The sequence below is a fragment of the Poeciliopsis prolifica genome, unplaced genomic scaffold, assembly GCF_027474105.1.
Source record: "Poeciliopsis prolifica strain line A6 unplaced genomic scaffold, Auburn_PproV2 SCAFFOLD019, whole genome shotgun sequence".
NCBI classification, from domain to species: domain Eukaryota; kingdom Metazoa; phylum Chordata; class Actinopteri; order Cyprinodontiformes; family Poeciliidae; genus Poeciliopsis; species Poeciliopsis prolifica.
The window spans coordinates 2,396,398-2,540,576 of NW_026562394.1; the positions used below are offsets into that span (position 1 = coordinate 2,396,398).

Genomic DNA, 144,179 nt, shown 5'->3' on the forward strand with positions numbered 1-144,179 from the left:
GACATAGTTCTTTGAGTGGGAGCCTAGCAGCCAATCTGAAACTATTTTTCACAATGAAGCACTGTGCAAGTTGTGAAAGTAAAATTGAGAGAGAACAACAACAGGGAACTGTTGACACTGTGATTGAATAAATGTATTTCATTCTATGTTTGGAGAGCTGAAGATACATTTCCACCTCAGTGGACAATCAAGATTATCTTACCTAGTCTTTACAGTTTTCTATTTCAAAAATGAACAGTAGAGTGATGACAACTTGTCAGTCTGTGTCAAAATAAAGAAACAAGAGTGTTTCTTTCATTCTTCCCTCCAAAACATCATCTTGGATTTGTAAAGTTAAATATGACCAGGTTAGAATTTATTCATGATCAACACAGAAAAACTTAAAGTGCTAGTAAATCAAGAGCTAAATAGTAACTCTCTTTGAATGTATATTGTGAGTGCTATGTTATTACAATTACATTTCTGAGCCGCACCTGGCCTCTTCTACTCACTTTTGACTTTTAAAGTCTTTAATAATACACACAAAAGACAGTCAAATACTTTGGTGTGATTTTGCAAACTTAGCTCAGAAGTTTTAACCATGAGCAACTTCAAAGTCTGAACTCACAGTTCTTGTGTTCACATAAAAGTCAAATTTACTGAGCCAAAAAGGTAGTTTCTTACAGAAGTGAGAAGTTCAATCAGTATCGACACAGATGAGAGCTCTGTAAAGCTTATTATAAAATCCGACAGCTTCAAAGAATTTATGGATATTGTTTAAATTAGTATTACTATAAAATGATTGATAAAAAATAACCCAGTTCAACTCATCTTGCCAAGTTTGGTAGTTTGACCCAGCTGGGTAAGGTTTTCACTGTAAACAATGGTTGATGTGACTCTTATCTGATGCTAAGACTAAAAGTTAAAAATAACTCTAAACCTGGCTTACTAAAGACCTTGTTTGGTTGAATGAACAGTTTCTATATTTGGTTAAATTCTCCCCTAAAATGATCAGTTTAGAAAAGAATATGAGCACCAAAGTCATCATGCCTAAAAAGACAACATTTTGAACTTGGATAATAGATTTTAGACTGACTATGTAGGACTATATTAAATACTGCCTCATAATATTTACTTTATGACAAATTCTTTGGTCTGAGTGTGAATATTGAGCAGTGAAGTAAAAATCCAGTTTGATGTCAAGCTGCTTTCAGTTATTGACTGTGGCTCTTGACGCATGATGCAAAGCTGAGACGTGTTTTTATTTTAAATTTAATGAGGCTTAATGTCTGCAGACTAATATTATTAGAAGGTAGGCGAAACAGAGCGTCTTCAATGTTCCTTTAAAGAATTTATTAGTACCTAATAGTTGCTCATTAAACCTTTTATTCTAGGGGGCAGTTAGGATTTGTGCCTCTAGAGGAATTTTATCCAGTTGGAAAAGGGGGGGGAAATGTGTCTTTGGACTGAAAACAGTGTCAACCAGTGAACTGAAATCATTCATACAACTTATGAACTTTATAGACATAATAATGCAGTGTTTGCATCATTCAATTTCTTATTTTATCCTTTTGAAAAGGTTGATCAGATTGTCTAACACAATGAACATCTGAATTGTCCTTTATAACAGACTATGAAGAACAAGTAGTAGGTCTTTTCTGGTCTCTTCTGCAACAAAAACATCTCTGACTCAGTGTAACTGGTGTTAGAAAAAACCTGGGCCTTGAACACAAACAAAACGAAACGGAAAAAATGGTTTCAGCTGAGTTGAAATAAGTGGCATGAAAAGTAAGTGAGAGTTGGGGTGCAATGTTGCATGGCAGAGTGGGTGCTGTACCAATTATGAAGAGTGTTCAGACCCTCATTTTAGGTTTAGCAGGCTGGAATTTAATTCCTGATTATTGAGCCGCTGCCACACGTTTTCCTCTTCGTCATCTACCCATTTCCTTTCTGAGTGCTGAGCAACAAAAGAGAATGAAAAAAAGAAAACAATCAAAGATCGTACAAGAAGCTGTAGGCGTTCAAAACATTATGAATTAATATCAATAGCAATCATCTGATACACTATGTCCAACTCAGATCAAATCTTCAGTAGCAACTCAGAAATTGACCAGCAGATGGTGTTCAACTCCATGCATTACCAGCTCAGACAGTCTTTTGTGTTCCTTCACATTTCAATGAACATCTTCTTTTAAAGATCATTTTACTTTTCGCAGCTGCTGTATATGACAGAGAATGTTCTCAAATGTATTATTGTATGGATCAAAGTTTCCGGTTTTAGGCTAAAATAGAAAAAGCTCAATGGGATGTCTATACTACTGCTGCGTAAATCAGTTTCTGAAAATGTTGTGCCTCTGCAATTAGTGACATCAACCTCCACTTTGTGTGCATAATCATTTGCTGTGTCCATCCCGCCCTAACATCAGCACATACATTGTACCCACAAGGTTACATAATCCCAGAAACATTCTCTTACTCTGGAGTATTTTTCAGATTAACATTAGGGCTTTACTCCCACCACCAGCTACTTACTCATGCTGATATGCCACGAGGGCGAATGTGAGCTATATCATTACATGCTGCAGTGGACAAGTGAATGCATTAGCACCCTAAGAAGTCCCCAGCTGCCTATTAATTAGCAAGCTTGTGGGTTGGTGGGCATTATCAGCAAGGAAAGGTTACTGCAAGCTAACAAGCAAGGCGAGTGTTAGTCAGCATAGTACCTTGTCCAATGTGCGACGGGTTTTGCTGCATCTGTGTGCCAAATGCTAGTTAACAAGCCTGTGAGATAGCTGTTGAAACATGAGCTTTTTTATGGTGCTTCTTGTGTATTGATCTGTTAATCTTGGTATTTAGAGTGAAATAACACCATTTTTTAGTCTGGTAGCTATTCTGTTTGTATTTGAAAGATCTTCCTTATTAATGTGATCGGCAAGGAACAAAGAAACACAAATGATCCTTTTAGGCCAATTTCCATGTATTACTCATGCTGCCGGCATGTGCATGACGCCCACGATGCTTTGTCAATGTTCTATGCTGCAGCCTGGTTTACCTCTACAAGCCACTTGCATACCAAGGACCGCAGGGACGGCTTGAGTTACATTTTTGCTTCGCTTGGTGGTATCACGGCTCAGTCTGACGGTCAGACACATTCTCTGCCTGTCTGCACAAGAGGAAGCTATGGGATACTTGTCACTGTACTACATGTTGTCAAGGCTGTGAAGGAAAGCAAAGAGGAGGAGACGAGATTCTGGCTGCCTCTCATGCCCACTTGACATCACAATAAAATATGTTGGGCGTAAAGACTTCCTATCCTCTGTGACTTTGTCACTGCCTGACCCAATAAAAGAGATAATTAAGTTGTTTGCCACAGACCTGTAGATCTGCTAATTAGCACCTGTTTGATGGGATGAATAATACAGTGCTCTACAGGAGTATTTGTACCGTTTCAGCGGTTTGCCACATTGCAAACACAAACTTTGGCAATTGGGATATTACGATTTTATGCGATAAGCCAACAAAACATTGTGCATTTCAGTGATGAGTGTTTTTTAAATGTAAAAATCCGAAATCATTTTCTTTCAGGTACTAATTTGTATTGGTTTATCACAAAAACAAAATACATCCCAGATTGCAAATTGTGAACAAGCTGAATCAGAGCGCTAAATGAACTCTAGTGAGTAATATTATATTATTAATTGTTTTCTTTAAGAGTGTATGTTTGGGTCTCTAAGTAAATCTAAATGAAAAATATGTAAATTTTTAAAGTACTAATTCTGAACTTTATCATTTCCATTTTGTACCATTTTCTTTCAGATGTTGGCAGTTTATTTTTAACCCTAAATTGGGTTAACATAATATTGCTTTGAGTCAACGGTTGACCTTCCAGCAGGATGATAATCTTGAGGCGAAACATAAGAGCCAGAACTACAGAAAATTGTATTCATTTGCTAAAATGGCCTAGTTAAAGCCTAGACTTAAAGCAAGCATAGAATCTGTTTTATATATATATATATATATATATATATATATATATATATATATATATATATATATATATATATATATATATATATATATATATATATATTTTTTTTTTTTTCACACAGAAAGAAAGAATCTGAAATATCTGAGTCAAAGTTCAAATTGCATAATCTCAAAATGCCAAGTATTGCAGACAAACTCCAAGCAGCATAAAGAGTTTTTGTTAATGACACTTTTCCTTTTAAAAGAAGCAGAGTAAAGCCAGTGCTTTTATCAGAGCATCAAAAAATATATTTATATTTTTAGGTTTGTCGCAGCAGGTGTATCGACGCACCGCTAACAGACACTACGCTTGCTTGTATGAACCAACTATGAAAAGCAATCTGTTGAGGCAGTCTTCATTACGCCTCTCAGAAACTAATTTGACGTACATCAGCAACCATCAGTGGCCATCTGTGTTGTGACACAAAAATCCACACCCAGATTCCAAACTGTAGCATGTTTCCACACATATGGTGAATTCCACACATCACCTGCAATGAGCATGGTATGCTGCTGGAATAAAGAGAGCAGCTGTGTCCGCTTAACAGTGACGACCCTCTAAGCAACACCAAGAAATTGGCACTTTCTCAAGCTAGTGAGCTGCCACCTGTGGGTGTCTCCTGTCCCTGACAAATCAGTAGTGTTCGACTTTTTTATGCAAGATGAATATTTTTGGCACAGACAGAGCTAGAGTCTGCATGTAAAAAACTGACATATGTATCAATCATTTAATAAATTATAAAATAAAATCTAATAATTTAATAAAAGCTAGTTGTTTCTTGAAATGGATGCATCTTCCCCAAATAAATGACGATTCTGAAAAAGTATTTTGAAAATATTTCAGATCAAAAAACAAATTTTAATATCAAAGGTAACTTGAGTTAATACAAGATGAAGTTTCACATGACGATTCAATCTATTAAGGGAAACAAGTAAACATATAAATGGTCCCTTGTCTTACATCAAGACAAGGGATGTAGAGTCTGAAAGACACAGGTATGCTTGAAGATCTCCAAAAACAACACTGCCCCTAGAACAGATTAAAAAAAAACAAAGTCACTGACATCTATCAGTCTGGAAAGGGCGACAAAGTCATTTTGAAGCCTTTGGTACTACAGTGACCCACAGTGAGAGAAAACATGAAACAGTGGCAATCTTTCCTGGGAGTGGGCAGCCAACTAAAATCACTAAAGGTGCATAAATAGTTTATACAGGAGAGCTGAAAAAAACCCAAAAACTAAAAGAACATCCAAAGCTTAGCAGTTTAAGGTTTATGATTAGACAATGAGAAGAAGATTTGGTAAAAATTGCATCTATGAATATTGTTTTCCTCTAAAAATCTGAAAAAACCTTGTGATGGCGGCAACACTTTGGGGGAAAAAATAAAATTTGTTAAATTACATTTCCGCACAAGCCAAGGTTGGCTTGAATTGTTTTTCTTCTTTTGCTTTGCTTAATAAATGAAATCATCGTTTGAAAACTGTGTTTAGTATTTACTAAGCTTATCTCTGATAATGTTTGTTGAGCTGGAATGAATGTGATAAAAAGGCAAAAAACAAACCCATCTATAAGGAGAGGAATGCATTTTCGTGGCCATGTTCCTTCTGATGAGCTAAAAAGGTAGATGTGATAAATGCTGAGCCTGTGGCCCCACCTAATGTAAAAGTAGGCCACTGTTCAAAACAGCAGCCCCATGATCTGGATGCGCTGCTTGGGTCCAGCCTGTTTAGATGACCAAAGCTCGTCCTTGTCCTACTTTCGGGTCAGAAGCGCACCAATAGAGCCAAAAACTCTTAAGTCTTTAAGCAAAGCTGCACAGCAGGATGGACTCTGCATATTTCTGGGTGAGTGCTTTTGAAGTTTTATTAAAGGACTATCATAATGGAGGTTTGTCTACACCAGCTGAATTGCTTTCAGCATCCGAGCTCGTCCGCAGGGAGAGGTTTTTCTCTTTGCTTCTTGTAGCATGATATATTTTTAACAGCATGTGCATGTGTAAGTATGTGTGCCTGTGCGTAAGAGTGGGTGTTTTATATGGGAAAGAAAAGCCTTGCTGGTTGGAGATATACACTTTCTCCTCCTTTACATAATCCTCATCAGTGTTATGTAATTTTCCACGGACAAATTTTTTGGTAAGTTAAAACATAAAGTGTACACAATGCACCTCAAGGAAAAAAAAACAGTTTTGTAAACGAATACGTGAAGTCAAAACTGTTTGCATACTTCCCAGCACAATTGTCTAATCTCGTATAGAGGTCAGCCACGTTAGATCATGTGAGTATACCTATTCTCTGTCTCATAGCACAGGCTCAAAAACCGCCCCTGTTATTGCTGGGCTATTATGTAACCTCTGAATATATTAATTTTTATCGCCTTTGCAAAACCATGATCACCTTTTGAGTTTATAACTGAAATATTTTGTTTGCTAATTCAGTTCTGAAAAACAGTCAAGACGTTCTGCTTCACAGATTTTTATTAAAGTTTTTTCTCATTTTACGAACAAAACATGAGTAAAGAGACGCACCAATCATTTGTTCAGCAAACAAAATTGACTGATTTTACCTCCATCAGCTATTATGGGTGATTGGCAGTTCAACACCTCAAAAAGCTGAGGTAAAAAGTTAAATTTTATTCATTAAAACCCAAGCTGTCTTCTCTTTTGTACAAATCAGAAGTCTGTTTTCTAAAAAAATAAGTGTTTTTAGTTTGTTTTTATTCCGATGGTCTGTAAGTATGTATCCCCCTTGAATCTTTGGGGTATTTTTACTCCTGTTACTTCCCCAAACTTTACTGTATCTTGTTTGGATTTTATGTAAAAACATGTTGTGGGAATATGATACATTAATTTCATATTTTTCTTCCCAATAAAAATCTGCGTTCATTCCCGCTGAGTCAATGCTTTTTGAAACCATAGAACTTGGTCACAAGTTCTTCACAATCTGAAACAAAAACTAAGTCATGTCAGGTGGAGAGCAACTGAAGATCAATTTTCAAGTTTTGCGACAGATTCTCAAATAAATGTACGTCATTGACTTTAAGGAAAAGATCCTATGCTCCAGTTTAAAGCCGTTTGCATTTCTATTATTGATTTGTATTTTTACATTGCTCCAGTTTATCAATCAGCTTTAATTTTGTCAACCTTGAGCAGTGGTTCACTAACACTCCACCAGAGTTACCAGGAATTGTCTGACTTTTTGCTCTCTTTTCCCTTCCTCTCTGTTTAAGGAAGAAGTCTTTAAGTTTACAGTTGTGCTAATATTGCAATAATTTCTGATGCTTGTCTGATGTGTTCCCTTGTCTTCATGATGCTGTTTGTTTACTCTAACAAATCTCTGAAACCTTCAGAGAACAACTCTTTATACTGAGATTAGTGGTGGACTTTATCATTTACAGGACTTTTTACCTGAATTAATTAATTGCTCTAGAGAGGGAGTGAATACAAATGAATATTTATATTTATTATTTTATTCTTCCACTGTACAACTATGGACTACACTGCAATGAAACTGCAGTAAAGCATAATATTTTAATATGGGATAAAATCTGAAAAGCTCAAGGGTAGTGAATATTTTTTTCACATTTAAACTGTACTTAATGATAAGTGCATGAAAGGCCAAGAACTATGACTCATTAAATCTTGGGTCTTGTAGTCTGAGGGCTGTCTTGTAGGGTCTGATGGTGTAGCTCCTTTGAGACCTTTAGATTTGAATGTTCGCTGTCATTCATTTTGTATTTTTATTAAAATGCCAAGCTGAAACGGTTCAATCTTTTATTTTAAATCTAAATAAAACTCTTCTCACCTCATGAACTGTCTGTGCATGTGGATCTTTCAGGATCTAAAAAAAGGCAGTGATAAATATTACATGTGGGGGAGTGTGGAGGTCGAGGCACGAAGTGCTTCTTGAGTTGTGGAGGGGGATTTTGTCCTTGTGGCGGACAGTGTCAGGAATGCAGTCGCCATTGGGGGGAGTGCGTGGTCTGCCACAGTGTTTAGGTGGGCGGCATGTGTCACAGCAATCTCCACATGGAGGCCAGGACACTGTGTTTTCTGGCAAAATGTTACAGTTTGATGTGAATCTATAATAAACTTCACCTGTCAGAGGATTTTATTGTTGCCGCTGATCAGTATGAGAACATATATGTGCATTTCACGTGTAATAATGGAGGCTGACAGAGCTCCCTGCTGGGAAAATGAAACACTAGTGTAATCTCTCAGTGAGTTTTCTTGTTCTTGATAATTTCATAATTTAAAATGTACCAAAACGTTTCCATCAAACATCACTGAGAAAGGAAAAGATGTCACACTTGTAAGGTTTTAAATACATAATTGATAAAGTCGTCACAAGACATTAAAGCCTGGTGGGAATTATTAAATGTTATATGATGACAGTATGAGATATTACTTTACCTCTGCTGGAATCTCTGCTGGCTCTCTCAATAAAACTGAGTCACATTAGACAAGCTGATCAGATGGTTTAGATAAGATTTAGATACACTGTAACTTTTCTGTAAAATTATACAAACCATATTTAGACCTATAGAACATTTCAGGTTCAGTTTTATCTGCTTCTGCTGTTTTGTTGTTAATGGTTATTTAGTTCAAATTAAATCTGCCTTCAAACAGATAGACTTCCATAAATAGATTCCACTAGTTGTGTCACATCAAGCGTCAGACAACTGATCACAGTCCTTTTGAGCAAGTTCATTTCTTTTATTTTGCTTGGTTTTTTTTGGTTCATTGTTATAATAATGTAGCAAAACGTCTGCATAGATGATAAGAACATGTAATGACAATAAAGACACTTTATCGCTAATTTGTTAAAAAAAAAAAACATGATTTGTATCATACAGATTTCTTAAAAGGATCAAGTAGAACTTTTAAAGTTTCCTTAATTTCAAAAGTAGAAAAAAATATATAATTTTGGTCCAACAAACATTGAGCCTAAAATTATACTATCATGTTATTTATTAAGTCTCTTTTCAATTGTCCTCACACTTTTTTCAAACAACAAATAAAAATAACAATATTAACAATAGAAATAATTGGGACTAAATTTAAAGGCAATTCAATTGGCCTTTTTTGAATAATTTGGACAATTATTGTTACATCAGAATCTAAAATACTACAAAATTGATTTGAATACTTTTAAATTAAACTATTAAGATGTACAAAAAGTACTATATTTGTCTTTTTGTTACAAGAACCATCTTGCATAAAAGGCAGCACAAACCCCGTTGGTTTAGGTTTTTCAAATATATTTTACATTTATAACAAATTTCTTTAAAATAAGGTGTCATTTGAAGACAAATCACACCTTATCATTAGTTTTGTCAAAGTAGGATAAAAAACTCTTTTATTGTACCCAATCTGCTGCATCACCTGGTGATCTCTGATACCATCTATGATGAAAATGTTCATGAGATATGATAGATTTGAGCGTTTTAGGTATAGTATTTGATATTTTGTAGTATTTCTTCATGCCTTTTCTACCTTTCTGAGGAAGTCTTTTAAAATTAAACTGTCAAAGACCTTTTCCAATACGCTACTTGAAACTGCACATAAACTAAGACAGCTAAATGTAACTTTTTGTGACCATCATTATCTTTAAGATTGCATATTGATGAATACTGGCCGTCCACGGCCAGTATTCATCAAGGCATGATGGAAACTCGATTCTCCAATCCAGTTTGAATGCTTCAAAATGTATACTGAAATCTTTGAAAAGTTGCATATCCCACTTCATATATACTAATTACATTGACATTTTTGGATTTTTGTGGTGTCATTTGTTCAAAAATCACACAAAGGAGGATTATCACTGCAGAGCTTTTTAAAGGCTACCTAAAACAGTGAAACAGGAAGTAACTTTGATTCCTTTGCTATCCTCTTTCACACATTTGTAAAAGTAAGCCTCTAAGTATTTTGGTAACAGTGGCCATCTGCAGGATCTGGCCATCTGTGGATGCCGGTGTGTTTGTATTACACTGTTCATTTTCGATCAAAGCCTCTACTATTCGCCCTGGGGGATCGAATGTGTGGTCATCATTTAAAATTGCTTTTTTGCTGCACCATTGCTCCGGCGCTGTCGGGAGCTGGAAAGTGGGGACGAGGATGGGTGATGTCCAATTATAGATCTGATGATGTAAAGACACGAGAGCACATGTCTCCCCCCCTCTTTTTTTTTTGCTCTTCCCAGAGTGGTACAGTCCGCAGTCTTAAAGGCAGAGCGGTGCAAGAAGAGTGCTTTAACTTTTCCACTATTTTCATAAAACTTTGGAAAATAGTTATCATGTTGACAGAAATTACAAAAACTGAAACGATTCAGAGCCTAAGTAGTTTGTGGAAGTCACATTAATATGGATAGTTAGATCTAGATGATGGTACCAATCTAACAATTATCGGAATGCAATTTTCAGTGATTTTACACTTGATTGTTTTTTTTTTTTTATTTTACGGACGAATGGATGCAAACACCTACACAGAAGCACAGTCACATGTGACAGTCTGAGGCAAGCACATTGCAGCATTGCTAAGGCAACAGCTGCAGAGTGCTCCAACAAGCAGATAAACCTCGGTGTGCTCTGCCTCTCGTCTTCGTCTGGTTAATACAAACTCAGGTTTCAGGGGTATTTGCTCCTGTCTGAGATGCTCTCGCGGTGCTTCATGTCTTTTTCTGTGATGCATATGTAATTCACACTCTCCTTCTCAACACATTTGCTTTCGGTCTAATTCCTTCTGTCTTCACATGCACACACTCGCATGCGCTCACCCACTCTCCTTCTTCACCGTCCCCCTCCCTCGTTTTTTTTCCTCTCCATCCTCTGCTGCTTTGCTCTTCTGTTGTCTGTTTTCTCTGTTTCCTCCCTTTCCACACTGTGACTCCCCAAACCCCGTCTTTTCTTTTTGGTTGTTGTCGTCGCTAATCCCACCACCTCTTCTTTCCATCTCCATCCTCTCTTCTTTCTTTTTGTTTTCCCTCTTTTTCCACCACCTGTCCTTTTGGATATTGGATACACGCCTCACCTTCCCATCTCTCTCCATTCTTTCTTCCCTTTCCTGCTAAATTCCAAAGACCACCCTCTCTCCTCTCCCTCTTCTCTCTTTTCATTGCTCTCTCTCTATTTCCCTGTGGCCCTCCCCCTCCCTTTTCATGTTTCCCCCCTCCCTCCATCCTCTCTTTCCCTCGCTGGTTCAGTTAGTCAAAGAAGAGATTCACGGAAGGAGAGAAAAGGGGGGAAAGGCAGGACGAGAGTGAGAGCGCAGGAGTGGGGCAGGCTGGGGAGAGGGGCGTGGGGTCTCAGCCCTCTGTCGTGGGGGGTTGGGAGGGTTGAGATACACCCCAATATTTTGTTCTAAGTACCATGGACTGCCTCTGCATTGTGACTACAAAGGTAAGCTTATCTGTTGTCTCCTACACAAGCTCGTGCTCTGTGTGAGTGAAAGAGAGTGAGAGGTGCCACAACTGGAAAAAATAAATGATTACTGAGGTATGTCATCTGCATAAATAGATATTCCATCTTGGAAATTGTTTCAGTCTTTGGTTTCTGTTTCGGGATTTGGAGATTTCAGAGAGGCACTGGATGAGCTGAGGTAACTGAGAGGTGTGTGGACTGGATATTCTTTGATTTCTCCCTCTCTGCATGACACTCTCTCCCACTCTCACTGCATCTCCTACTCGGTGTCATGCTTTAGGAGTTCGTACACCGGGGCTGGCTGACCTGCGTGGATGTTTTAAGGGCAGAGAGAGCCCGTGCTTTGCAGTGGCTTTGTGAAGCCAGGGCTGCAGGATGTGTCGGGAGGAGAGCCTGGGTGGGAATTCTGCATTCCGTCCCGATATTCGCACCGCTTTCTATTAATCCGGAAAGCTAGAGCTAACGCACGCCGCACTTTTTGTACCGCGCCAAATAAGTCATGTGTTATATTAGACAACTGCTCAGCATCTTCAGTCCTGTGGTCTACCGCATTGACTAATAAGAGAAAATAGTGCGGCTCTGATGCAGTGTGACACCTGACACTCAGAGGGGTCAGACGGTGTTCAGAGAGCTACAGTCTCAACTGGGTTCACACTTACATCTGAACTGATTCAACAGCGAGTGAGCAATACGCCGTAGCACCTGCACCTGAGCGCCGGATCCAGCAGGAAGTGATGACAAAAAGTCGGAAACACAAATAAAAATGCATAGAGGCTCTCACAGCTGTGTGAAGGCGGTGATCATCAAAGACGCTTTTTTTTTTTTTTGCTTTCATGCATTTGTGCTTATTTGGTATTGGTAGCACAGACGTGAGTGCAGCTGGTGCTTTCGGACGTATTACATAAATTTGTGCTTAACTGTGGTACACTCATTTGCTTATCAACGTCTCTGTTTCCGTGGCAACAGAGAATATTGGTCAGTTAAACTTAGATAAGGAGGTGCAGTCAGATGAGGTGGCAGACATACTGTACAGTTTTAAAGAAGTACACACAGTGCCTTGCAAATGGATGCATAACCCTTGATGCTTCTTCACATTTTGTCACACTAAAACTAAAAGAGGTATTTTACTGGGTTTCTATGCAATAGGCCAACACAAAGCAGAGCAGAAATGTGAGGTGGAGAGGATTAGGATTGGCATAATTCTCCTGCACTTTTTAAAAACAAAAATCTGAAAATACCCTAAATTTGAACTGAAGATGAATCAGCCAACTTCAAGAGTCAGCTGATTAGTAAATACAGACATAAGCCCTGTGGAAGAAATTAATGTTCTCTTTTTTTGGCCCACATATTAAACACTATGGCCCTGAAGTAAAGCATGGTGGAGGGAGCATCAGTCTGTGGGAATGCTTTTCATCAGATGGATAACAAAGATAGAGCTAAATATAGAGTAATTCTGGAAGAAAACCTGCTAGTAGCGGCAAAAGACTTGAAACACAAGTTTGGTCTCAGAGTACACACCTGGATTTTATTTTAAGGACATCAGAATAAATAGCACTTGAAATAAATGCACACCACACTTTTCAGATTTTTACTCTATCAACATTCTTTTCTCTTTAAACGTATGCACTCCTCTGTTTCACATGAAATTTCAATAACATTTATTGCTATGTAGTACTAACATAATAGGTCGTGAAAAAGTTGCTTTATATGATATTCTGAAGATTAATTCAGATCTTTTTCCTGCTGAAACAACTTTCACATTGAGAACCATGCATTCTGTTAACCACTTATGATAACCCTGTGTTGTTACATAACAGTCCAGTATGATAAAGAAAAGCATAGTACGGAAGGTTTTAGGTTTTTCTTGAGAGTTAGTCATTTATTTAGATAGGAAAAGGCAGACAAAGAAAAAACCCCAATAACAACTGTGAGTTAAAGACCACAGTTGGTGGCAGTGGATATTTCACCAAAACCGTTCCAGAATCCTGCATCGCTATCAAAGTGAGAAAAGACTTACTGTAAAGCTGGCAAAGAGGAGTAGGCTTTTGCCAAGAACTTGTGAGACAGATGGTCAGTTTATAATAGAGCAAGTTAGCACACAAAAGTATGTTAAGGAACGCGTTGACTGATCTTCAAACTAGCCCTTTGTTAAGATATAGAAATGACAGGCTTCATTTTTCACAGAACTCTAAGTACTATGAACAATTAACTGTGTGGAATTAAACAAACATTACTTTTAAAAGGTTTAAAAGGCTAGTTGAGATTTAGATACATGTATGCCAAAGTTGAATGAATTCAAATTCACAAATTATTTATTATACAGCTTTAAATGTGACCTATTAAAATTTAATAAATGCCGGCTGCATTGCAGGTAAGGACTGTGGCTTGCCATCATGTAGCAGCTGATGGGTAAGCAGCTCCCCGAGTGAGCTGTTCCCTGACACCCACATACTGTATAACAGGTTATGTGAACAATGTTGCTTCCCCTGCGAAGGTCTGTGCACAAAGTTTTACTGTGTGGGTGAAGGCACAATGAGCCAGTGAGTGACAAATGAATTAAAGCACTATTGAACAAATCAGTGACTTTTGTAATAAATTGAAGCAAGTCTGTGGCCTTCTTTAGCCATCTTTAAATTATGAGTATTCAGTTTGGTTTATTTATATAGTGCCAATTCACAACATAAGTACTAAGGCACTTTATAAAAAATAATTTCAATTTAATCATAAATACATTCCAATTGATCCTACTTATCAAACAGCACAGTAAGATAAGCTTATTATTCAAATTAGTTTAAAAAGTTTCTGTTAAAGGAAACCCAGTAGACTGCATGAAGTCATTGACTTAAAAATAATCCTTCATCAGTTCTTCTGTTTTTTGTGTGTGTGTATGTGTGTATGCTCCATCTTCTCAAACCAGTCGGTCGTGGCAGATGGCCGTTCCTAACAGGCCGGGTTCTGGTTGAGGTTTCTTCCTGTTAAAGGGGAGTTTTTCCTCTCCACTGTTGCTACATGCATGCTCATACCAAGCACTCACTAGACAAGTGTTCCATATTTTAGCCTAAATTTTCCTTTGCACAAAGTTATGAGCATAATAAAATGACTGAATAATATATATTTAAGTAAATAAATAGTTGCTTTTCACCTAAAAAGGTAGAACTGCAGAAGCTGGTCCCTCCTTTTCATCTGTCTGCATTTGGAATGTAAGCTAAAAAAAAAAAAAAAAAAAAAAAAACAACTGAACCTCCTAAAAGGCTTTAAAAATAGTGCATTTGTTGCTTGTCTGGCAGTGATGTTCATATAAAACTGAGTGATAGTTCCCCATCTGGGCACCCTTATGTCATGGGGCAGCAACAGTGCTGCAAAATATAGAAAACTTTCTTTCGGTTGTGGCCTAATTTTCCAACATATGATTTGTATGTCTTGTTATAGTGGATTGGAGGTAGTTACAAACACAAAACCTACTCACCATTGTTGGAGTCCACATTCAATCCAGTATCAATAGGCGATGCACTATTTGCACAGAGGACTAGTGTGTATCAAAGGCACCATCCAGGATGAAATATCCAAGCTCCAAGAATACATCAGGAAAATGGTCCAGATAGATGAAACACTCAGTCAATGTCTCAGACAATGGATTAAAAATAATCCAATAGCTAGAAAGGGCTGGGCAGAAGGACAACACAGAAGCACTGACAATAGCAGCAGAGGAGCAGACCTTAAGCACCAGAGATGAAGGCAATTCCATGTTTATCAGTGCACTCTGTATAATCCCTACTCTGGAGAAGTCTCTCCAACCGATACCTGGAGAAATATCTGACATCTCAGTCCAGAGCGCAGTTGTCTGCATCTCAGACAACAGATACAGTATCTTTGCCATTCCTACGAACAGCTAAGATACTGTGATGAACCCTCACAATTCAGGTCCTCTCTTGTAGAGAGGACCTCAACTTGAGATGAAGAGCCACCCGGGGGATGGGTGAGAGAGTCGTTTATGTGTACACACACACATGCATACGATTGTACGCATACATCATGTATATATATAATATATTCCATTGGTGTCACTGACACCTTAAACATGAAGACAATGATTCTGTTGAGATCCTTTTTTTTGTGCTTTTTTATGTAATTTTCCACTCCTTCCTACACTAAAAAAGTCTTTGACAAAAAAAACCAATAAACTGCAAAATATTATACCAGTGACTCGCAGAGGAGTGATATTACATAACACTTAGAACAGGAATATTAGGGCATATCAGCTTTGAAAAGACGTCACAGGATTTATATTTGGTTGCGAGCTTGACGGTATCTTTAACTTTCTTTCCCCGTTTGGCAATGAGTCAGAGACGGATGGGTTTGTGTTTCGGAGGACAGAACAAGTAAAGCGCACAAAATCTGATCCCATCTCTGTTTTCTAAAAACATTCAACAGAAAAATTTGTTTGTGTGAGAACAAGGCTATGGAGCTCATTTTTACACCATTTACATTTTTCAGCCCTGTTTAGTTTTTTTCTCTTTCATTATCACTCCTCTTCTTGTTGCCACCTTCATTCCACTCCTCGGCTCTCACATTTCCAATTCTTGCAAAAAAAATATATTTGTCCTCTCTGCCTCCTTCACCTGCTTAATCCCTCACTCTGTCGTCTCTTCCAGACTCTTCCTTCCTTTATCTCATTTTACCTATTTTTTCCTTCTCATTCTTTCTCCCTTCTTTCCACTCAATACTTACCGTCTGCCCTCCTCTTCAGCACTTTCCAGCCTACTCCAGTTAGTGCTTCTTCTTATAAATTATACATTCACCAAGATGTATTCAAAGTCAGCAGCCTTTGCACATCTTGCAGGCTACATTCTCTTTCCTTGAGTGGATTTTGGCCCATTGCATTTGTTTTTATCTTCGGTTGCCAGTAGACTAATACGAATATTTATTTCTCCAGAATATGTTATTGTGTGCATATGAGGGTGGGAAAGCTTATGGCTGCTGCATCTAAGACTTTTCAACAAGAAGTGAAGCTAAAATCCTGCGCTCAGCCTTCTAGGAGTGTGCAACACTACATGTACAATTTGCAGTGAGCCAGGATTAGTGATCCAGTAGTGAGCTCAAATGATCCCCATTCAAGGGCACGGGCGTCCATCAGGCCTTCACATGAAGCCACAGAGACACTGATCCTGTCAAGTTACTCAAGAGGCAGAGTGAGAGGAGGAAGGGATACCTCCACAGCAAGTTTGGTGACATAAACACTTCTGTTGGATAATAGAAAATTGCTGAGTGGATGAAAAGAGATGAAAAGCAGTCTACAAAAGAACAAATACTGTATGAACTTTATATTTTTCTGAATTACAACCCCAAACTTCAAACTTCCAGACATTTAGGAAATGAAAGGAAAAGGATATATATATATATATATATATATATATATATATATATATATATATATATATATATATATATATATATATATATATATATATATATATATATTTGGTATTTTTTGCTAGGGAAATCTGAAAAATGTGCATTTGTATTAACTTGCAAAAACAACACAACTTAATTGGCTTAGTTAGTGCAATTAGGTACAATAAATAATAATAAAGAAACTGACAAAAACGATAGGTTGATTCTGGTCAACACGTGATAATATGTTTCAAATGGTTGAGAAAGTTAAATTAGAAATTTCAAATATGATGTAAAATAAATAAAGCATTGTTGCTCAGAGCACACAGCACAGAATTAGACTGAATAGGTCTGCCTTTATGAATCTGTTCTCCACATTGCTTCATTGGTATATTTTACATTGTTATGACACCCGATCTAGTATTTTTTCAATATTGGGACCCACACAGATATTAATATCGAATAGGTCCATCTCTAGTACCAACCACAGTAAAGTGGTGGAACATGCTCTTTATAAATCTGAATATAGGCTTTTGTGTCAGTATCATCCCCGCAGCATGATGCTTCTACCACTGTTTCACTGTAGGTATAATGTAGTGTTAGATTTGGACCACACACCACATAAAAATTAAAATGTCGTCTTTTTGTTTAACCAGTGCGCTGGATGGTATATGGCAGTCTGCATTAGAAGCACTTCTTGCCATTAAAGCATAAAGTGCTTTAATGGCAAGAAAAGCCATTTCTTTGCTGTTAACATATTTGGTCTCTAGTCAAATCCAAATCCAGGCAGAACCCGAGGCAGAGAGGTCAAGGGAATTTTTAATGACTAAAAATAAAGATTTACTCTGCTGGTATGAAGATGTCAGAGCATGGAGCTAGTTGTGAGGGCAACAAAAGAATCGAGCAATGAACAAAGGAGAGTAAATTATGAGGAAAGGGTGATGAATGACACTGGATCCCGGTGAGCTTGATCAGTGTGAATGTAGAAGAGCTGTGGCAGAATGAAAGCAAGGAGACTGGGAGAGGGAGACAAATAAAACACAGATAATAGACAAGGAACTGAACTGAAACACAAAATGATATATTAAAAAGCCTAACAAGCAAAAATGGACAGCAGGAAGAACACAAGAAAGAAGTAACTAAAGACAACAGAATAAACTCTTGGCAATACAAAACTAATGATAACAGAAAATGAACTGATTGGCGATGAAACCCCCCAGAAATGATCAGAAAACAAGTACATAAAAGCCAATACACAAACACCAGGGAATCATGACAATTACTGCCATAGGTCTATAAAATAAAGATAAAAAAATGGTTTGTGGCATAAAATCCCAATCCAAAACCTTCAAATTTGTGACATGTAGCAAGATATGAAAAAGCTCATATTGTATGACTGTTTTAGCAAGCTCTCATAAATCTCCCAAATTCTAATTTCTTTTTTCTGTCAGTGGAGCCTCTTTCTTTTTAAGAAACATCAAAAATTACAAATGTTATATGATTTCCCTGCTTCTTTAACTACATATTGCACCGCTCACCCACACGTTCTGCCTCTTTCTGAAAAAGACAGACCTACACCATCAGACAGAATCCACACACCCGGTGTCGTGCTCCTGCACAAGTGGCTTCTGTGCTGTTGTGCATCAAAACTGCAACCTTGTTTGAAGAATACTGTGTGACGCTGCTGCAACACCAAAGGTGTAAAACTCAAGAAACCTCATTGTTGAGAATGTTGTTAAAGCATTAAACACCTCATAACTTTATCATGTTGGTGGTGGCTGAGTCAGAGAGACATCATTTCCCACACAAATGCTCATCAATATTCTCATTTCACCAACTTAGACTTGCAGAAGTAAGAGAGGGGTTTGTTGTATGTTTTAGTCACAAGTAAATGTTTTAGTTTATTCATACCACCAGGCATATGAGCCACCGAGGCAGTTGTTAGGAGCTTTTCTTTGTCATATGTACACAACCCAATCTGTTCTCCACATTGCTTCATTGGTATTTTTTGCTTCAAAGCCGCTCCATGAGGAACTCTTAAATAACTTGAGGACACAGTAGCTACAAGAATGTTATCTTTACTCCATTTCTAATTTTAAAGATTTCTACTAACCCTCTTCTACAGCCTTTGTTGAAATCAGTGTATATCACTTCAAAACATAAACAAATTTCAGTAAAACTTGTGGCTTTTATAATCAGCCCCATTTATTCTGGTGCTCCTCAACAAAATCCTGCTCAGCCATTTGCCCCCAAATGTCAACAAGTTAGTAAAGCCAATTTAGATTCTAGGAAAATGTCTTAATCTTTACTGCTCTAAATATGTTCAAGTCCAGGTACAGTCCAATACTTCATTTAAAAATAAAAGACTACACAGAAAAAAAAAAAAAAAGTTTACCAGAAGTCATCAGGAAGTTACTGCAAACGTGAAGAAGTTGGTCCGGTCAGATAAGACCAAATTTGAACGTTTTGTCCCATGTCATTGGGGGCAGAAAACAAAGAAGGGATAAAAAAAATAATAAAATGTTTGGAGACAAATTAAGAGCACAATGGAATCATATTACATTATCACATCATTAAAAGGCTTTGGATTGGGGAAGAAGTTCACCAAGGAGCATGAATGCTTTTAAAACATTGTATGGGTTTCAAGACTGAATGCTCAACAGAACTCATGTTTCATTGATATTAAGCAAGAGCAAAGCGTGCATTACCAAGTGATCCTCCTGGTAATGGCGGGAAGATTAACCGGTTTGCGTTGAGCCACTGACATGCGCATGCGTGAAAGGAATACGTTGGCAAGGCAGCTTTAAATTTCTTTAATAATGAAAAATCTTATTTTTAGTTTCACCGGATTTTACCCCATCGTATCGGTTAAATTCGGGAGTAACACAAAACATAAAAATACAATGAAATAAAACAAATTGTTGACCAAACAGCGCTTCTTGTAGACCGCAAAGCAGTGTCGCCAACCGTCACGACACCTAGCCAACATGGCGGAGGCAAGGGAAACCATACATTCACCTCCACATCGTAAATCTATGATTTGGCGACACTATGGGTTTTACACGAGAAACGGACACCTTGATAAGGCAAATGCAATTTGTAAACTGTGCCACGCTGCTGACAAATACACTGGAACCAGGACTAGCCTTATAACTCACTTAAAACGGCACATGGAATCGCGGAGATGCCAATCACTTCACCTTCTTCGGAGGCAGATTCACGTCGTTCTTCTTCCTTCAGTTCCACACATGGTGAGACTAGCATTTCATAATTTTTCAGCGGACGATTGGCTATTATTGACCCCATTCCCGCAAAAGCCATAATAAAAGATGCTTTGGACCCTTTGCATGTTTTTGCTTACGCACGGAAATTCCGCGCATGCGCATAACGCTGGACGGAAAAAGACTACTTTTTAAAATGCCATCCACAGCCGCGCTGCCGCGGTACAACAATTCGGTTCACTAACTGAAACCTGGAGGTATAGGTACTAATTTAGTGCAGTGCCCCACAGCAACAGCGAAAGGCAACGCAGAAAACCGTTGAATAACTCAAAACCTCTGATATTCTTCTTTTTTTTTATCGATCTCTGTGTCGGCTATGCCACGCAGACTCGCTGCTATAGCAACTGACAACGCTGCCACAAACGCGCAAACATTTCTCACTCAAAACTTGACATATTTTTGTAAAGATCCCTGATCTAAAATGTCAATTCATTAATAAATGTTTACAATTTGAATTGCTTCATTAATTTTTATTCATGAAAAATTATTTATACAAACAATATATTTTTCAGCTAAGTTAATTTAAATCGAGATGCATCGTTGACGAGGAATTATATCTTACCTAATTGAACCCCTGGTTGACGAGGAGGGATCTTAAATATATCTGATCGTAGTCAGTGGATCCAGATGTGTATATCGGATCGAGATTAGAGATTCCCATCCCTACCTTCGAGGAGATCATGTTGAAAACAGATCCGACTGAGAGTCTTATCAAATGTTTTGGCTGTCAGCAGAGCTGTGCTTTCTGAAACTGTCCATATGACAGGTGACACTTTAGATCCATCATGGGTGGTTTAGGCTGCCCAAATTGAGTGAAGCTACTAATGGTGTAAACATGAGCCTGCAAGACAAGAAACATAACTAACTGTTGTGGTGCTTGTATCAACAGAACAATAAATAATCAAAATCAGAAGCAATGAAAAGAATTATGAAAAACTTTCATACTGCCACAGCTGTTTTGAGATTCTTCTGACTGGAGCTCTGACTCTCCATTTCAAACAATACAGGTGTTTATTGTGCCTACTGGCTGCTATGTGTCATGATTTCTATATGTGAGGTTCTAGAGAAAATTAAAAGAAAAGTACATTGACAAATATGAAGCTGCTGCTGATATTATCAATTAGAAAAGGATTTGCATTGCCTTTGGAAACAGATTTTCATAAAAGAAAGCAGGTCTTTTTTTTCAATGCAGCACACAATGACACCTTGTGGCATGATATTAAAACTACAGCTTAGGAGCTCATGACAACCTTGCTCAGAGGGATTGTCATGTTTCAGTTGCTGGTGTCATCCATGTAGACGGTTTACTATCTGAGCACAGGTTTGTGCTGCTTTAGGACTAACCGGGTCTGTGTTCACGAGAGACATCATTGTCTGTGCCCTCGTAGGTGAAAAGCTTCGTGTGACTGATATATTGCATCAGTTCTTCATTCACAGGAAAGATTTCCAGACAATTCAGAGTATGAGTCACGTTTGAATTATTTGCTTTATGTTCAGTACCCATCTGTGGCTTCCAGTCTGAAAATGATTAAAACTACGACGAGCAAAGCAACGTCAGCTGACGTCAGCACGGAGAAAAATCCAAATTTGCTCACACTTAACACAGTTAAGCGCAAGCACTGATGTTTAGTGTGACTTGTTTGTCTCCGGCTTTGTATCTTCATGCTCCTCTTATAGGTGATGTCAGTTGCCAAGCAACCAAGCAATCAGGGCCCGATTGTTGCCATGACAACATGGCAGGGGTATCATCATGGAGAGAATGGAGATGAAAGGAGGAAGGGAGGATTCAGAGACGAGAGAAAAAGGGAGAGATGGGGAGATACAGAGAGAGTCCTGGCATTGAGGGGTGTTGATAATGTGAGGCCCACAGCGTGAAGGTAGGAGGGTGACCTCTGTGGAGGTGGTGGGGAAGGATGCTCATGAATAAGGAGAACGGAAAATAAGCACTGGGGCCCGTGTGGTTGGATCGGTGAGCTGCGCAGTGCTTGACACTGTTCTGACGGGCTTTGTCCCAGATGGAAATGTCACGATGTGCTCCAATAGTCTCCAGTTACTGTCAGAGGAGCTGATGCCGAAGCCACAGCTCGGTGTGTCGCTGAGGTCCGGAGGGCTTTGGGCCTAACGTCTGCAGGTGTCATCATCCATCTATCACGCAACAGCAGCGCACTGTAAAACAGTCAAATGGGGCCATGCTGCATTTAGTCTGTTTATCCCCTCACACAACCAAACTTTCTCCTTGAAACAGCTGAAAATGCTAAGTAACTGCAGACAAATTCAACTGTTAACACAATAATCAATTAGGTTGTTGTCTTTACAGTACACTAAATGAAAGTGTTTCGATAAATCTCTGGAAAAAAGTACTAAAATTTTGATTGTGGCATAAAAAGTATAATGATGGGCTAAACAGAATGAAATGAGAGAAAATGGAACCTATTACAAGGTATGTTCATTTCTCAAAAGTAACATATTTTACAAATTTCACAACCCCATGAAATTGTAAAACCTCATTATAAAATTAATAAAAATGAATATGGTATCACCTTCAGTAAAGTGACTTATAAAACTTTATTTCCCCTTCAAACGTTTGCATTTTATCATGCTACAATCACAAACCTCAAAATATTTATTTGGGATTTTATGCGATGGACCATTTTAAAATAGGCCATTATTTTCACAAGTCTTTTAAGGAAAATGTCTCTACCTAACTCAATTTTTTGTTCATTCTTCTTTGTAAAATAGATCAAGCTAAATCAGATTGGATGAAAAAGGCCTGTGAACATAAAGTTTAAAGTCTTGGTGCAGATTGTCATTTGAATTTTGGTTTAAACTCTGTTTGTGGCATTATATTAGGTGGAAACGCATTGATCTAAACCATTCTGTTGTAGCTCTGCCTGTGCATTTTTTTTTTTTTTTTTTTTTCCAGGATCGTACATTCTTCTTCAGTACAGTATAATATGATTAGGGCACCTATAAAATGGTTTTCTTTCTTTCAAGTGTATCTGTTTGTGAATTGTGTATTAAACATAGCTTTGTAAAATGTTCACTTCAGCAGGTTTTTGCATATGTCTGTTAATAACTACTGTTATTTTTTATGCTGGGAGTAAATTAAATTGGAAATTCATTCCCAGTATTAATAATGTGTAATTGGTTTTACTGTTTTAGGGGTACTTATGGTGAAAACATAGCAAACATTTTAGATTTTAGTTAAGTATTTTTAAAAACGATGTATAAATTGACACAATTTGGTCTCAATTTAAGCTAAATGACCAAAGATTGCTTTGGACACACTAAACAGCTTCACCACACGAGCACCACAAATTTCACATGCTCACACTTGTGCCCACATGTGCAACATGCATACCCATATATCAGCAATGACAAAGTAAAGTGACACAAATTAATCACTTGCAACACTTTGCAAACACTTTGTCTGTACTAATGAAAATGAAAATAAATAGACATGTTGGATTCTTGAAACTGAAAGTGGACAAGGGGTTTGACCTACTTTCTAATTATTTCAACCTTTTATTGTCTTACTCCTTTAGGCACTCATAAAGCCACAAATTTAAATTCAAGATGTTCAGCTGTTTCTGAAATATAAAGGCAGCTCCAGATCACCAAACTTCCACCAACATGCATAATAAAAAAAAAATTCTGAAAAGTTGTGTTATTGTTGCAGCAATTCCGAAAAAAATAAAAACTCTAAATTGAAACATATTCCGAAGAATTTATTTTGTAACTTTTACCAAAAAAATATGTTTTACACATTTTGTTAAAACTGCCACCATCCTGTGGCAGCATAAGAGACACACTATCTGTGAAAAGCTCGAGCCGCCCAGAGCCCCCAGTGCTACTGTTACCATCTGCAAAAATGGACTGCTCCCAGTCAAAAATAACCATTGAGAGCCAGAAGGAAGGTCTTAGTGCTGTCAGTCAATTTTGGGTACCTGCTGTTTGATGTAGGTGATGTTGGAGAAACAACTCCATTTATCTGTAATCAGATAAATGGAGTTATCTGAAGATGGCTATGCTAAATAGTGTAAGGATTCATGGCAGTCCCTATTGTAGGAAAGAAGCCATAGCGCAGCTTAGAACAAGGGGGAGGGTATGAGCAGTGCGTACATGAGCATGACTGACAGCACTAAGACCCTCCATGCTCTGGTAGGTTGCTTCTGATCAAGCTGGGTAGTTCTGTACTTAGCAGTTTTGACAAATATGAAAAAAAATTTTTTAAAGTTAAACACCCAGGCATTAATAAATTTCTGATGTACAAAACGTCTGATGTAAATCATGTTTGAATCATGCTTATCTCCTAATTCTGGGGCTGACAGCTGCACAATGCTTCTTCACAAGGTTACTGCTCCAAGGCACTGAACTGAATACAACACAAATATCCTGGACTGAGACATAAAGACAAGATCATTTTTTTCAAACCGTTTCATTTGTAGAGGATAGAATAAGTCAGTTTTAAAGATGTACGCATCATGAAATAACAAGATCTTTTTCTTCACCGGGTTAGCCCTGGGAGATTGCAGGGTCCTGTTGACAGCTGGGCTCAGTTCCACAGTCTCAGTGACCTCAACGGGGGCAAAGGAGGTTAAAAAATAAATTAAAAAATAAGTGAGTGGTCTGAAAATATCTGAAGCTGAAAACCTGTTTTAAAATATATATATTCATACAGAATTCTCCTCTCTATTTTAATCTGATTTTATGGAAACTAAAAGATAACTAGAAAGTGGAAGAAAAAGGGTAAATTGATTTCTTTTTCTTGTATCAAATTAATCTGAAATTTGTGGTGTCTGTTTGTTTTTAAAACTCCTGAGTCAAACCTTCATAGAAACACATTTTGCTGAAAAAACAGCTGTAATCTGTCTTTATCAGCTTTTTGTATCAGAAACTAGAGGCTTTCCTCCTTTCGTCTTTATAAGATAACTCAAGCTCAGTCAGTCTGGATGGACACATTTTGAAGTCTTCCCATAGATTGTCTATTGTGGTAGATCTGCACTTTGGACCTTTAACACATGTAGAGTATGTATTACCCAAGCCATTCATTTTGCCATGAGCCCTGAACATCTCCATTTTACCTGTTTTAAAACAGCTTCACCATGTTTCATCATTGAGATTGGAACAGCTGTAACAGGCTGCAAGAGCCTATTACATGTTGGCCAAAAAGAAAACATTCCTTCTCATGTTTGCTGTAATCCATACATGGAAAAAGGCTTTCTTTCAACAATGTCTCTCTTCCAAATCAGTGGACTAATCAGCATGACTAATAGTTGCCTTGTCAACAAATTGTCCCACTGAAGCTGGGGATCTCTGCACGTCCCCCATGAACCTCTGCTTCTCTGATTTATGTTCTCCATGCCCACATCGTTAGCTTAGGTGGGACAGTCATATCTTCCTAGGTATGAAGTGGTATTGTAACTTTTTCACTTCAAGATGATCAATTGAACAGAACTCTGCAAGAATGATGTGTAAAGCCTGGAGTACTGTTTCTTTTTCCCCTTTACTTTCTCCTTGACCTGTCTGCTGTGTTCCTTGTTCATCATGGTGCTGTTTGTTCAGAAATGTTGTCTAATAAACCACCGAGGCCTTCAGAGAATAGCTGGATTTGTACTGAGACCAAGTGTCACACAGGTGGACTGCACTGAAGGATATTTAGAGTTATCAAAGCTGAGAGAGCACTCTTTTCAAATATTGATAAAATAAGTAAATATTTGTTTTGGTAGCATTAGGAAAGAGTTCAAGGAGTAGTAACACATTTGCTATGCCCAGGAAATCAAAATAGTAATTGCAAAGAGTTATGAAAATGTATTGTGCCAACATGAATTGACTCATCAATGTATGATTGTTTGAGTCTATGTGTGACATTGCTTCAGCGAGGACGCGAAGGAAAATAAAATCTTGGAAAAGAAAATACCACCAAAGGTTGATTCATTGTCTGTACGACTCCTTTCCTTGTCCCTCTCTCACTCACCGGCGGTGGCAAACATATTTTATGAGTCACGATTGGAGCAGACTGGCCATCCTGTCTTTTCAGAGTATTGTCTTTAACATCAACACACATCCAACACCAACTACTCTGCCTTCTAGAAAAACTCTCTTTTCGTCTGGTATGACCCCCTCCCTCCCCATCTTCCTGTCTACCCTCTCTCCCTCCTCCCTCTTTTTTTATTTCCTCTTCCCCTTCCCCAGCCTCTCATCCCCTCTCTCTCTTTCTCCCCATCCCTCTCCTCCTTTACTGCGGGTGTCTGGGAGGCTGTTTTTCCTCTGTCTCTTGCTCATGAAGGGCCGCACTAAGCTCCCTTCGCTCTGCCCGTGTGTGGTAGGTAAAATCACCTCTGCGTTTGTGTCGTCTTTCCTTCTTCCATCACTCATTTGCTGCCTCTGTTTTGCATGTTAGCTCAAAGTCTGCTAGTCGCTCTGGCAGATTTAAAGGAGCTTAATATTTACATCAGAGTGCGTTGCATGGAACATACCCATAATTGGCTCCACTGTCATAGATACATGTGAAATATGTGTGTGAGGATTTTGGGTTTGCTTTCATTCTACTTGTGCTCTGTGTAAGGTTAAATCATGCACTCTGAGTGTTGCGTATGAACATGGCCTGGCACATGTGGTGCTGTTTAAGGGCTCATGTTCAGAAAAGCATATAGAGTGAAACTCCATGAGACTTGTTGATTGTATAATTGCACATTTGTAGTTGTATTCTCTTATTTGATAGCTTTTTTAAGATATTTGAAAATAATATCTATATTATTTCCTCTGTGCATCACCAGAGGACACAAGGACACTGGACTCGTATCCTCATAAGAATAAAAAAATCCTTCATAAAAAATGTCATTATTATTTTTGCTAAAGCTTCTGCTGATCTTTAAGTATCGACAAAAAATCTATTTTGATATTCTATTATTGAACCAGATTTGTCATAATCTGTGCAAATGAACGCACAGAAGGAAGTCCAAGAGTCCTCCTGTTTTAATTAGCCGAGACGACTTCTTAATGCAGCTCAACCACCAGAAACCACTGTTAGTGTCATTGTATGTTTATAATTGTGGGAATTTGTGTTTATATGGTTGGAAAGACTTTCAAACTACTTAGCAATTGTTTTGTATGGTAACCTGTGGAATTAATTGAAAATTTATTTTAATTTTGAGACTATTTTATCTTCCATTCACTTCATGGTAAGACTCAACAGTTAGACACACTATTTTAGGTACACCTTGCTAGGACAGTGTTGGCTGTCTTTCAGAACGACACTAGTTCTGCATGAGTGATTCAACACATGGTGAAAAACATTCTCCTTTGAGATTTTGGTCCATATTGGCTTGATGGCATTGCTTTGTTCCTCCTGAGTTGTCTACTGCATGTCTACGGTGGTCCATGACGTCACTTGATTGAGATTTAGTGATTATGGAGACAATTGCATTACATTGTCACATAACTAGCTTGAGATTTATTAAATTTTGTGATGTGGAAGTAAACATTTGATGGATAAACTATGGTCAATTAGTATTTAAGAACACAAGGTGTTCCAAAAGAAAATATCCCTAACCACTGGTGTTTCTGGCATCCATGGTACCCGGGGTAATCTTCTGCTTTTGTTGCCATCAATCTATCAAAACGAGAAATGTAGGTTCTGGGAAGGGATAAAATTCCCTAATTTATATTCATTGGTTAATAGTGGAACAGCTGGTAGCAGTTTTCTTGCAGCATGAAGGTCCAGGGTTTAGATCCTGACCTGAAGGATTTCTGCGTCAAGTTTGCATGTTCTTCCCATGCATGCATAGTTTCTCTCTGAATATTCTGACTTTCTCCCATGATCCAAAAGCATGCTTGTCAGGTTAATTGTTTACTTAATTGCCTTTAGGTATGAATGTTTGCACCTCTTGCCCTGTGAAACTGGATTTAGGCACCAGATTCCTCACAAGTGGGCATATGTAGATGGCCGCATTATTCAGTGATAAAAAAAAATTGTGGCACAATTAGTTGTACCACATTTTTTTTACTTCTTGCAACTTTTAATTAGTGATCCATGACTTTTAGTTTCATTGGGGTATAAATATTAAGTGACATAGAGTCCAATTTTTCTTACCTATCTTTGATATAAAAAAGACAAGAAAAATTCTTTTTTTTTTTGTACTTCTGCAAAAAAAAAAATCAATATATAACTAAGCTTTTTATACATATGAACAAGTGGGATGATAAACAAATTGGAGGGCACTTTAAAACCTCAAGTTCTGTCAAGTTCATTTTAGATCTGACTAACATAGCAACGTTGCATTATCATCTAACATGGTTCACCAGAAACCTCAGTGCAACTCCAGGAAGCTTTCAGGTTTCTAATGGGTTGTTGTGAGCATGGGAAACCAAACACTGAGCTGTGTTGGACTGATCCAGAGATTTAATCAAGAAAAATAAAGATGACTTATGATCGAAAGCATTTCTTTATATGATGTTTGAGAACTTGAACATTGTGTTACGTAATGGTGTGAGATTACATGATGAATGTAGAAACACATGTTGACTTAAGCAGCTTTTAAAAACTTTTCAGCTGCTAAATTTAAGAAGCAAATTTTTGATGGCACAGGCTATGCTGATAAATTGGTCAAACAAGAATGTAATGTCATGAGAGCATTAACAACCACTGCAATAGCAACTATTTAATAGATTTTATTAGATTTCTGAGGGTCCTCTGGTCTTTGGGACACCTTTATTAAGCTATGTTGACTTCATCAAAGAAATAGGTAAACTTGTGTTGCTTTAACCACTGAATGTAGCTAAGATCATCACTTTTAAGAATTTCTTTAAACATAAAACAAATGGCTCAAGCTATTCTACTTTTTAACTTCCATTTTCACATAAAAATAAGCAATATTTTAGTTTCAGAGATGGCTTTGGAGTTGGGCAATATGACTCACTGCTATGGGATACCAGAAGAACACTAGACAAGTTTTATATTGCTTATATCATTTGAGATGCTGGGGAATTAGTGGCTTCTTGTTTTGGACCAAATTAAATGATTGTTCCCATGTTTTTTTTTTTTTTTTTGACTAATTCTGATCTACATTTAAACATTTCAGTCTAAAATATCTAGAAGGTAGAAGGGTCAACCTTGGACTTGATTTCTCTACAGTGAACAAAGACCCTTTAAATCAGTTGTCCAAAGATTTATGAAATATTTTCTGTTTTGGATTTTAGGAATCTAAGTGGAATAATATGAGTCAATCATGGGCTCTAAAGGATTCTCAAGCACAAATGACCACAGCAGATATATGTTGCAGCTGGGATGCAACAGTCAATTTTCTATTGGTCGATACTGATTTCTGGTGTTGTTTGAGTTCTGAGTTGCCAAATTGGATATTGCATGATCATATTTTTAAGCTGAATAAAAACAAAGATGCTGCAGATTCTTTGAAAGAGGACATAGTCTGTAATCCAACAGAAAATAAAGCACCTAAAGGAACTATTTGCATCAAATCAAATGTTCGTAGCTTTTTATCTGTATTCTTTCAATTCAAATTTCCCCCAAATTTCTATTTTTAGACTCCAAAGGGTAGGAGTTAAAAGATTTTATGCTTTTATTGTTTAAGAAAACCATATGATTTTTAAGTGTTTGACCTGCTGATCCTCCATCAGAGCCGATCAAAACCTAATTCTGCTCTCAGTGCTCTGGATTTTCCCTCTCTGTTTGTTAGCTTCCACGTTGCTAACAAGCAGATTGCAACCCTGATTGCAACAACATCGGGGTCAATTCAATTTACTTTCGAACAACTCTCAGCTGTGATTAGAATCATCAGAACAAAAACATGATTCAACATCCACATGGGTTTTGGATAAAATATTTAATAATCTAACATTAGATTGAAATAAATTTCAAAAAGCTAAATTGCTTTCAACTACTACTTTTGCTTCACTTTCTAGTTTCAGTCATTTTGTAAACAGTGATGGTTGAAGTCCCCATGACTTCTAGAAGCAACAATAATGATGATCTTTATCATGCTGTTACATTATAATTACAACAAAACAAGTATTTTCTGCAGTTTGTTGTTTCTCTTATCAGATGGAGGTTTAAACTGATCTTTGAACATCATGTAATTTTATTGCACATTATTGCTTCTTTTATTACCATGAATGGTCCTCTGATTGGAGAATTGTTTTTTTTTCTGTCCCCTATTGAGCTGAAAAGAGACAGTAACATCTCGGTATGCTCATTGTTTACTGCTGTAATTTCCTTTTCAATTGTTGATTAGCCCACAATTTCCAGTAAGCAGGAAAAACGGCAAAGACAATTGTGACAACTAACCAGTTCAGTCTTAAGTTTCAAATATTAACAGAGTTAATGAGGTTTTAAAATTAATATGGTAACTTTGACTCCAAAAACTACAACAGTGATAAAAATGAAAAGCTATATGAGATTGAAAAAGTAAGTGCTCATTGTTTTATTCCTTGACTTAAGTAGGTTTTTGTTTTCATGGTGGTTGTTGCAATTTAGATTAAAAGGGAAAAAAAAAGTTTTTTCTTGCTTTTCTTGTTTTGACTCCATATCTATATTTAGTGACCATTTAACCACAGACTGTTTTTAAAGAATCTCTCATCCACGTTGACCCATCCAGTTCTGGCTTTCAATTCTTAACTGGTGATGATCAAATTCAGTCGAGCAAAATTGATATACAGTAAACCAGCCATTTATTTAGAGTGGAATTGGTTCCTTTCTCAAAGACAACACCTTTAGCAATAATTAGTCAATTGCTGTGTAAAACAACAATTTCTGACCAGAACACACACTGTTGGTGGGTAACTAATCAACTCCCCAATTATTAGTTTTCAAAAAAGTAATAAAAAATGGATCTGGAAACTGACAGGTGACTTTCTTTCTGAATGTGCTTTCTCATTCCTGCCATCATGGGCAGAGAGCCATAGGACTCTTATTAAAGGTCTGTGCTGTTTTGCGCCAACCATGTGTCAGATTGAACTTCACTTGGGAATGTGTCATACTTGATGTGATGTAAAGTAATTTTCTACAATGTCCACACAGCCTGCGTTTGGTTTATGGTTCTAGTCAGAGATCAGAGCCAAAATGAATTGAAACTGGATGGCATATAAAATATTCAAAATTGACTTCATTGTACATTACAAAAAAGAAAATCTCAATTGTTAATATTTATGTAACACTCATAATTTAATGTTGCAATTGTAATTAAATTATTGAGCTGAGAGATCAAGCATGTGAACTTTAAAAGAGATGTTTTGATGCCGAGATGAGCTCAACTTGAAGTGGGCAGTTAAATCGGGTCACAATACACCACTGGGCCTTTTTTCTTTCTGATGTTTCATAATGCAAATCTATGTGCAAACGTCATGAAAGTATTTTAACATTTTCATCATACATCAGCAGCTTTCTTGGAGCAGATAAAATAATTTCCTCCCTTTCTTTTTTGAGCATAAAATCCGATACAGTTTCACCTTCAGATCCATAAGATTTGATTCCATAGAATCGTAGAAATCTTAAGGCCTTTGTTTTTTCTCAGCATATTATTTCACTGTTTTGCGACAGAATATTTTTCAAGACAGTTTTTTTTCTTTTCCTTGACCTCTAAAATAAGTTTAGGGTAAGTATAATATCATACCAAATTCTTGTTATTGTGAATTGATCTTCAAAATTACTTTCAAGGTGCTTTAGGTGAAGTAAAGTAGGGTTGCATTTTAGGAAAACGCATACATGCCATTAAATTAAGAGTCCTTACTTTGTTGTGTGTAATTTTGATCATTTATATTTTGTACGATATGTACTAGTACATTTTGCAACTTTGTTGCTTCCAGTATTCAAGTGACTTACTCCAAACTTGTTCTCCACTTTTTAGCTAACCCTTGTAAACTGTGGAAAAATACATCCTGCCACATTTATCTGACTCTCAGCATCTTGGCAGGAGGCTTTGCTGGTTGGACTAACACCCTGTTGAGTTTCCTTCTTACCAAGCCTCAGCCATAAGTGGGTGCCTGAGCCTCTTTGTTGCAGTTTATCAGAGTTGGTTAAAAATAGAACTACCTAGACTTTGACAGTCTTATAAAAATGTAAAACAGTTTATAAAGAATTGAGATTCTTATTAACTCCCCTTGAAGATGATTGTCAAACTAATTGGGGGCTTTTGATGGTTTATTTTATTTGTTCTTTTTGCAGGGTAGAATGATGCAACAAGTTACTTTGTTGTGCATCAGATTTAAAAATACTGAGTTAAGTGCACAGGTGGAGATGTGTTACAGATGTTCTCTATATAACACAGGGTCAAACTTACCCCTTAGTATTTTGATGAATAAGATTTTCAGAGACTCACTAAGAAAATTGCCCATAGATTATTGACAGGTGCAGATAGATTCGTTCTAAAATCTCAATGTCAAACTGGTTCATTCTTTTCAACATCATCTCAGCTGTTCTTGAACATCCCAATCGATTTCTTTCATCTGGATTTGTTTGAAGGAATCAAGCTGAAGGTTTCAAACACTATGAAACATGATGAATGATGGCTTCATGCTTAGGTTGATGGAGCTGCTGCATCCCTGGTAGTGAATGGAAAAATGAAGGCAGAGGAGAATCTGCAAATAATTCAACTTCACATTAAATCAACACCTAGACGAGAGAATCTTGGAGAGAATTTGTTGTTCCCAGAAGTCAACGATCCTAAACACACGTCCACCAGTTTACAGAAACCTGACCACATTTGATTAAATATTCATCTGAAATGATCCCAGATGCTCATCGATGGCTGTAAAATATGTGTTCTTTCTACAGGTACAATATTGCTGAAGACCTATGTATACCAATATATTTTTTGAGCCTGTATGTAAATTTTTTCCCATGTAAGAAAATCTACAATAATTTTAAGTGTATGCCCCTTTACTTTGTTCTCCTTTTTGCTAAGGCTTAGAGTGGTACATTGCATTGTATTGTAAAATCAATAAAAATAACAACAACAAAAAATCCCAAAATTGAATTTGCATTTAAGTTTAAGAGTAATCAGGCTGAAGGTATCAAGAGACATTCGAGATTTTGGAAATGCAGCAGTCAACGTAAAAGTTTCTCCAGTTTGAAGGTTTCTTTGAAAGAGACTTTACAGTAGAGGTGAGATTAAATCAAAGTTTGGTGCCAGAACCTGACTGGTTGACTCTCCATGTCTGGTGAACCTGTCATTGATTCGAACATTTCTGAGGTGAAAAAATAACATTTCTGAGACACTTCTGCTACAGCACAGTCTGTCTGAACGTGAGACATCTCTGGCATAATGTCACAAATGAAAATTAATGAAAGGCATTGTTAAAACTAAACTTTTGGAGATTAAATTGGTTTGCAGAATCCCAGAAAGCCGATTTCAGATCAAACTGTAGAATAAATATCAGCCAGTTACTGAAGCAAACTGGTCCCAACCACACTGCAGTCTTGTGACCATCTCCTGTTACCAGAATAGTACACAGAGTGAATTGGGAACTTGAGTGCTTCAGTTGCCACAGAAACTAAGTCAAGGCTTAGCAGTGCAACTCTGTGAAAACCCTCAACGTGAAACAGCAGAGGCAGCTCTCCTGCTTTACTTTTTATAGTATCTTTATAAATGCATAAATGTGAATTTAAAATCTAATTCTCATCTTATGATAAAAAAAACTCTTTCTGTAATAAATTCTATTTTTATCATCAAAGGTTCTATCTACTCTCATTGTTGTGGAAAGAAATTGCATTTATTACAGTTTTACTTTGTAATATTATTATTTGTAGGAGAGGTAAAGTGATACACTGTGAAATAAATTGTACTTCTACCCTTAAATACTCCAGTGTTGATCTGAAATAAAACATCCACAGTTTAAATGTTAACTATAACTTCCAAGGAGCTTGCAAAAAGTGCAAAGTAAGAAAACATTACAAACTTAAGGCTTTTAACATTGAAGCTTAGTGCAGTACTCATACAGTGCAATACTCTCATGGAGTTCATAGAGTGGAAGGCAATTCTTGTCTTATTCTCGTCTTTGTTTTATCAGTTTAATACAAGCCACAAAAGTATTCATACGCTAAAACCAATTTCACATTTCACTGCAATGCACAATCTTCAGACATTTAAATATGAATATTTTTGCCCATTTTTTTTGTAAAATAGTTGAATCTTAGTTGAATCTGACCAAAGGTTTTCAGTTGGATTTAGGTCAGATCACCTGAATGAGCTCAAACCCTTGTATTGCAGCTATGGCAGTATATTCCAGTTGTTGTCCTGCCTTACTGGATGGTCTTTTGCAACCTCCAAAGAGGATTTTCTTCCAGGATTTTCATGTGGTCTAGCAGCCATATTCCATCAACTCTCACTTTTTTTTGCCTGTCCTTGCTGTTGAGAAAGAATGCTGATAGCATAATGCTGCCAAAACCATGTTTCATGGTGTGGACGGGATGATGAAGGTTCATGTTCAATGGTCATATTCAGTCATAGAATTATGCATGAAACCAATTTTCAGTCTCAGTTGGCCTTCCTCCACATTTGTTCTCTTTTCTAAATGGGTGTTAAGACTTGAACTTCTTATGCTTTACTTTGAACGTTGGTTTCTTGCCAACGTCAGCAGTCCTCTTGTCATTGAAGTCACTCGTTTGAGCTGCTGTGCCTCCAGAGTTACTACAAGCCTTTCTAGTGCATCTTTGATAACATTAGTTGGCTGGTAGGTGCCATAGTTTTTATTTCTGAATAATCTTTGAGGTATGATCGAAGCTTGAGACATTGTTTTTTTTAAGCTGATCCCGCTTTAGACTTCATCTTTAACCATGACTTGTCCACTGTATTCCTTGATCTTCATTATCCTGATTGTTTAGCAATCTTCTCTGAGAGACTTCTGAGGTTTTCACTGAATAGACCTCAGATTTATCCCGAGATATTTCACACAGTCAAACGCTTCTGATTATGTGACTTTGGATTATGTGCTGTTGATTTTATTTAGGGGTATCAAAGTCAAGGTGCTTAAATGTGAACTATCACTAGGTGTAAAGCACTTATGCCGCTGTTTGAAAGACCCTTCATCAATAAATGTCCATCTTTTTTGCATTGTATGTACATGGTTGGACTGAGATAGAGGCCAGATGAAGCTTCCCAGAGATCGGAACCACCAGAGTCAGCTATCGTTCAAACCGGGCCATGTTGGAGAAGTGAGAGGACGGGTGCAAAGAATGAGATGAATAGCTGCTGCAGACTTCCTCTGCTCGTCAGAGGAAGAAAATAAGCTGCTGTTTTCATAATTACAGTGTGAATGATGTTCTCACCCGATTGAAGGGCGGTTTGGATAATTGTCCCCCAACAGTTTCGTGTGACCATTCCGACTCTGTCTCTGAGCCTTTGATTGCCACCAACATAAGAAGAGAAATAAGTGCACTTTTGAAATGATGAATTATTAATTTTTAGCATGTGCTCTTCAATTGTGCACAACATACTTTATACATAATGGATTGCTCGGACTCATAGCTATGTGTAAGGATTCCATACAGACACGTGAAATTTACACAGCTGGTTGATTCCGCATTAAAACAAAACCAGAAATATGAAACATAAAACATTACAGGAAGATAAAACAGTAAGGGTTTTTTGATGCAAATCCAGGCAAACACTTCAATCCACATCATCCATGTTATTGTCTATTTCTTATCATTTGTCTACAGAAATCCAAGCTAATTTCAATAGTCTAGGTGAATGTACTCTAAAAGAAGTGGTCGCAGGAGTAAATTGAAATACAACGCTCCAGAAATCTGATACTGCAGGTTTTGTGTGTGAATTCTGTAATTCTCACGTTTGTCGTTTTTTAAGAGCTGAGATATCCTCAGGAGATTCCCGTGTCTCCAACTCCTCCAGTTCAGTGTTAAATCTGCTGAAAGGTGGACACTGGTGAAGGCTGAAGATTAGATTTGATGCTTTATTCGTGTGACAAATGACACAGAGTTGCTGAACTGCAAAATAGTGTCTTCCATTGAGATTTTTTTAAATAAGCAACAGAAAATGTCACTTTAAGTTTGCAAGTGAAAATGGTAGTTTAAGGTTTGTGGTGATTGTCTATTTATTTATTAAGGAAAAAAGGTCATTTCCTTTAAAGACGGTGAGTTTATTTTATTCACTCACAAATGAAGACTGACAAGTAACTAGTTAAAGAAAGTGTATATTTAAACTGGAGGTTTTTACCAAACACAAAGTGCTCAAAAGAACGCCCCAGGAAAAAAAACTAATTATTCTACCTTTTTGTATTTGGGTTGATGACATCACAAGAGGCACAAGACCAGAAATGGACTTCTAGTATGATTCAACAAATATTCAAATGCTCAAGCATTTGCGCATTTAAGTGTTTGTTTCCAATCTATGATGATACTGTCATAATTTTGCCCTTGGAATTTGATTCTTCCAAGGGCAAAATAAAATGCACCTTACACTGTTAATATGCTGTTTGTTTCAGGAAGATGAGTATCATCACAAACAGTGTGTTTGCTACTGCTGCTGCCCTGTTGGTGGTGCAACCAGTTTTTAGATTTAGGGAGCAATTAAGTCTTGTAATTTTTGGGAAGACCTAAAGTCTTTAACTGTGAAAAAAAAAGCACAAATCCCCAAATTGGTTAGTGTACGTCTTACTTCGTGTATTGAAGTACATTATTTTTTCAGAAATTTGTGTGAATGAGATGTGTCACATCTGGCTCTGAACCCAGGACTGAATCAGCACAGTGTTTTTTGGCACTTGCAGTCACAGAGAGCCGACCTTAAATCCACAACGCTCACTCATTTTCTATCTTTTTGGCCAAAAAAAAAACAATCTCAAAGATAACACTCTTGACAGATATAGTTCTGATTTAACACACAACGTTGCTAAAGTCGTACAGTTACAGACACAGTTAAAAAAAAGGAAAAATCAAATTCAGTGGAGAGTGGACCATTTTTAGGTATCTACCACCCCCTGCAGATGTTGTCATGGAAACACTCTTTTGGGGATGTCGTTCTCTCTCTCTTTTCTCTCTTTCATACAATGCAGCATTAGGATGATAATGCTATGCTCAGCACACCACGCTTCAGGTTTCCATGTGACTCCTGCTCTTACATAATACTGAACTGGATAGGAAAAGCCACTTACCTTAAATGATATCAATAGTTTGCATGTTTATTCTTTCCCGTGCTAGTAGAATAATTAGTGCTGCCCTTTTTCTGATTTAATTAAAAAAAAATGTATATAGACATACAGATTATTCAAAATTGTGTTGTTGCCTTGTAGTATATTCTGTTAAAATGATAACATTTTATGTTTTCCTTTTTGACCGTATTTGTATCTTTAAAAGAGAGGAATCTATTAAGCCGATACCAACCCTTTAATCGGTGTTGGAGGTTATCACTTGCCTCTGTGCGGACGTGGTGAAGTTGCTAATGAGTTTGGCACATTGCAGATTTCCCAGGAAATCCCCCCACGCTCCGGGGAGAGGATAACATTAAAAGAACCATCAGCAGGACACCGATGTATAGAGATTGGTCTCTGTATTCGATTGAACGCTGACATCACCCTGGGAGCCTTGAGCCCTGCGCCGCAGTCGGTTCTGAGATGAATGCACAATATTTAAATCCAGCCTACCTGGTTCTCTCACTCCACCCTGTGGACTCAACAGGGCAGCACAAATAAATGCAGGGGGCATCTAGGAGGATAGTGGATAGCATGTTGTTCATTCCTGTGGAAAGTGTTCAGTGTGATTATTCTACTTTATTACAGATATTTAGAGATGTTAACACATAGTATCACCAGTCTGCTTGAAAAGGATGAATTACTCAAAGCTTTTTCACTATCTATTGTTCAAATTTGTCCCAAAAACAGAATATTTTGTTACATTCCTGTCAAAAATTGCTGAAAGGGGCAAAGGACACCATTTTGATTACCTTGTATCTTAACATTTACGTATATTTTACTAAAATGTATTTTCAGTGTGAGTGTAGCCGCTATTCAGATACCACAAGTGTAGGGTAGAAATCTGACGTTGTTTTTGGCTAGTATTGTATTATAAAAATATGTTTAAACCTGCATAATATAACTTTTATTAAAAATATATATATATACATATTTATATATATTTGTCATTAAGCCCTGACAGCGTGGTGTGGGACAGTTAATCTGTGACAACAATGAGCTTTTCTGCCTTCTCCCAGTGCCAGGAGGCGGGTCTTAGCGCTGTCAATCACAATCTTATGTGACGCCGCTCACCCTCTCTCCCCCATTGCTCTGTGTTAGGCTGCAGCTAGCATAGCCGGTTGTGAATGCTTAATCTGGTTAACCTGGCCACCAATAAACACAGATAAATGATTCTTTCTGTAATTGTAAGTTGTTTCTCCACCATTAGCACGTATAGCAGCGAATACATGAGAATGACTGACAGCGCTGAAACCCTCCTTCTGGCTCTGATTGGTTCCGGTTTTCACTCAGGAGCCGTGCATTTATTCAGATGACAATAGGAGGAGATGGGAGATGTGGAGGAGATCGAGCTTTTCACAGATTATTTGTTTTATAACAATGTCATGACATGGTGAAAGTTTTAACAAATATGCAAAAAACATAGTCTTTATAAAAGTTACTTTCTGCAGCACTAAAGCATGAATGACTCTTTGCCAAAGGTGTACAGATTATTAATATAATTAATCATGAAGGTGGAGGGACAGTGTGATCTCTTCTTAGCCGGGGGCAGCTGTATAAACCCTGTGGGTGAAACAATAGCCTTCAACAGAACAAGAGCAGATTCAGCAAAAACTGTTGCCCCTGCTTGGACCAGTAACATTGATTTTTTTTTTTACAATGTATTTTTTATTTAGTGGGCTCTTAAACACTTAGTCTGACTTTAACCTCATTCAGTAGGTCTGCTTCAAAAAGTGGCCTCCCTTCTCTGCTCAGCTACTATTGCATTTACAGGAAATAAATACTCTGACTAGAGGAATGGTGCAGTGGAAAAAAATATTATATTTTGCATCGTTTCAGCTCTTTAAGCTAATTTTAATATCAGCCACGGATAACCCGAGTAAATTTATAATTGTGATCCCCTCCCAGGAGTGGTTGATTACTAAAGTTATTTCAAGACTGCATTTATGAACAACGTCTATTCTCACTTTTTCCAGTTGAGGCTATCTGTTCATGATTCAGGAATAAGAAACCAAATATGGCACGAGAGACAGAGCCCCAAAGTGTAAACCAATACTGGCCAAAAACAACTCAAAGGTTATCTCACATTTTTCCCAAAAACATTACCCTAAATACATACAACTGAATAATCAAAACCTGAGATTAAAATGAGGTGAAAATGTGATGTTTTGGAAGGTGTGTTTTGTTACATCTGGGCATGAACTGACACAGCATTTCAAAAGAAAAGAAAAGAGAACATGGTGGTACCTTGATATTCATTTGTGTCTTGTTCAGGAGCTTGAATTATTGCCACCATAGTTGAAACTATTATTTCTTGAAATTCTGAAACAGAATGTCCAACTATCGTTTGGTGATCTTAAGCTCCAGGGCACTTGGATTATATAGCAGAACAAGGGCCAAAAACATGCAGGCAAGTCCATCTCTGAAGGGCCCAAGAAAGCAAAGGTTTTGGAAACTGTTTTCAACCCAGTGTTGTTCCAAGATGGTGGAGTGACCTACCAAGTGTAACCACAACAGATGCATTCCTTGGCTATCTTCAATAAACTCTTGACGATCGAGTCTTCCAGAGTATCTACACTACTGTACTGTCATATTCCCTGTATCAACTTTCTCTTTCTTCAACTCCCTCTGTGCTTTTACTGTGTTTCAACACTGTCACACCTGTCAAAACCTGATAGTGGTCATCCTTTTAAGTGGCTTATTAGTAGTTTTGATTACAACTGCATTGTTACACCCACATTTGTAAGTCACTTTGGATAAATCCTGCCTGGCATATGTAAAATCACAAACATGATAGGTTTGAAAATTGCTTGTTGTAATTGCTCAGGTTATCTTTGTCCAATATTAGAAGTAGTTGTTAATGTAAAACATGTAGGTGTATCAAAAAGCAAATGTTTTTTTCTCTCCATCTGGTGTCTGCTGTGTGAATCAAATAATTCATAAAAATCACCACTGTTTTTGTTGTGAACATAAAGATCATCAACTTTCCAGATATGAATGAATTCTGCCTTTTTAAAAGCATAGGGACACATTCATGACACGAGCAGCCAGAGTGTCAGTCCTCCTAATAAATTACATTTTTGCGTCCACAACTTTTTTTGGGTTCAGCACCTCGGAGAGCTCCAGTGGCTTCATTCTATTTCAAACCAACAGGGGGCGCAGCTATCACGCTGTTACATGTAGAGAGCAAACAAGCAAGCTTCAACGTTGAAAATGTTTCCCAATTCTTCTGTGTAGTTTTTCTTTCTTTCTTTTTTTCTGTATAATAGTGTGTGATTTACTTTTTTTTATTCCGTTTTACAGGACTGCAGGCGCTTTACCAGTATTGGGACTCTGTGTGGCTCGCTGTTCAGAATCCAGCTGCGCTTTGTGTACAAACTTTACGGGCAATCAAGCGGAGAGCGGGGTAAAAGAGAGAAGGAGACAAACTGTGAATGATGCTCCTGCTGCTCCAAACCTTTAGGCAAAATGTGTGGACTCACGCGTTCGTCGTCGAGACAGAAATGAGGAGTTTTTATTTTTTACAGCTGCATGCGGGCGCAAATATCGGACACTGAGAAAAGCGACGGTATTGCGGTCGCAGCGGGGCAGGCGGCCCTTTTTCCTTTCTTTTCTTTTTTCGTTTGTAATCAGCGGGGCATCAGCGACCCTTCCTCAGCCTCGGCTGAGCTCTGGCTTCTCTGATCGCGCTGTTGTGCATGAGTGAGTCTGTGAGGCTCCGGACTGATGTCTCTGCCTGTCAGGAATTTAAAGTGTCTCTCGCCGGTCATGTGCCAGTGTAAGGTCATCTGCAGCAACCGGACCCTCTCCCTTATGTTCGGGTGTAAGGTGAGCCAACATGCGGATCTGTATTCAAAGAAGCGAGGCCTCTGGAGGAAACGCGGTTCTGGTTTGTTTCCGCGGCGGATCCTTTTGTCTGTCGAGTTCATTAGCTTACCTATTATTTCTTCATCACTGAGTTTTCTACACTCGACCCCGGTTTTACCTTCTAAGCGTTTATTCTCATACATGACCGGTTCCCATTTACACACAGCAGGGTATTCCTCGTATTAGCAATATATATATATATATATATATAATATAATATATATATATATATATAAAAGCAAATATATATATATATATATATATATATATATAAAAGCAATATATATATATATATATATATATATATATATATATATATATAAAAGCAAATATATATATATATATATATATATATATAAAAGCAAATATATATATTTGTTATATATATATAATATATATATATATATATATATATATATATATATATATATATATATTATAACAACGCTTACATCTCATAAATAAACGAAACATCGTTCATTTTCAGAGCTCTGCTCGCAGCAGGGCTAAAAATAAAGCCTTTAGGTTCACATTTCTTCTTTGCAGCCCAGCAGAGCAAATTGCATGATAGGATTTTGACCTTGGGAGATGCACTTTAATGCTCAGGGCCACTTAGATATCATTCATCATCAGGGAAACCATACGCTGACACAGAGGCATAATCCCATCTGCAAACCAGGGAACATGAACTGTGCTCCCGCTGTTCTCTTCCATCCCTGTTTTGTTCCTAATCAGAACTGAGCAGTGGTTGCCTGGTGCTTATCAGAGAAAACAGCCTTTCTTTTTAAGTTGTGTGCAGTTTTTTTTTTAGATGTTTTGGGTTTGTTTCTTCATTCTATCACAGATTTTGCCTCTCTTCCAGGTGAGATTAATTGCAATCATACAAACATTCATGTTTGTCTGATAGCAGTACAATGCTAACTCATCGCTGTGTTAAAAAGAAAAAAAATATATATATATATATATGCGTGTGTGTGTGTGGGACTTGCTAGTGGTAAGCATATTTGAATATTCAAGATGTAAAAACAAAACATGTCACCTTTAATTTGTGTGTGATTAAAAAATGTCCGCAGATTTTTGTTAGAGAACTGTAGCAAGGATTGGCATCTTTGGGTTTCCATAGAAAACTTTAGACAGGCTGTGATGGCAGGACAGAAAAGGTTTCTCATTGCAATACTCCCAAAGCAAACACAATTATGTGGTGTTTCCTAAACTCTGCTTGGATTTTAAGAGAAACTGTGAAAACTTAAACTGCTGGACTTCTTGTGAAACAAAGATTGGATATATGGAAAAGCACTTTGGGACTATTGCTAAATACTTCTGTGATGGGGATGTTTTTTCTCCAAAGACTCTAAATGCTGTTTGAGGTTATTACATCAAAACGTTTTGAAATACCTGAATGTTTAACTATGATGCCTTTCAGTCACCCCACAACTCTCAGCGCTCCAGAACTCCCAGTAGATCTTAGAAGCTGCGGGGGCAAAAAGTGGGTTCTTCAAAGTTCCAAGTATTAACATATATTTTAACAGTTGTTGAAAACAAATATGTTGTAGCAAGTACATTTTATTCCTCAGAGATTACAAAGTTCAGTGCATTGTGCTGCCTCATGAAAACTTAATTTGTTTTCAACCTTTTTTTCACAACTTTACCACAGGAGCTAATTCATTTTATAGTTTTTTGTTCATTGTTCCCTCATCCTTGTTTGCTGCCTGCTTTTGATTTATGCGTGTGTTTAATATGAACTAACTACATAGCATACATAGTTGATATGGTTTATTGTTGAGCTGAATTTCCATATTTGAAATATTCAGCTGGTTTTATGGATGTTTGGTCCTGCTGTTCTCAGCGTATGACAAGTACAGATAATCCCTTGTGTTCTTGAACACACCTTACTCCTGCTTCCATGTCTACCTGTTTGTCTTCGTCAAGGAGAAGACACGGTATTATGATTTTTATCCAGGGTTTAGGCTACAATCATCTGTCCAGCGATATCATAACTCCACAATTGCAAACTGTCTTCAGCATCTTTTATTAGTGATTAACTGTAATAATCATGTTTGCATTATAAATTAGTTGAGTCTGTGTTTATAGAGTAGATAATGCAGGGAAACCATGAGATTTCAAAAACTGCTTCTGAAAATTACTTAATTGTAAAAGAAATAGAACTAAATGAACTAAACGTACATTTTACTGGTGAGCCAACATATTATGTCACTTTTTAATTCTGATTTCAATGATTTCTGCTTAATATGTCCAGTATAATGGAGTAATATAAGAATAAAAATGGTTATGCTTTTTGGATTATCCAAGTGGACAATTGGCAGCTAATTTATCTGTTCATTTTCTCTATACATCACAGATTTATTTAAGAAATATAATTTTATAAGTATATTGTGCTTTGATTTGGTCTCTAATAGAGTTTCAAACATTTAATTCCTACAAAAGTAATATAAAATGAATGACTGCCTATCAATATGCAACTTATTACATCACATTACAGAATTATTTACAATATAGTGTTAATACTTTCCAAAACGATTCAGCCTATATAAGTCTGAATTAGTTCTCCATCCTAAAGGAAGGGTTTGCATGGCCTTGGAAGTGAATAACATTAATTGGGACTTTCATCTGCATTCATCATCTTAGCTTTCATGTTCAAAAGCTGACTTTTATCTTCACAATATTTGAGCACAGTTACATCTGCACTTTGAAAACACGTAAAAAATTATTCTAGGTATTTCTCATTTTCTTCTAGAATCAACCATTTTACAATAAATAGTTAATAAATGTTTAATTAAGAGTTGATATTCCACTTATATCCCTGTTCGTAGACGGCTAGCGGATGTTTTGTGATGACCCTGAGACATTTATCTCCAAGCCGTTGTTTCCATTTTGTTGCTGTTAATAATGAAAAGCGTTCATGACTGCCACCTGCATTCTTCTTTCAAGGCCAATATTTGTGTGCAGGTACAGTAACCCTAACAGCTTTTGTTTACTCTGTCGCTGTCTCCTGGGAAGTTGATATAGGTGGGAATTAATTTGGATCTTGGAGATGTACAGTACATTGCTGCAATGTACAACAATGCGTTGGAACACTCCACTATGGGCTGCAGCTATCAATATTTTATGTTTTATGCTCTTGTTTTTATTATTCTCAAGAGGACTGTATTTGCAAAACTTCTTCCATAGGAGAAATTTCCCAAGGTGATGGTCTAAGGAATATATTTGCATAACCTTTGTTCTTAAACAAAACCTGCCACAAATACTGATTTTACACTTTAATGAAGGAAGATTTTTGTTTTTTTTGCTAGCATTCATTGGTCCTTTAATGTGCTTTTTATGCTTAACACTCATCAGCGGCCTCACAGTATTTAATCAAAAACAGCTGGCCTCACTGGAGTTTGTCTTCAGGCCATGATTCAGCGGCGCACTCACAGTGCAGGGCCCTGGGAGACGGAGCAATAGACAGAGGATCCAGTTTTGATGGGAACAGAGTGTTCATGTGATGAATGATTTACAACTCAAGAGACCAGGCGCCTTCGTCTCGGTTTCAGGATCGATAATTATCTCATTGGGGGAATTGATTCAGTGATATCTTTACTGGGAAACAGATATGAAAGTGATCTGCTGCCACTCACTTCCGGGCAGCCAATCAGGCGATGCACAAAAAAGAAAGGACTTTGCTTCATTCACTGTGTTTTCTGGTCTTCACTTTACAAAATATTTTTTCTCACTATGTTTTTTACCTATTTAATTTATTTAGCTCGTAATCAACTGATACAGAAACATTGAAGCTCGCATCTGCCTTGCAACCTTGTTCTGTTTTGTGTGTGCGGCCTGAAGCACACAAATGTTCAAGTAGTGCTAGTACACTCACAATAAAATGTTGCATTCAATTTGCCCCGGCAAGCTAGAAAAACTTTCCATGAGATTTAATGAAGATCAAATTTAACACAGCTTCCACAAATTTAAGACAGAAAAGTTTGAACTAAAGTGACAATTATTTGCAATTATTTGTAATTGCAAATAAGTGCGCGCATACAATATCACACAATCTTAAATTGTAAATATGGGTAGAAGACAGAGAGAGAAAAAATGAGAGATATTATCTGAAATCAAATCTGAGTTTTACATCATTTTATAAAGTTGCTCCCTCATCAAAAACATAACTGGAGTGTGGCTTTGATTCTTTCATATATTTGTTCTCATGAGAATATTAAGAGAAAGATAATCTGTGGGGGGAAAAAAAAGTCAAGCTCTATCTCTCCCATGTGGTCCTACTGCTGTCTGCAGAAATACATAGCTTGGTCAGAAACAACCAATCAGAACCAGGAAATGGATCTTAGCACTGTCAATCATTCTCATGTACATGCTGCTCACTCCGTCCACTTTGATCTGTGCTATTCTACTGATTATCTACCTGAAACTACACTATCACAATATAGTAACAGAAGTATTTTTATTTTATTTAGTTAAGAATTGAAATGCAGCCTCTCCTTTCCTCTACCTCTGGTCATTGTCAGGGCTCTACTGTTCTTGCTAGGAAAGATAAATTTGGCTATTTCACTATATGTTGGGAATAGCATGTTCCCAACATATTGAGGTGTGGATATTTTTTGTTGTGCATGACATATCAAAATGCTATAGAACTCATTTGTATTTTTAAAACAGTTTAAAACTGTTAAGCAGTCAACATCAGGCTCCACTCAAACAAATAGTCCGATGGATTAACCATGCAATATCAGCTTGATATACATTTAGTTTCATTTTCTGGACAATGAACACATAACATTAGTGATACTAATTTAAGCAATATTCAAAATCCACTCAGAAATACATATCATAGAGCAGTATTATAACAGGACTGATCAATGTGATTGATTTAGAAATAATTACTGATACTATGTTTTAAGTTAAACCAATTAGATCTCTCACAGTAGAGTCTAATGAGAAGGACATCTTGTCCAGTGATGAAATGGTGTCCTGTCCAGGGTGTACCCTGCCTCTCGCCCAATCACTGCTTGAGACAGGAGAACCCTCCACCCCCTCCACCGACTCCATCCAAAGACAAGCATGTTTAGATAACGGATGGATGGATGGAAAATGATCCATGCAAAGCTGGCCCACTTACAGTAAGCAATAAACATGGCAGCACAAAATTTTGTGTTTTTTAAAAGTTAGTGTTCCGCAAATTGAGCCAGTTCATACCCATTTTAGCAACCATTGATATGAAGTGATGTTTCATACTCTACCTATTGTCTGCTGGGAGATATGGTCATGTTTCTCCAACAAAATATCTGTACCTGCAGGAGAACCCTTGAAGTTATTTTTGATTTTAAACTTTAGCTTTAATAGCATAAAGCTACATGATTTTTAAAGTTTAATCAGTAATACTTTTAAACAAGTTTGTTTCAGATCATGATTTCTTGGTTAATATTAAATTAATGTTAAATTAACCAAGAATATTGAATGACAATTCAATAAATTCAATGATTTATTGAATTGTCATTCAATAAATCACAGTTCAGGTCTAACCTGAACTGTGACAGGTCTGTGACAGAACTGTGAAAGTCTTCATATTCATGAAGACTTTCTCATGTTTATGATGGTGTCATGACACTCTTATTCACAACCCGTCAAATAAAGTGTCACCAACCAAAAACTACCAGTAAAAGCTTTACGGTAACCAGTGGTGGGCTGGAAGTTAATGCAGAGTACACTGAATTAATTGTGTTGTCAGAAAAAGACCATTATGTTTCAGCGATAGACCTCAATAAGCATTTGGTACACAGACATGCATCAGCAAGCGGTAAAATGTAATCAATTTTGAGCTTCACTGAAGTCCAAACAGAGTCACAGTTACTTGCCCATCGGGTTTCAAATATTTTTAAACAGCAAAATACCCAAATAAGCCTTTAATACAACATTTTTCACAATAAGAGAAAATGGACGAGTGCCAGTGAAAGGAAGACATCAATATTAATCAGAAGATCAGTAACAAAAGAAGCCGTTTTTCAATCTATTTTTGTTGTATTTCAATTGGGCTCAATCAACTTAAAGGAAAATTTTGATTTTCCTCTTTGTTACAGAGAATCCAATACCAAGCAGCTGTTTCACACTTCGTCTAACCCATAACCCCTCTGTGCTTAAAAGGCTCATTTTCAGTGCGTTTCCACTTATGATCATTTGCTCCTTTTACTACAAGTTAATTTCCCTGAACCTCATCAGATGAGGTGAAACGATGTCCACCGGCTTGAATATGTTTGCAGACAACTGGTGGGGATTAACACTAACAATCCCTCACTGTGAGTGCTACGAACGTCAGAATGCATGCACTCAGCATAAAAATGGTGTGCACATGCTTCAGCGGACAGAGGGGGGATGGGATGGATTCACAGTTACGGAGCTTTGCCTGAGGTCTAACCTGAACTGTGAGTTCTTTCATTCATTCAGGTTGATGTGAAGAGAACCATTCTTTGCTTAATGAAGCAAAGCTTGCGGTTAAGATCAGATAGATAGAAAGATAGTCACACTATAGACCCCACTTAAACAAATGTCCAATTCACACTTTTTAAAGATTGTGGTAAGCTCTAAATGCTCCGAAATGGCTGTATTACAAAAACTAACAATAACAAAAGAACGAGTCAGATGAAGGCTCTAAGAGTTCAGCGTTCTAAAATTATTAAGTCACATCATCCAGTTGAGCTTCTTGCCGCACAGGAAGCAGGTTTCAGTAAAATGTAATACAATTTACTGCATCTATGACTCTAATGTGATCATTCAATTTGAGGGTTACTATTTGTGTGGATTTCTTATTCACAGAAAGTTCAATCAAAAAATTACCGCAGTAAGAAGAACAAAAAATGACCATGTGAAAGTTTCGCAATAAAATATATTGTATTGTATAAAACAGTTTCGTATTTATTGAAACTGTCCAGACTGTATAATATGAGACAGATAATCTGCGAAAAATGTGTCTCCGCCATGTGATCCTACTGCCACCTGCAGAAATGCAAAGCTCTGTCAGGAACATCCAATCAGAGCCAGGAAGAGAGCATTAGGACTGTAAATCAACTGGTGTATTTGCTGCTGCACCCCTTGCTCCCTGGTTCTCTACAGGTTCTTCACCACAGAGGAACCAACTGAATTTGCAGGCTAGTTAGCATTTCCACCGACAATAGTGGATAAACAGTTTATCCACTATTTCTCGTAACATCACGTTGCTTCTCCGGCTGCAGCAAAAATGGCAATCTTGAAGTTGTAGTTGCTGCTTACACTGAGCAATGCGTACATGAGCATGATTGACAGTGCTAAGACCTCTTGTTTGGCTCTGATTGGTTATTTCTGACTGAGCAGCGAATTTCTGGAGATGGCAGTAGGACCACTGAAATGAGGCAGGGCAGGGGAACGTTTTTACAGATTATCTGCCTCATATTCTGCTGTAAGAACATATTTCCATATTTTAACAAATATGGAAAAAAAAATTAATAGTAGTTACCTACCTATCAGAGCCACTTACAATTTAACCCTAAGAAAACACAACTGAGATTTTTCCACATTACTTGATATGACTGCAGAATTGTTTGCTCTTTATCCAATTTAAATCAGCTTTACTTGGAAGCCAAATAAACTTTGTTCATTTCTTCATTATAGTATGAAGAATGCTGGAAAAACTGCTTAAATAGAAGCCTCCATTTTGCACTGCATTGGGATGAATGACTCCACCCTATTGATGAATTATATTTGTGTGAAGATGGGGAATGTAGAGCGTCTCCGTGGGGGAAATAAAGAAGCTCTCCTTTGCTATAGTTCCCTGTTTTTATTTAGGTTGTCTGGATTCACACACTGGCATCATGATGCGTGCAGCTCTAGGCACTCTGCCCCATGGTGAATGTTAAGTCTGTTGTTGAAGCGCACACCGTAAAGGACATGAACACTTGTCAAAGTGCTGTGCTGAGATGCCCTGGAGTAAACGCCTGAAGGTAACATTTGGCAGGATATCTGAATCTTCTGATTGTTACATATACATGAAATAAACAGTTTTACTGGTAGGTGTCGGCTGGCAGCAGCAATCGCGATACTGTAAATGAGATGAAAGCTGTGTTTGAGGTTTAGCACTTGCAAAGACACTTGTGAGTGAAAATAAACTGAGAAGGTTTGTATTTTTGATAGACTGTTAGGGGAAAAAAAAAGAAATTCAGATAATCATGACAGACAAACGGCTCTTTGAAAGTGGCTGTCGTTCTGCTCGTGTTTTAACTTTAAAGATGGAAAGCCATAAACTTAATTTGTGTCTGGTTTATATTCCTTAGAGCGGGGCGGCGTGAAGCTTTCTTAACTGTCATCCAGCAGGTGTTCTGGCCTACATATTTTATGTGTAGGGAGATTAGTTTCTGCTGCTCAGATGACAGAAGACCTATTTCTAAAGCCTGGGCCACTGACAAAATAGGTGAGCGCAGAAAGCGTACACTGAATGATCTTATATTCCAACATACTTTAGGTCTTGGTGAATTTTAAACACATTAGCTAACATATATTCTCCACAAAGTATGCTTGAAACAAGCCCATCTAAAACTTCTCAAATAAGAAATAAATTTATTTTGAAAGCAAATGTAGATAAGTTACTCTCTACTGCTTAGATTCTTTACTATCTTTACTGTCCCACTTTTTAAAATTTAGACTGTTAAAATTTAGGCTATACTGCAGTGGTAACAATAGTTGATACATGAACAAAAAGAAAACATTTTTCACCCCTACATTTATTTTTGTCTATCTCCACAACAGAGCTAAATGTCAAGCACTCAGGCCACCTGCAAAACAAAAAGCAAACCCTTCACTCAGATTTATTATTTATCCAATTTGTTACCTTTTAGTCAACTTTTTTAAAAAAAATGCTAACTAATACATCATACAACTATATAAAGTTAATTTATTTCAGTACTTCCTATCCAATGCACATGTCTGAATCCTGTGTCTAACCTCCCAGTTTCCTACGTGCCTCTCCAGGAGGGCATTTCCATCCTGCTCCATGAACTGAAAGTCACATCCCCCACCAGCAGGACAGAAGGCAGAGTGGCACCATGGATGTTGGTCATGCAGGAAAGGGAGATCAGAGGGCTGTTTTGACCACAGATACAGGAACATTAATAATGGTACCAAATTCTGTGAGGGTTTTTTTAAATCATTTTAAATCATTATCAGTTACTGTTAGAGCTGGGGGCAAAAAAATGGGAGTGAGGGATATTTGGCTATATGATACAGTGTTTGCATTAAAATGGCAATAACTGACTATGCAGAAAAAGCTTGTTATTCTATAATTAAAGAGCAGTGCAGTCAACAATTACTTCTTTTTATTTGTCCTACTCCATCTTGATTTTTTTCTCTCCCACTTTGTGGCGGTGCTGATGGTCTCACTTTTTCATTTTATCCATACCTCATTTGCTTTCTCCTCTATCTTTATCTGTTTCTCTCCCTCACTTTCTTGCTGTCTCAGTGTAATGTGATCGAGGACCGATGCTGCCAGCCCCAACTGTGGCACTGCAATCTCTGCTCTGCTCCGGTTGCTAGGCAGCCCGTCTTAGACAGGGCTCAGTGATGCACCTCCTTCTCCATGTCTGCAAAAAAAAAAAAAAAAACGAAAATAAAAAGAGCGAGGTGGGAAATTGTCGGGAATAGCCAACAAACCAAAATGTATTTCTGAGGATTTATCTTTTTTAGAGAGCGGTGCTTCACATCTGCAGTGCAGCACAGTGAAGCGTTGTGATCCTGGGGGCTTTGGACGTTGCATGTGCGGATTTGTCGAATACAGGCTTCTAGGCACCGAGCAGTGTGACAGATCTCCAGTGTGACTGCGCTGCCCACCTCTTGTGTGTTTGTGATGGAAATCGCAGTGTGCAGATTTTGTGTCATCGCGCCTAGAATGAAGCATACCATGTGTGGCTGAAACAGTGGGCTGCTGGCAGGCTGCCCAGGTGTGGGATATTGGTAGGGGAGTGAGGTTGCTACGAAGAAGCTGCATGAACTGCTGCCTCATAAAACTCTCATGAATCGATGCTCTAGTAGCTCCATGTGGCTGTGGGGGACGATACATATTCAAAGTAAAGTGCCAGAACTCTTTCAAGGCCTTTGTTCCTATTATGTCTCCACTTTTCACTTGTGGGCGTCACACATGCTATGCGATGCACAAGCTGTGCTTATAGACTTGCCAACATTTGGTTAAAGGAGGCAATCTGACAGGAATACTGCTTTGGTTGTCTGCCGAATTCACTTTTGTATTTCAGAGTTGTATTTCCTATGAATAAATCTCATTTTTTGATGACTTTGATAACATTAACAGATTAAATCACTACCCCAGGACCTGGGATCTTCTTAGTTGGATGATCTTGTTTGTGTCTGTGTCATCTTGCAGAAGTACAGGTACCAGGATGAGGAGACGCCCCCCTTGGAGCACAGCCCAGCACATCTGGCTCCAGGGAAAAGTGCAGAGATGCTTCATATGAGTGACAAGAACCTCGCTGCCATGGAGGCCATACACGGCTACACGCCACACACGCATATCTCTCCTGTCAAGGTATTAAATGCACACGTTTACTTATAGACATTGTGGATGCATAGGTTGCAACATGTGGTGCAATGGACTCCAATTTCCACATGCAGTACATTTCAAGAGTAATTCATTATTTCTTTGCTTGTGGATCCCAGTAATTTATCAACTATGCTTAATATTCAATGCAGCATTGACAAACGATTGACCTCCTCTTTCAATCATCTGGAACACATTCTGTGCTGCAACTTCATTGTCAAAATAAAAAAACAAAAAACAAGACATTAAAGTCTTTACAAATATTTATATTGTGAACAATGATTAATGAACAGTTCCATTTAGACATCTACGTGGCCATGAACATTTTTTGAATCGTTCTTGTCATTTGCAAAAACAGGAAGTGCATTTCTCAAAACGGTTCATACAAACAGCAACGCACCATTGACTGCCTAAAAACGAAACAAAATCTTTGAAAAATAAATATCTGTGTCAATGAACATGCTAGTGCCATCAGAATGACAAGTCACTGACTCATTGTGTATGGATAACACAGTCAAATTGCTTTGTCATGTTGTCAATGTAACAGTACTACGGAGGGATATTTTGAAATAAACTGTGGCTGCAGCTGCTGGGCCCCAAAATCTCACCCACACCACAAAGATGATCTTCTTTGGTGACCCGGCATGGAAAGAAAGTTTTAGAGTCAGTGTCTCATCCAGCTGTGAAGTCATCACACGCCTCAATCACAGCATCCAGAAGGGTCATCTGAGTGACCCTTCTGGCTTTACATCTCCATATTGAGAAAATTCCTCAGTGGGATTAAGGATTTATATTCATTTTAGAAACACCATAAGTTTATTGATGGTTACAAAAAGGCTGCTGTCAAGGCATGACTTTATGCAAAAACCATACATAGGCCTGTCACAATAAACAATAAATCAATTAATTGCGATATCAAAAATCTGTAGTTGGATGATTTATTGTTTTCTTTCTGCCAAAATTGGTCTTCAATCTGGTACTTTGGTCTCAACAAACCCTTTTGTTTTAGAAGGACAATTCTGTTTACAAATACTTCATAATTCCTTTGATTTGTTATTTCTGCTGTTTTGTTTATCTTGGATATTTAAAATGTCTTTCAGTGTAAAATGTTCATTATGATTTTTAAAGTTTACTGTTCTTTGATGATCTGTTCTTGAATTATTATCCCATCACCATTTTACTTGAAAATGGTCTCAAAACAACAACATTATCATTCATCTCAATGATCAATTTATTGTCCAGCAAAATGTGTTCTGATGTATATTTTCTAACTGTTAGCCTGAATAAATTCAAACCAGTGTTTTCAATTGTTTTTGCTAAAAGTCATCAAAGTTGTTGGAAATAATTAAAATAAAAACAGTGTTTAAAGTCCTACAATCAGCATGACATTTAAGGAAATGGTGAGGTTTTCTATTTTTATCCAGAATTGCATGTGTACAACTGATTAGAGATGCACACACCCTGTTTAAAAATGTCGAAGTTACATTGGATGGTGTCCTTCTAAATTGCTTTATCATTGGAAAATCCTGATGTAAGCATTTTGACATTATGCTTTTGTTCATCTTACATACTGCCCAGACACAAAGCAGTATCTGATTTAACTTAACACCACATGTTGGCTGCTTTGGAGCCCTGCTTTGCCCACTTAAGGGCTCTAATAGGAACATAATCTTATTTGATAATTAAATATGGCCTGCCGTGCCGTCATGCATCGGCTTTGAGCCTGTATGAACATGAACATCAGACGATCTGATATCTACACTCAAAGTGCGTCTGGACACAAGATACCTTAAGGACAGACAATAGGCAGATAATTTGATCAAATGATGCAGGCATGGTCAAAGAGAAATGAGCACAAGTGGTTCCAGTCAGCATATTTTTTTAAATTAAAGATGTCATCATTATTTGTATGGATAAAATGTGCTAAATTACTTTGAAGCTAAACCCTCCCCCACAAATATGGACTTCATGGTGCACTTTAGGTGTGTCTGTACTGTGACGGACATCATAAGAGCTACCATTAGCAAAGCAAGCTGACATCAGTGGGAACATGAGCAGCTTGCTCGAAGTGCACTAACTCAATTCTTCTGTAACTACAAATGTTCCGGTGTAAGCTGCGGTGGCCACTTAAACAGGATGTATCTCATGTATCCACAAATGTCATCCAGCAACCTTCTTACCAATTGAGAGTGAGAAGGTTGTGTTTTTGTTTTTCTGTGATGTGGGGCCAGTTCTTTCATATTTCCCACAGGCGGAGAGAAGTGAAGTCCCTGGATGAGCCAAAATGAAATGCCGGCGATTAATAAGCAGCAAAGAAAGGCTGGCTTATTGTGATTTCTTGCTGTCATTTAAATTATACACTCATCTCTTCAGTGTGAGGAGAGATAACCATGGAGATTTCTCCTTAAGGACGCTGAGAAGCTTACTGGGTGTTATAACACTGGAGAGCTGAAATCTGGAGTGGAGTTGCATGAAAACAGTAAAACAGCAATCAGACAGGCTACTGTGAACATAGAAGTATTAACAGATATTATTTGGATGGTTCACATGCAGTTGCTCTGTTCTGTGGCAGCCCACACACACCGAAACACACACCCACTCCCCTGAACAGGGCCACTCTGATCTCATAAGGGTAATTTTAGTTGCAACTTACACATTAAAATACACAGCTAGATACATAGCTAGATAATCACAAATTGTGTTTTAAAGCTGCAGTATATAACTTTTATAAAGAATATGTTTTTTACATGTCTTTTAAAATTGTTGCCATGTTGTGACTGGGAAAAGGCAGAGAAGCTTGATTCTTTTCCACAGATTGTCTGTCTCATACCACAGTCGACACAGTCATAGATTCTACAAATATGTAAAAAACAATGTTTTTCTCACAGTTACATACTGCAGCTTTAATAAATGTGATATTTTTGTGTCTGAATTTAGTTTCTTTCTCTTCTGATCTTTGTGTTGAAGTCTCAGACAGAAAGAGATCCAGGTTGAAACAGTGTTTTGGACGGTTCTTGGTATTTCATCCATTTCCTCGTGGATGAAATCGTTTCTGGAAATGGCCCCATGTTTTTTTTTTTTTTTTTTTTTTCAAAAACAACATGCTGTTATAGAAGAAAATGTTCCTGTGTGGATTCTGCCTAAATGTGACAGATGAGCCAAATGTTAATGTAAGACAGAACAAACAACTCATACATCAAAGAGGATGTTCTGATTTATCAGAAATGGATAAATACTTTAATTAAAGTGGCAGGAGAGAGGCTTCATCCCTCTAAGTTGCTCTTCTGAAATCTGCCATTATGTGTTAATCAACTCTGTTTAAGTGAGAGTAAAAATTATGATTAGTGCCTTCTAGTGTCTTCAGATCATTACTTGTTCAATCAGCTTACAGATGCTTGTAGTGTTTTTCTATCACTAATACCACTTTGATTAAAAGTTCAAATTTAACGAGCTCAGCCACAATCTGTAGTTACTCACTTATGACCAGTACAATGATAAATCAACATCCATTTTAAAACATATTTATGTCTTTCTATACATTGTTTTTTTTCAGAGTTGAATTCAATCTCGCTACCATTTTAAATTACATTAAATACATTAAAGTCACATTAAAATATATAAAGGCATTAAAATATAAGGCAAACATTTGAATTTTTATGTAACTAGTTGTTACATAAAAATGTTCTAGTTGTTTAATTCTAATTACTAGAGCTAGGATTATTATTTATTTTGTACATAACATTTTATGGGGCTTCTATAATGCAGATTTTAGTTTGGTCACATGAGTAAATGTAATTAAATTAATATGACTATCCTCAAACGCAATTTGTGCCATAAAAAGAACAGTTTATTTTGTTCAATCATTTTTAAAATGCCAACTTTTTCTGACTCTAAAATAAACCATATGCTAAATTTTTTTGTAGTGGAATTTTATATTATATACAATCTTGTTGCCTACATTAGATTACACTCTGAGGGCTACCAAAGAGCTGCCTTATAGGATGTGTTGATCTGTACTGTAATCTACCAAAATGTGTCTCCAAGCTGCAAAGACATTATTCAAGTAGCGTCACATGTCTTAAGGCGTTTAATATATGCAGAGGACGCGAGAACTCTTAAATTATGTTAATTCCACATCATTACATAACCAGTGACCCTGGAACATTTAATTTTGTGCATCAGTCCACCAGCTGTGTTTGTACATACTTCAAATTTCTGCAGATTATTGGTATCTTGGCTTTAAAGCGTTGAGGCCACTTTACCTTGAAGGAAAGGACAGACAGGCAGTGAAAAGCCTTTTGAAAACAGTTTTTTACAATATTGTTCTCTTTTAGCTACCTTCATTATGTATATATGTATATATATGTGTATGTTTGTGCAGCTTAGGAGCTCTGGAAGTGATGAGTTGAAAATCCAGTCTTAAAAAAATCCATTGGGAGTGTACCATGTCAGCTTGTTCGCAATGTTTGTCTAAAGCTGACTAACACCATTTCTATTTGTAGGTTACTGCTGTTATTTATTATTAAGCTTTGTGCTACTCTTCTCTTCTGGGAGAACTGAATTCACTGCAATGGAAAAAAAATATTTTGAACTTATTTAGATCAAAATTAACTGCGTGAATCATGTTATGGAAGTGCGAGAATCCTCTGGAAGGCAGAAAAGCAAAAATATACTGAAAATACATAAATAACACACGGATGATGCTTAGAAGCAAAGCTCATAATCCTTTGACTATTCTTTGAAAAGCGGACTTAACTACTTAAGATTAAGTTTACTTCTGAAATGATCTGCACCTGGTGGACTAACGTTGTGTGTTTTATGTAATTATGTCCGTCTCTGTATTTGCTATAATCTGCTGCTGTTACTCAGGGTTATGAAAGATGCAATAATGATGGCTGAGTTCCTGTTACTAATTTATTACTATTCAGTAAAAACAAGATGCCTGTTTATCTGATGAGATTTGCAATAAAACACATTTTAAAACCACTTCAGTATCAATATAAGTCTTTAGAAAGTTGTCAGTGGTGATGCTATGCACAATAAGATTTATGTGAGTCAGACGTGGTTTAGGAAAAATTTTCAAATGATTTTGAAACACAAAATCACCAATGGCATGCTCACTAGCACCCCTGCTGCTTATTGTTTGTACAAAACAATAAGGAGACCAAAGTAGCTTCTGGTCTCCCTCTGTAACGTTTTAACACTTGGAGCAAAAAAGTTTTCCTCTTTCCATAATCTCTAAATCATCCAGATTCCAGGGCGATGTTTTATGCTCTCTTCTCTTCACATAAGCCCACACTTAAAGGGATGTAGGTAGATTTTGTAGGTGGTAGACCATTTACTGTTGATTTGTTCATATGACTTAGATGATCCTAATGACTCAATGAAGATATTTTTTTATCAGTTTTCAGTGAAAGATTCAGTCTTCAATTAAAATATTCTGGTATTTTAAAGCGTTAATTATCTAGTGCCTCTAACATGACACTCAGGACTTTTGAATGAGAAGAGACACGATGATCCCAAGATGTCGCTGCATCCTCCTCACTGTGCAAAAGGGCAAGATGAATATAAATAGGTAACTGAATTGGGCCCCTTTGTTCGCTCACATTTAAACTCTAAGGAAACAAGAATTAGTAATTTACGTTTTAATTTCTCTTATCAAAATTAAAAAGTAAAGGCTAATTTAAAAAAACTTCTTATGTTTACTGTAACAGTTGTGCTGCTGTTAATTAGCTTAAAATGATTATTTTCTATTTTAGCCTCTGAATTAACAATTTTATCACTAAAATGACTTTTTCTAAAATGTTAAGATTCTGATTTTACTTAGTTGTCATTTTAGTTTTTGTTTATTTTGATGTTAATATGATTTATAAAGGAATGTTGCACAGAAATGATCATGTTGGGATTGATGATGACAATGATGATGACAATGCTTGGTATTCATGAACGATGTGGTTACTCTTCACATAAGGATTTTATCTTCACAGTGTCATGAAGGCAATAAAGGTAGTTTAGTCTTTGCATTGTGTTGCTCACCCCTTTATTTCTGCCTATATTTCCACATTTCTAATGAGTTTTTGCCTTTTGCCCCCCTTTTTCACCCCGCTCACCTTCTTCCTGCACTCCTTCCCTGGCTCATCACCCGACGCTGGCAGCAGAAAATTAACTAAAGCTCAAATTTATTAACAAGTTCTGGTGTTTGAAAGTCTGCAGCTTAAAGGAAACTTACAGAGAATGAATAATAAATAAGCAATATCTCACAGCCTAATTGTGCTGTTCTTCATTTGCAACAGGGTGAGAAAAGCCTATAACATTTCCAATGAACCCATAAAATAAAGGCCAGGTTGATTTTGAGAAAAAGTGAGCAAAATGAAAGAAAAAATGGGATGGTTTCCTCTTGATTAGTATCGTGCTGGAATACATCAACACAGCTGTCTAAATACTAAGACCTCAGTGTGCACTGCTGATAGCTAAAACCTTTCCAGTGCAAAGCAGCCACAGCACTGCTGTTAATTGTAAAAAGGAAGATTTCAGAAACACAGTTTCAGCTGTGCAGAGCCTCACATACAGATTTCAGAGGCATAAACAGATGTGCTGTTTGAATTGATCCTGCTTTTTATTCGTATCTTAACTGTCTTATTTATTAAAACGCAGACCCCGTGCTATGTTCTGCAATTCTGACTCTACTCCAGCTAATGATTTAAATTTCTAATTTATTGATAAAGAATCAAGGCTTTGATACATCAAACATAATATAGAAAGGAGAGTTAATCTTTTTCTAACTGCTCTAAGTAAAGTTAAATTTGCTAGAAGATTGTTGCAAGTTTCATAAAGTGTTTTTCAATCATACAGTCAGCAGTATGATTGTATCTTTATGCTTTGCAACTGTTTTCATGCCTATTTTTCACTTTTTGTCACACTGGAGCCAGAGGTTTACCATTACAAAAGAAATATAAGAATATGCATGGCTTTCAGAAAATGTCACTGTAAAGCATCACACCCAAGGTGAAACATGGTATTGGCAGCATAATGCTGTGGAAGTAATTTCTACAGCAGGAACAGAGATGACAAATACATGGTAATTCTGGAAATAAGGACAATAAGGCTAAATAAACACCCAGTCTTATAGATGTGTTAGAGTGGTCAAGTCAAAGTCCAGACCTAAATTTAATTAAGAATCTTACAACTTAAATGTATTGTTTACACATACTTTCCATCCAATCTGACTTAGCCTGGGCTAGTTGTTTTATAGTGGTAGGTTGAAATATTTGTGTTTCTAGTTGCACAAAAATGTGCCACACCTGTACTGTACTGGTAAAGAAAAAAAACAGAAAGCCATGTTTTATTTTCACAATAATGTTCGACTTCATGTAAAATGTAAATTACATTCAAGTTTGTGTTTGTGACATGGCAAAATGTGAAAAAGTTCAGGATGTGTACGTATCGTTTCACTAGACGATGTTTACTTCACACTTAATATAGACTTCTCAATAATCTTCAGAATTGGCATATTTCACAAATGATGAGGTAACGCGAAACTAAATAATGCTCGCTGTTCTTCCCTTTACCCATCCGCACGTCCTGCACAATTACCCTGTCCCTTCTGTTGTTTTACAGCCTGTGTTGATGTCCACGGGACACACTCCAATGTACACCTCCGCAGTTTCCACACTGGTAAGACCACGGCGATCCGTGATACTCCGTCAACAGTAACATCAGCAGTGTCATCATCTGTCATCATCCAAAAGCGTGATTTTTTTTTTCTCTGTTTTTTCTTTTTTATTATCTTCAACCCTCACTTCCTGTTTTGCTTTTTGTGTGGCTGATTGCCCATTCATCTGCATCTAAAGCTCACTGTTATGTTTATGAGGTCATGAATTTCCGTGTCATTTCATTCTTTATCAGTGTCATTTGAATCTTCTCTGTCGAGCAGATTCGTTCTGCTGGTGGTCACTGTCTACTTTTGGACACAAAATGTGCTGCTTCTTTGCACATCAGTATTTCAGTGCATGAGGATATTTCTGCAGAATCAGTTATGGCTCAAGAAAAACCCACATACACACTCAGCGATGCCTCGAGTCTTCGAGGTGTAAAATGGGGGTTAAGAACATGTAATCTTTTGCAAGACACACTGCATCCTGCAGGTGGCAGTGTTAGACTGCACCCACTGACTTTCATAACCTTGAGAAGAATTTTATGTCGCACCAGTGGAACAGTTTTATGATCAGACAGGTTGCACTTGACTCATGTGCTATAACTTTTTATTGCAGGGCAAAGCGTGTGCATTATGGAGTAGTGGTACACTGAAACACTGCCTCTTATGCCTTTCTAGATATATGCATATCTTTCCATAATTTCTGTCTCATTAAATTAAAGTCTGAGATTTTGTACGCACAATAAATGATTGATTTATTTGAAGACTTCTCCTATTTTTTCCAGGGTTGTGGTGTGCATTAGAACTGAAGACAAACTTGGTGTGAAACAACACAGATACTAAAGTTATTTTAATCAATAATCCTTATAAGTAGAAATCCTATTAGGAAAAGCTTTTTATTTGATTAAATAGCAATAACTAATTTGTTTTGAGTTTGCAGAGACTTCACTTCTATATTTGGGAATGTTTGTCAATGTTTTGTATGCAGAAAACATGCTTTTTGCTTTTCTGCATTTATTTTTATATATATATTTATACACAGAGACACATGCGTCTCTGTAGTGGTATGTATGCAGAAATCTTTCATTCTGCAGATGAGTGCATTACAGTTTCTTCGCTGCTTCATTGAAATACCCTAAAGATGCATTGTAGTAATGCCTTTGAGTGTGTCTGAGTCTTTGCTGGTGGCTTTGTGCCCATGTGGTTGTCATTGATGTGTAGGTCGTGTCGTCAGTCTGTCTCTTTATTGCTCTAATGGTGTAGGGTTTGCCAGTTTCAGTCCAGGAGCCCATTGATTTATGGGTAGGATTGTCTCTGGAAACACCTCAATGGTTTGGCGAGAGAGGGCGTTGTGTCCCAAATCATGTCTTTGGGTTGTGTGCATGATTTAGCAAAGAGGTGCTTTAGTTAGAAATGACATCAGTCATTTGAAAAATTGTATGTAAAGCAATTAGTCACATTTTTCACATTGAAAACAACTTTTCATGCAGATGCTCAAGCAGTGAGTCATATCACCTCTTGTTTCATGTGAACGAAGATAGTTCAGATTTAAAGGTCATTTTAATTAATTCAAATTATAAGAACAAATTGTTCTTTAAAAGAGGACATCCTTGCTGTATGAGCAAAACATGTCTCATCTTAACAGATTCTCTAATCCTGTAAGTATGAAAAAAAATTTAAATATAAAATGTAAATGTTCCCTTTTTTTTCTGTGTTCTCTTATATGAGCTGGCACTGTAGTTTCCTAGGTTGCCTTGCTATATTTTGGACTAAATCTAAATTAAATGGACGCCAATGAGACTGAAGGAGTTTGTGATAGATTTACCAATAAATGAAAACTTTATCAGTTTCATCTACAAAGGTCTACTAAGAAAAATTCAAAATTTCAAATAAGAGATTAAGCAATCACTAAAACGATTGGAAGTTTGGTGTTCTCTCTTACGCTTCTCTTTAGATTGAATTTAGGTCTGAGGACTGTCATCTCTGGCTTCATGTTTGTGATGGTAGGATAAAAAGCGTTGTTTTTTCATATCACTCTGAATCAGCTGGTTGGCATGCTAACTATGAAATTGCTAATCGGTGGCTCCCGGGTCATATCCGACCAGCTCATGTGTTCACCGTGGTCAAAGTTTTACCTGTTTAACAAATTAAGCACAAAGTGATACAGTTATGATTATAGACTAAAGCAATATGAATTGTGATAAAACGTGGAGTTTGGCCAAACTCAATCACTCAAACAAGGCAGGCAGAAGAAGAAAGCTAAACTTCAGCAGCTCCATGTTATATTCACAGTTTGCTTATGCATATTTCCAGATTTACTGGCCCACTGGCGACACTTAGAGGGGGAGCTGGGAAAGGGTTGATGATGTGAAAATAATTATTATGCACACCGGGGACACATGATGAAAAAGTAATAAATATGAGTGCATGCCGTTACACGACCTAATATTAAAACATCTGAAAAGTGGTGCAGGAATTACCTTTCTGTACAATGTCTCCAGCCTCATTAGAAATAAGAGCCAAAGGTGGAGTCTAAAGGCGGTCTGCATTTAAAGACACAGATGGATATAGAGCACATTAGCCAGGTTTATCAAATTTCCATATGATTATGTTGAATAGGCCAACAATTAAGAGCAGTTTACTGCAAGATTCGGTTTCTCTATTGTGACTGAAACACCATCGTAAGACAAAGATGAAGCTTTTTCATTCTCTCAGTATAGAAATTACTGATGTGAAAGTGCTGCTTACACCGCTGTGGCTTGGTGGTTTGGTTCAATACAGGATTCATTAATTGTAATCAACAGAACCGACTAAAGGCTGGCCCAGCATGGGGAGGCTGATTTCTTGACCAGATCCAGTTTTCTGGCTTGTTATTTTTTGCTGATTGAATTACAGTTTTGGACTGCTCTACTACATTTGTAATGTTAATAGGGAAAAGTGCAAGACTCACATTTTACTCCGATCTGTTTTGGTCATTTTCTTTTTTCTTTTTGTTTTTGGTGATTGCAAGACATTCCTCTCTCTGACCTCCATCTTCACCATCTTTTATCCTGTTCTGTCTGTGAAGCTACAACATTGACACACCGTCCCACTCCAGAGATCGGCCTCAATGCCAGAAAACAAAATATGTTCTTGTTCCTCGACTTTAGCCAGGAACCTCTCCAACTCATCTCGTGAGACGTTTCTCTTCTTCCTACATGCAAGATGCATCAGAGAATCACGATAGGGATTTTATTTTTCTTTAATTATGCCTGAATTTTATTTTTATTTTTTAATAAAGAAAAATGCCGGTCGTATTGACTTAGCACTCCTAATCAAAGACTTTCCCTTATCTTGGTTGGTTGAGAAAAATGTGCTTAATGTCATAAATATTAGTCTATGCAAACACATCTTAAGCACATTTGAACTGATGCAGCATTTGTGAACAGTTTGATGTTGTATTGCAGAGTTTCTTCTCTTTTTGCCTTTACTCACAGTTGCTCAGAAAATTTGACTACAAAATGTAGGAAGTGGCTCTTTCAAATATCATGACATGTTTTTGACAAAAATATTATTACTTATCATTTGTTTGCCTTATTATTTTAGCTGAAGGAAAAATAATTGTCATGGTATTTCAAATTGGCATTGTTGGATTTCAAATAGGCAAAAGCAAAACATGAACAGCTGCCACATTTGTGCTGAATATTATGAAAGTAGTCATTTTGCTGATTTTAACTGGTTAATTATTTTTACAGCCTGTTAACTTGCCTGCAGTCGGCTTCTTAACAAACACTCTAGTCCAAGTTATAGTCTCTAAAATGTGCTTTTCTCACTTTTAAAAGTTGTTCTAATCAGTTGAGTTTGGAAAAGGAAATAGTGCAACAGTTCTCTTTCATCCAACTGACCTTCAGCAACAGGTGGGGGAAGGGCCGAGCTGCAAGATTATTTGCACCAGGCAGGTGCAAATAATTTTAGTAAAATTTGCATTTTACTAAAAAGTTGGAAGAAGCTTTTTGGTATGAACTTTTTAAAGTATATGTATGCTGGAAAGTTCCTATATAGCCTAATTGTTTAGGCTCTTTTTCCATCAGAAAGTGGAACTTTTAATATTTTTTGTGCCATTACTACAGGACTATGATTAGAAAACCTGCTTTAGCTAAAACAGCCAACTCTTGAGATTTGATTGATGCAAATTCATCTGCTAAAATGTCCCAATGCAGCTGCTTTTTCTACTAACAAACCTGATGTTTTCTACGGTGTTTTCCCTCGTTGGTGTTCCTCTATTGAGATCCTTCCTCATTTATTGTGCACTCCTGTCCAGTCAGTATCTGGCTTTTACCTTCATCTTCTCCTACCTGCTGACTTTTCTTTAATAAATGTTTAAATATGTCCCTGCAGCTTCAGTGTAATTACTGTGCAGCCGCAGCTCAGGTCTCTTGGGAAGGAGAGGCGAGAGAGGAAGAGGAGGAGGAGAAGGAGGAAAAAATATGCACACACAGAGAAAGGAAGAGAACAGTGTTCATGTTAGATGAGAACAGGGGGGGGGGGATGTTTCTGCATTCAGAACAGCGAGAAGCATTAGACGTTATAGAGTAAACAGTTTATTTAACAGAGGGAAACCGCCAGCTGACAGGTTTCTCCATCAGCTGCCCTTACATAAATGTATTTGTTCTGCAAAGCCTCTAGATGCAGGGACCACACACATTCCATAACTGTGATAGATTTTTGCTTGCAGAAAAGAAAAGCTCCACTTTTAAACAGGCAATGTCCCCAACTTTTCAAAGTTTCAAAGATAAAAAGTTAAAATACACTGGACTGCTCTAAAGTTTTATGTGTGGTCCGAAGAGGCAGACCTTCAAGGAGTCTCAGTTTTGAAGTAGCTCTCCAGACTTTCTGGAGATAGTTTGGGGTTTTCATTTCATCATTCGCCATGGTTATTTCTTTTCAGTCAAATACTTGTACTTGAGCATGGCAGCATGTTGTGAAGCATGAGGAGTATTAGTGGAAAAGTCGCTGCAGCACAGAAAGAGTATCTTCAATTCAAGTCTTTAGGAATTAGGAAATAAATTCAGCAAGGACATGACACAGAACCTGACATATGCATGCGTTTTAATTTGGATGTTTTCGGTTTATCTTTATTTATGAGTGACACTTCTGCAGTTATCATATTTTTTGTTATTCACAAACATACTCGTAGAAGATAAGACGATTAAGCCAACGCACTCCACACCAAAGCAATGTGAAACTGGTTGGCAATAACAACAAGGGCTAACGGTTCCCCTTTTATGTGACACAGCGTCAGTTTCCAAGAGACACTCACTGTTTAAATAATGGTTTTATTTTATACATATGTATTGTTGCATTAAGAGAAGTTATTCAGGTCCTGCATGGAGTTTGGTTTTTACATCAAATCAAACATTAAGACAAATTTTCAGAATCAGTTTTTATTTCAAAAATGATTGAGTTTTTGACTTCATAATGTTTACCCAGTTTAATCATTTTGACAAGTTTATAATCTTAATCCCTCATAGTTAAAATTAATTTACTATTACACATTTAAACTATTATGTTTTTGCTACAGTACAGATGTAAATTTGTTGGCAATCTTCTGTGAATATGTCAATTATGCCTAAAGTTATTGACTTTAGGCATAATTGGTCTTGATACACAACTTTTCTTCTCAATAAAGAATATTAATTAATTTAGTTTTTATTAACACCCCAAATTCGGTTCATGTTGTTCCACAGGATGTGACAAATACTTAAACTTCGGTTTGATAATATCAGCTCATTTGGAGACGGACAATGGAACAGGTTTCTTGGAGACTTGAATGAAAAAAAAAAATCGGATCATGAGTGATCGACTGTGAATGACGAGTGTCTTCACACAAGTGTCATCGTGTTTAGGATATTTTTGCACTCATAGGATGAAGATCGCAGTCCAGTCTCCTTCAGTTTGCGGTTCTGTGGAGGAGTCCGGTCAATTTGAGCTGCCTGTCCTTCGAGGTTCAGTCAAAGAATAAATCCTCCCCCTCTCACATCACCAGAGCAGACATTACGCAGAGAGACAGCTAATTAATCGGCATCAAACTTCCCCGCGCTCTCCCTCAGCAGTGAGGATGGGAGGGGTGCCGAGCAGTGGCAGCAATAAAAATGAACTGCTCTCTTTCTGAGCACAGACCAGCAGCAGCAGAGAGCTACCGTCATCGCAGTGCAAGGAGACCGAAGGACGGCAAGATCCACTTTTTTTTTGTCTCGTTTTTATGTTTCCTGATGACGGATGAGCCGCTCAGAGATAACGAAGAGCCACACTGGCTAGAAGTGATTTTTACAACTCAGAAGCCGGTGGATGGAGCTGAGCATTCTCTGCTAAAGTCTCCAGTGCACACTCAGGAAGAAGGAACCACTAATTGGGCTGCGCTCTGTGGTCCTGGATCTGAAATGGTTTTAAAGCAGCATCCCGTGTCTTGAGGCAGTCTAACTTTGGCGTCATGTTTTATTTAGACTAAATGTAAACTCAAAGGGGTTGTGTTGATTGGAAAAGATATTTTTTCATTTGAAGCAGTCTGGTTTTCCATGGTTTCTTCATTATGGCAGGGCCAAAACCCACTGCATCGGTTTGCTCTCATTTTTTTGGTTGCACTTTGAGAAGGTTCCAGAGCTTCTAGAGCTTTCTTTATTCCACTTCCATTGGTTTTATTTGGCCCCCAGCAGAGTTTTGATGTGGATTACCAGCAGTTTGCTTTTCTGAAACAGCAGCGTGATGTTCATGTCTGTGTGGTACGCAAAGAAGATGGGCAGCAGATTCCTCAGTAATGTACGGAAAGCCAAGAAGTATCGACGTCATAAGATGGTAGGCAAGTTTTAAAGACACCTCGGTTCCTTACTTGGTGCTTAATGCAAAGCTGTCATCACAACAGTTTTTCTTTTTTTGTGTGTCATTCAGTGGGAGAATTCATATGTGATCATAGCAAATATTGTAATGAGTATTTAATGCTACATTAAAACCGGGCTGATAAATAGATATATTTATTAAAATAACGTGCTGCCATTGGACCAACCAAGACTGAGTCAAGTTAAAACTGATGAGACATTTCAGGATTTCCACCAGAAAACTTGCTAAGCCTGGAGCTCGGGGTGCTAGGTCCGTCATTCATCCAGCCGCCTGCCGTGTTTTTGAGTTAGAAAATGTTTAAAGTTGACAGAAATTTGAAAATATTACTTGATAATTATGCGTTATTGGAAGACTGTAAGAGTAATACCTAAACACCAACTATAAAGTCTTACAAAAAGGCAATAATTTAAAAAAAAGCTAGGATAAATTAGCTTTTTATCTTAGCTGGTGGGGTCACAAGTAAAGCCTGGAGGCCTGCCAGGCTTATAACACACTGAGGGAAACCCTGCATTTCAATAAACATTGATGTATTAATATTTACTGACATTTACAGCTACAGATACAGCTGACGATGTTTAAACCAAATCTTCCTGCAGCAGCTAATTAACAAGCTAGCCTACTAACAGAGCTCCAAACCAGTGGACATAGTGGTTAAAATCAGGTTTTCATTTCAAGATCCAAATTTATTTGCCAGCAGGTCTTTGGAAGAAAAATTCTGAGTCCTGCATGTCGGAGATTGGTCATTAAACTACGGTATCCAGTTTCCTGCACAGTAATTTAGCAACAGATGTTCTGACAGGAGTTTCCACAGGACAATTTTATCTTCCCAAACACTCAAAAAGCCTCAATACACACAGCTACAGGGTTTGATAAACTCACATCTTGCGTCTCATCACAATGATTTTGTGCAGGGCAGTTTAAACTTAACGGCAAATTGTGGGCTAATACTTGCATGCTTCCTCTTTGTTTTTATATGACTTGTTAACAGTTTAGGTTGGAACAAATGTTAATGTTGTTCCAGTTCATTTAAAAACAAAACCCTCAATAGGAGGTATTCAATTTCATCAATCTCATGTTTGGGTTTGAAGCCTCCAAAATGTGACAGTGTAACATTAAAAAAAAAATTCTCGTAGCGTTTATTTATTGTTTTTTAATTCACTCGCTTACATCACAAAGTGGTGCATAGTGTGTAGTAGATGTGTGAGTCACATTCAGGGATTTATTTAGTGCAGTGATTTATTTCAAAGAACATTTTATTGGCATGGAAAGGGGGCATAGTGGTAAAATGGGTGTCTCATCTGCAGAGGCTCTGCCACGTCGAGGCCTTCGCAACATGTCATTCCCTCCTCAGTAAACGTGGCCAGACACACACAAAAGGAAAATCTTGAAAGAAAAATAACATTTTACTGACATTAAATCAATGGATTTGCTTTGAGGAGGAAAAATACACGTTTTCACTTTCAGCAAAAGTTTCCAATACGCCAATAAAACTCAAAAGATTTGTTGCTAATCCCTTTTTGGAAACAAACAATAGAGAAGTCTGAGCATGTACTAAATATAGCAACAAAGCGGTTGGTGCGGCTGTCTGAGGATTACAAGATGTGGAGACAAAGACAGTCAGTGCACTGCAGCAACCAGTACAGTCTCTCTTTTACAATCAAGGTATTTCCAAGTGAAATCACAAATGGAACAAAGACTTGAGTTTAAACAGAGACTCAAATGTGAGTAATTACAAATCCCCCATGTTCTGAACATCCCAGCTAGTAAGAGTTTCTAAATAGTTTTGCTTTATAAAGCTGCTCTTGAACAAGGAGACTGAAGGGGCACAAGCTTTATAAGCAAAACATTGCCATGAAGTCCACAGCTTTAAGTATGTGAGTTTATTGTGTGGATTTGATTTGAGGAAATAATCTTGCTGCATATTGATGCTTCCTCTGTGGAGGATGAAGAGCAATGCTGTCTGCAGAGACATGCCAGAGGAGAGCTTGGCTGAATAGCTTGTGCTGAAATATAGGTGGGAAAGAGCAGCCAAGGCCTGTAAATCCTCACAGCCTCTGATGCTGAAAGACTTGACAGAGTGGGAGAGAGGACACTGTCAAATTCCCTGCAGGGAAATTGTCTGCACTGTAGGCTTAGTTTCTGACGGCTATACTTATTATCTCTCCCACCAGATAAAGATGTGTTTGACGTAGTGTTCAGCAGTAGACCCGGGCAACACAATGAAGCCCTTACACAGGCACCATTACAATCGAACAGAGAGCAATGAAACACCCAAAGCTATTTGTGGAAACCATGGGGGGGTTTTATGCTCTCTCTTAGATATTACATGTTCACCGAGTTACACTTTAACCTCTTATTGTGTAAAAATCTCCGTATCTATGGATTGTTGCAGGGAAATCACAATAAAGCAAATTATTTCTATTAGTACTGCGTAAATGTTAGTGCACAGTGACTTAATCTTGTATATCTGCTGCAACAATGATAGGCAGAGTGATATGTAATGATGTAAATAACACATATTGATGCTGGAAAGTTGCACATTTTCTGTGCAAGTAACCCTGAGTCATTTTCACAAACAGACTTGGCTGACCAAATTAAAAAGTGTTTTTCAAAATAAGTAGTCCCACAAAAAGATGATTCAAAGCTTCACCCATGTATTAACATTCAGAAAAGACACTGGCAGGTTGTGTCTTTTTCCACGAGACACTCTGCCTTCTGATGATCAGTTTACGGTGAGCAGGCTTTGATGGCATCAGTACTGATTAAAGGGGCGATTTAAAACATTGCTTGTTTTGACACCGTTTAAGAAAAGATCAATCTTCCTCGTATTTCTTAGTTACGATTCATAGTCAAAGAAAACCTGGATGACTGGACCTATGCACATTATAAATTTATAAACCATCACTTTGACTATCTGAAGCAGTTTTTCCTACTGGATTTTTCAAACATAATGGCTACTTAGTTATTAGGGACGTCAGAATAGTTGTTGATACAGATCATTATTATATATTTTTTATGTTTCAGACCCAGAGACGAACACATGCATCATGAAAAATATGCAACTAATAATTATTTCTTTCCTTAGTCAGTGTTTTAAATACTGTGAAGGCATACAGACAATTTAATTTTGTATATCTACTTTAGCAGTAAAAAATGTAAACAGCCTTGTTGAAAAAACAGACCTGTGTTCTTCCATCTTTAATGCACTTTTTGTTTGAAAAATAAATTTGTACAGATATTTGATATGTTTATTTGATTCCTGCTGCTTTGACTTCATATCAACATTTGTCACTCCTACTAAATTAAATTATATAGCAACTCTCATCACAAAAAAATTGGCACAGAAAACATTTAGATTAAAACATGTTATAGATATACAGTCTCTGTGCATAGCTGAAGGATCGCTGCTGGCAGGCAGTTTATCTTAAGAGCTGGGAAATGAATTGAATGTGGCTGTTTTGTTGTTCGTGTGTGTCGCAGCTGTCAGGTCTGTGAAGGTCAGCAGGCTGGTTTCATACTGCTCTTTGCTGTTGTAAGCACTTTAGATACACTGTCTTCTCCATGTTAATCAGTTTGGTGAAGCACAGGATGTGCTTTCCAACGAACAAATGCCTCACTGTGTGTTTCCATCTTTCAGGATTGCCTTGGCGATGGAACGCGTCCTAGACAGAAACATGAATGAACAATAACGTAGCTAAGCAGAGTTAGAGGTTTCTGGAGCTGCTTTTTAATATGCAAGCCTATTCTTTCTCATTCAGTCTGGCATATTGTGGTTCGATTTTGTTACACCTTTGGGAAAAGCTCCTGGAGAAGCTAAGATCTTGGATGCTGCAGTGATTTTATGAGCAGTGTCCGTCTTCCAAAAGTATTGAGGTTGTTTAGATGTTGTTACATTAAAACCCCAGGATCTTGTGGAATAGCGCAGAAATCTGTGATTAGTAGAGCTTTTTTGGCAGGTGGTCCAGTCCAGTAGTCCTTCCAAACTGAGCAAAGTTTTTAAATGTAAATTAGCTGAAAATGTCCACAAAATAATCACAATCTGTGGATTATTTTATCTACTTTAATTATTAGGTCAGACACCTCCTGCTCTGTGTCCTTACCTTCAATAGGTGTGGATTTTAGTGGATGTAATTATCCCATTAAATTTGTCAAAGACCTGAATAAAAATTCACTAACTGTCTTTATTTTTCAAGGTTGTGTTGGTTTTCAGGAAAATAAAAAAAAACACATGTTTAGTAGAATAGATAAAGATTACTGACCTGTTACAAACCAACAAAAACTAGAGCTGTGTGTTTGGAGGAATGATACATAGTCATCAAATTGTCAGGGAGGGATGAAGAAGACAGAAACTCATGAGAACTTCTGCATAGGAGACAAGAAGAGGGGGCAGCAACATACTGTTGCAATCACTTTCTTCAGAAAACCTTAAAGAGCAAGGCTACTGATGTCTTGAGACAGGGGTGAAGGTTGAGAAGATTATTAGTTTTTTGGCAGGATAACAGCTTAAAACTTAAAACCAGATCTACAACAGGAAGCTTATTCATTTGATAATTGAGATACTATTTTATGTCCTGTTTTCTCCAGACACTATCCATCCAGTTTGACTGACTTGTAGACATTTTGCAAAAAAAGAAGAATGGGCAAAATGTTCACTTTCTAGATGTAACTGAGGAAATGTAGGGAGGCTGAACTCACATTAACCATTTATCATTTCCCTCCAACTTCACGCTCTTTATCCTTCCTCACACTTTTCTCTTGAGTTCTCTTTGGAAGAAGCTAAGAAGGCATATTATTGTAAAGACAAACACCCTCACACCTCAAACAAGCCTAAGAAAATGCCTCGTCTGTAAGGCTGAAACAAAACAATGCCCCAAATCCCCATCCTCTCACTGACTCTCTACATATTGTTCCACGCTTACTTCTTGATGAATAACTATTGTAAACCTTGATAATTGGTCCATCCATTAATTTTGCACTAATGATATTGACTGTTACATTGCAGCTCGTAAAAAAAAAAAAAAAAAAAAGGCAACCAGGAGGGACAGCCATTGTCCTCACAGAGGATAATTGGGCTAACGGTGTGACTTGACACCATCGCTTTCCCAACGCGGCTGTGTCCTCTTCATCCTTGGAGCATGCTGGAGCATCGCCCATGTTCTGTCACTGCAGCTGCGTGTTATAATTTAACTCGGTGCTTTTAAAAGATCCGCTGTCCTCAGTATTCATGAAATCACCATTTACAACAGCAGTACGTACAAGCTGTAATTTAATTAGGCCAGTAGCTGCTGCAACACAAAGCAAACACCGAGAAGCTCAGTCTGAACTTTCAGGTAGCCAGGTTTATTTTTGTGTCTGCAATGGGTGGTGTAGCAACAAATGGTTGTGGAGTGGTGCTTTTTGTCTTTTAGCAGAGTGAGAACTGTATAATGATGACTAAGAGCTGGAAAGGCCATCACTCTTGGCTGTTTTTGCAGCTTTCAGCGTCATATTGGAGCTTCTGTGATTACTTTGTCATTAAAGCTTTTTTCTTCCCCTCTGCCTCCAGGGACACACTCCTCCAGTGGTGGTGAACACTGACACACTTGATGGCTCGCCATATGTAAGGATAACGTTTACTACTCTCTTTATTATCTTTTTTCTTTGTCATGCTCTATAGCTGTCCTCATAACTGATTGGTGTTATATGTCTTAGCCCTTTATGCAACGTTATTGCTGAGTATTTCACTCTGTGTGACCGTTTTAGGTAGAAACACTGAGTTCCTACAGAAATTTCAGGTGAAAAAGAAACATTTTCAATCCTTTTAGTAAACTTTTTATGGATAGACGGATGATTGGGCGGAAGGACGGGAGTTAAGAGTCAACTTTATCGTCAGTCGTCGGAAAAGAGGATGAGACTTTCCACAATAATGTTGGTTTTACAAAGTTGCAGCACTCAGAAAACTTTTTTCTGGGTCAGAACCCAGAAACAGCTGTTATGAAAGTTTCCTGTTACCACTGGGATTTTTTTTAATTACAGCAGAAAGGTTGGTATTTTTAGTTAAGTTGTTCATTCAGAAGTGAGATCAGCCTGACAGAGAAGTGTTGCCTTATCAGTCGCAAACACTTGATCACATTTCTTCACGATGATCCGATTGGTCATCATGGATCGTGTTATTGAAATTTACTGTGCATCTGGAATCATAGAGGAAGGTAAAAATTGCTTAAATATGATGGTTTCTCCTGACAGGTAAATGGGACAGAAGGAGAAATTGAGTATGAGGAAATCACATTGGAAAGAGTGAGTTTGGGAATTTCATATCTCAAATCTTTGTCCTCAGATTTTTGCTTCATAATTTATCACTAGAATCTAAAATCTGATTTTTGAGATAGAAGTGTTGCATCTGTGTCTTTTCTTTGCAGGGTAATTCGGGCCTGGGCTTCAGCATAGCAGGGGGCACAGACAACCCTCACGTCGGGGACGACCCCAGTATCTTCATCACCAAAATTATACCGGGAGGAGCCGCGGCTCAGGATGGACGGCTCAGGTAGAATATTCCTTCAAACGAGAAAAGGACTCAGAAATGGATGCTCCTGCAGCTAGGCACTAAAAGGCATAAAAAAAAACTCTCATACAATTTGATTTTTATAACAAAATGTAAGAAAAAAACTACTGGCAGCAAATCTTAGATATAAATATTGTGCTTTTACCAAATGGGCTGTGGCAAATTAAATGTGCAATTAAAATTAAGGCATTAAAGGGTAGCAGGACGTCATTACAGTCAAATACAATAAAGGTTTTATTTTCCCATTATGAACAATAAAACCGTTGTCTTCTTCTTAAAGACAATGGAATAGAGTTTCCCCTCTCAAAATAAGTATAATAAGCTCATAGATTGCTCTGCTGATTATGCTGCAATAGACAAAATATGCACAGGCATCTTCCTATTTCCAACTGACCTAAAAATGTCTGTCTGAAGTGACTGAAGCAGGAAAGCCTTTTATTAGTCTTTGCAGCTTGACACCAGCAAAGTGAAAACATTTCTCAAAGACTACGGCAGTTCTTGTTGGAAAATGCAGCTTTATTTACCAAAACCAAATTACTTATCCACAAACTGACCTAAAGCAAAAAAAAAAAAAGAAAAGAAAAAGTGACAGCTTTTATAAAAACAATAATCACACAGCGTCAACAGGGATTGGTTTATTCTGAAATAGGGACAGCTTCCTCTGGTTTAAACTCCCACATCCAATACCATAGTGTTGCAAACTCCTGCAAACCACCGTTTATGTTTTGGATCGTTATCATGTCCAAATGCCCAATGGGTTTCTGTCGTCGATTGACTTTGTATTTAAAATGTGGTGTTTCCAAAAGGTTTTGATGAACATGGATTCTAGAGCATTTTATCCAGCCGGCTGGATCATTGTTGGATGAACGTTTGAGAGCTCGGTGCTTCCAGTGTTACATTTCATAGTAAAACTTTATGTAAGCAAAGACAGCAGGATGATTTCCTAAAGATCAATAGTTTTCTGTGGTTATATCTCCATCTTCACCTATTCAAAATTCTGCAAGCTGTCATTTAATTTGCATAGTTTAGCTAATTGTTTTATTTCAGACCCAATAATGATGTATTTTCAGTTGAGCTGTGCAGTCTGTCAGACTTTAATACCAGGTATTTTAAGGAGTTGAAAATGCTATCTGCCTTAACATAGCCTCTGAACAACTATTGAACAACTCATTCTGTGTTTTCACTTTTCCCACCCACAGTCTATCTCTGCATCTCTCTCTCTCTTGGTTTTTTTAGCGTGAACGACTGCATCCTCTTTGTGAATGATGTCGATGTGAGGGAGGTGACACACAGCCAAGCTGTAGAGGCCCTTAAGGAGGCAGGTGCTATTGTCCGCCTCTATGTTCTCCGCAGAAAACCAGCAGCAGAAAAAGTCACTGAAATCAAACTAATCAAAGGGCCTAAAGGTAAGCAACTACAGCGTGTAAACCGTCAACCCTCATGAGCGAGCTCTCGGATGCCGTGCACCCAGCTCTGCCCTCAGGATTTTACAAGATCTGCTGTGTGTTAACCCACAGTTTCAGCTCCCCTCGTATCTCTCCTTCTTCTCAGGATTAGGTTTCAGCATCGCCGGAGGGGTGGGAAACCAGCACATCCCGGGAGATAACAGCATCTACGTCACCAAGATCATCGAAGGCGGGGCGGCTCATAAAGACGGCCGCCTGCAGATCGGGGACAAAATCTTAGCGGTCGGTCACTCAAAAAAATGTTAAATGTGCCAGTGCACCCACACACAAACAACACATGTCACAGACTGTCTGAGACCCACATCTTCTGAACACATATTCACACATTTACACACTCACATATTGTGTGCTGAAGCAGTAACAACACAGCGCCAAGATAATTACAGCTGTGATTTTTACTGCCAGACAATACTTTCATTACCATCTTAATATGTGTGTAGGACTGAGAGCTGTAAATATTTATTCGTATCGCAGCTAAAATGATTCTCAAGCAGCATTACTGCCATCTGCTGGACAAGTCAGAAAGTCACACAAGAAACTCCAAAATGATTCTCAGTTTAAAAGCTTTAAGTTTAAGGCACATTATGTGCCTCATCACGCGTCACTGATATGCAGCTTTATGGTTACCTTAAATTAATAGCTGAGAATTTATTTTATGATTTGATGGTTCTGTTACGTCTTAGGACTATTTCAGATAATTAAAATGATGTTATTAACCTTTTAACTGTCATCTTGTTTTGATTAGGGGGTTATTTACATTATTCATGTTCTGATTATGGTTTCTGGACCTTTTGTTTGTCTCTTTTTGCTGTTAACGTCATTGTATATGTTTGTGTGTTGGTGTCTTTTCCTGTAAATGGATGCTGACAATGTTGTGAACCAGTTTCCCTACGGAAACAAACAGCCATCTGTCTTGTGCATAAGCACTTATCCTCTAACAATCCACTGAGACATTGACTAAAACAACTAGAAAAGGTACAAACGATTTTTGTTTCTGTTTTTTGTTTACATCTCTTCTCTATCGGGAAGTTACGTTTACCGGGAATACTTCATATGTTCTGTTGTCACTGGGTTTGTCATCCCAGGAAAGTCTCTACTTTCTACTTCAGTTTTCCATGAAAATAATCAACATCTTTTCCATATCACTCAGCGTAAACAGAAGTATGTTGTACAACTGCAACCACAGTGAAACGTGTGATCCTGCAAAGAAATTTTATTTTATTTTACACTGGACACTATATAGTTACATGAAATAAATACACACTTGAGGCTCAGATTTGGAAAATTAATACATAAGTGAGATTTCTGCTGCAGACAAGATACTTGTTTCTGACATTTCAACCAAACAACAAACTTTGAACTGTCTCATTAAGAGTTCTTGTAATTTTTTTTAATCTTAATGTAATCCTGCTCATGTTTTCCTGCATTTCGTTACAAATCCAGGTGAACAATGTGTGTCTGGAGGATGTGATGCATGAGGACGCGGTGGGAGCGCTGAAGAACACAGCTGAGGTGGTGTACCTCAGGGTGGCCAAGCCAAACAACCTCTTTCTGACAAACTCCTACAACCCACCAGACCTCACCAGCAGTAAGCACATCTTCATGTTGATGTTTTTCCACTGGGAAACTCGATCTAACAGAGAAAACGTGAACACTGAATACCTCCTTATATTTCTATTAAAAGCGCAGTAATCAAGTTCTTCCACCTGAAATGCAAACACAACAAGAAATCAGTTCAGGTGAAAACTCATTCCATCTTTTGATGAATATGCACTGTTATTTTGGGGGGGGGGTTCAAATCTTTATTTCTGTGAGAGATTGTTGCTCTGGGAAAAAATGCATTTGGACATTGAAAAATATGTTGATGCTGCATTTGTATCAGTTTATCCAAACAGTATTCATTTAGTGGAAAAGGGAAACTATTCAAACCATCTTGGCAATATGTGGAAAAATGTGTGCTTCCTAAACATTACACCTCTTACTGACAAATGATCATTGATCATCACTATTTAGAAATCTTGGCCCACTCTTCTTTAAAGAATAGTTTTAATTTTAAGACAGTGATATAAAATTTAAGTTGGATTTAAGTCTATTTTGGCTTTGACTAGGCCACCGCAGAGCCTGCTTTTCAGTTTTTTTGAACAATTCAGCTGAATCACCGACCTCTTTTGTAATCACTTCATAAACTTATGGCTACATGTTCTTCTAGATTTTCCATTAGAAAGCAAAAGTAATGGTTCCTTCAGCTGTAAATTATTGCACTACCGCCACGTTTTACTGTTGATATAATGTTCCTTTTCCTGAAATGCTGTTAGCGTGAGGCCAGATGTTACAGGGCACAGACTTTCTAAAAGTTAACACTTTTATCTCATCAATCCACAGAATATTTTTCTTACAGGAATCACCTGCAAGGTTTTTTTTGGAACATGTAAAACAAGCCTTTGTGCTTTATTATATCAAGAGTAGTTTTGCACTTTAAACTCTCCCTTGATGCTATTTTTGCTCAATGTCTTTGTTATATTTGGTTCATGAACACTGACCCTGACTGAAGTGAGAGATGCAGATCTTTAGATGTCCTCCTTCGTTCTTTTGTGGCATCTTGAAATAATTTTGATCGGCTGGCTGCTCCGAGAAGCTGAGCTAAAGTTCGAAGTCTCCTCTGTGAATAAAGGTCTCCACTTTGCTGGACTCCCAAAGCTTCAGTAATGGTTTTGTAAACCTTCCCCGACTGATGGATTTTCATGACTCTGTTTATCATCATCTCACCATGTTTTGGCTTTCCAGATCTTTCAGTCTACTTTATGTTGTTAGACAGGGTCACCGATTCCTCAACTCTCCAGGTCTGGATGTGGTTTCTGAAGTTAAACTGTGGTTTAATAAGGGAGACGGTTACTTTTCCACAAACCCCAGGTTGTCTGATGTTACAATTTGTTTGATGTTCTGAAAAATGTAGGTGAAAGAAAAAAAGCAAAACCAGATGAAATATGTAATGGACAAATACTAATGTCAGAGCATGTAGCTTCTCACTTTCAAAAGTCATTTGTGAGGCTGAACGTTTACATTTATGAATTTTATGAACGTTAGCATAATGCTAAAGCTATTTCCTGTAACTTTTCTTTTACTAGAGCAAACTGTAGAGGAAACAAGCTGTATACTAAAATCCTGAGTACACTTCATTTCTGAGTTACAATAAACAGTTTGTGATTTACAATTCACTTATTTAGGTACGTACAGTGTGACGGAAAAAAAACGTATCATATTTTATGTCCAGGACTGCTCTGCTATATAATCCCTCTTTTTGTTTCTCGTGTGTTTTTCCAGCATATTCCCATATGGACACTGAACTTAGCCACCCCAACTATCTTGGATCAGATTACCCACAAGCCCTCACCCCCACCTCGCCGAGTCGCTTTTCTCCTGTCCTGCACGGCCTGATGGGAGACGACGACATACCCAGGTGATTTTTGAAGCACCACAGTTGTATCACTAATCCACAACTTTTTCCAATAGAGTTTGTATAACCAATTAGATGAATTCTGGTTGCAGAGAGCCTCGCAGAGTCTTGATTCACCGAGGCTCTACGGGCCTGGGCTTCAACATTGTAGGGGGAGAGGATGGTGAGGGCATATTTATCTCCTTCATCCTGGCAGGAGGGCCAGCCGACCTCAGCGGGGAGCTTCACAAGGGCGATCAGATCCTTAGTGTAACGACATCTTCTGTCACCAGAAAGTTGAAACACATATGCCTGCCAGATGGGGCTGTAAACATTCTTGCTGTTTGTACATTTCTTAGGTTAATGGCGTGGATTTGCGCATGGCCACGCATGAGCAGGCTGCCGCGGCTCTGAAGAACGCTGGGCAGACCGTAACCATCATCGCTCAGTACAGGCCTGAAGGTAAAACCGCTGCACACGTTTTCACTCCACTTTCCATGTAATTTGCATAGATTGCCTAACTGATTGCTCAAGCAGTAACACTTGCAGCTTTTAGCATCGAGGATGATTACATTTTTTATGAGGTTTCATTAGATTAGTGTCATCCATTGGAGAGATGAGCTTGATTTCGGTTTGCTACCTCTGGCGAAGTGTGTTCATTTGTTTACTGTGGCAGCCACAATATATCCTAAAGTCATAGCAGCGACACCAAAACATTGTGTAGGACTAAAACTCACTGATCAAATCACAGGAAGAGTCAGAATTATAGCGCGTTATAAGATGCAATTATCTCTATGCCACTTTTATAAGGTACATATTGTAGCTTTTACAACTTTTACATTTTAATGTAATGATATTCATTTCCATTTCTGAAGTTAAGAGGTATATTTTCTTTTGCTTGTCTTTTTTAGAAGTGAAACAGCAACTGGCAAACTGTCTCCTAACCCACAATGACAATCCCAGTCTTCCTGCAGTTTGTTGCTCTTCTGTTATTTTGTGGTGAAAAATGTCAATTAGGAAAATAAATATTTAAATCTTTAATCTTTGATCAATTTTCTCACAACTCTAGAGCATCTCATCAGTCGAGCTATCAGCTATAACTTTATGCGAATATTTAAGGCTTCTTGGCTCTAAAATTGGGAGATTTTAAATATCTGGACATTAAAAAAATGTATTTTTTCTCTCTTAGAGTACAGCCGTTTTGAAGCTAAAATCCATGACTTGCGGGAGCAGCTGATGAACAGCAGCATGGGCTCTGGGACTACAACCCTAAGGAGTAACCCAAAGAGAGGCTTCTACATCAGGTACTGAAGGAGAGCTCACAAGTTTATGTATTTTTACATGAATCCTGATGGTTTTATGAATAATGTTATGTTTTAGTAGATAGAAATGAGGTTGCTAGCCTTCTAGCTTCAACTAAATTATTGCTTATTACTTAAAGTAATTGTTACTCAGGATTAAAGATTCACTTAATGTGGTCACAATTAAGTGAATCTTTAAATTGTCTGCATAGAAATGGAAAATAAAATAGAACCTCGCTAACAATACAAGTTTTTTATAAGCTAATAATACTGCATAACAATTTTCTTTCCTTCAGCAGAGTCATAGCTGTGACTTTAGTTGCAACCCTTCTTCAAGTGGACATTTTGGTAAAACTGGTCAAATCGAAGCTGAGAAGCTCCTCATTAAATGCTCGTTTGAACTCTTACATCACTCAGGGCTCTTTTTGACTACGACAAGACGGCGGATTGCGGTTTCCTCAGTCAAGCCCTGGGCTTCAAGTTTGGGGACGTCCTGCATGTGTTGGACTGCGGTGATGAAGAATGGTGGCAGGCCCGGAAGGTCAGCCCGCAGAACGAGGCTGAGGAGGTCGGCTTCATCCCCAGCAAACACAGGTCAGGGAACGATCTTGCCTTGGGATCCAGCAGCTGCTAAGAACTTTGTGTGAGCAATGTTGTCGAATCTGTCATTTCACCAGGGTGGAAAGAAAAGAGTGGTCTCGTGTTAACACCAAAGAGAGGGTGAGTTCACTCACTACACTTTACATCTGAATTTTTCATGCATGTTGTAATCTTTGTTCTCCTCTGTATTGCAGGACCACGGTCGAGACAGTGTGGGCACTCAAGGTGATTAGCATATGGATGAGCTTTAGCTTGATTGTTCAGATTAGTCAGTCTTGAATCCATCTACCTGGGTTTGTTGACTTGAACTCAATATCTCTGTTTATAGATGAAACATTTTTGAGTTTCATCATGCAGAAGCGTAAAGGTCTCCCTCAGCCTTCAATGAACCGGATTTAGGGAAAATATTTGAATGTCTTCTAAATTAAAACAGCAGCGCTCGTCACAAATAAATACGTGTTCAAATTTAGAGACACACATGGAGAAACAAAGCCAGATCTCATTTTGAAATAATGAAAAGAACTGCGGCTGATTGCTGCTGTGCTCTGTCACCAGGGAGAGATAAAACCCCACACAGTTATGAGACAGTTACTCAAGTGGAAGGTAAGACCTCACAGAGGCATGTTTTGAGCCCGCTTTCCAAGTCTTTAATGTGACATTTCATTTTTGTTTTTATTTCTCTTTTGTGATTGAAGCCGCTCTGTTTGCTCTCTCTCTCTCTCCCTCTCCCTGTAAGTACATTACGCAAGGCCGATCATCATTCTGGGTCCAGTGAAGGACAGGATAAATGACGACCTGTTGTCTGAGTTCCCTGATAAGTTCGGATCCTGTGTCCCTCGTGAGTAATTTTGCTGTCGCTCTCGGAGAGCGATCTGCTCCGTGCTTTTTGTGCGACGTCGCCGCTGCCACCAGCAGAGGTTTTAGGATGACGTGTGAATGAAAGCGATTGTTTTGATTCTGAGATTCATAGCGGGATGTTCGCCTGCATTCATTTGACTCTGCTTGTCCTTCCTTTGACAGACACAACGCGGCCTAAGAGGGATTACGAGGTGGACGGGCGAGACTATCATTTTGTGTCCTCCAGGGAACAGATGGAAAAGGACATCCAGAGCCACCGGTTCATTGAAGCCGGGCAATACAACAGTCATCTGTACGGCACCAGCGTGCAGAGCGTCCGCGAGGTGGCCGAGCAAGTGAGCAGCCATCTTTTCCTCTCTGCAGAAACAACACAAAAAATCATCTTATAATACGAATGGTTTCTATGTAAATTTACATGTTTTAAATTAGACAAGTTTAGTCATCTAAAATCTTAGAATGTACTTTATTGATCCCCGATTGCTTATTTGTTTTCAAGCGACTCCATCTATGGTGTTATATATCAATAATACAAATATAAATAAAATATGCACGAGAAAAATACGTCACTAATTACACTTAGTCTCCGGTGTCTTATCGTCCAGCCAGTTAGCAGCTTAATCAAAACTAAACTTGCTGTTTTCTTTTTATAGCCCAAAACAATTCATGTCAACGTTTGTTGTTTTTCTTTTTGTCTGAGCAGCAGGGAAAACACTGCATCCTGGACGTTTCAGCTAACGCTGTGCGTAGACTACAAGCTGCTCAACTTCATCCCATTGCAATCTTTGTCCGGCCCAAGTCACTGGAGAATGTTTTGTACGTATTTTAAAAGAGATTCCTTCAGCGATTATTGTTGCAACAGAAAGCGGTGTGTGATGACGTTTCTGCATATGGCGTCACCAGAGAAATCAACACTCGACTGACAGAGGAGCAGGCCAGGAAAGCAATGGACCGAGCCCTCAAACTAGAACAGGACTTCATCGAATGCTTCTCAGGTAAAAGCAGACATATGTTGGGTAAAAATACACTTTGTTTATTAATCTACGTTCCTCCATGTTCTCCCCGTGCTCCCGGGTGTTCTCGCTCCAGCTTTTTCCCACAATCCAAAGATAGAATTTTTATTTTATCCTCAGATGAAATGGTGATCTATCCTCACCTAGTAAATAGTAAATGGATGGATGGGCTAATAAAACATTCTTTTACCCATTTTTAATCATTTTTTCTACATTTTTTCCTATCAGTTCAAATGCCAACACATTGCAATGGCCACATACTCTGCCTTCACAATGATAAGCTGCTTCTGTTTAACTGAGTGAGTTAAATGCTTTGAGCCCTCCTGGTGCCTTTTGGGAGGGCTCAGAGCGTTTTAACATTTCACAGACACATTTAGGGCAAATCTCCCCAGTAGTCGGAGCGCGGATGCCAGGTTTCTTCTCAAATCTGGTGCCGACAGTGATTTACAGCCAGTCACAAAGAGTGAGAATCGTTTTCCGGATGTGTGTTTTAGGTAAAATACGACGCGTTCTACAGCATCCTGTGCATTAAATCTCAGGATGCTGTGATTTTTTTCAACGTTTTCTCACCTCCTCTTTGCTTTCCGGTGGCAGCCGTCGTGGAAGGGGAGAGCTTTGAAGAGGTTTATCACAAAGTAAAGACAGTGATCGAAGAGCAATCAGGGCCTTACATCTGGATCCCCACTCGGGAGAGGCTGTGATGCTGCAACCGACCCGACCTGCCCTCGCCTCCCAACCCTCACAGCCACAGACCGCCGCCGCCATCCGCCATTCACAGCCGAGTCTCCAGCTCCTGTCCTCCAGCGAAGTCCGTGCTTAGGCGACCGCCGCTTAACGACACAGAGAGACTAATGCCTGCAAAGAGCGGGAAAGCACGGGAAACGACACCGCGAGGCAAGTAAGGATACCAAAAAGGAGACTCTTTTTTAAGAAAAGAAAAAAAACAAGGTGAACAAGCTGATGTGTAGTTCAACTGAACGACATCGGGAGAAAAGATTTTAGTGCAATTTTACTTAAACCATTTAGGATCAGTTGGTATTTAGTATTAAAATCAACGCTGGATTTAAACAATGGCTTCACCAAAATTAACTTGCATTCAACAAAAATCCAGTTTAATGTTTCGGCCATTGAAAATCCACTTTAGGCAAACTTTAACTGCATTTTGATCCTGTATGTGAGCTGCGGTCCATGTTCTGTGGATCTCAAAATAGTGTAGATGTGTCTGAGTAGACTTTGGACTAAAGCAGAGGTTAGACCTCACTCCTATGTGACGGTTATCCCTGGGATGGAGATGCTAACAAAAGAGCCTTTCAGCATCTCTGTTTTTTTTAAAACAACCTCCTAGTATCTTTGGAGAGTACTTCAGATTCTAGTGAGGCCCGCTCCCTTGACCAGGAGTCTTTTCTCAGCACTTTTTGTCAACCTCTTCTTGGTTCTTGGTGCACACTTGAAACAACATCTCCGTAACCAAGACAAACATTTCTTCTGTTGCCCATTTTAAATATTGTGAGGCGGATTTTAGAGGCGTTGCAGTTCATTTTGATTAAAAGCTCATTAAGCTGAAGCATGCATCTTCACTGATGGAGTTATCAGACAAAAACAGAGGAAAGAAAAGCATCTCAGAAAAAATAGGAAAAACAACGAACGGCTAAAAGGTGCAGGATCTTGCAAAAATATTTGAACTTTCTCACGTTTTGTTATGTTCAAACCACAGCCTTGTATGATTTGTGACAAGTGAACAGAATATTGTTCATAATTGTTAAGTGGACGGAGAAGGATTTATGCTTTCCATAGTTATTTTACAAATTAAAAGTTGAAAAATCTTGTTGTGCATTTGCATTCAACCCCATGAGTCAATTCTTGGTAGAAACTCTTTAAAATGCAAAAGCTAAAATGTCTTCATCTAGTCTGGAAGAGTCCAAAGTTTTGCTCATTGAAACTGGATGGACACTGTGTGTCACGATCAACTTTGAAGCTATGCCAGAGATTTGTTATTGGGTTTAGTTCTCGCCTTCGACTGGGACATTATTATTCTTTGCAGCGTTCCATTGCAGCTCCTGCTATATGTTTAAAGTCTTTTCTCGGAGATGAATCTCTTCCCCCAGTGGATTGTTCCCAGGATAATCCTGTGCTTTTCTCCATTTATCCATCAGATTTGACCAGCTTTTGTGTCCTTGTTATAGAAAAACATCCCACAACATGATGCTGCCACCACTCTGTGACTGTGTGTGGACGGCGTTCTCAGTCTGATGTGTAGTTTTAGAAAGTTATTTCAGCTTTTCTATCTAAAAATTCTTATCACTTCTTAATAAGGGTCTCAATATAAATATGCACGGCTATTTTCACATTTTTATTCACTGAATATTATTGAAATTACATATCCCTTTCTTCCCACTTCACAAATATGCACCACTTTCTGCTAGTCTGGCTCGTAATACTTCAACATTTGAAGTTTTGAGGTTGCTGCATGACAAAACGTGGTAAAGCTCGAGATAAATGGATCCTTTTGCAAGGCACTGTGTGTTCTTCTTCTCTGCCTCTTCATTGCAAAGGAGGGTTTTAGCATGTCTTATAAAAGAAGAGGAGTAAAGAGACGAGAGGCTGGCCATGAGCGGAAACTGATAATCCGACACGGTTTGGCTTCTTACGCACACACGCACCTGCACGCAAAACACACGTACAACCTCGCATCCCATCCAGCGACCCTCACACACATGTGGAGTTGGACCCTCAGCTGTGAACCTGGCACACCCTCTGCAGCTGTCAGAATCCAGGATGAATGTTATCTCTCCAGGCACAAACAGCAGAGCTCTCGGCTTCACCTTGCTGGTCGCTCTTCCAGGAGATCCCCTTCCAACGCGCATACATGCACACTGTTTCCAGTGGCTGCAGTATAAGCCATTGCGTGTGTGTCTGTATCCGTAAGCATCTCTGCACAGCTGTGCATGTGTGGAAACTCCTCTGTGTGTGTGTGAGGAGGAATAGGTCTTCTTTTATTCTCTCTCTTCCACTTGTCTCTGCTTCTTTCTCCCTCTCGAGTCCACACAAATTAACTATAAGTCATGTTTAAAGACTATAAAAAAAAAAGAAATGGCCTCTATATATAAATATATATATAAATATATATCTTTTTTATGACAATTTCTAACAGGACTAAGTCTGTAAAGAATTATCAACATTTCCAAATAATATTTCATTGATTTCTTTGGGTAAAATAGTATTTTGGTTGTTGGGTTTACCCCCATATTCTCATTTATTGTTGTCAAGCAAAAAGCTACACAGATGGAGAAAAAATTAACCATTTAAAGCTGATGTAAAGCAAACGTGACATAAATATGAAATGGTGATATTTTGGGGGAAAAAATGTAAAAAAAAAAAAATAATAATAACTAATTGAAAAACATGTGCAATGCAGCTGTGTGTCTCTGTGTGACTGAATGTGTGTGTTTGTTGCAGGAAAGCGACCATTATGTATAAAATATAGATAATGCTATGAGAGGAATCCAGCCTATGGTGGTTATGATGTATAATACATAAATGAGTGGCGTGAGGTTGTGGGTGCGTGCATGAGAGGGTGAGACACACACGTGAAGATGTAGTGCAATACTGCTATGATGTTATGCAATGAAGACGGTTTTATGTGTAAGATTAACAAGAGTATCTATGAAGTTTGCACTGATGGCTATTAAATGCTTGAAATGTCAGCAGGACAGAAACAGCGACTGAAGGAGAAACGAAACGAGAAACGGGAATTTTAAGAGCATGTGTTTGTATTATATGTTCTGAATTATAAGAGTGAATATGGAAGTATTGATGGAAATAACCATTCATATTTATTGTTTTTGTTTACCTGCTTCTCTCAGCACAAAGTGGATCTGCTTTTTAATGAATGGCAGTTTTGGGGTTTTGGTTTTCAGGTGCATGTAAATAAATCCGGAAAAAACAAAGAGATTATAATCAAAAGTCACTTTACTTCTGTAATCAACATGGGAAATTCACATGTAGGTTCGCTGCACACAGTGGTATATTTCAAACTTTTATTTCTATTAGTCTTATGATTATGGCTTGCAAAAGATTTGACTATTACAAACCAATTAATTAATTAATGAAGAAGAAGCTGCTTGTTCGCAGAGTACAGGCAAAATACTGGAAAGTTTGGTGGAAGAAACACATGGTGACAGTGAACAGAGTCAGTATTTACAGTGCCATTCCTTGAACGAAGCCTATCCTGCACTGGAAACAATATCAGTGTCTGAATATTTACCTTTTTGCCCAGTCTGTTAAAAGTACCAGTGTAAAAAAACAGGTTTATAAATTCAGATCTTGTATTCAGTGCATGTACTCCACACTAGGCCTGTCATAAATGTGATAAATAATACTTTTGTTTTGAGACCATTTTTGAGTAATATAATGGCAAAATTATTCACATTCTCAAAGATCAGTAAACCTTAAATTCTACTGGACATTGGGACCGGAAGACATGTTGAAAATTCAAAATAAATAAGTAAAACAACAAATAAAATCAAGTTTGAAGTCTTTGTAAACATAATTGCCCGAGTTGAGACCAAACTGAAGACTTTTATCATCCAGTTTTTGGTAGAAAGAGAGGGGAAAAAAAACAATAAATCAATGGAAATGATTGAGTTTATTTCAGTTTTTCATGTGATTAATCGATTGATTATTGTGACTGGCCTATACAGTACATGGAGTTACTTTTCAATATGTTATCATTCCTGAATGTAAAATGTTCTTTTATTAGTTTTATGTCATAGCTTGACTATAACTCTGGGAAATTTAATTCTTCATATTTGTTAGCTGTAAGCCATAGTCATCAGAATTAATGAAAAAAAAAAAAAGAAATAAATCAATGTGTTCAGAAGCCACCTATTTATTGAGGTTCACTTTTTTAAATTGAATTTCTGGAAAAAAAAAAAAACTTTTCGATGATATTCTGGTTTATTAAGATGCATCTGTTTTATTTATTAAGAACTGTCACTAACGCTCCATATCAAGTCTGTATATTTTTGTATTTTTCTTTCTTTCTTTCTTTTTTTTTTTCGGTCTCCCCCGCCCCACATTGAGGAAGCTCTTGGGTCTTGGATGCAAAACGCTGTAAATACAAATAATGTTTGTTTTTTTTCCGCGTGGCTCTCGGCGATCACTATCCTAAACGAGACCAAGTACGAGAACCCTCCATGGGAGCCACGGGCCCAGTTTAACCGCATTTACACACTCTGGGTGGGAAAACACACACACACACACACACACAATCTCAGCATGTCTACACATGCAGCTACATTTACTACACCCACAGAAGTGACAACTCACACTCATTGATTGAATAATATGTTTTCGGTTTCTTTCTTTGAGGGTTTCAATGTATTTCTTAATATCTCTCTCTCAGCCATCCGTATCATAGTGTGATATTCCTTATAAAGTATATGAATTTTTACAGAAAAGACTGATTACAAAGTTACAACTGATGCAGAAGGATATATTCAATAATGACATTATGAAGCAAAATAAAATGTTCCAGTTCAGTGAAGCGCTTGTTGTAAATTAGCTATAAAATAATAAAAATGGATTTAAAAGTGCTTTCTGAACACTTGGACTCGGATGCCTTCTTGTTTTTCTGGTTTGTTTAAATGGTCCCTTGGAGTTCCACAGGTGGAGATTAGCAGGATGACCAGTGGGGGGCGCTCATCCTCTACGTTTAGCCTCTTATACAATCACCACTGGCTGCATCTGCACAGACTTGCTTTGTGTGTTTTTCTGTTTTTCTTGGATGACGGCTTCCCAGCATCCCAACCTCATTCCCCTCACTGGGGAAAACATTTTCTTTCTCTGGGAAACATTTAGTCATGAACATCCCTCGATCTGATCACATGTTCAGCTGTAGGGCATCAATGTCTGGATATCTGAGAATGTTAAGACACTCAAGATTGTGCATGCATGATCCTGCAGCCAAAATCAATCATTCAGCTGAAAAAGCAGAACCAACTCTTTGTTACCGACTCGTACTGACACTGAACTCTTCTTAGTTTCTAAGACTTTGAAGAACTTAGCAGAAAACACTTTTTTAGTTTTAGTTCACATTGTTTCCACAGTCAGTCAGTTTCACTCCAAGGTAAACAGTCATTCAGGGTTTTTAATGAGGCATTTTGACGAATGTTTTTTCACCGGGAAGTTATGACAACATCGAAAACCTTGTAGAGATGTTTAAGATAAGAATTGGTTGCACAATTCAGAATTTAATATGTTCCCTGATCTATGGATAAAAATCATTTAGCTTGTTGAAGAATAATCATCAGATTTCTGTAGCCATTAACAAGTTTCTGGCAAAATCCTGGCTGTGACTTCTCTCCTTTGCAGAATTGGCAGAGTTGATTTAAATCGGTTGGTTTGCTGGCATAGATGCTCTTGAGCAAACTCCCTACATTTTTTAATTAGGTTTAGGTCAGAGCCATTAGGGAAACTTCATTTTATCCAGCTTTATCCTTTCCAAGCCCAGTTTTGACGTGAGTCGGTGTGTTTATGCGCTGGAAGATTTCGCAACTTCTGACAACAGTAAGCAGAACATCTGGATGAGTCGAGGTAAGAAATGAAGTGGAGCAACTTTGAAGCACGGTGGAGGAAGCATGTTGCTTTTAACTTTATGTTGTTTCTCTGATTTTCTCAATTAAACTTTATAATTTCAAGTTAACAAATGCTTCAAGAAGGGCTGATCTCCTAATGGATGTTTTTCAGAAGAGACCTTTTGAGCCTGTAGAGATTCAGGAAATTATTAATAAATTCAAACTTTGTGCAGACCTTCCCAAAAATCCCAAAACTAGTTCAACAGTCATGCTGATGACGAGGGCATGTAAACATCCGACTGGAGCTGCTGGCTCAGAGTTGAGATAAAATTTTTGTGGATGTAAACAAAACAATATGTGCAAATCCTGTGTGGAGCTGCTTCACTCATCGATCTCTGTGAGTCTTCTCCCTGCTGCATTACACCATCTGACAGTGACATAGAGAGTGAGAGAGGAAGAGTGGGAAACATCCATCACGGGCCATAAACGGGATCCGAAGCTTCAAACTAGTGAAGATCTCGCGCTATTGGGTTCCTCCCACCCACATGATTGTGTTATCCCCCAATCACTCATTGTGTCTCCGTCCATGTACCAGGTCTACCCACAGGCTGGCAGAGGAATGTGCAGTTGGACTCTTGAGGAAGACAGATGCTTCGCAGATGGATTATTGGAAAAATGGCCAAAGCAATATCCTTGCTTCAAAATTAGAATGAGAAAATTCCTCTGTAATTATTAAATGGTTTGCGATTTAAAAACCTCAAAACGTTTTCACTGCACATATGCTCCAACGCTCGGGTGTTTTGTTTCACTGCCATTTCGTGCTAAAGAGGAATTAGCAGTTTACACTCATAGAATAATTCAATTATGCATGTGATTTGCTTCAGATTTCACTTCATGAGAGAAGAAATAAGGAGACAGAGTGAGATTAATTGTCAAACATTTGAGTCTTACGAGTCTAGATGGCGTCTAAGTGACTTTCTTTTTGAACTGCAGTTGATTCTGTACACAATCACAGCCTATTTTCAGAATATCATTTCCCCAACATTAACCTTTAGGTATGTTGCAAAAGAATTCATGTTACTTCAAGTGTTCGCATGTTGCAATAAGTTTTTTATTTGAATTTTAAAAAGAATGCCAGCACAAAATAGTGTGCAAAAGTAAAGCAGAAAAATAAAAAAAACTGTGGTTTTCTAAAAAACAATCTGCATGTGGTTGAATTTACTAGTCAATACTTTAAAACTCTTCTTTTCCTGCAGTTCTGTCTGTCGAAAGAATTCTGTCTATTTCCTTTGCAAAACAGCTCACTGCTGCTCATGTTTGATATAAAACTCATGTAAATTATCATGTTTCAGTTTTACTACACATTTCTGAATCGAGTTTGGTCTGGACTTTGACTAGACCTTTCTAAACATGCATATTTGTCCCTCCTACTGTATGGTTTCTGTCACTGTCCTGCTTCAAGGTTCTGCAGGATCACCTTGTATTTGTCCATTTTCAGTGAAACTAGTTTCTCCGTCTCTGCTAGAGAAAAACCTCCCCACAGCATGATGCTGACCCCACCATACTTCACCATATTTACGGTGTGTTCAGGCTGATGAGCAGCATTCAGTAATGTTTTGCTTTAAGGCCAAAAGCTCTAAAGCTTTTGATCTTCTTTTTTTCTGTTACATGATTAATAACAGCTTTCCTTCAACAATAGTTTGATTTTCATCAGTCCTCTATGTATCAAATGTGATTTGTGGTGTGCATGGCAAACAGTTGTAATGCCGCAGGATTCTGCCACCTGAGCTGTGGATCGCTGCAGCTCCTCAAGAGTTACCAATGTCCTGGCATGTTTCCAATTGTGTAATACTCTCTGGATTCAGAAGATCACGAAACAGTGATCAGACAGGTGTTGAGAGCTTTGGATGTTGTTTTATAACTTAAACCTGCTTTAAACTTCTCCACAGCTTTGTCTCTGACTTGTCTGCTGTTTTTCTTTGTCGTAACGAGGCTGTTTGTTCACTGACGTTCTCCAACAAACATTTGAAGCCTTTACCAACAGCCAAATTTATACCAAGACTAAATTATGCACAGATGGACTGTATTTACTGTACTTAAACAGTGCTTGCACTGGATTTTATTTAGGAGTATTAGGAAGAAGGAAAAGAATAGAAATTACAGTTTTCAAAAAGAAAATGGAAAACAATGTCCCCTTTTCATTTCGCTTCTTATTTATCCGCTTCTTTGTGTTGGTTTACCTCATTAAATCCCTGTGAAATACACTGAGGTTTCTGGTTGTAACATAACAAAAATTCCTTGTTCAGAAGGCTGATGCTGCAGTAAAGCATCTTTTTGTTTGCTGCTGTGGTCCAGGCTGCGGTGACAGAGGTGGATTCGGATGAAAGGACAGCAGGCATGCATGTCATGTGAGAACTGCAGAGAAGACTCAGTCGAGGCTTATTTCAAAGTAACCTCAAAATTTCTGAACTTCTGTCTGTGTGCCTCCGTGTGGGGAAAACCAGCGAGGCATCTCGGCATAGCATAAGCACTCAGAAACCTCAAAGCCAGCATTATCAGCAGGCAGAGCTGAGGTATTTTTTCCAACCTTTAGTTTAGCTCTGAATTCAGCGAGAATTCAGAGCTAGCCATAAATTCTCATGGTCTTATGAATTTATGGTTGTAAAAGGTTTTATCAATATGTTTTTTGTAATTAATAAACCTTCTTATTGCATAAGCTTTTGCTGTCTGTGAGAGATTTCATTCCTCCTGAAACCAGATGATTCCCCAGCAGGCATTTTTCTACCCAGGAGCTTCAGAAACCTCACAGAATTTATTTTGTTAGCCACAGACTAATTCCTCCAAGATACTTCCCTCACGCAACCAAGTACACTGACAATAAACAGAAAGCTGTCAACTTCATTTGTTACCTTTAATTACAACATGACAGCTGCGAGCCCGAAGAGCAGGATCAAACACAGATCCTAACCACCTTCATCTTCTCTACTTTGCCTCACCCAGCAGTGGTTTTGTCTCTCTTATTATTCTTCCTCTTGCTTTGCTCTATCAGGTTTTCATCAAACTGTTCTACAAGATAACTTCTGCTCTGTTGTGTTGTGTAAGTAAGCCCTCACTTTGGCTGCGTTCCTGCTCTTTATCCATATCACTGGTGTCTGCGTGAAGATTGCTCCTCAGATTGGCGCTCGGCGGGGTGTGGCGCTGGATTCTGCCGTGGAGATGTCACTTTGCACGGCTTTTGAAAATCATCGCCTTCTTAAATTCTTACGACCAGATAACAGGCACTCCTGTGGTTAAATCTAATGGGTTTCTCTACTTTCCTCCGACGCTTAAAGCTTTGTTGAAATCCAATGTTGTGGAGGGAATCGCACTGCAAAAGATATGGCACTTTGTTAGGTGAAATAAAAGAGATCGTGTTTCACGCCTGATGAAACAAAACTGTGACCATTTCACTGCCGTCAAGACGGCTTCAAAGGAGTGTTACCTCACTCCTTTCTTCAGGTGTGTTTTGTTTAATCAAAAATCACAATTGTAATTGAAAATGTAAATGTAATCCAGTGGGATTCGCATGACACCGAGAATCTCTGCAATGTTGAACCTTCAGGTGTCACTTCACAAGCTGCATTTGCAAAATGAGAGCTTAACCAGTGACTGCTTGCAATGTCATCCGGAGAAAATGCTTGCATTAATTTCCTGAAGGTGATGGAATAATAATCCCGGAATTGGTAGTGATGACCTTCAGGAATATGCAGTCTCTGGAGTTTGAAATATTACTTTTGTCCTTGTGGAAATAGCACACAAAAGCCCAAAAGCAAACAGAAGAACTGGTGCTGCCGCATGAGAGATCACTGGAGATTCTGGAGATGTGTGTTTGAACTGCCGGCTTGAAAAAAAGCATCCTCTGCTCATTACCTGCCATACACCATTATCTCCCTTTGAATTTGAATTAAGGTTGTTAAAGATTTACACCTGGTGGCCTAATTCATTGTTCTGGTAAAGGCAGAGAGCCACCTCTCTGTGCAACATAATTAAACCCTAATGGGCCAGGTATGACGGGGTGGGGCATTGATTACTGGGTGATTTGTGATTCAGCAGCCAGAACAAACACTTCTCCAAAAAAACACAAACCAAACAAGCTAACAGTTTGCCAGCGAAACTTAAAGCGTTTCATTGTAAGTTGGTTTCTTCCTCATTATAATAGATAGACTCCATATCTTTTCTGAAGAAAGACTTTGAACGATTGACAAACATGTAAATCGTTTTGCTGATGTACACTTTGAAAACCAGCGGATTGAAAACAATCCCATTTGGTTTATTTTTTCCTAAACTAGTCCTGGAGTGAACCTGGAGTTGTTCAACAACAAAACTAATGGCTACAGTGACAAATGACCACTGCGAAGGCTACCCAAGAAAGGGCTGATAATAACCTGGATTAGTCAACATCTAACATGTGGTTTGCAATAAATTCACCAAGCTATCCATTCATTTTCTGTTGCCTCTCTGCCAGTTTGCAGACAACAGAGGATCTGGGGACTACCACAGTAATTAATGTTTGGAGATAGGAATGCAGGCTATACCCTGAAAAAGTCAGGGAGTAGCCTGCACCCAAACTTACTCGCTGTTTCCCATGCTGCATTTTTTGTGCTTACTTAATTCTTAATGTTTCCACCACTTTTGTCTTAGAAAAAATGGGTCTTTCTTGAAAGCAAGTTAAATCAGGACCTGAAGAAGAACTATAATCAGAAGGTCATAGTGTCCCAAAACCAATGGAAGCTTTAGGAGCTCCACGCTCCCTGTTTTGTTGGTTTGTTGAAAATTTAAGACAAGGACATTTTTAACACAATGTGCTTCACCATTAATGAAAACATGAGCTTGGTATTTCTGATCTTCCTGCTGTTTATTTTGATATCACCTGGCACTGAGTTAATGTAGGCCCGAAGGACACCTAGAGTTGCGCTTGAAGATATTATTTTCTGCTTGTTAGAAAAGCCTTTAGCGGCTGGATTAGGCAGGAAGATAAGAGGAAGGCTTGAGAAAGATAAGGTGCGGACAAACTGAGTGTTTATTCAGCGACGCTGAACAGGTGCACAAACAGGCCATAAAATCATATTCTGTAGGTCACATGAGGTCTCTGCAGCAGCTCACAGGGCTTTTAACTGGCAGCCTCTTAAAACCAACCTCACCCCCAGATTAACAGACCCACCATGAAACAGGCTTTAAAAAAAAGCACTTATGCACTGACAAACATTTACAAAATTACGAAAACACCCCAATAAGAGTCATAGCCCAACGCCAGAAACAATCTGAAAGCATTTTTTCATTTAAAAAGTGCAGAGTAAACTCTCCATCTTTGAAGTCAATAAGAGGGTCTCCTGGAACCTTTAAAATTTGCTGAGGCTTTGGGGAATCATTCAGCTGAAACACGCTGAAGTGGACGAGACAAAGGTACTGTGAGTCATCCGCACAGCAAATGTTTCAACTCATTTAAAATCATTAGTTAAAGCTTGTTATCCATTTAATTGCTTGTTTTCATAGCTGAGAAGAAGCCATAACCTACTTCAGTCTGTTTTTTATCATACAATTTTAAATATTGAAACAAATTCAATATTTCAAAAGTGTTCTTAACCACTGTTGAGCACAAATCTGTTTGGAAAATTTGTGTTCTTGCATTGATTGGGATTGGGAAGCATTCACAAGGTTTAGTTTGTTTGACATAGGAGGATTAAACTGTCACTGACTGGGATGTTTTTTATTGATGCAATGATGTGACTCAAAAGTTAGCTCCACATTTATGTTTTACTAATTTATTTAAAGAGTTATATAAGCTCAACACTGGCTAAGCACTGGAACTGATTGGTGGAAACACATACACAGTGATCTAACTGTATTTCATACCTCATCGCTGTTTGGTGTTGGACTATGAGGCCAAACCTGAGTGTGTGGAGAGAGCAGCACACGTCTGCAAAGAGAAAACAGTCAATCTTCTGAAGATGTTGCTAATGAACAAAAGAAAGAAGGTTGTGGAGGAAAGTGGACCATGGTCAGTGGTGACTGCTTGCACCGAGTTCTGTTCCCTCTGAAGTTAAAAACGTGGTTCTGAGAATAACATCAACCCCGACTTAAGTGTGTCCCCGTTCAAATGCCCATGGGAACTGCTTCCTGTTCAGGTCAGTGACAAAGAAAAGATGCTACTTTCAAACACTGCAGCAATATTATCCATGGAGGAGGTTATGTTTATATTACAAAACATTAGCAACATGTTTCTTCAGCTATCCTACGTTTATTATTATTATTATTATTATTATTATTATTATTATTATTATTATTATTATTATTATTATTATTAAGGCAGCCATTTTGGAGTTTGACTTCATTGTTGGTGAGAAAGCTTAAGTTTTTCCACTTTATTTTGTTTTCCAATTCAGAGTTTTTCCATTTTCACCCTTAAAAATGCCAAATTGTAAATAAAACTAGAATGGATATTTAAAACATGCTCAACTAGTCAGGCTCTGTCACTAGAAAGGAATGTTTTTTTATGAAGCATATAAAAACATCAACTGAATGAAGTCATCATTTGAACTTGAATTTCTTCTCTTATAAAAAGTCGTAAAAGACGATGGTAAAAATCTGCACTCGGAGGCCACATGAGGTTAAAAGTTGTAGAACTAGGTGTCATAATGTTTTGTGATGTGCTTGCTTCATTGCAAACTCTTCACTTTGAAAATAAAACAAATTTAAAATTGAGTTGCCTGATAGTCCCAGCTTGTCCCAAACACTACAAATAGGTACCACAGTGTGCACAATCCAATGGAAAAACTATTTTTCTGCTCATGGGTCAATCTGAAATCCACAAGGTTTTCTTCAAGCTTTAGATTTCATAAAAACAGCCAAATATTTTTAAAGGCATAGCTCACTTTATCTGCTTTATCTTTTCTATTGAACTTCAATCATATTCTTTCTTTCCTGAATGTGGAAAATAAAGGGAATCAAGGCTGTCAGCTGCACGGATAACTGATCTAAAAGAAAATTAAAGTGAATACAGTTTGAATCAATAAACTCTTTGCTGTCACAGCAAAATAAACACAGCAAATCCTTCTTTTCTGTAAAAGACAGGAGAGTTACTGGTCTTGATTCGCCAAAATTAAACATCAGCGCGGCCTTGTTAGCCAGCTTGAATTGCAAATGTCTTATTTACATTTTGTCATTTAGACTTAAAATTAGCATTTTCTCCTATTTATTCTGCCGTCTCGTCCCGATTTTCTTCAAAAAAGGGATTTCATTCAGCTCCCAAAGGAAAACAGTCATTAGTTAAATAAGAGAAAATAAGCTGTGCTGCAAGTCTGATGCAATGAATCAGTAATGTCATGGCTGTCATTAAAATATACTGAGAGACTGTTGCAAGAGAATATTCACTTTTTCCTGAAAGATGAAACTCTAAATGAACAGCAATGCATAACGATAAGATTTTAAAATTATGTGTCGGGATGTCTTTGAAATCAATATAAGTCATCAAAAATCTACAATATCTGACTGAAGCGTTAATCTGGTCCTTAAATTTCATGCTGCATTAACTTATATTACCAGTGTCTTTAAAACCAGAAAGCCTTTCAGTGCTGTTTACTCTGTTCCCAGGAACTGCTCCATTTGGAAGATGGTGCCAAGTAAAGACTTCTATGAGAGATATTCTTAAGTAATGTTTTATCATTGCAGTTTATTCAAACTGCATGCCTCTGCTTGCACTACAACATTTGGTGTTTGAAAGCCAAGTTACCTGGAAAAACTTAAAGCTACACCGGAAACTGTAATCTGTCTCAAAATACAAGCCAAGCATTTAATAACAAATAAAGGTTCGGACACTAAATTTTTGGTTTTCCATCTCCACAAGGCAACTACTAAAGCAGTTTATTTTGATATGGAAAGGAAAATGCCAACATCACTATTTTAAAATAAAAAAGACAACACAGCTTCCCAAATGATACAGCCATCAATATAATGCATCAGTGCAATGCATTCCCATAATCAAACCAATATATTGGTGTCGACACTGATCTCTTATATTAAATATACACTTTCATATTTGTGGATTTATGTATCTATATCAGTTGTTCTCAAAGTTAAGGCTTTATGCTGGAATATAAAAGCTTTGAGATGATTTCCTTAAATCAAATCAAATTTTAAAATGGGGGGAAAAAACTTTTCATAGTTCTTGCCAAACCTGTGTATGGTTGTTCATTTTTACTTTACTTTATTTTAAAGCATAATAAACTATATTAATATAACATTATCTTCCTGAGTTATGAACTCAAATAATTTATAAATATTTTATCAGTTGAGCTGCATTTATTTCCTGCCAAGATACAGTGAAGCCTTTCATATATTTGTCGTTCACATTTATTACATTTTATAATAAATTGGATTTTCATTGTCCACGGGATATTGATAAAGTTGTGTCTACGGTAAGTTATGTTTCACCTAATAGAGGACGTCAGTTACTTTGCATTCTACCTTGAAATGACCAAAATGCAAATTTGCACTTGCTAAGAAGTGATTGTGTTTCCAGCTATTTCAGTACCTTATGTGCCTTATGGTCAAAATCCAGTGTTTATCATAAAGTGACTACTAAGTAATTAATTCATTAATTGATTAATAAATGTGTATTTAGCTCAAAGTAACACGCTTAGAACAGAGTGATCAGCCAACATGCTGCTGTAGAACAAAAATGTTAAAATACAGCCACCACAAAGGGAAGAATGAACTTGAACACATTCTGCCTTCTGCAGAAGTTTCTATTTGCAATATTATTTCTAGAATATGTCTGGTTGGAGCTTAGATTACCCTGTTACAACGTCAAATGTTAAAAATGCTAAATTCATTTATAGTTCCACCGAAGGTTTATCATTGTACCCCGGTGTTGTGTTTTATTTTGAAGTATCTAGCCGGAAGCGGGGTGTCATGTCGCGAGCTTGTGACTCTTGCTGTTATGGAAACCGGGGTGGGAGGGGCCAACTGATGCCATTCGACTCGAGGTTTGATGCGGAGATGTTGTCCTCGGTGACCGGCTCAAAGCTCCCCGTCCGACGAGCTACTTCCACATAAAACTTTTGAATCCCGCTCCAGTGGAGCCTTTTCGCTGCCTTGGCTTTTGACGAAGCCAGACGTTTTCCATCGCTTCTTGTTTAATTTTCTCTTTAAAACGAGGCCAGGCGCTGTATATCCCCCAACCGCTCCTTTTGATTTTTTCCCCCCTCTCTGCTGAAGACAACAATTCTGGTGTTTAAGGGAACATTAAGAAGGAAAACACTCACTTTTCTGGACTTTTTTCTTCTTCTCCAGAAGATGCGGAATAACCTGTAAGGCGACTGAAACTAATCTCTGCCACTGTCAGACCCTGCGTCGGTGTCCCCTGGTTGCGGAGTCGGGCTGCTCGGTGGTCGGGTTGCGGAGCCGGGCTGCGGGGCTGACTTTTGCGGGGAAGTCGTGTGGAGCACAAAGAGCTTATTAATGCCGAGCAGTCAAGTTTTTCCCCGTGTGTTGACAGAGGGACCGAGGTAGGAGTAGAGTCACAACGCTGGGCTGTGCTTTTAAACCCACACTGCAACACAAAGTTAGGCAACTTTTCAGCGTAGCTGCTAATAAAGTAACTACATCCAGAAAGGTTTTTTTTTTAAATCAGGGTTTATTCTTTTAGCTGCACCGTCTGATGATTTTTCTAATCAGGAGTCCGATTTAAATGCAGACTGGTTTGCGATCTGCCAGTGCCGCTGGGATCTTAACCCACGTCCATTCAGTTTTTAACACCCCGGCTTCACACTATGGAGGTGAAATTAAGGACCATGCAGGTGCTGCTGCTGCTGGGGTGCATCTTATTCCTGGACCTGGCTCGTCTGGCTGATGCAGAAGAAGGTGAGTCTGTTTTTTTTCATCTGCAGATTATACGTGATAAAACGATTATGCTGTGTGAAAATTTTCAGTAAAAAAAAAATACCCGCAATCTCGCAGTATCACCACCAGCACCTAAAAGCGATGTGAGCCATGTAATCAGCTGCTGAGGGCCCTCCCGACCAGCAGAGGGCGACGAGGAGCGCTATCTGTATTTCTATTTCTAGCACTTAAAAAACTCTAAAACCAATGTGTGCTTCTTTCCACTCTTCTTATTAAAGTTAAACCGAATCAACAAAGTCTGAGCTGTGTTCATGTTTTTTTTTTTTTTTTGCCAATTTCTTTGCTCTTTCCCCCCCTAAAATACACTATAAATAAAATTTCTTTGGTAATAAAGCAAATAAGTTAATCACATTTGGTTGTCGAAATGTCAAAAATTAAAGAAAAAAGATAAAAAACGATATTATATCTTTACACTTAATATTGCTTTAAAAAATTCAATCACAAGAAAAAAAAGAAAGCTCTTTTTGACTCCTGGTCAGCCGCTAGCATAAAATTGGATCAAAAGAGGCAGTTCCATTCTCTCTCATAGTAACAAAACTTAGCATGTTAGCAAGTGTTTTTATTTCGGTTTATATCCTAAATTATGAGATAAAACCATTTATTTTCACCCACTGCATAGCAACAGGTTGGGAAGGGGCTACTCTGTGCTCTGTGCTGCCTTATCGAGCTCTCTCACTTTTTCAATAGGGACTTAGAAAAGAAAGTGGTAGACAGGAAATCTTTGCGGTTTTGAAACAGTAAATTAAAGACAAAAAAAAATGTCAGTATACCTTGTTACATATAACTGGCCCATATGCCTGTTTAAAATGCTGCCATTTTTATACTGAAAGGTCCAGTAAAGAAAGAGCTGAGGCTACCATAGGATTTACAAGCATGTAGTGGTTACAACGCAAAAGTAATTTACCAAAATCGCAATGTAAAAGGACACAGGTGTGTCATAAATATCTGGCTATAAACTTCACAAGGTGGATTATATGTTTTATACCAGTTAGCACCGAAGCCAGAAATGCTTGGGTTTTTTACCCCTTTTAAATGTAACACAAAGGGCCTTTCTGAGTCCACTTAAACTGGATCCAATTCCACTTCCTGTGGGAATATTAACCAGTCATACACTAAAATCAATACTAAAACATTCAGGGGCAAATATTGGCCTGGTGAGATGTTTATTGGGCCAGTGCAGAGTGCTGCGGCAAGCAGTAAAACATCCAACCCTCTGTATCAAATGTGCAGTTTGCCTTGTAATTTATATTCATTTCTTGAAAGCTGCCTTGACATTAACAGAGAAATTGTCTCGGATCAGTTTCGTGAAGCATTTCTAATTACACTGGAGAAAATACCATTTTCGGTTGGTCTGGGGTATGCACACAGGTGTAGTCACGTTTGTGGCAGTTGCCGAATAATTTGCCTAACATGAGAGCAGATAGATGAGTGACAAACAGCAAGACTAGTGAGATCATGCTTGTGTCTAATGCCAACGTATGATCCTAAGAGTAAACAGCTTGGAATAGTCTCAGGAATCAATTTTTATCTCCTGTTTGGTTTTGCTTCGTTTTGTTAATAGCTTAGTTTCTTTACATCTGTGTGTTGGAGTGAGTAGAAACCTGCCTGGAGTCTGTTAAGAATGCAGCAGGATCACCTGTCTGCAAAAACCTTTGATATGAAATGATCTTTTGGAAATAATAGGTCTGTGTTTACTGCAGATCAGATAACCACTGCTGTTTTTTTGTTTTTGTTTTTTTTGTTGTATCTGCAATGTTGTTTTTTTTTTATATATAGAAAACCTACTGCTGTGTGAGCTGCTTATGGGTCTTCAGATGGGAATGCCAGTTTATATATATATATATATATATATATATATTTTTTTTTTGTTTTTGTTTTGTTTTGTGTGTAGATTTTTATCCCCATATGCCAATGCTTAGGCTGTAGAAGAAGTAACATGATCAGCCTCAGTAGTAACCTATAGCATACATTTCTGAGGTGATTTTCCTCCTCAAGGAAGCTTTTTCATTTACCAAAAAAAAAAAAGACATTTTCCATGAAAACAATGTTCCCTTTAACAATGAATGTACAATCCTTCCACTCAAAAAGTTACTGTAAACAGGAACACAGTGAACATGCATGACTTCACATCTTGTGTGGCAGGAACACAAATCTGTCAGCTGCGTCTGGTTAGGAGGATTCAAACCTTTCCTCTTCCACAGACTCTCATTTTGTTTTTTTCTGCTGCTGTGCGCTGTATAAACAGGCAGCACATGAGGCATTACCACTGGCTTCATTAAGTGTGTCTTTTAGGATGTATGCATACACACCCACGAGAGAAGCGAGTTAAATTACCGAGGCTGAATTCTTGCGGGGAAGACTTGTTGACTTTGTAGTCCTAGAGAGAAGCTTGGGATTTTCCCAGACACTTAATTTTGGTCAGTTTTCTTAAATCTGGAATACAGGTTGTTAGAGGGGCTTCTTCTAAAGCTGGAGCTGGAGACTCTGCAACTTAAGATCAGAGTTGTAGCTTTGAGGTTTTGTTCATTTGGCGTGAGACAAAAATGCTTAACCTGCGGCATTTGTGTGAATTCTTTGTTAGATACTAGAGATGCTGTGATGAGAAATTTACATTGACTTGAGTCTCTTCAAATTTCTTCAAAAGTAACATAAAAGCACTATTTGTACTTGTTGCATAAATTTAAAATTGAGTGGTTTAAACAATAAAACGTGTATAGTTAAATTAAGCTGCCGAAAGTTAAAAAAATATAAATAAAAAAAATAAAAATTACAGTATTTTTGTCAAAAAAGATGGCTTTCAGCTCTTTTTTTTAGTTTGTTTGCTACCAACTAGAACCATAAATATATAAAAATATTTTTAAGTAATGTCTGATTTAAAAAAAAAAGTTTATTACATGTGTTTATTTGTTTTTTGTCCTGTTGTTGTGCTCCGACCAGCTGAAAGCACCTCATTCGATTCCGAGCCAATTTCTCGCTGTATCTCTAAAGAATAGGAGCCACTAGAAAATCACAAATTGTCACAGCTAATCTATTTCCCCCTTTCTTTCAACGATCATAAGCTGGTTGTTCCTAACAGGTGCAGCCTTAAGTGGAAAACAGGGATTTAGATGGCAGCCAAGGAGTCTGAGCACCTAGTCGACTGACTCCAGAACATCTGCGTTTTGCCAAGTGTGAACAAGATGTCTGGTTTTCGTGTCTTGGTCTGCATCCCACTCCTCAGTCGGTGCACTCAGGATCATTCTCCCCCCACTTGTTCTCCACCTATTAGGGAATTCTGTAATGAACTGATGGGAGGGCAGATGAAGCTCTCAGCTGCCAAATCTCTCCTCCTTTTCCAACTAAAGGATAAATGAGTCACTTACACACACCGCTTGCTTGTTCATTGCTTGGATCTCTCACGCTTCTGTCTCTATGAAGATTAAAACACAGACCTCTTGATCAGATAATTACTTTGGCTGGAAATTAATAAGGCGCTTTGGGTGGAAAATTGTATCGGGTCCACACATTTCACCATCGCGCAAGCACACACTTGAAAACCACACTTTTCGCTGCTTCACTGTGCATATAAAAAATGTATAATGCACAGAATACTATAACCAAAGCATTGAAGTAAAACTGCATATTCTTTTTAACCACTATTAATAATTTGTGCCATAAGTGTAGACTTACTACAGTTTTAAATCATGTTTGACTTTATGAATGTTAGCTCCAAAGATCAAACTTAACCTAAAGTCCTCATCTTGTGAGTTTCTGCAGTTTTTCAGAATGCAGCCAATGGCACAAGCACTGCAGTCTTTCCCAACTGTTCAGACTTTTACGACACCAGCACTTTCATTAAAAGTAATCTGTGCCATCAAATTTGTGTAGCTCCGAGTCGTGTTTGTGAGTCCATGTCAAATTGGTCATTTGCTCAGCTGTCTGAGGTGTAACAGGTTCGTAGAAAGCCGTGCCTCTTCGCAGTTTGTGCATTTATTCAGAGCAGATTTTATCTAAACAACCAGAAAATCGGGAAAAAAACAAAATGCAAATTATTGTTTTCTATTCTCTACCTCACTGCTGCAGTTCTCCTGTGGGGTGCCATTAAACTATAATTAAGTAATTAAAGAGCTCTTTCATCTGCAAACAAATGAAAACAATTTGGACAGCGTCGTGCAATAATGGCATCGTGGCTTTGTTTCTGTAATAGTTTAACTTTTTCTTTTCTTTCTTACGGAAAAGTAAAACTGATAAGGAACCCAAGACTTTTTCTTTTCTTTTCCGAACACTTTTGAAACTATGTTTGTTGAACACGTGGATACAAGCCTACAGCTAGTCTTTGCATTCAGAAAAAAAAACATATTCAGCTCTTAGGGAAAACTTCTAGTTGTGAAAACATGTATGGGAGGGTCTTATGCTAAATTATTATTAATTTTATAATAAATATAAATTTAGCAGGTGTTTTACTTATGACACTGTACAGAATCACATAGTAAATAAATGTTTTCAGTAACAATAAAAATGTAGTAATAAGGTATGTACTAGATTTTTTTAAAACAGAGTACAAGTACTTGCACTTAAATTCTTGCCAACACCGAGTACCAATAAAAAATCAAAAAAATGTCAGTATACTCTTTACAATTAACTATTCAATTGTTTTTTATTTTGTATTATTCATCATTTTTCTATTTTATTATGAAGTGTTTGACACTTGATCTTAGAAATTCTGCTGTCAGTGTAGAATCTGTTCTAGTTTGAAGCGCCTCGTTATTTTACTTTTTAAGCAAGAGCAGATTAAAAATATTTGTTGGAATCACCCTGTAACCATTTCCTAAATTGGAAACTGCAGTCGGAAGCCAGCTTCAGCTTTGTTCAAGGTTGTCTGTAAAGTGGTGGCAGCTAATGTCATGTCAACACTGGATAATGTCTGGTCAAGAACAGTATGTGTTGTGTGGGAGCCTCTGTGATTTTTACTGCCTCTAGTTGTCTTCAGAGTTTGAGCCAAAGTTGGTTGTTGCCGTTTCCCATTCCTGGAAGAAAACTGCTTGAACTCAACGTCATGCTGTTGTTTTTTTTTTTAGATGTTCTATCCAATTACTTATATCAGAAGTGATTGGTTTTGTTTTTTCTCTTGTCAACTTTGCTGAACATAATTTGCAGTTATCCTGTAAATACCTCCATACTGCAGACATGACTCCTCCTCTACTAGCCGTCATGCTGCCGCTAAGTGGTTTGCTCATCTCAGTTGCCGTACGTTGCTCTGTTCTTTGTTTCATTTGGCTTCATTTGGCTACTATTCAGTTTATGGTGTGTTACAGCGTCTATGTACAAAATAATACTGTTAAAGGGGAAACAACACTAACATTATTTCTGTATTGGGTTCTGCAGTATCAGAGAACTTTTCTGAATACTACTACACATATCGTAACGTTACCAGCATGATGCATGTCTAACAATAGCCAGCAGAAGAGGAAAAAAAAAAACAACAAAAAAACTTTTCTGTTTTTATAAATAAACACAAAAAAATCACTTTTGTGCAGTAACTGTTGTATTTTACTCAAGGTTCTTTATCTGGGTCAATGTCCACCTTTAAGTCTGCCGTTTTAGTGTTTGTATTTCTGATTGCAAATCCTTTCTTTACACATCGATAGCTTGGATTATGCCCTGCAGCTGCTAAACCCATCAGTCTTCAGGTCATCTTTTTATTTTCTATGCAAGGAGAGAGTTGCAGCTGCCAGCAAAATTTGTTTAGCTAAGACCCGTCACGATGCAGTGATGAGAGACATCCTGCATTTTTTAAGATGCAGCTGATGGATGGATGGAGAGGTGAAATGTCATCCTGTTACATTTACTCTTTGCACAGCTGTAGCGCTCTGCTCCACATTACTCTTGCTTAGACCAAAGCAGCCACATGCACAAAAGAGGTGGCATTAACACGTTTTGTTTGGCTCCTGAAAAGGCGCATGTGCAGACTCATTGTGAACAATGAGCTCACAGAGCTCTTAGCTGGTAGACTAAAGAAAAACCAAGACATAGGTTTTATATGTAAATGTTCCAAATTGCATCTCGGTATGTTAATACATTGTTAATGGACAGCTTTTATTGTTATTGTTCATAAAGAATGTTGTGCTTTCTGCCTACATTTTTGCTAGTAATGCATAAAACAATCCCCGACTGGTCAACACAGATTTCTGGATTTTTTTGTTGCAAAAACTTTAATCCAAAGCTTTTGGAACAAAAACTATAAATAATTGATAGTTTATTATAAAACTATCAATATTAAAATATTGATAGTTTTAATTCAGTTTTAATTAAACAATTACTTTGAAAACCCATTAAAAGAATCAGTTTCACGGGCTCTTTGACAATTGTAGCAGTTTTAAAATCAAACAGAAAAGGAAGGGATTTCAATGTTATCCTCATTTATGCGTGGAAGCGTCTTTATCCAAATCCTTTTCTAAGATCAGGCAAGAGGTACATGGAAGAGTCTACAGCTTTATTTGCTTTTATTTTAATCTCAGTTCCATAGGAAGTTCAAAACTGAGAAATTCTACAAACTGTACATGGACTGCTAAAATTTCAAAACATTAAGTAATAAGCCTAACTATAACTGCAAAATGTTTTTTTTTTTTTTAACCTCAACCCAAAAACAGCTGCCTTGTCTGGAAAAGCAAAGAGAAATCCACAGGCAACTGGAATCCATATCTGTATTCACCATCTTTTTCCTATCATTGAACAGACCAGGCAGAAATCCTGCCAGGTCAGGCTCATATGAACAGTCTTTGACGTAAAATAAGAATATAATTATATAATACATGAGCCCCGATTAAAAGTACCTAACAAACTTAATGCATATATATATATATATATATATATATATATATATATATATATATAGCCAACTTTTCTGCTTTAAAATATTTTGTCTGGTGTATTATGCTAACCTTGAATGACATGTTTTCATTAGCTTTAAGCAAAAAAGTATCAGAATTAACAGAAGTTAATGTTTGGAAACATAAGTCTTTGTGGCTTCAATATATTTAATGTTCTTCATCATATGGAATGAGTTACTGAAATAAATTAAGTTTTCAGTACTATTTAGGTTTATTAAATATCACTAGCGTGATGTCGCCTCTGCTTCTAAAAAGAAATGACATTTAATGAGCTCTTATGGCAGGAACATTGAAACAAAAGTGGTTGGTTCTTTGGACATTCTATCTTTTAAAGAGGAATCAGTATTTGCCAAAATCTTTTTGGATCAAATCAAGCAGAGATCCATCACAAAACTAATTAGACCATCTCTTGTTGCAACGTGTCTTCATGCTCACAGTGGAGTCTTGACAGATATTGTTTTTGAATTTCACTGAACCAACATGCCATAGCATGGTTTTTATTCAGCATCTGCTTGCTCATAAATTCATCCTGAGAAAGTATCTGGTTTCCTTTGACGCTCAAGAAACCATTCCAAATGTGCCTGGTGTAAGCAGGGAAATGCGCAGCTTAATGCCAGCTCCAATAATATGCCGTAGCGCAAGAAAGACCCGATGCAGTGGAGGAGCGTTCCAGATGGAAACCATGCAGGGCGAGCGTGAACGTGACAGTTTTAGGTGAGGTTTATCTTCTAAATCCGGATTCGCAGATGTTGTTTCTCAACATCATTCTTCCGTTTATCTTTTCACCTCCTGACACTGTTGTCACGCGGCCAACACGAAGACGCTATGCTGCTGATCGGTGAAAACTAAACCTCACTTAGCACCACAGATGCAGAAAAGAGAGCTTTTATCTAAAGGGCCTTACTTTAGCCTCAGTCCTTTCTTTCACAGGCGTGTACCCTTTTCATTTGCTACTCTTTCCACGTCCTTGGTCTCCTTGATGTTTGACTGGTGCTATTCTGTTTTCTCTTGCTGACTGTCTCCCCTACCATGGAAATGTGGATCGTTTCCCAGAAATCCTTTTAAATGGAACCGATTTTTATAAGAAAGGGATTTGCATTTAAAGCACCCTCCCCCCGCTCTCTCTCCCACTTCTGAAAGCCTGTAGCCCTATCATCCTCAGCACCTCAATCCGATGATTAGCTTCCTCAAGAGTTAAACAGGCATCCGAGTGCCACAAGTACTCTCAGCCCGTGTCTCTCTCTCCCTCTCTCTCCCCCTCTGAGAGGGGATGCATGTGGCAGCTGGGAGTTGCAGGTGGATGATAGCTCGACTTGGTGAGAGGATACACCCCGAGCCCATACATTCATGTCAGGCACTCACTTTGGAGAGCCAGTCTGTCTTCCACCCACACGCTCCTCTCTGAGAGCGGGACACAATGGGGACAGGCTGCAGTGGTGAGGGAATGAGGCCACAGCCTATCAGCCATAAGCACCAAGGAGAATGGCACTTTTAGAGGGATTGGGGAGGGAGTGAGGGGGTCCTCTTTGAAGTGAGTCAAGGAGAAACGGGGAGACCGGCACAAGTGAATGAAACAGGCAGAGGGTGCGAAGGTTGCACGCATGTGCACATCGGCACGCCGAATAACGAGCGAAACGTGCATGCCGTCGATTTGCAGTCTTTGGAAGGGCGTGCTGTGAGCCAGATAGATGAGCCACGATGTAATAAAGGGGCTAAAAAGGCCTTTAATTAGGAGACAACAACAGAGAGGAATGCATTTATCTCAGGTCCATCTTCCTCATTTATCTTCCACACACATCGCTGCTGTTATCAGAGGCACGCCGAACATTGTGTTGGGGAAAAAAAACACCCTTTGTGAGTTTTTTCTTTTTTTTTCTTTTTTGTTATTGTTGTAGTATGCCTGATGATTTATATTTGTTGCTACATTCAAAAATAAAATGAAATCCACACAAATGTCAAGGCTGGTGTGCGAGGCTTTATGCAAAAAAAAAAACAAAAAATAAAAAATCTCTCAGCTGGAAGTGTTCGCCATCAGCAGGCTTGATTTGGGGTCTGGGAATATTTTTTCCTCCACGCGTCATCAGCTGACCTACATCTCGCTTTTGATATGACCGTTTTTATGTTAAAACTGCAACTCAATTGGTTTCAACATCAGTTTGGAGAATCTGTGCATATTTGCATCTCCTCTCACCTTGAGGATGTCTCCCAGGGCCTGCGTTCATACATGGGTCTGAACCACGCGGGCTCGGCTATAAACGGCATGACAGAGACATTCCCGAGCGCCGACTGCCTTCCTGCAGCTTGCACACAGCGAAGAGCTCCAAAATGGAGCGGGCCACCTCAATTAAAGCAGCATTAAACACCTTCTTTTTGGCAGCTTGCTGTATATTCCTCTCCTTTTTGCCTTCCATCAAGCCTTTTAGATCACCAAGAGATTGCTATTTGAAGTCAACCATTTCCTTTTCATTCTAAGATTGGACAAAGTGAGATGCAGACATTCAAACCATTTGTGAACTACTAAATCCAACCACCCGCTGAAAAGCAAATACGTCTAGGCTCTGAAGGCAAAATTATGCTCTTTGTTCTCTTGCAGGCGGCTTCACATCCGACAATGAGTTTATCTATATTCTAGATATATCGGTCACCGCCACACAGACACGCAATTGCAGGCTTGTAGAAGCAACGTGTGGACCGATGAGGAGAATTAGCTCTCAGCGTGTATGTTGTCTGTTGAATATAAAGCAGTTTGCTGCCACAGAATAAAGCAGGGGAAATTCTTGCACAGAGTCAGTCCTCTCGTGTCTTTACTTAGATGTGTCAATCCTTAGATGGTTTATTTAGCTGGAGTCTGCAACAACTTCAAGACGTCCACCTCCCACTGCAGATTAGTCACTGAAAGCTTTGGGTCTGTGTTTTCATTTGCCTTTGCACCCCAGAGTAAATTGCAGATTGGAAGTGCATAAGCATGACACTGTATGTTTGGGAGTCAATGTGAGTTTGTATGGTGCATCGGTCCTGCGGTGCCTTTTTACGAGGGGGTGGGGGAGATTTTGTTTGATAAACCAACACAACATCGTACGTAAATATAAGGTGGAAGGAAAAGGTTGCACCACTTTAAACATTTTTTACAAGTAAAAATCAGAAAACTGGGTCATGCATTTGTTTTCTTCGCCTTTTTACACAGATTCCTCTTAATAGCATCCAGCTAAATCAATTACCTTCAGAATGGGATTTATTGTGGCTAAACAAAAACTGCAGGAGGTAACGTTTGCATTCTGCCAGAAGCCGTACAGAGGGCACAGCAAACATGTGGCATGCATCACTCTGAACTAATCACTGTCATGCTGAAAAATGGTGGTGGCAGTATCATGCTGTGCAGATGTTTTTCTTAGGGTCTGGAAAACTCAGAGTTGATGGGAATTTGGGTAGAGTAGATGCAGCCCAATCCTTGGAGGAAACCTGCAACAACCGTAAATGTAAAGCCAAAACTGTAACTGATGGTCTATTGCATTAAGTTTTAATAAAATGATTGAAGTTTGTGCTTTTATTGTGACGAAATGTGAAAAAACGCATATTGTGCAAAGCAATGTAGGCATTTTCTAACAAGACAATTTTTAAATGGACACCACGTCTCGTTTTTTATTCTGTCAACATTTTCCATTGTAAATTCTAATTGAGCCATAGTTTAACTGTCCAGGTGTCTGTTCTAATTATTAAAAGACACAGGGAAGACAAGGTTGGAAGAGTTTCCTGCTGGGTAGGAAGATCATCCCAGATTTTAGCACTGTGTGACTCCAAAGCGTTTGCTTGGCAGGGGGTCCCGTTTTATGACTAACCCAGACCACAACCTTCCTGATGGAAGAAGACAAGTGGATAAATATCCTCTTCAGACTGAGAAAGTGTCTGAAAACAGGCACATAACCTGCATTTTCTTTTATTGCCTCTGCCTTCAAGCATTCTGTAAAGAGGACAGCTTAACTCAGGCTTTTCCAGTTTATAGAGTGCCTCAATGATCTTTGATTGCTCCGAGGTATAGTAGATAGTGAAATGTTCATATTAAGATATCAAATTTGTTTTGAGAGGATTTGGCACTGAAGAAAGACGAGGCCAATGCAATTACTGATGATTTCTGTCCTAGCATATGTGTTAAATCTCTCCAGGATGGCAACACGTTTAATTTTCTGTCAGGTAACAATGTTGTGTGGATGATAAATCGATGAGTTAATCTCATGAATGGTGTACACAAGTGGTTGAGATGTTGTTTAGCAAACTAGGATTTTTACATTTATGTCTTTACGTCAATTTTGATTGAATTTAGGTATAGAGAAGAGAGGGGGACACTATGGCCTTTAAAACTGTTCACTAATGGATTTGTTTTTAAATGCTGAGATGTCAAAGTGTAAGAAAATTATGTATGTTTTAATATGAGAAGAAAACATCAATTACGTCATCAATTGTTTGCATGTGTTTCTTATTTTTAAAAGTAAGGCTTCCATGCTGACCTGTCATTTCTTGTGATTTCTGTTCAATAAAAAATGTAGTTGGAACAAGGTAACAGCTGGATTCATTTGGTTTGAAAAATATGTTTAATGTTAAGTTAAAACAACATTAAAGAAAGCACATACAGCCAATCATAAATGTACAGATATATCATTGTGGCATGTCTTTATGCTTATTAAGCACAGGTTGTTAATGTTTTATTTGAAAAGTTTGAAAACATGGCTCCTGATAATTTTCTTCTCAGATAAGAAATTTAATTTTTGGCCGGGTTGCTTGTTTATTAATATTACCAAACACAGATTAGAAGCGGCTGAACACATATTTGTAGTTTCTGATTAACTCAATTAAAAGGTAATGAACATTTTGAAAGTGAATTGTATATTTTGTTTGGAAAAGTCTTGAGTTTCAAACTTTATAATTACATTTTTGAATCAGTAAGTAACCTACTTCAATAATTACTGCTGAGTCACTCCCCTGCCCTAGTTTCCAGCACTGTATCAAAATGTTAAACTTGTTGACACCAGCAACATTTCTCACAACCTGCGTGCACACAAACATTATGTAGAGAGGCGTTGCTTTCTAACTTAAAGATAAGGCAAAAGAATATAAAGACAGCACAGGAAACACAAACCTTTACTCCATTGTTTGACATTTAATCAGTCTAAACTTTTCTTGATTTAGGCCAGTTACCATAGTTTAAATATGCTAAATGGCAGAATAACTATGATTTATAAAATGCATTTCTTCTAATTCAGCGGTGTGGCTTTAATGAATTTTGGAAAGCCCAAGTGTTTTCGGGAATCTGTGTTTTTGGTGAAGTGTATCAACCCAAGCACGATTCCTGAACAAATCTCAATGATTTTCTGAAGATGCTGGTTGGAGCCGGTAAGAGAGTCTGAACCCCAGGGCCTGAAATGCCACTGAGCACGGAAGAAGTCAATCTCAACAGCAAGACAAAAAAGCTAGATCACAGCTTACAAAGGCACTCAGAGATGCGTCCAAAATTTTTGGCCTAATTCAGAGCTGAGAAGGTGTGGACCAGCAAAGTGGCCTAAATAAACTAACCCAGTTGCACCAGTTTTGCACCAGTTCCAGCTGCTGTGAGAGAGAAATCCAGAATGTTTGGACCAACTCATACGATTTGAAATGGGATTCCACCAAATACTAAAAAATTTAATGTGCAATTTTGAATTTGAAGAAAGTGGAAAAAGAATATTTTATTATTCTACCATGTAGCAAAAAGACATAATATCTCTTACTGACCTAACACAGGAAGAGATTAGTCTGATTTGATGTCAGACTGTGAAGTAACAGTGTGTGTTAACATGTGGTGTAAAATATTTAGATTTCTGTTTTTTGCTAGCTGTAGATGTCTTCAGACAATGTTTCTGAGAAACAAGCAGCCTTAGTTCAGATATCAGCGATACATTATTTAGGTGTCCTGTGGCAACACTGACACCCAAGAAAATTGCACTTTTCTTTAGTGTCGTTCTTATGAGACCACATGAATTAGAAAACTGACATTTTGATAACTAATGGTTATAGTTTCATTTTTCAGCAGACTATTTAAACCAAATTTTGAGATTTAGACTAAAAATATAAATGTTTCAGAAATGAGTATGTTAGATTATAAAACAGATTTTATTTTTCTGGTGTGGTTTTGAAATAAGTTTTTATAATTCAAAAGAGTAGGTAGGTGTAACATTTACACTCTGCAGTTAGCTAAATATGCTACCTTTTAAATTTTTAGAATGTAAAAATCTTTTTGACAAATCAGGTTCCTAGTTTTATTTTCCAAAGATGTTTTGTTTATTTACTCTCAAAATTAAGTTGTAAAACAGCCTCTGAAGTTAAGTAGTGTTGAAATCAGAGATGCTGTAGACTCCAACCTCATATGGCTTCCCCACATATGAACTTTTATAACATACGGCAGCATTTTCCACAGTGTATTATAAGCTTGGTGGGCCACCAGGGTTTACTAGTTCTCCCATCAGGATAAGCATTGTTTATTTTTATTTTTTTATTGCCTTTTTTTAAGACTTTATAGCTGGTAGTTAGGTATTAGTCTTCCAGTCTTCCAATAGTACATCAGGTGATATTTTCAAACTTCCTGTCAACTTTAAACATTTTAACATGACTACCTTGCGCCCCGAGCACCGGGCTTAGCAAGTTTTCTAGGGAAACCCTGTACGGAATTAGTTTTGGAGCTTTTGATGGTTTGTACAGGAACTTATTTAATTAGATGCATTTAGCACTGTACTACTGTTTCTGACTTTTTATTGGGGTGATGATAAGTTGGGCTTATCATCATCATTCAGAAATGTTGTGTGTAAATATGCTCTCAAAAGTTGCGTGACTCTGGTTCTGTTCCCAACAAGCTTGTTCCGGTGCTAAAGTGGTGCTGGAACTTGCTTAGAACAAGTTCTTTCTGTTTCTTCCACTACAAACACTGGGTCTGAAATGAGTGTTTTAGTCAGTAGACCAACCACTAATTCAGGTATTGTGAGCATCATCGTTAAAACTGTTGAGTTACATTTACTTCTAATCTACCCTATTTGGGACAACAATAGTTAAAACATTGAGCTTTGACATAATAATAGAAGAAGAAAAGCTTGATGTCTCTTCTTCTGCTGTTTCTGTTCATGCTGCCTGTCATGTGAAATAAAGCAGAGTGCTGTTTGAATCTAGAAGTATCTTTGTGACCCTGGCCATAAACACTGTTAGGTCCCTTAATACTACAAAGCAATGCTAATTATGGGAGCCATTTGCATTCCTATCAGAAATTCAGGTTTGGATGGAGCGTTCCCAAATACCAACTTTGATTCAAAACAGCCTTTATAAATGAAGTTGACAACACTGTGGGATGTGTTAACAGACATGATGAAACAAATACCTTCACTCTGATCCTCTCCAGAAATCATCCCTGGGAGGATCTAGCAGTTACTCATGGAGACGTTTTTAGTGACGTAATGATGAGACACAGAGCTGGCTTTAAAACCAGACCAGTCATTTACCTTGTTTTTATAGAACCGGTTTAGAGCTTTGTCCTGCCCTGGTCCTTGGAAATTGCTTGAGTGAAACCTTACCTTTGGGGGATTATAGGACACATTTGAGGAATGTGAGGAGACGGAAGGTTCTGAAAGAGCAAGCAAGAGTCATCAGAGTTAAAATGCCAGCATTGCACTTTGTATGTGAGATAGTGGTCACTTGAAATTGTGTGTGACTAAATTGCAAGGAAAATTTATATTTTAAACTTAATGTGACAAGAGCCTTGAGGAACAGAAACAGGTTTTGTGTTACTCTTCCTCCCAGCCTTTCTGTAACGCTCTGAAAGTCTTGCTCTTTTTTCACATCTACAAACTAGAGTTTTATTGTTACCATGACCTTGCAACACAGGTGTAACACACTCACTGATCAGACAAAGATTAAATTGTTGAATTTTCAATCTGCTGGTTGCCAGTCATTGAAAGCCAACCTAAAAAATTATTGTTCCTTTCAGCAGGTAACTTCTTTGCACATTTTCTGTTAGTTACTGTCACTTTTTTTTTCTAACAAACAAAAAATAAAAACTGAAACAGGAATTGGCAAGTTTATAAAACTTTCTCTTTGTGTTATTTCTTCTTGAATTGAGTTTTTAAGCCACATTGGAATTTAAAATTAGTTTTGGGCAAACCAATGGGCAAATTGGTTTCACATGAGGACATCACATTAAATTAGTCAGTATCCCAAGAGATCTTTCTGCTTATGTGGTAGTGTATTTTGAATGTGAATTTAAAAAGTAATTGTAGAAAATCTAAATTAATAATAAAAAAAAACATTTAAATTCAATTGTTTTTTACATCTTAGGCTTTTTGTATCAATGAGCCACCAGGGAGCTGCTGCAGCCTGCAGCCGTGTCCTCAACAAGGCCCTGAGTTCAGTTTAGCTGTTTTTGAAGAAGAGTTGACAAAGGGATTTCATAATTGAAAGCAGCAGGAACTAAATGCTCACAGTAGCCGATCAATATTCCAAAAAAGCATTCACTGTAAGGCAAATCCATTTAACTAATTATAATGTAGCAGGCAGATACTGTGGGTTTAAAGCCCAAAAGTTAAATTCCTGATTCATTTAAAAAGCAGAACATTTCCTTCTCTAATTATTTCCTTTCTGCTTATAATGCCTTATATAAAAATTTTGCTTTTGCTTTTCCATGATGCAAAAATGTGGTTCAGCAGCTGACACCCTAGGTCAAAACTCATTATTGGTCACAGCAATATAAATCGGCAGGGAACCTAGTTGAAGTCTCATAAGGAGACTTGAATCCTCTTAACCTTAATTTCTCATTTTATAGCAAGGTCAGAACTTTTTTATATGTCTGTAATAAGAAGCTGATATTCATTTTGGTCCGATGTGACTTGAGTAATGCAGCAGTTTTTCCCTCCAGTTTTCCACTATTAATTAAAAGGCAATATAAATACATCCTGGATGGCTGTAGCATTTATTCATCTCAAATTGTTTTGTGTGTCAATACCTCAGATAATCTATTTGTACATCTTTTCTTGTCACTATGGGAAATTAAAACACATTTTTAGGATAGAATAAACCAGAAATGAAAGCTGTTTTTCTGGGATTTTTTCTGTAGCTGTGAAAGACGAAAAGGATGAACTACTGTAAGTTCTCCTGGTTGATTCCTTTTAAAGAAAATGTACTTTTAACTGTAAATGCCTGACATTATCGAAACATGTGCTACCCAGAACATTTTCTCTGGAATATTATTCTTTTTCCCTTCCCTGACTTGGCCACTTCAGAACATGTGAAGCTACTCCTTTGAGATCTTGACCATGTTTTTTGAGTCGTTGTCCTGCTGAAGACTGAAACGTCTCTACGGTCTGAAGTCAGAGCACTGAAGAGCAAGTTTTCTTCCAGGATATTTCTGTTCATTACTCCATTTGTATTTTCCTTTATTCTGATTAGTCTGCCATTACTTCAGAGACAGTTATCCTTCTTGAAGCTTCTCCTCTATCCACAGAAGATTGCTGGAGCTCTTACAGGGTGACCATCAGGTTCTTGATCACTAGCCTGATGAAGGCCATTCCCTCTATTCATCACTCAGTTTAGACGAGCCACCAAACCAATGATGGAGAACCCTGAGCTCTTTGGGACCTTCAAACAGCAGAAATATTTCTGTATCTTTAGGCAAATTTGTGTCTCAAGGTCATCCTGTCTCATAGGACCACAGACAATTTCATGGATTTCATGCTTGGTGTTTCTGTTCTGACATGCACCGTCAACTGTGGTACACAGCTTCCCTCCCCATCAGGGAGTTGGGATCAACTTCCATGTTTACACGCCTTTGAAGCGAAAGGACACAAGAGTTAAGGTTACAACACAGTTCCATAACCTTTATGATAATTTCCCAACTCTTACATGCTGAAACTGAATTTAAATCACTCAAGTTTGAACATTACTCCAGGTTTAAAATGGCTGACACCAGAATTCAACATTTAAATTATTCTTTTAGTTTCCAAGAAGATGAGCTAATTAGTGAATGTGATCAATGGAAAACACTGTCACATTAAACCCAAGTGATTAGGGTGAAATGTTGATCTTGCAAACCAAAATTTCAGTCCTGTTTCATACTTTACAGTGAAAATACCCACTGTTGTTGATGAGTCTTAACTGTGTGATAAGTGAAACAAAATGGGCCAAGAAATGGTCAACACACTCTATTATGAAACTCCACTTTTGGTTCAGGTCACATACAAAAAGTGCTACCTCTCTCTGGAGTAACTTTCTGCTCTGCCAATCTGATTTAACCCTGCTAGTTCCTGCAATGGAAATGACATCGGTAAATGTGCCGTTATTCTTCGAGAATGTTCCTGCCATGAAACTGCACCTTTGTCCTCCCAATATTAGCCTCCTTCCCATTCTAGTCGCACAACAAACACATCATCATAAGGTCAACATTCTGGATCCTTCATGTTTTCATATCATCAAGGCAGTACACATCAAGGCTGAATGCCATGTGAGCATTCTGCTTATATTGCTGCGATTGCCGATTTAAATGGCAGAGACTTGCAACTTGTAGCTTTTGGTTGTGGTGATTTCCCCAGTGGGTTCTGTGTTGTGATGCTCTTACGGGCTCACTGTCCAAATGCATTTAGTGTTTTAAATACAACCCAAAGCTGTGTGCCACCCTTAGTATGTTATTGTGCATCAAATTTTGCCAATGGACATTGGAGTATGATCTGATTTCTCACTTCTGTGCTCACCTGCAGACTGAACAGCTGCTGCAGCTGCTATATATTTGCTTGGTAATAAGTATGTGCTCTACAATCCCGCATTACTCCTTACTGTTTATAGTGGTTACTGGTTTATTAATAACTCCTGAGATTGAGCATTGTTGTAATATTAGAGGGCAGATGTAAATCCCTGTTCATGCCTGGAGCTTTCAGTTGGTTGAAATGTAATAAACAAAAGGATGATCTCAAAAACGGACTATTTAGAGGTCAAGGATCACAGACCGGGTATCCATTGTCTTTAGAAGCATCTGTTAGCTCTGTTGAGTGTGAAGCATCCTCCCTAACCAAGCCACATCCTGTCCTGGGAAAGATGCAAACCACAGCCCTTTTTTAAATGAGTCCCTACAGACCAGAAAAGCACGACGTGTCAAACATTAACACCTCTTTCTCATCACACCCTCATTCCTTTGATCTCACTTTTCCAAGACCTACACTTAGAGTACGGCTAAAGCCATCCACATGTACCCATAAGAGGCTTTTTGTCATGCAGCAGACAAGGAGGGAGTCAATGTCCCGCTTGCTACTGTGCATGTGAAAGATGTGTGTGTTGGCGGCCGGCCCCCACCAGACCAGGAGACAGGAAGGGGACAGGAACTACGGGAAGCCGAGGTCTAATCTCCCCAGACACAACTCTGTCAAAGACACACAAACACAGATTGCACTCACACAGTCAGCTCTGTAGCTTCTTGGTATTTCTTTTTGTGTACAACACTGAAGAGCAAGCCCATTACGGAAATCACTTTTGCTTTTCATTTGCACTGAATGCTCAAAAATTAAGATTATCTTAAAGTGTTTTGCAGCTCGCGGTTGGTAATATCGGAAGGATCTGCTAACTCCTGAGCTGATTTTACTGTACAGGCTTGATAAAAGTATAAATATTCCTTTCCAAGGATGGATTTGTGCCATTACATCTGACATGCTTGTGGGGAGGTTGGTTAGATTCAATAAGCTTTTTCACTTAAATCCTTAAAGTAGAGTGTCTGTGTCAATCATTATCTCTGTCTTTATAGAACCAGCAATCCTTCACTACATCCCCATCTCTCCAAAATCTCAGACTTACTCACCAAGAGAGAGCAGCTGCACTCACCATTCTTTATTTATTTGTAGCTCAACAATGTGTGGGACTTTTGATGTAACTTACTGAGTGCAGACTGTCAATGTGCACCTGGAGAGAGACTGTCTGAAATCAGGCGCCATCGTCCCCATCTTAATCAATATTTTAATGTCTTCCATTGAAAGCGGGCCCCTCGCTGTGAACGCTGACTGTACACTCCACCTCCATGCAGATCTGATATCTGGTTTGTCCTAAATTGACGTCTGGATTTGGAGTGCTGGGAAAGCGTAACCTAGCCCTAAGTCTTGGAGAGAAAGCAGATCAGAGCATTTCCCAAAACCCTGAATTATTGAAGTACAGTCTATTCGACATAAAAACATAGAGCTGTCAAAACTGCTCAAGGTACTGGAAGATAGAAACATGTATTTTAAAGCATTGGAGAATTAGATTTGTTAGCAGGAATCCCAGATGAACAGGGGAGTCTGAGTTATAGCTGAAGGATAAATCTCTTATCACGACATTACGAATCAATATGGTAAGTCAACCTGAGGCATTCAGTCATTGACGTGATGCAACATATGTGAGGACATATATCAGCAAATTGAAATATGAAAAACATAAAGGAAATAAGTTGTGTGCAATGCAAGTAGGAGGTTTGACCTTTTTAAAAACCTTTTTAAATGTGGATGCATTATAAACCAGTTGCCAGAACCATGTTACACAAGGTTTTTTCAACGGTATTCAAAACCACCAATAATTTCCATCATTCTACTCTGCTTTAAAATCCTTTCAATGAATTGTAAGTGGCAGAATTTTGTCCAGTTTTAAGGAAAACACCGCTGCCCTCATCACTTCCAATTAGGTGTCCACTATACTTGATACACTTCTCCCACTTACAAGCAAAACTAATTCAGTTGACTGTAAACATTTCAAGTGCCTCTTAAAAAACACTACCATCAATTTTGGCAGTTTAAAAATTGCCAAAATAAAAGCATTTTATTCTGTTCAATAACCTCTTAGAAACCACTTTCAAACTCAGCAGGGATTTGTTCCATATTTTATGCTTAAGGCTATAAACCAAAATCAAATTAATTTTCTTTAAGGACTACATTATAAGAACAGCTTTGAAAATATATATTTTCAGCCTTCCTACTGTGACCTAATCTCATTAGCAGCAGAGGTGATGGCACACTGTGTGAGAGATCAGCTACTAAAAACAAATCCACAGCTTTGCTTAAAAGAAAGTCAAAATGATTGCAGGGTTGACATTTGAACTGACTTGAGCATTCTATTTTAGCACATACCACAGCTAGCATTAGAAAAACAGCAGTTTCCCTGTGTGTTTTCCAGAGAATGTAAGGCCTTACATTACCTCGACTTCTAAAAGGCTACACATATTTCCAAGATGTGCATGTTTTGTTGTAGGCAGATCTTAAAAGTCCAAAAGGATTAAAAGAGCAACTTTGCTGTAATACTTCAAGTACTTAACTCAGTTAGGTTAGAAATGCAGACACGAAAAATGCACACTGATATATTTCAGCCTTCCTGTTATGCTCTGAGAGTCATACTCTCACAGGAAAAATGACCTGAATGGTTGTTATTCAGATCCCATCAACTTCAAAATCACTCGTTTCCAATCACCAGTGCATGCGTGTGCACCTCTGGTAGTAATACATTCATTGAAGTATTCCTACAGCATTTTAGTTTTGAAACATTGTGCCATTACCATGATACCTTAAAAACTGTGGTATTTTTAACTAAAACTTATCACACCATAAGAACGTGATATAGATGGACATTTTTAAGATTTTCATATGTTTTCAAAGGCTAAGCTAAACCGCAGGTTGTAGTCGAGGAAGCAGTTTTCCAAACGTTTTCTAGACATTTCATAGAAAGGCCTGTGTAGCAGAATGCAAATGCCTGTATCAGTTTGAGGTTTACGTTTGAAGTGTAAAGTTCAGGTAGTTTCTAGTCAATCCCATGTGTGAACACAGCAGGTAATCCACCAGAGAATTCACGCTGAGCCAGTTTGCATGCCAATAATGGTTGCTGTTTTATATTCTGACTCTGCTTCCCTGCGTGTTGATTTCCATCGGCTTCTTTGAAGAACAGCAGATGTATCAAAATACATAGGGTGTTAATATCAAAACAAAAACGGTAATCGTTACTAATAAGTTTTTCTCTTGTATGTTTTGTTCAGGCCGCAGTCGTGAGAGCACAAAAAATGTTATGCACCCAAATATGATCCTCTGATTCGTATTTCATCAGCCTTTCTCTGTGTGTGCCTTGTATTGATTATGGTCATTTGTGGGCAGAAATGGCACAAAAGCTTCTGTCAGTCACACATTTTCAGGGTAAATGTAAAATGAAAGGAAAGTACAAGGTGTTCAGACATACATGGCAGCAGCCTGGCTCTCCGTTAGCCGGCCATACTCAGTGTCGAGAGTAATATTGTTAAAACCCACTGCAGCTCATCATGATTTTTAAACATTTCTCCTGTTATTTCCAAGTCCTCTGACATCTTTTTCCCTTCTCGAATTCCTCCTTGTGATTATCCCCCCGTCTCTATTTCTCTATAGGTGCATAAGGGTAATTGGCACTGTGTTTCTTTAATTAAAATGAGGTCTAATTGTAGCTGAAGCAGGCCAAATGTTCGTAGGCCTATAATTTCCCTATCACACTCCAGAGACGCACAGAGAGTGGAAAACGGGGAGGGAGAAGGCATGTCAAGAAGAAATTAACATGCAAGTTAAGAACAGTAGACGTTATTAAAAGAAGAGTTTCATGTCAAATGGGTCAGGTTTTGCATTTCTGAAGAGATTTGTTTACTGCGTCTTCAGTGCTGGGGGAATTCCTTCTCACAGATTTCTTCTATTTTTGCTTTTTTTTAATCACACTTCACTGTTTCAAATCAACAAGAACATTTTAACACCAGATGAGACAATCCAAGTAAATGTGATAATCAATTTTTAAATTATGATTCAGTTTGTTAATAAAGCTACTGAAACCAACGTCATTGTGTGTTTAAATATAAATTTATATACCTGTGATTAACCCAGTATCACCAGAGCATATTACTGGCAGTCATGGAAGTATTTTTTGTTTTTTTATTTTTTTTATTTCTTACATCTCGAGACGCCAAAGATTCACGTCTAAATCAGAAACAGGTTTTGATGCCAAGTCCAACCTTAAATGACAAACATACACACCGATTAATACCCAAAGAAGTACATAACATATCATCAAACAATTTTAAGTAAATGTTCTTATTTCACACAATATTATTGCGTCCCATGTATTTATAGAGTGACTATTAGTTTGGTTATTAGTGTGTAGTCTGCACCTCTATATTAACTTCTTTTTTAAATAAGTATTAAATAAATAAGAGTAATGGATGGTGGTATTTCTTATAGTGGTAGGAACTAAAGGAATTTTCTTTGGCGCGTTATTTTAAACTGTGAGAATGGTGTGATAGAAATTTTTTCATTGTTTTATTACTGTAACATTTTCAAAACTGAGACCAGTGACTGACCCTTCAGACTTGTAAAATAAATCACTAATGAGAACCTGTCTGACAGCTTGAAGTATGCACACTCTCAAAAAGAACACCCATAATGCCCTAAAGCAATTCGCTCATCTATAACTTTTAGAAAAAAATTCTCTTTCTGGTTGGTGTACGTTTGTGAAAGACTGAAATCCTGTTCACATGGGAATGTTTTTTTTTCTTTTCTTTTCTTTTTACTAAACCACAAAAGTTAATAACTGCTTATGCCTCACATCCACACACAAACAACAGTGTATGTGATACAAACTTTTTTTCTTTATTAAACAGATTCCAGAGTAAAAGTAGTTCCCTAGCATATTCATCTGAACTATCAAAACATTCCTTTCTGAAAACACTGACTGATTAGTCCAACCTCTAATCTGATATATAACCCCAAACACATTGTACATAACAACAACAATGGCGAATTACATGTTTGTAATATTTCAGAACTTCATTAATCAACTTTAATAAATCCTGTATATCCAGTACCATTTAACTCGCACTTTTTATTTTTTGCTTCACCTGTGTTCATCAAAAACTACTTGTGGATATAGACATCTGATGTCTATCTGGTGTCATCAGGCGAGAGGCGGGGTTCGCCTACGCAGGTCGTCAGACAACACAAAGACTGATAGAACAACCAAACATGCATACACTCACACCTAAAGACAATTTAGAGACACCAATTAACCTTAATGGTAATGGTTAATGTGGCTGAGGTGTAAAGCTCTGTGTGGTCACTATACAGCATTTTTTCAGTCCATTTAACATTTAAAACCCCTGGTGGTTTAGCTAGCTTTTTCCATAGTAAACAAACTTATTTGAAAAGTGAAAAACTCAGGTTTTCTTGCTTGATTCTAAAGGGAACATACTTTTTGTATTCTTGTTTTGAAATGAAAATTCAATACTATTTCACTTTGTTTTTGCATAATTAAAATAAAGCTATCCCTACCAGCTGTGATATCAAACCCACCGACTTCTCACTAGCTTCTCAGTTTCTCCTCTATTGAAAAAAAAATTGGCTTGGGCCCACATGTAATAGTTTTCCACTATTGTAATTCCAAAGCTCCGACGTCGTCTCCTCGCTTGCGCCTGTATCAGTTTAGACTTCTCGAGTGTCTCTTAATGTTGACAGTTGTCCTGTAATTACTGTACAATCGCTTGTTTTGGGTGTTAAATGCGGCCAGATGACGAGTTTCCATTGTTCCAACATATTCTTGCACCCGGGGCAGTTTTCCGGCGGTGGGTGGCCGCCACTGTCGAAAGAATGCAGCGGGGAAAAGCCGGCTTCCTCTTACCAGGGCTTAACGCTGTTTTTGCTCCAGTGAAAGGCATGGCCGTGCAAGCACATAATAGAAGCCCTGGCTGTCTCATAGAAACACTCGCGCTCACGCATCCTGCCTCATAAAGCTTAATGATAGAGCAGTGATAAACAGTGATTACTGTACCTGCGGGGTGGGTTGTTTCTTTTCCACCCCTTAATGAACACCGAAGCAGGTGTGCATCCAAAGGCAGAGACGAGGGGTGTCCTCCCAGTAAGGTTTGAGGTGATGAATTGTAGTGTTTTGTTGTTTTTTCATAAGTATGCCAAAGAGACCTCAAAGTGGAGTATATGCAAGGAAAACACCGAACTGAAATCTGTCACCCAATTATCCTCTTTACCCACCTCGCCGTCGTTTTCTCTGCTTTTTGCAGACTCGCCTTTCTTCCTCTTATGTGGCTGTTTTAAAGTAGTTGGGCTTCTGTGGTTTTGTAGAAAAGAGGCTTTAAGGCATGCATGTTGCTGTTCATAAAAAACAACACACAGCGAGGAAAATCAGTGAAGCAGGTATTATAGAAGGAAGAAGTCAGTGATTAGAGTCCAATCTCATGTACCCTTTTACTCTGTGGCGTGATTCTATGACAGCCCTGCAGCATATGCAGCCCTGTAAGCATGATTAGCGACTCTGTGTCATTGCTTTCATGTGCAGGGTACCTGAGACAGCTCAGTTAGATGTGGATGGAAAAATGTCACTGAGGTGGGATGCAGAGAGCTGGATGTACGTAATGCATGTTGTGTGTGGTGGGGAGAGAGGAGTATAGAGATGGATTGCCTCTATTTCTGAAGTCTTGTTGTGAAAAATGCATGACACCAGAACAAGTACAATTGTGATTTAGTGTCAGAATTGAATAATCATTTCCCGTGTCCTTCACCGTTATTGACACGCCTGGTAAAGACGTGCATAGACCTAAATTAAATTGTGTGTATGGAGTCTTAGTGATTTTGAAACGTCAGTCTGCTGCAGAGAGAGCAGCTTTTTGGATTTTTTTTTTTTTTTTGGGATGTCTCTTCTGTTTTTCCAACTGTGTGTGGGAGGAAAATGTACCTGGGTATTTGTCCAGCCTTGTTTGGCAAATTTAAGCAGGTAGCAATTTTATTCATGCCATTTCCTAACTCATGAAGACCAGCATTGCATGTATCTTGTTTACCTGCCTTTCTCAGTCTTTCACACCTTAAAGAGTGGAAGAGAAAATGGACCTCTGTCATGTAAAACTTGGACATTTGACTGCATGATAATAGAAAAACATAATGCTACTAAATTGTGTTGATGAAGGATGGGTAATCGTTTATCTTTATCGTGGAAATTTTCTTCATTCTGTGATAAAGATAATAAACTAATTGATTGTAAAACCCCAAAATGCTCAGTTTTGTTGGGACCGTTACTTATGTATATGTCCACTGTGTTCAGTTCTAGCCTGAATAAATGCCACAGTTAGATTTAAAAATCAGATTAAAGTCAACCATTGCTTACAGCTCGGCAGTGTGCTTACAGTTCCGAACATAATTATTATAATGAGCCATTTTGGTAATTAAGTTTTATTCTAAAGCAATATTTGTTTTTGCAAGGCTGTTTTTTTGACACAGTGCTGTGCATTTGCCACATTTACAGATTTTTTGTCTCACTTAAATTCTCTAACAGGAAGTCATGGATTTAAAGAAAAACATGATTGGCTTACAAAAATAAAGTTGTAGTTCAAAAAAAGAATCATCTTACAGGAATTCACAGGGGTGCCACTGATTACAGCACCAATCATCGTGTAAAACAAACATTTCACGTTATGTAAAGGCTGTCAAATTTATGCTTATCTTCATTTCACACTGAGATGTTGTAAAAGATGAATTTATTTTAAGGCTTTTTACACATCTATATCAGAGGTGTCGATAATTGTCAGGGGCGCAATAAAGCGAGTGGAAAAACAGTAAAATTGAAAAGTATTTATGGCTGACATTACCTATTGTCTGCTTAATGCACTGCTCTTTTTCCCTGGAAATAGTTTAGTTGCTGCTGTGCAAGACAGCTTTATTTGATATATTGATTCATTTTTAATGACACATTATAATTGCCTTGAAGGATGAGAAAAGTAAAAGAGAGACCTGGATGTGTTTCTGTGTTTAGCCTGAACTCCAGGATCTGACTATGCCTTTACATTTGTGTCAAGTCCAACCCCGAAGGCACTGCTCTCTACCCAAGCATGCAAACTCCTTGATATTGAAGCTTGATAATTAACTGACAGTTATTTTAATTATCAGCTTTAAACAGCATCTGTCTTGATCCAATTGCAACTGACAAATTTATCATGTTCTGTTTTTTTTATGTATTTATTATTATACAATATAAAATACGCTTCTAGCCTATTTTATTTGGGGTAAAGGTTTAAGTGCTGACTAAGGCTTCCTCCTACTTCACAAAGTACCACAAAGTTACATGATGGGTGCTGCTGTCATTTTTATGAAGTGCTACTAATGATTTTAGGTGAGAATAGTTGTGCAAAATATTCTCAAGTACTGTTCGCTCTCAGTGTATCCTCAGCTTAATACACTATGCAGGCATTAATGACTTTGGCAGCAGAGTTTATCACACTGGAAGTCGCAGCCATCCGTCTGTGAATGTGGCATGAAAAATATTTCACTTGCAAGTCATTTTCTATACTGTAGGCTGCAACTAATGATTCCCTTTTTTAAATATTGTTTAATTTGTCATTTCGAAAATAAATGCACTGCACTGTAAGCAAGAGCCTAAAGCTATTTCTTTACAAATTAGAATGTTTTTTTTTATTAAAGAACAAAAAAAACAAAAAGTGGTGTTGAATTTAGGTTTCCTACACATTTAATGTGGCATTAGAAGCCAAAACTGAAATGATATATTAAGAAAACTGTTTTTTTTTTAAATACAGAGGTAGATTTAGTGTTTTATAGGAATGTCTGTGCCGACCGTTGTTTTGTGGGGTTATGAGATGCCGACTTCTCTGTCGGGCCATATATACGTAACTTAATTCAACAAAGAACCCTAATAACCTCACTGATAAACCTGCAGCTCCCCCAGAATCAATTTTCATGGAGGTGCTCTCCTTGATCAGAAGCGCATTAAATCTTGTTTATTGGTTAAAAGCAAACTGCCCCGGCCTATGAAATAGGCTCCCTCTGAGAACAGGTAAGGTCCTAAAAGCCAGCGTGTGACAGAAACCTCTCCCCATCAGTGTAAATACAAATCCGGGTGTGCCGACACGGCCGGGAGAAAAACAGATGAGAAGAACCGAGCGCGTGGCTCGCGTTACAGGCGGTTCAGGTCTCGGGTTTTATTGGGATACTGAATCTTTGCAGAGCACCACAGACTGTTTGGGAGCTGGCTGCATGCCTCTCAAAAGCAAACCAAAAAAAAATCAATCCCATTGTAATCACAGATTGTGACCGGAAGGGTTTAAATCTTGGTACGTGCACTTTTGTGTGTGTGTGTGTTTGAATCTACAGCTTTCCACGGAGAAACGCAACTCACTCCGGGTTCAGTGCGACCACAGGCACAGCAGGCCGCTGGGAACAGAGGGGGACGTAGGGGAATAAAAACAAACATTAGAGTAAAGACAATTTTGAGGCTAGTGGGAATGTTGTGTTGATGTAATTGACTGGTGAAACTCCATCTTCCGCCCTAATCCCAGTATAAGCCGCGGCTCGTACTTGGCAGAGAACTTGGGACTTGAAATATGTTCCCTCTGTAGTTTTGATTTGTTTCTCTGCATGTAAATCAGTTTTATATGTGTCATTTGTACATTTCACGCGACTTATAGTTTTGTTGGGGGTTTTTCTTTCGTCTTTTCACAGAGGTCCTGATGAACACCAAGAGTGAGACGTCGGATCTCAAATGGACCATCTTCTCCCAAGACAAATCCGAGGTATGTAAACCCGCCGTCGCCCTGTTATGTATATTTCAACACGATCCCAGCAGCGAGTGCGGATCTTCGGCCTCCAGCGGTTTCTTTGTTACTTTCGGTCATAAACAAATTCCTTCTGCAGCCACTGACAGACTAAAGGAAACATCAGTCTGAATGTGCCGTTTTGGTATATGAAAAGCAGATGCTTTGATATATCCCATCAACCTTGGAGTCGCAGTGACTGGCTGCCCACAGTTTTGGATCCCCCCGCCAGAAAAAGACATATTTGTAATTCGATCAGTTGAAGAGTGGTTGCAGCGGTTCGCTTGCCAGCAGCGTCTGTGGCCATAACTGCTCGACTCGCTGATGTCTCTGAAGAAAACCAGTCAGATTTATGCTGGTGGATGGGGGGATGGAAGACGGGGTAAGCCTGTTCCTTTGATTGAGACGGAAACCAACAACATGCTGACAATCTCCAAATAGTTCACACAGTTATTATCATGTGAAGCAGCTCATCAAAAAGCCTCATGTTGACAGAAACGTGGCAGCTTTCTGTTCTTTTTTTTTAAGGTTACATCAGCATTAAAGACTACAAAACAGTGATTTAGGTAGCAAAGACAAGCAGGAGCCAGAAATATGCCTCATGTATCTGCATCAAAGGGTGTGGGCATCAAAGGGTTACCATACGGCTCTTTATTTTTAGTATTAAAGGAAAAGGAAAGGGATACTGTTCATTGTAGCTGATAGAGATATAATTCCATTCTTGTTGTACATTTTCTGTTGCTTTATTTGAAATGTAATACCAGAGATATTTGATTAGATTCAAGTGAATCTCCCATGCAACGACTTCATGAAAAAGTAGTTTTAATCATCTTATCAGTATGAATTCGCTGTTTAACTCTGTAGTCTTCTAAAATAATGTCTAAACTCTGAGAACAGCTAGTTCTCAGAGTTTAGACATTATGCCACGTAGTCAGTGAGGACACTCCAATAAATGAATTACTTAGAAAATGTTCACACCGTAATGTCTAATCCGTTGTTTATTTGTCCCTGACCTTGATTTACTCAAAAAAAAAAAAAACATCAGCAACCCCTATAGTGTCGCCACCTTTGGTTACTTTAGCAGTTTCTGATGTTAGCCTGACGAAAGCTTGCGTCGCTCTTCACATTTAGCTGTGAGTCTTAAAGTGTTTCTTGCATGTACAGCAAGTTTCATGCCTCCAGATCAAGATTTGGATATCTACTCAATCCAGGACTTCCCATTTCTTAATTCTCAATCGTTGCTCGCTGCAATCAAAGATGTTTTCAGTCAATGTCACATTACACAGTTCAATATTTTTCAGATATTCTCAACAGTAGGATTCATGGTGAATTTTGTCATGATGAGCGAGTGAGCCTTGCTTCAGCAAAGCATCTCTCAAACCATGACACTTCCACATACATGCTTTACAGTTCGAGGGTGTTTTCTGGATGCATTGTAACCATTTATAAAAAGGGTAATTTCCAGTCACTTTTGAGACCTCTATAAATCCCTTACAAGACATAAGTTGCTACAATCTTCTTTCCTACGGCCTTGAACAGCTCGTTAAGTCTCAACTTTGTGCACACTGTCACTTTAAATTTAGAAACTCACCTTACTAAACGTCTAAGCAAACTCCCTTCAAAATGCTGAGCAGCGCTCATTACGTGCTCTTGATGTGTATGATTTTCAGCCATTTCAAGCCTAAGTTGTGGGGGTGTTCTCATTTTTTCCTGTCTAAAAATCGCCTCTTTTAACTGCACTTCATAATAAACAGATCATTCCTTTTAGTTTAAATTGTTTGGTTATGTTACTCTCTAAAGACATTTTAAAATTGACTAGCAGTCTTAATTTTTTGCATGACTATATTTCCTACAGTGTTTTTTTATTTTTTTTGATCTGGAGGGAGTTTCTTTCTTTAAGTGGTTTAGACCTGCCTGTGAGTGCTTTCCTTTCATTCAGACCAACATTCTGCCTCCCTCCGCAAATCATGTGCAAATGGATTTTTAAAGATTTACATATTTACATAACCGAATTTCTAAGCCTCGCGTTTAAGCAAATCTGCTAAATTTCGCCTCAAGTATGTTAATTTCTTTCTTGATTTGCGCTCCTGGGAACGCGGCGATGGTGAACATGTTTGCTGTTGTCTCAGAAGTCAAACATTAAAGCGTTTCGCCGTTGTGGCTGGCTCCCGAGCAAATGAAGACTTCTGAGGAGAGGTTTTGCCTGTTACACCATCGTGATTATGTTTTAGTCTATAAATGTGTTTGCAGTGCGAAATCTCTGTCTTGGATGCTACGGGAGGCAGTGTGCCTTGTTTGACAAGTGAGACTTGGATTCCCACAAGCTGTGATGCAGCTCAGTGGGAAGAATGATTTAACAACCCAATTTCAAATTTAGGCTGCATCAACATCCACAGCAGGCCAGATTTTTCCCTCAGGTCTCTGGCAGGTGGAGCACAGAGGAGCCAGAAAAGGTGTGCAGCCTGACTGGGATTAATGTAGATTTTATTATGACCAGTTATGTAAACACCTGAGCAATTTTAAACCTACTCACTGATTTTCTGGGTCAGAACACGGTTTTTTTATTTTTTTATTATTATTTCTTCTAACACTGTGTTTGACAACCTTTTGTTCTCTTCAGTCTCAGTGGGAGGAAGTGAGCGGTTTGGATGAGGAGAACAACAGCGTGAGGACCTTTCAGATCTGCCAGCTGGAAAGCTCGTCCAGCCAGTGGCTGCGCAGCGGCTTCATCCAAAGACGAAGCGCCTCTCAGGTTTACGTGGAGCTGCGTTTCACCATGATGGAGTGTTCGTCCAGGAGCACGCACCACCGCAGCTGTAAAGAGACTTTTAACCTTTACTACTACCAGGCGGACTCCAACGAGGCCACGGCCACGTACCCGCCCTGGATGGAGAACCCATACACTAAGGTACACAGATTCATTTTCGGAAACCTAAAATTTATTGTTTTCTTGTAGAAATGCGCCACAGAAAAATCTGTGATCAGGGTGGAATAACTCAATCCAGGTTTGAACTGGTGAGCTTCTTGCTGATAATGGTTTTCCTCAATCAGTGTAAAGGTTTTATTTATTTCTAAAATGTGTTTTCTAATCGTTCAAACACCCAGCTTCACTCGGCTATACATTTATATTTTGAACTTTTTCCATTTTTTCTTAACTCCTAGTTGGAAATAAAATAAGAACAGTTCAGACAGTGAAAGTCATAGGTCTCCCAGCTGTCACGAGTTCAGTATCCAATATGGCTGCCACTGTTTAAAATGCTATGAAAGTTGTAGACACAAAACTATTTATTATCACTTCTACAATATTAGAGCTTATTAAACCAACAGAATAGTACTGTACGTCCTCCGTGGTGATTTAGCGTTTGATTGCAGAAAGTGGAAAGAAATACAAGAGGGATTGGCTCTTATTACTAGAAGTTGGCAGCAAAACAGGAACCAAATCATTCCCAGCTCTGAGCTCTGAAGCTGAATGCGCAAAACACTCAGTCAAGTTTTTTTTTTAAACTTTGAAGTAGACCTTTAGTTTGGCACCAACGTTGGACCCTCCAAAATGTGCACCAGGGTCACAATTTACAAACCAGAAGAAGCATCATTATTTGCAAATGATAATATAACACATTATATTGTATAATGCCAATGGGTAGAATGTTCTCTTTCTAAGTTTCTTCAGCTGGTTGGATCATTGACTTGTTGTAACAGTACAAAGGAATGTGGCGCAAAATCTCATTACATCCCAGAGATGCACATTTGAACTAATAATAATTTAAACATTTCATTCCTGTGTTTTCTTGAGATCCACACATATTATTATGTGGAATCAATGAACAGTTTGTTTAGCTGGCTTTTATTACCAAGCACCAGTGGAGGACTGTAGCATCTTTTAGCTTGCCAGCCAATCCATAAAGTTTTATATTTTAAAAGCACATACATGAATATTTGACATTCATAAGGACACAGAAATGATTGATTGCTATTAAATCACTAAGAGCATTTTCCAGTCTTGCAACCAGTTGTACTTGAAGCTTAATATAACAAAGACAAATCCAGGCAATGAGGTGCTAACAACAACTCGGTGACTCAGTTGCATAATGTTAGCTATTATCCTAACAGAGTCAAAAAAAAAAGAGGCTAAAAAAATATAATGGTTTGTTTTTACTCCTTAATCATCGTGAACAAAAATGTTTCCAACTCTGGACAGCTGATGATTTATACATTTCTTTGTGTTTTTGTATCCTTTTTTTCCCTGAGTAATATGCAGTGTGCTTATTATAAATGATTGCTTTTTATTTTCAGAAAAACATGTTCTTAGGCAAATTCCTTTTGTTTCTGTGTCCATTTGGCTTCGTTTTGTTTATTTTACAGGGCATTAACCAGGTTGTGGAAATAAAAGAAACTTCCTTTACTTATATAATTAATTTCTTTAGACATGTGGTCACTTTTACTCCTTGTCCAAACTAGGTTATTGCCCTAAGGGAACAAGCACTGTTTTAAGTCCCTCCTTGTCTCCGTGTTGAATCTGTTTCCCATCTTCCCTATTTTTTCAAAGATCTACAGTCTTATTCAAAAATATTTTCACTCCTTGAACCTTCCACCAACTTCACTGTGTTTCTGATGACGTATTAATTATGATTAATTACTTCCAAGTCTGCAGGTTCAGCCTCAAAGTGTATTGTATGTATGGTTGCCAGGAGGGCTATGAATCAATCTAAAATCTCTGTGGTCTGTTTGGGAAAATCTTCACGCATTTGAATGATTTACGATGTCTTTTTAATCGGCTAAACAGACTGACACGTGCGAAGTTACCAGTGGCTGGTTTTTCAGCTTCGTTCTCTGGAATCCGGCCCTTACGTAATACCTTTTCTCCTTCTTCCTGCCTTAGGTGGACACAGTGGCTGCAGACTTTCTCCTGAGGAAGGGTGGGGAGCGGAAATTCAATGTGAAGACCCTGAGGCTGGGCCCGCTAACCAAGAGGGGTTTCTACTTGGCCTTTCAGTCTCAGGGCGCCTGCATGGCTCTGCTTTCTGTCAGGGTGTTCTTCAAGAAGTGTCCTCCCCTCGTCAGCGTGCTCTCATCTTTCCCGGAGACAGTTCCCCGTTATTTAGTGCAGGAGGCACAGGGTTCGTGCGTGGAGCACGCCTCCCTGCAGGGGCCCCGACCCCGACCCCCTAAGCTGTTCTGTGGCGAAGACGGCCAGTGGGTAGGACAGCCGACAACTTCCTGCGCTTGTCTGCCTGGATTTGAGCCGGTGGAGATGCAGACCCGCTGCGCAGGTGAGGCAGCAGACAAAAAAAACATGCATATTCTGGCAGACAAAACAATGAGATTTGAGCGGGGGGGATACATGTTTGAGAGGAAATAAGAGACGAAGGAACCTAATGAGGCAGGGGAACGACTGTGACACTGTGGGGACAGTGGGAAAGGTCAACTTGAGCTTCACTCATCTCTGGAAAGGAAGAGCAGGGTCAAAGGCGTCCTGCTGCGGCAGCTCTGGGTTCAGCTCAGATAGAAGGAGCTCAGAAGTCGAGGGCGGGGGAGGCGACACGTGAAGTTGGCGCTCCGGGTAAAGATTGTATCAGTTTGAGAACATCAAAGCAAAGCACACAAGAAAAGAAGGAAGAAGCAGAGTAATTCTCTGAGGAGCTGTGCAGCAGCCTCCGTCTAATGAGTCCAATTAACATGCCTCGTGCGCAAACACTCGACGCACGCTACGCACATCCCACCGCCGCGGACAAACGCGCAGCGCGACGAACAAAGAAGCACAAGAAGGAGCGGCACATTTTCTCCAGAAAAGCGTGCTTCTTGCTGCATGCTTGTGAAAGCAGGATTCAGCTTGATCTCTGTGGGAGGTATAATGATTTCATTTAAAAAAAAGGAATAACTTCTAACATTATGTCTCTGGTGAAGTGCCATTTGCAGCATTCTGTCACAGAGGAAAGCTGTGAGGGAAAAACACTCACTAGGCCATAAAAGGAAATTGCCTCCAAGGAGAGATTGGACAGTTAATTTGCTTCATACGCGGGTCATTTTCTCCAAATGAAATTGACACCTAGCTTTGAAATCATAATCATTTTGCTGTTCCTGAGACAATACGTATAGTTTCAAGATCAATTCAATGTCCAGAACTTAAGAATGCTGTCAAAACGATTTAGTGTTATCAGGAAGCTTGAGCAGAATGCTTAAGCTTTGTCTTGGAAGTGAGCCTTTAACCGTGTTTTTATACGACTTCTTCGTGCCGTTATGTGGCCCTAAACGCTGGTGTAGCCATGACACAGTGCAAATAAATGGATTGAAAATCCTCACTCTGTTGAAATCCACCCGCTGCACACACTTTTTCAATAAACGTTATGTCCTCTAACTGATTCTCCGATCTTTCTTCTATTCTATCTTTGCAGGAATCAAAAATCTTCACCTCTTTCATGGTGCAGAGGCCTTTTGCTCTTTTTTCCCCACCACTTTAAGCTTTAAACACCATTCAAACTTTAAACATGTCACAAAGGATGATGTACACCAAAAGCTTCAGCTGTTCATGTTTTTTATGGATTGAATAAAATCACAGTGTTCTTTTTCAAGTATTTGATCAAATACAGTTTTTTTCCACCTAAAACATCAACATGACACGGCCCACTCTCCCGCAAAGCTACATTCCTACATCCCACAATTCCTGCTTATAGCCTTTTCCTACTGCTACACCCTTAACAATACACCAAAAGTTTATATGTCAGAAGGAAGAGAAATGAATAATGGGAACAGTGTCGTAGGGAATGTGAGCTAAATGCGTCAGAAGCAAGTAATTCAATTCCTAATCATCTAGTTTTGCTAGAAGTAAATAATTCTTTATTGCTGTTATTTGTGCTTGTATTTCCATTTAAAAGTTTATTTTTAAATGAAAGAAATTAATTTTTTCAGTTAACTTGACACATACATTCAATCAATAAACTTACGAAGCCTAGTCTCTTCTAATCAATGTCAGTCAACAATTTCGTTTCCCTAGTACTTTTGGCTGCACACTGGAGTTAGAACGTTTTTAATTGAAAACGTTAAATACTGCGTCTCCGAGTCGCTGCATTCTCACACTTTAAAAATTGTTCTCGCATGTGGGAAAGTTCCTGCGGCAGAATGTCAGTCAGAGGCCCGTCGACCCCGGGAGTCACGTCGGAAACAATGTTTTAATTCGTGTGAACGTTTATTGTTTTAAATCTTCTGTACTTGAGCTGCCACTCTGAGTGGAAACGCCGTGACTGTATGTGGCGTCACGGTGACAGCTGACTGCACAATCACACGCTGGCCGAGGCTCCGTTAGCTTTCTGAATGCGATGCTGTTTGCAGCAGGGGTTCAAACTGTTGATGATCGTCACAGTTTTTCTGCGTAGTTTTGAAAAGAACAGAAAAGGAAATCTTGTTTTTCTTATTGTGTATGTAACAGATTTATAAAAGTAAGATCCTACATGCATTCATCCCTCCTTCCACGCATCCAATGTTGAAACATCCACTTGGACAAACGGCGAGAGCCGGCACCTCCTCTAGTCTTGGGTTCAGTTTATTGAGAAAACAGATTTGGCTCAGTTCTGTTTTTTTCAGGAGCACATAATAGTTTTTTTACTTATGTAAAATATAAAAAAACAGACTCAACAATATGTGAATCAGTAAACACAGATGTTTTTTTGTTTTTTTTTTCCTCTCACAAAGACTCTAAAAATAAGTGGTGTCATTATTAGAACACAGATCAGGTAAACCCATTGATAGGCAGATGTCAAAGACAGACAGGTTATTTGCACTAAATTGACTATTAGCACCAGCCTCATTACAGTGATTGTCTCAATTTATGACTCTCATTACACAATTGTCTATCAATCTGAAACCATCTGCCATCGTGAGTACAGTGGGAGGGGGAAAAAAAATAACGGATGTGTTGGCAAATTGAGTTTGACCGAGGTCCGTCGAGGACACGGTGAATGTGACAATTTTGCATAATGCACTTTGATGATGAAAGTCATGTCTGAAGTTGGAGGAGGAAAAATGTATAATCTCTTCTCATTTAATCTTCCACTCTGTCATCTTCAGCCTGTCCCATGGGTCAGTTCAAGTCGGGCACAGAGGGACGCTGCAGAGACTGTCCAGAATACAGCCAGGCCCCCATCAGGGGGTCGGCGACGTGTGCGTGTCGCTCCGGATACTTGCGTGCGGAGTCCGACCCTGCAGAAAGCCCTTGCTCCAGTAAGTCCACATTAATCAGTCATTAATCCACGCTGTAGTGTCGGTGCTAAGCAACCCCGTCATCTACTCCCTTGTTCTCGCCGTTTAACTTCCCCTGCCAGTCCTCGCTTTGTTTTTGTTTTTTTGACGCCTCTGGTGTTATTTCCCTTTTTTCTCTGGTTTTCTTCAGCCAGCCTTCCTAAGCTTCTCAGTGGGCTTTGAGATGCATGTCTTTTGTGACAGGCGGCTGGGGGTTGGGGTTATTCTGCTTAAGTGAGGTACTGATAGTCTGAAGTGACACCTCCGTGTCGATTCAGGAATTTCAATTCAGACAGGTTTTGGATGTGTGAATGGGAAGCACTTTTAGTAATTAGGTGCACTGTGTGGAGATGACCATGAAGAGGATGTGGGAGAGAAGTGAGTGTCACGTTTTTGACTTGCTCTGTTTTCTGCAGCTGTGAAGTAAATTCCCACTAAATAAGTACACACAAATTTTTATACCAGCAGCGATAAATTTAATTACAAAAGCCCTTATCTCGCTTATATATCATTTCATTTAGCTGTTTATAATATATTCTATTTTTTGCACTTGATTGCCTGCAAATCTTTATTACATATTTTTTTAATTTGTATGCTAAATTCCTAGCCAGCCATTTTATCACGCTGAAAATACAGCGCTGCAGAAAAGAGTTTGCCTCCTCCTCCCCTTACAGATTTTTTCTGTTTTTGCTTTTCTACCCTAAAGCATTTCATACCATCATATTTTATTATCAAAGGTAAGCTGAATAAATACAAATTACAGTTTTCAAAAAGCCATCCAAACCAATCTGGTCCTTTGGGAAAGAGGAACTGTCCCATAACCCTGACTGCTGGTTGTGGCAACAAGTAAACCTTTTATGACGCTTATGCTTGTGTTCATCATTTCCAGAATATTTTTTGGTTATTATCAAGATGTTTTTCTTTTTTTTTTTTTTTTTGTCGGCAGTGATTTTTACCATCTGACTCTGCCTTTGATACCTTTATTGTGTTTACCTTAACCGAGGTAAGAGAGTTCTTCAGAGCTTTAGGCGCCGTACTGGGTTCATCCTGGATCAGTAGCAGATTGGTTTTTCCTCCCTGCTCCATGTTTTTTTCCATAAGTGCATGACTCTTACTGTGGTTCACTGTAATCCCAAACCATTATAAAAAAATATTTTAAACTTTTTTTTTCAGATTGGTAAATATTTGATCATGTAGTTTCTCTTTTGTTACTGAATTTCTTTAGATCAGGGCTTGATGTTTTGGTTTTTCACATCTTTTGATCTACTTCCTGTTTCAACCAAGGTTTTATTTTAATGATTTATTTATTCGAAACCTCTGGCAGTGATCAGACCTGAGTTTAGCTTATAAAAATGTAACCAAAAATATAAGGTAATCACAGATAATTGATCATTTAACAAAAGGAAGGGAATTACATTTTCCTCATAGGACATAGTTGGTTGAACATTTTTATTCCCTCATTATTTCAAATTATCAGTTAAAAATGCATTGATTATGTCCTCAGATTATCCTTGTCTGATTGTTTGGTTGACAAATGTTAAGTTTTGTTTCACAGTCTTTCATTAAAGCAATTGCCAAATGTAAAGAATGTGTTAATCGAATGTATTCCAAGTTTTTACAATCCCTTATTGGGTGTGATGTTGTCCCACTTTGGTTTTTAATGAAGAGCACTATTAGCGCTGAAATCACCCGCAGACTCAGTGACAAAGCTCTGTCTCTTTGGCAGGAAGTGATACTGATTCACAGAGCCTCAGTGGTCTCTCTGTTTAGTTATGCTTGGCTTGAGGCAGTAGCTATCTCCTTACAATTTTCAGACGGCGATCATTATCGTCGCGCCTTAGACGAACCTAATTGTACCAGTTGAGTTCTGCAAAACACGCTCCCGCTGTGATGCAAAGTCACTGCAAGAATATTGTTCTGCTTCGTGACTGAATGAAAATGTTGCCAGTTTTTAATGCGAAAAAATGTAAACAAGTGGCCTGTGCGGGTCACGAGAAGCAGAGAACATGAGTGCACTCCTGTTGTTTCATTGGCATTGAGTAGCACTTAATAACGAAATATGATTTTGACCTTTTTGTAAAACAATGCAGAATAAAGTACTTGTGCAAAGATTTGTTAATGAGAACCAAATGAACAGTCATATTGCTTCATTTTTATGATGGAGAACAGTAACATCCAAAAGTGTTCATATCCTTTAATTGTTTCCACATTTTGAAATATTACAACCACAAATTCTCTGCTTTTCAGCACAAATTCGTGCTTAAATATGAAGCGGAAGGAAATGGTACAAGGTTTGCATAGTTTCCGAATAAAACACAATGCAACCAACTGACTTCAGAGTCCAATCGACTGGTTTAATCGCAGTATAAATTCAGCTGTTCTGTGTAGAGCTCAGAGGTTTGCTAGACAACATTACTAAACAAAGAACCAAGGAACCAAGCAGACAGGTCAGAGATAAAATTATGTTTAAATCAAAACAATTTCTCAAGACCCTAAAAACTCACTGTTGCAACAGAAAACCTACCAGGACATGATCATTCACCTAACCTACAGTAAACGGTTGCAGCTGCAATGGCAGCAAACATTGCTTCTAAAAGTATCGACTGAAAGGGCTGAATCCAAATGCAGACCACACATTTTTATTTTTAATAGTACAATATTTCCTTCTGCTTTAATCATGCACAACTCTGAGTTTGTCTGTCACATAAAATTCCCATAAGATGAACTGAAGTCATTTTAAAAGAATTCGTACCTTTTAAAATGTGAAAACGTTTAAAAGGTATGAATACTTTTGCAATGTGATATAAATAAGTGATCAATTATCACATTACAAATATTGTCAAAAAGGATTAAATTAGTCTTTTTTTCTTCTCAGTGTGGTAAATATGCAACTCCAACTTTAGAAACAATAATTAGTCAATCCTATCTCACAATAAAGCCAAATAGAAATTGTCTCATTTCTATATATTTTTGCTCCTGTAGAGCCTCCGTCGGCTCCTCGCAGCGTCATCCCCCAGATCAACGACACCACCCTCACGCTGGAGTGGAACGAGCCTCTGGACAGAGGCTACAGAGAGGACCTCAGCTACTCCATCAGGTGCTCTGTATGCAGGTCACCCAGGGGAACCTGTCTCCCCTGCGGAGACAACGTCAGCTACCGTCCAGCTCACGAAGGCCTGCAGGGTCGCAGGGTGGAGGTGTGGGGTCTGCTGCCTCACACAACGTACACCTTCACCGTCCTGGCGCTCAATGGGGTGTCTCCGCTCAGCACCAAGGAGCCTGCTGGCGAAAGCATCAATATCACCACCAACCATGAAGGTTAGAGACAAAGGCACTGAAATATATAAAAAAAGAGAGCGAGGAGTTTAAATAGTCTGTATTTCGGTCGATATCTATAATCCTGCTGCTGTCTGTGCAGTGCCATCGCTTGTGTCTGCGATTCGGAAGAGTGACTCCACAGAGAGCAGCCTGACTCTGCAGTGGTCGGCCCCAGATCAGCCGCACTACAACGTGCTGATGTATCAGCTGCGCTACTGCGAGAAGGTAAACACCACCTAACCAGCGAGTGGCCATTCAGGTTCAGTCATTTATTTAGTTCGCTCATGGTTAGACTCTTCTGCAGCTCTTTTAATAAACTCAATCTGGGTCCTGATCTGCTTTCCCATGAGTTTTAAATCGTTAATGAAGTTTGTTGGTTTTATTTAAACCAAGCTTAGTTACTCCAAAGTTTTGTACAGACAAATTGAAAGAAAACTTGAACTTTATAACAATGGCACATTGATGATTATGACGAAGAAAGAAAAACTTGGGAAAGTCTGGAAATCGTTACAATATTCTACAAGAATCTTATCTGATGATTTCCTGATGTTATTTTAGAAACTGAACTAAATGGGCAAACAGATTCCCAGTGAAGCAATGGGAGGTGTTTTCTGATTGGTTGAGCCCAGTGAAAACAATGCAAACAATATGAGGCCTAAACCAAATCCCTGAGGCTCTCCCCAGCTACTAATACTCCATCAATGGATCCTTCAAACCCTTAGAAGAATTGAACCCCAAACCTAAACAGGTAATAAAGAATACTGTGAGATGAATAAGTTCCTGTGTGACAAAAAGGACAGAAACCTTTCAGTTACAACCTGGACAGAACTGCAGCTGAGATCAAAACCTCAACCTTTTTAACATCCCCAGGTTAAGACTATTTTAATGTGCCATCACTGGAGAGTAAGAAAATCCAAGGTTACTTCGAGCCAGTTTCATTAAACATATTAAGATGCCAACGGATTACGTTTGTAGAAGTCTTCTTCGCTTGACCTAGCTATTCCTTTTTTCACATCTTACTCCAGATTCATACTTTGGTCTCGTGCAGCTCACTTCGGTTTTCTTTGGCAGGAGAGACGCAGTGAAAATCCGTGCTCATACACAGAGACGAAGAGAAACCAGGCTGTGCTGACAGACCTCCGCAGGGCCACTCAATATGAAGTGCAGGTTCGGGCGCGCACCCAGGCTGGTTACGGCAGCTTCAGTCCTGCAGTCGTCTTCCGCACCTTGCCTGATGGTAAAAACTTCTTGTTTGCTCTTGCAAAAACAAAACAAAACAAAAAAAAAACTCTCACTTCTGTTTTTTTTTCCATTTCCACAGAGATTTTTTTTTTTCTTATCAGCATTCTCAGTCCCTGGACTGTGTTTGCTATGCATTCATCGCCTATGAGATAGTGTCCTTGTATCGCGCCTGTTATTATCGCAGATTCTTGTAATGTCCCCTTCGCTGCATCGGGGTAAACTCTGTGCTTTGGCTTTTGCACCCATAACTTTCTGAGTAAATGTCTCTCTTTTTCTTTTTTTCTTCCCCACTTTCAGGATATGACTCTGCCTCCCAGTTCTTGGTGCCTGGCATCCTTATCGCAGTCGGGATGCTGCTGCTTGTCATTTTTGTCGTCTTAGCCGTCTTCTGCCTACGGTGAGAACAAGGGGAAAAAGGAAAAGAGGTTGAGAAGAAGACAAATTTGCATGGGAAAAAAACCCTCCTAAAACAACAGGAAATGTGAAAGAAAAGGGCTGGGGAAATCGAAAACCTAAAACAACCATGACCCCCATTTTACAGTTTGGCACCACTTTGTTCTTTTGTTTATACCTATTGTGTCAACGATAGATTTGCTCTGTGCTATCCTCACTTTTTTTTTTCTTTTTTCTACGTCTGTGAAACAGTTCAGACACAAAGCAGCGTTTGTGATTTCTTTCGCTTACGCAGCTAAAAGCTATCCTGCTCATTAGAACGTTTTCCTGAGGCTTCATTGTTTGAGTAAATAGTGTTGGATGCCATCATGGAGGGGGAGCAAGAGAGAAAGTGCATAGATCTGGTTAAGGGATAGAGATGGCGGGAGAGGTAGAGGGCAGGGAAAGACAGGATGCAGGCGTCCCAGCCCTGTTTCCACAGGACAGGAGAACAATAGCTGTGACCTTGTGGCACGTTCACACACACCCATACACCCATACACACACACACTCAAACCAGCTACTGAGGCCCAGATCTGCCTCAAACTGAGGGTGGTGCTTTACTGCTATTTTAGGCTTTTGAAGTGGGAAAGAGAGAGAGAGAGGAGCGGTGGAAGGCGGTGATCCAGGAGCCACAGGCTCGCTACGGTCTTGTAGGGATGAGTCCGCGCCGCCGGAATCCTAATGGAGCCGCTTGTGTCAAAGAGCAGGACCATAGGGGTCGGCTCGGACAACAAGTCATCTTGTATTGTGCCTTTAAGGTTTCCGAGGATTGTTGAGGCCAGACGAAGGCCTTTCAAACCTGGCCAGTTGTTGTATCAAAGAATACACAAAGTATAATTGATGGAGGGTTTTTTACCTGGAGGGATGTGTCTTGTTTTTGGTTTGTTTTACACTGCTCTTGTTGAAGAATATATGTTTTATCACAATATAAGAAACTGTTTCATCAAGATTTTATGTGATAGACCAAACTAAAGTGGCATGTAATTGTTAAATATAAGGAAAAAGATAAAAAATGTGTACAGATAAAAAGATGTGACATGAATTTGTTATGATTAGGTCATCCAAATTTTCCTGGATGATGAATTGTCCCAGAAGTTATCACAACAAACAACAATATTGTTGTTCTGAGACCATTTTCAAGTAATGCAGCGTTATTATAAAGCAAGAACACTTTCTCAAAGATCAGTAAACTTTAAATTCTAATGAACATTTAACACTGGAACTGGGAAACATTTTAAATATCCAAAATAAATAAATAAAACAACAAATACAATCAATTGTGTCAGTAAACTTGTTTTTGTAATCCGGTTTTTGGTAGAAAGAGGGAAAAGAGAAAAACACTAAATCACGCAAATGGAAATTACTGAACTTGTTTTAATTTATTAGTGTTTAATAGATTTATTGCTTATTGTGACAGGGCTAGTAGTGATGCCCCTAAATGAAACCCAGTGCATTCTGAAAGCTCCTATTTACAACATGAAGTCCATCTTTCTGTGATTTATTCTTTATATAAATATCAAGGTCATGAAGATGAACGAACAGATCAGACAGTTAAGGGGGAAAGTTGTGGAGAAGTTTAATGCAGGGTCTTATTATAAAACAATCTCCCAGACTTTAAAGTCCCACGGCAGAGCTGCAGTGATCCTCAGCTCGGACAGGAGAATCTGCAGATAGTCATTTTCTGTTTGCCATAAAGCGAGATATCTGCCAGATGTGGAGTATTCGACACAACAAACGTGTAAAAGCGCTTCGCTGTCATGGACAATCGGTGTCATGTAAATGTTTTTGTGGTGACAGCGAATGGACTGAAAAGGTGCTGCGGTCAGATGAAACCAAAATTAAACTGGCCAATCTCTAAAATATAGATGACGCACGCATCAACCTGTACTCAGCATCCTGAAACACGGCGATGGCAGCATCATAATGTGGGTTTTGTTTACTCTTCAAAGAGAAGATATTTTTAAAAAAAACTGACATTCCCAGATCTCCATCCAGTCTAATTGGTCTTGAGATATTTTGCAAAGAATAACGGGGAGAAACTTCAGTCTCTAGATATGCAGAACTACTGGATACTGGCTACAAATGTATGCCACACATTTCAGGTTTTTATTTTTATGAAACATTAAAAAATATATATAATTTTTCTCATATTATTTACTTCTTTGTACACACAAAATCCCAGTAAAATGCTGTGAGTTGTGGTTGTAAGACAAAGTCTGAAAAGTTTTATAAGGAGCTTTTGATGTTAACTTTGGCGTTCTTATTTCCATTTTTGATCTGCTAGCATCTACTGAAATAATTCTAACAACAATAGCTTGAAAAAGTCTTGAAATACTTAATTTATTCTTTGTAAAACTATGCTTGTGCCATAATCTTATTACACTTTTCTGTTTCCCACTGCAGCCGACACAGCCGAGTTAAAGATCCCGAGCTGAGCGACAAAAACAGCCAGTACCTCATTGGCCAAGGTAAGCCATTACGGACCTCGGCTGATTTATAACCCGTTCATGTCAGGGAAACCATTCCTAACGATGGGCTCTTTGCTGCTCATAGTTCTTGAACATTTCTTTCCTTTCCTTTCCCACGACTCTGTTTGTCCGTCTCTCGCAGGGGTCAAGGTTTACATCGACCCTTTCACCTACGAGGACCCTAATGAGGCGGTACGAGAGTTTGCCAAGGAAATCGATGTTTCCTTTGTCAAGATAGAGGAGGTTATCGGCGCCGGTATGCTCCACTCAGGCTTTTCCCACTATTACTACATGTGTAAACCTAGTTACCTTTCTGTGAATTCATTTTGTTTGTGGCTTCTCTTTTGCCTGATCGTCCACTTTAAAAAGAATATTATTAGTCTTTATCTAATTTAGCCTTTAAAATTGATTCATAGGCATTGTCTGGGCTCCTTTTTCTAAAGACCAAATTCAATATAGTTGCACCAATAAAGCAATTAACTGATAAATATGTGGCCAACATTATTGGCCCTCATTTAAACAAAAGGACACCACTTGCTGCGAGCGAGCTTTGCATTGGCTAGATAAAGCGCTGATAGTCATAATGTGGAAAACAGCCGCTCTAATGGGTGTTTATGTGTCTGCAGGCGAGTTTGGGGAGGTGTGTCGAGGACGGCTGAAAATCCCAGGGAAAAAGGAAAACTACGTGGCCATCAAGACCCTGAAAGGCGGCTACACCGAGAAGCAGAGGAGGGACTTCCTGTCCGAGGCGTCCATCATGGGGCAGTTCCAGCACCCCAACATCATCCACCTGGAGGGCATCATAACAGCCAGCTGTCCAGTGATGATCCTCACCGAGTTCATGGAGAACGGCGCGCTGGACTCCTTCCTGCGGGTCAGTGTGACAACAGGCGCTGTTGCACCGTCTCCCGGGCCGACACGTCCACACAGCGTCACATCTAAAGCGTCTCTGTCCTCCCCCGCAGCTCAACGACAGCCAGTTCACTCCCATCCAGCTAGTGGGGATGCTGCGCGGCATCGCCTCGGGCATGAAGTACCTGGCAGAGATGAGCTACGTCCACAGAGACTTGGCTGCCCGCAACATCCTGATCAACAGCAACCTGGTGTGCAAGGTGTCCGACTTTGGCTTGTCACGCTTCCTGCAGGAGAACTCCTCCGACCCGACTTACACCAGCTCTCTGGTGAGGCAGCAGCCGGGACTGATTTACTCATTACTCACAGTTCTGTTTGCCGGGGAAAGTCTCGGTGTGTGTACGTGACGATTTTTAGACTTAATTGTTTGCGTATTTTATTTAAATACAGGGAGGCAAGATTCCCATCCGCTGGACAGCACCCGAGGCGATAGCCTTCAGAAAGTTTACCTCTGCCTCAGACGTGTGGAGCTACGGCATCGTTATGTGGGAGGTCATGTCGTTTGGAGAGAGACCGTACTGGGACATGAGTAACCAGGATGTAAGTTTCAGCAAAAAACCCATATGTTGATGCGGCTGGGCGATTTGCCCTGGAAATGAAATCTGATTTTTTTTTTTTTCATATCAGATCTAATTTCCGATTTTAAGTTATTTTGGAGGTTTTTTTTCACCTTCTTTCTTTTCTTAAAAAGAAATTGCAGAAATACTTTTCAAAAAGTGGCTTTTGTTTGAATCATCCCTTCTGTTGTTGAATGATGGCGTATATGAGAATTTCTGCTTAATTATAAAAATACAGTCAAAATATTAGTAGATAAGATGCTATTTTACCAGAAATAACTTAAAATTACGAGGGAAAAAAAGTAGTTTTAATGAGAAAAAATCTTAGTTATCAGGATCTAATGTGTGCATCTCAGTCTGCATGTTTGTTTTTTCTTTAAAATTTGTTTGGAAAAAGTCTACTTATAATAATTTAATGCTGATGTGTGGAAAGATTTATTATTTTTACTTAGCAATACCTCTAAATTTTATACCAAAGGATAAATTCACAAGCTGCTGAACATTTGTTGTTGATTTTATTTTTATGCAATTTTTTGTGTTCTGTTAAGATTACTTTATTTTCCTAATATTACAACTTTATTCTTGTAATTAAAAACAGCAAGAAAATCAAAGTCCATGTAAACAGAAGCTTGTCAAACAAGATGACGGCCCACAGTGAGCTGTCAACACTGTGAGCTATGGAAACCCACAGAGAAAACTGGTGACAAAAAAACATTCCTAAAATTTTATCTTCAAAAACCCCAAAATTTTATTGATCGATAAAATCTATTTATCGCTCCATGGAGCCAGTTGAAATAATCAGTTTCTGAATTTGTTCGAATTATTTACGTCACTACTTGGGAATTAAAAACTGAATTCTAGTCATCAGGTTGCTAATTACATATGCCGTGTTTGCGCCCTCACTAAACTCCTCGCATCTCCGAATCGATCCAAACATCATTTAGTCGAAACACTTTGTTTGAACAGCAGCTGTTTGTCTCCCATTGTCAGGTAATCAATGCCATCGAGCAAGACTACCGGCTGCCCCCGCCGCCCGACTGCCCCTCCCACCTGCACCAGCTCATGCTGGACTGCTGGCAAAAGGACCGCTCCGCGCGTCCCCGCTTCGCAGACCTCGTCAGTGCTCTGGACAAACTCATCCGCAACCCGGCCTCGCTGAAAATAGTCGCTCAAGAAGCAGGAGGGTAAGAGTGAAAACACGTAGCTTTGGAAAATGTTGCATTTTCTTGTTGTTTGGTGATCTAAGACTTTTGTTGTCATTGTTTTTGTCTGTCGCTCGTCCACATGGTTTGAAGAAAACTATACTGAAAGCTCTCCTTACTATTTTGGCTTCAGCTATGGTCAAGCAGCAACCTCTCCTCTGTTTGACACAAATCTGTTTGGTTTCATGCACAAAGAGGTGAAAGCGTCTTTCATGCAACAGTAAACCTGTAAAATTCTGTCATGATACCTAAAAGCAAACAGACTAAATTTGGAAACTGCTGCGCTGATGACTTTTGCATATTTTGTCGCACTTATTTTGCATTGTGCAGCCCTGTGTTTTAGAACAATACATAACAGAACCAACACTGAATTTATGCCAAGGT

General features: G+C 38.4%; 2 protein-coding genes across 6 annotated transcripts in view; both read left to right on the top strand.

The window, feature by feature from the left end:
* Positions 1-10,719: 10,719 nt before the first annotated feature.
* On the top strand, positions 10,720-87,038 carry LOC129368887 (disks large homolog 4). Of its 5 annotated transcripts, none has more exons than XM_055044059.1 (22): positions 10,720-11,397; positions 51,526-51,687; positions 59,317-59,373; positions 71,772-71,825; positions 72,452-72,502; positions 72,625-72,749; positions 74,004-74,173; positions 74,319-74,455; positions 75,677-75,821; positions 77,555-77,690; positions 77,780-77,936; positions 78,026-78,128; positions 78,856-78,970; positions 79,385-79,561; positions 79,645-79,687; positions 79,762-79,792; positions 80,123-80,170; positions 80,304-80,405; positions 80,588-80,760; positions 81,126-81,238; positions 81,326-81,417; positions 82,030-87,038. In XM_055044059.1, exons 1-22 carry the CDS (start codon positions 11,368-11,370, stop codon positions 82,134-82,136), a joined length of 2,328 nt encoding a protein of 775 aa, XP_054900034.1. In that variant the 5' UTR covers positions 10,720-11,367; the 3' UTR covers positions 82,137-87,038. The 5 variants fall into 5 exon arrangements, with proteins under 5 accessions (XP_054900034.1, XP_054900031.1, XP_054900032.1 ...); XM_055044056.1 differs by lacking the exon at positions 10,720-11,397 and adding an exon at positions 26,168-26,415; XM_055044058.1 differs by lacking the exon at positions 10,720-11,397 and adding an exon at positions 40,722-41,078.
* Positions 87,039-97,000: 9,962 nt separating this feature from the next.
* ephb4a (eph receptor B4a) overlaps positions 97,001-144,179 on the top strand; it is a 50,266-nt gene continuing 3,087 nt past the window's right edge. Inside the window, exons 1-15 of the mRNA XM_055044061.1 lie at positions 97,001-97,910; positions 125,338-125,408; positions 128,050-128,337; positions 130,309-130,699; positions 133,491-133,643; positions 136,644-136,979; positions 137,080-137,204; positions 138,051-138,216; positions 138,519-138,618; positions 141,060-141,124; positions 141,267-141,380; positions 141,751-141,998; positions 142,090-142,305; positions 142,427-142,576; positions 143,584-143,777. Coding sequence (XP_054900036.1) covers positions 97,820-97,910; positions 125,338-125,408; positions 128,050-128,337; positions 130,309-130,699; positions 133,491-133,643; positions 136,644-136,979; positions 137,080-137,204; positions 138,051-138,216; positions 138,519-138,618; positions 141,060-141,124; positions 141,267-141,380; positions 141,751-141,998; positions 142,090-142,305; positions 142,427-142,576; positions 143,584-143,777 — 2,708 coding nt within the window. The 5' untranslated portion in view covers positions 97,001-97,819. The remainder of the gene's footprint in view (positions 97,911-125,337; positions 125,409-128,049; positions 128,338-130,308; positions 130,700-133,490; positions 133,644-136,643; positions 136,980-137,079; positions 137,205-138,050; positions 138,217-138,518; positions 138,619-141,059; positions 141,125-141,266; positions 141,381-141,750; positions 141,999-142,089; positions 142,306-142,426; positions 142,577-143,583; positions 143,778-144,179) is intronic.

What these genes read in the sequence shown, in the direction of transcription:
- LOC129368887 (XM_055044056.1), top strand. Translation starts at nt 26,206, where the DNA reads ATGACCCCCTCCCTCCCCATCTTCCTGTCTACCCTCTCTCCCTCCTCC. An exon ending in CTTCGCTCTGCCCGTGTGTG is followed by an intron (nt 26,416 to 51,525) that starts GTAGGTAAAATC and finishes GTCATCTTGCAG; the next exon opens with AAGTACAGGTACCAGGATGA. An exon ending in CGCATATCTCTCCTGTCAAG is followed by an intron (nt 51,688 to 59,316) that starts GTATTAAATGCA and finishes GTTGTTTTACAG; the next exon opens with CCTGTGTTGATGTCCACGGG.